The 122,422-nt window shown below is 38.1% G+C and overlaps 3 protein-coding genes across 4 annotated transcripts; 2 read left to right on the forward strand and 1 right to left on the reverse strand.

The window, feature by feature from the left end:
* Positions 1–11,968: 11,968 nt before the first annotated feature.
* Positions 11,969–88,454, forward strand: NBEAL1 (neurobeachin like 1). Of its 2 annotated transcripts, XM_065750997.1 has the most exons (56): positions 11,969–12,014; positions 12,325–12,615; positions 28,028–28,119; positions 33,058–33,219; positions 34,493–34,574; positions 34,758–34,885; positions 36,791–36,873; positions 39,035–39,120; positions 40,073–40,379; positions 41,329–41,435; positions 44,788–44,874; positions 46,297–46,380; positions 47,837–47,935; positions 48,037–48,617; positions 50,344–50,476; positions 51,059–51,178; positions 52,308–52,611; positions 53,524–53,609; positions 53,980–54,069; positions 55,813–55,981; positions 57,095–57,228; positions 57,804–57,963; positions 58,060–58,162; positions 59,134–59,290; positions 59,892–60,050; positions 60,400–60,559; positions 60,835–60,923; positions 62,069–62,653; positions 62,911–63,086; positions 63,459–63,612; positions 65,073–65,201; positions 65,835–66,140; positions 66,238–66,387; positions 67,007–67,164; positions 67,914–68,038; positions 69,004–69,130; positions 70,231–70,379; positions 71,205–71,338; positions 72,142–72,243; positions 73,490–73,585; positions 73,678–73,802; positions 74,944–75,084; positions 75,175–75,305; positions 76,480–76,589; positions 77,038–77,155; positions 77,696–77,793; positions 78,030–78,146; positions 78,649–78,738; positions 79,799–79,908; positions 80,506–80,678; positions 81,107–81,201; positions 82,825–82,941; positions 83,599–83,760; positions 84,650–84,798; positions 85,448–85,583; positions 88,052–88,454. In XM_065750997.1, the coding sequence occupies exons 2-56, from the start codon at positions 12,565–12,567 to the stop codon at positions 88,151–88,153; spliced, it is 8,178 nt and encodes a 2,725-aa protein (XP_065607069.1). In that variant the 5' UTR covers positions 11,969–12,014; positions 12,325–12,564; the 3' UTR covers positions 88,154–88,454. The 2 variants fall into 2 exon arrangements, with proteins under 2 accessions (XP_065607069.1, XP_065607070.1); XM_065750998.1 differs by lacking the exon at positions 44,788–44,874.
* Positions 88,455–93,886: 5,432 nt separating this feature from the next.
* Positions 93,887–99,144, reverse strand: LOC136057614 (alpha-aspartyl dipeptidase-like). Its single transcript, XM_065750390.1, has 8 exons — positions 99,028–99,144; positions 98,845–98,933; positions 98,023–98,097; positions 97,368–97,447; positions 96,560–96,733; positions 95,730–95,789; positions 94,838–94,920; positions 93,887–94,368 (listed from the first exon to the last, which is right to left on the reverse strand). The coding sequence occupies exons 1-8, from the start codon at positions 99,126–99,128 to the stop codon at positions 94,296–94,298; spliced, it is 735 nt and encodes a 244-aa protein (XP_065606462.1). The 5' UTR covers positions 99,129–99,144; the 3' UTR covers positions 93,887–94,295.
* A 57-nt stretch (positions 99,145–99,201) lies between these two features.
* LOC136058067 (cytochrome P450 20A1) lies at positions 99,202–113,124 on the forward strand. The gene is made up of 13 exons (XM_065751299.1): positions 99,202–99,284; positions 99,769–99,818; positions 99,906–100,072; positions 103,508–103,653; positions 104,310–104,477; positions 105,149–105,227; positions 106,248–106,363; positions 106,774–106,828; positions 108,215–108,335; positions 109,842–109,953; positions 110,615–110,679; positions 112,532–112,621; positions 112,770–113,124. Exons 1-13 carry the CDS (start codon positions 99,213–99,215, stop codon positions 112,918–112,920), a joined length of 1,392 nt encoding a protein of 463 aa, XP_065607371.1. The 5' UTR covers positions 99,202–99,212; the 3' UTR covers positions 112,921–113,124.
* The last annotated feature ends 9,298 nt before the right edge of the window (positions 113,125–122,422 follow it).

Genomic DNA, 122,422 nt, shown 5'->3' on the forward strand with positions numbered 1-122,422 from the left:
GCTTGTTTTGGAAGAGAATGCCAAACTTACAAGAATAAAAAATTGTTTTTATTTATGCCTGATCCTCAGGCATGGAGGGAATTTATTTATAGAGATGCCAGACAACAGTACTGCATAAGAAAACCTAGCAATTGTTAAGCTTAACCAAAAATTACAAGAGTCTTTTAAAACCTCTGACTTGAAACTTGCTTTCCACTCAGATACAGTTTTTCTTTAAACAGCCACAAAGCAGCATATCACAAGACCCCCTATAAGATCATCTGAAGTAAAAAGCAGTTGCTGTACACACCATTCCTCTCTATTCTGAGCTGTTCATAGAGAAAGGCCTAAACTTATCTTGGTATATGCAGAAATTACAAGTTAACTGAGAGTCTTTGTGCTGACACTGATGATGTTTCCTAACCATACCAGAACTCCCTCAACTTCCCCTTCAAACCATGTGAGCCAAAATTCAAGGCCTAAGAGATTCCAATGAGCAGGCTACAAGGGACTTCAGAACATCAGCAGTATAATCTTCTCCAACACAAGAAGCCAACAAGTCTTTAGCCATGAGCTTCTGCACCACCAGCTGTTTTGACTGGTTAGGTCATCCTGCAGGAAGTGGGATTGCTGGAATACACTGTCCAACCCCGTTTAACAGCTCCTATCTCTCCACAGCCTGCATCCATTGCTGGGAGAGGCCTGGCCTGTCAGACTCAGCATAAGCTCATCCCTGGTACTCAAGGCATCCATCAGCTTCTGAACAGAAGCAACTTCTTGCAAACAAGTTCAGTAGAGCAATAAGCAGCAACTACTGCCAGGACTCGTACAAAATTCATTCAAACTCAAATTAGTCTTATCCCATGAAAGCCAAACCAGAGAGAAACTGAGCTTTGAAATGAGGTCATTACCAGAGGGAAGGGGGGCATTGCTGGGGGGAATATTGCTGCTGAGCATGTGAATAACAGAACAAAGGAAGGGGAGTGGTTAAGATTAAACAGCTAGGAAGATTAATATCTCATGACTGATTTCTGTTCACTGACCTGGAATAAAACAAACAGTAAGATTTTCACAAACAAATAGGTCATTAGCTGTGTTATTATAGTGCTGTGCTGAGAGAACTGACATGGTCTCCAGTTTCCATTGGCTAACATTTCCTGCGCTCTGTGGATTAGGCAGTTGGAGTTAACAGGAGTGAGCAACAGAACATTAAATAACATAGGGCTATACAACTTCAAGAAACAGCCAGCAATAAAAGCAAGTAAGTTAAAGTTAAAAGTTAAAGTTAAGTGGAGTTAAAGAAATAAGAAGTTCAGTTTTAGTCAACCTGTTTACAACAGTGTTGTGGTAAGGAACATTGGCTCTAAAGAAGGCATTACAGAGGGAAGATTGGGCATCTCTGCTACATTTTCCATATCTAAGAATGACTAGAGGGGTTCAAAACATGAATTAGCATGCATCAGCTCCAAGCAATTTGTTTCCAACAGAGCAAAGTCAGAGGACACTAACAGCTGATTTTCACACAGCCCATCACCAGATCAGGTGGTGTTACAGAAGCAATCTGCAAGCACTAAACATATAGTCAAAACATATGTGGCACAGCTGCCAAAGTCAGCTGTGGCCAGACTTAATGGACATTAACATCCAAAAATTGTTCAAAACTCTACTGTGAAATCTGTGCAGCAATGAAGATGAATGATGTAAGGGTACAGTTAAGATCTACCCACTAGTTTGCTGTACACAAGGGATTACACATAGGTGCAACTGAACTCATGCTAGCTTCACATGGAATTTCGATGTCAAGTACTTCTTTGCATGTTGACACTGCCCACTGCCAGTTTATCTGAGTCCAAGTCAGCATTCCATCCAGAAAAAGTTAAAAAAGCTTCAGTGAATTTACAATAATAGTAACTGTATCACAGCAGTCAAAAAAACACCATAAAACTGCAAGCAAAGAAAATCCAACAAAGTGAAGGTAGAATGTCTGAGGCAACTCAGAAAGCTCAAAAGAATAGGGCTGAATATACTGCAGAGGCCAGGAGACTATCTAATGTGTTTGGAAGTAGTGGTTTGTAATGGAAGAATGTGAGGTTTCACTCAAAGTGAGTTAGATGCTCAGACTCCCTACAGTTCATATCATTGTTGATCTCCAGAGATTCAGGTCCAAACTGTGGTATTCCAGGGTCCAAAAGTGAATTCTTAACAAGAACAGAGGGGAGATGATCAGAGTATGAGACTATGCAAACAATAAGAGCACTCCCCCAACTTCTTTCCTCAGGAAACATTTGTCTTCTTCATTTCTTGGAACAACACTGAAAGCACTTATTTGACCTGAAACCTTGTAAACAAAGCTCCCAAGCCTTCCATTGCTCTGCCCCTATATCCACAAACATTCATTCGTTTCAGTAGAGGTGGAGAGTACATATATAGCTGCAGAGCTCTTTTAAGTAAATTGGATTTACAAAGATGCATGCCCTGTTAACTGATGGATCAAGTTGACAAGGTCTTTACACGCTTGAATGAGTTTCTTCAAACATGGAAGACCATAGCTCATTTATTGGAGTGCAGCAGATTCTTCTGATCTGAAGTCTCAGCTACTGGTGCTATAAAATGTGTATAACCAGCTTAGCATATTCTGTGACACAGCCTGTTCAAGAGTCTAAGGTGATAATCTGAATAAAACAAGTCAAGGTTTGATCTAGAAAACTGTATCAAGCAAACTAGGAAAAATAAAGAAGTTTTAAGAGGAAGGAATAAAGTTTTCCATAGCTATGCTTCAGCTTTTAACAACTTTCCAGTTCCAGACAGAGCAACTCAAGTTAAACACAGCTTGCTTGAGTTTTTAAAACCAACTTTAACAGGGAAAAGTTATGATTAACTGACATACAGTATCAGCAAATAATTCAGGTAGACAAATACCTACTAGAACCATTTGAATTGCTCCTGTATTTAATGTAACAATCTTTTTAGTCTTCAAGGATGCAGCAGTTAAACACACACCAGGAAAAGACTGAAACATTTTCCATTATTTCCTCCTAACATATGACAGTGTTAAATTCATGCACAATAAAAGAGATTAGAAGGCAAAAGCTAACAATCACCTGAGATGAAGAGAAGCGATAACACACTGAAATGAAGGCAAAGTTCATCTGCTGCTCTCACAAAAGAGAAAGGATTGAACTATCATCATGGATGAAACTTAAGCAGGATGTAATCACAGAGTAGGGAAAGAGGAACAACTTACCTATACCGTAAACTGTTCAGACCCTCTAGTTTGACAGCTTTGAGGAAAAGAAGGTACAGTAAAGGAGAACAAATGCAAAAGCAAACAATGTGCTGTGATACCACCAGTACAGCAATGCTTACCACTCAAATCCCAGCTTACTCAGATCCCTCTGGGAACTGTTTTCCCAGCTCCTTAAATCATACTGTCTTTATACAGCAAGTTTCAGCAAACCTGTCTTCAAGAACTACATAGATATTTAGCCAATGTCAATCACCTTGTCCCTACCGACTTCTGAGCTGCACTGATCTGCTCCAGATTAAGCCAGACCCACCAGGCTATTCACTGTGCAGAAGGAATTAAATAAGCATACTAAAGTGGATCAGAAACAGGACAACATCCTGTTGTGCTGGAAAAAGTCTATCACAACACTAATTATCACTCAGGTAATTATGTGTATGCCTAGTAATCATTACTGAATTCTCTGCCAGCAGGTGCTTTGTGAAATAATGAGTGAGAACCATAATAAAACAAAACACAGGGGATCTTGCATCTTTATAGCATACATTTGGCTCGTGGAATCTAAATATTTTTCCCCTTAGTGATTTCCAGGCATGGTTACAAAAATGTTCTTTATCAAAGTGCTTGAGTCTTGGAAAGAGAAAGTGGTACAGAGAGCACTGATGTATTACTCTACAACTTCATCTGCAACACCTTTAATTTTAAAGTCATTTAATCAGGACTTTAAATGGTAAGCTTACGTTTGTCTTGCATAAGCATTCAGTTAAGGGAGTCTTTGAAAAAAAAAGTCAAGCAACTCCAAAAGCAGCAAGATAAACTGCTTATAATTCACATCTCAGCTTCCTATGTCACATCTCACTCATCCATTTTTTATATTTACATATAACCATTAGTAATTGTCTGTTAGTGATCCTTACCAATCTTTGCCAGGCATCACTGAGGAAGAAAATATCTTCCTTTTGCACACAGGACACTATGTCCTGTCCCTCCTTCTTTACTGCACAAAGCAGGTTGATCAGCTGCTGCAATTATCTGGTGTGCAGTACACTACTTTCAACAGAGAGAAATGAAGCATGAACAGTTCAGTTCAAGGCAGAGATTGACAAGCATGAAAAGCACATTTCATCTTGTTCACAAATGCTGATCATTGTACATCTATAGGAATTGCAAATATAATGGGTGTACTACCATACTTGGGTTAATACACTAAACCAGGTTTGCAAAATAACAGCAGTTCAAGCAGTATCTAGAATGCTTGGAACAGAACAAAAATATTTTGCTTCCACCACAACTAAAATAAACAAAATAACTGGCTCCCAGATGGCAATTTACTTGTCTATGAACTCCACAGTATCTAGTTCCATTAGTGCAACCAAGAGGTATGGCTAAGCAATGACATATGGGTTACACAGTGGCATTCCTTTTGAAAAAGGCCAGAATAGCAGATGTGTTATTCAGTGATCACTAGGGTAGTTAACATCTGAATTCTTAACTGCTCTGTCTTCACATTTGGGGGTGAGTAAAACTCAGAATTCTCCAGAACAGGCAGCAATCCCTAGTTTTCAAGAAGCAAATATATATATATATCTCTTTTGCTTTTGTTTGCAAATGCTCAGAGAACCTCAAAACAGACATAACTGAAGAAAAAGGGTGCTAGAGAAGTGCATGGGAAATTCACAGAACTACCTGAGTTGTTGTGTTTTTGCTACCAATTCTTCCATGTTCATGTAAGCTTATTTTACAGTTGGCAGAATACACTACAATTGTAGAACTTCAGGGTGTTTTCTCTCCATGAAGACTCATTGCTCTTTGCAGACCATCCCTACATATGATTTTTTTCTGCACTGCAAGAACAACCAATAAAAAAAATAGCTATTATAACATACTAGTTGTGGTAGCTGGAAGAAGTGAATAACCATACTCCTCCAGATCATGGACACTGATCAGCTAACAAGACATTTTGACTCCAGAGTTTGAGATGAACCCAAAGCTGCCTCCTACAGTGCACAGCTCTTCAGCAGCATGGGGTCCTAGAAGGAGAAAGTCTTCAGCAGTCAGGAACAAATTGGATGAACATTTGGAAGTCCACACAGTACTACCTAAAAATTAAATCTCATACAGTGTACAGATTGGAGAATCTTACTGCTCTGATCAAACCAGGCCCAGAAGGAACTATCCTGAGCATTTTGGGATCAAACAGATGAGATTGAAAACTTAACATGATGTTTGTTAAAGTGACATGAAGCAACTCAACCACAGTAGTTCCCACATTTTATCTTGCGCATATTCCCATTATTAAAAAAACAAATATCGCTTGACCTACTCTTTAATTTGATCCTCTGCTTACTGAAAGTAACAAATTCAAGTTTCACTAACTCAGTTTTACTGTTGCTAAAATACAACAGCCCATTAGAACCTAGAGCACTCAGTGATTAACTTTGGTTACAATAGTCTTGTTTTGTTCTTGTGTCATTAAAACAAGTGAAAGCTTCCATATCGTTCAGGTGTAGGAGAACTGTTCATCCCTTCTCTGTATTCTACACTGAAGACATACAGGATTCCAGGACTGAGTGCAGGAGTCAGGCACAGAGTTGTATCATGTGATGCACAGAAGTCATCCATGGAGCTTTGGACCAGCCAGACCCACGTGCCCACCACAGCTCCAGCAACTCAGTCAAGGTAAGAAGTGGCCACTGGATGATCTATGAATGTCCTGATCACACAGACCATCACTACATGTCCTGATGAAGGGAGATCATTCTGACTACCAGTCTGAATATACCATGTTGGATAAGTTTTCCAATGAACAGTAGCAAGCTCATAGCTACAGTTTCAAACATCATGGAGGTACTGCAAGCCAACCTTACAGCTGTAACATTAGGAGATTACCTAAGACAGAGTGAAGTATTTACATTACTTACCATATTTACTAATCAGTTATTTCTGTCAGTGACTCTACTGATATCAAAATAAATCTTCCAGTTGCTTAATCACTTATCCTTGCTTAAAAAAACAGTCCCCATGCCCAACAGTTCCTGTTGCCACTTGGCATCATGTCAGACTTCTGCACAGGACTACATAGCTCCTGTTTCCCCAGTCAGAGCTTACACTGTGCTCTTGTTCAGCCACGATCTCACACTATTTCTAGACATGAACTCAAGCTGACCCCTCCATAGCAGGGGGAAGTAACAGCTCTCCCTAGGGTCTCAGGTCAGAAACTAGAAGAGACCCATTATGCTACACAGTCTACAACCCAGTTAGTGTGCAAGTGGGCCCCCACAAATTTCACACATACTTTAACAGCACACTGTTTACACAATACCATAGGATATTTTAAAACTCTTCTTTCAAGTTTTATAACACTGGCCATCATTCAGGTCTCTATACACCTTCTGATTCTGAAGTCTGGCTAGCAGAATCCTTGGAAGAATCATGAAGGCCCAGGATAGGGGACAGCCTTGGTTTCACACCCCACACAGAAGGAGGCCCTGTGCTGCAGGCAACATCCCTGCTTCTGGGGGGCTAAAACACTAACATTTTGCAAGAAGAAAGTGAAGCTTTCCTGAGCCCATTTACCTTTATTTGCTTGCCTCCATTTGGGTTCTTCCCCAAACCGAGTTAACCTGAAAGATATGTATGTCCACAGCCATAACTTCCTATAGCTGGTGTCTTCTGAACAGATGTACCCTGTCAGCTGAGAGGAAACAGAGCTCAGAGAACTCCTCAGACTGCAGATACCTACAACATTCTTAAACAGTGACTTTTTCTCCTGAAACTTCATATTTTCAGAAGTTATGCTGAAGATTGAGACCTACTAAGCTCTGCAATGATGAAATCATTTGTTAAATTACACTTTCACTTTTGACTTAAAAGCATGATAGCTTTACTGAATACTGGCAATAATATAGTAGACAGTAAGATTATTTACTTCAGGTAAGAAGTCAATTTTGTTGGGAGATAAGCCCCTAAAATCACATACTAAATATTTAGCCTTAAGGAGTCTTTAAGGTGTACCAGACATAAGACAACTCCCAGCGCAGCTTCAGATTTAAGGCCCCTGGAAAAGGAGCTTATGCTACAGAAAATGAGCAGAAAAGATCAAGCTACTGCCCAGGCCTTTCACAGCAGGGAATTCATTATATTGCAGTTCCCCTGAGGAAATGAGATCAAAGTACAGAGGACAAAAACACTCACCATCATCTCAGGCTACCCTGGAGTTAATTCCTTCCTGAATTTAAGTATGATTAATGTTTTAACCCTGAATATGAAAGCAGAGCAGCCATGGGCTAGAGGGACTTAATACTATTAGCCAGATCATCACTTCCCAGCTTTAGCTGTGGTCAGTCTCCAACACTTAAACAACTGAAAAACTTAAAAAAAAAGGATCTTAAAAGAGCATCAAGGGACAAACATTCCTTCCAATTTCCAAATCTCACAAGGGAAAAAACAAGCCCTGACCTACCTGGATTACAATATGAACATGGTGACAAAAGGAAAATTAAACACTCAAATTCACTAGCTTATCCAATACAACAACTGAACTCAATTTACATAAATTTAGGCAGAGGAACAAGGAAAGCCAATACTGCACCACCCTCTGCAAAGCACCATCTCAGAGACCTTGCCTTGCCAGGGACAGTTTGCTCCTTCTTAATAGCCACTTCAAACACAATGTCAGACTAATTGCCTAGGAACCAGTATCCACAAACTTTACTTATTCACAGTATTTTCATAGTAGACTGAGCTTCCAAGGCTGTTAACTTATAAAGTTAAGATTATTCTTTGCTTCTATTGCTTGGTGTTGGTGAAGGACAATGGAAAAGCTGAGATATTCACTTCTAAGCATATTTCATATCTTCATTGTTATTTTTTGTTAGTAAAAAAAACCATCAACCCTAAGGTATTAAGCTAAAACTCAGATAACAGCTCTGCTAAAGACCTCAGCACATTTGCAGGCCTGTGGAACAACCTTAACAGAAGCTTTAGCCATCAGGCAAATGGTTTCAGACCATCTGGAAGACAGACACTTCTCCATTTACTTGTAGAGGGAAAAGAAGCCTAGCTTAAAAATAATATTACTGTAAGATGCATCTTCTTTTTTGTTTTGTTTCTTATACTTCAGAGATTATTAGGTTCAAAGCTGCAGTCAGGTGAATTACCAAATCTCTTCCTGTTCTCAGATTGCCTTCTCCCTGTGCACACCCTTCTTTCTAGTCACTCTTAACTTGCTGACTAACAAGTTCAGCACACAGCAAGACACTAACATACAGCTACTGAAGAAATACAAGGTACAAAACCACAAGTGATGAGCAAACTACAGGAAAAACCACTGCTGTAAACAGATTTACCACAAAACAGCTGCTAAAGGACAATGAAAAACAAATACCACTTACCTGACTATTTAATGCACTAAGCAATTGGTACATAAAAAAGCAATAAAACATCAAGTAATAAAATTAGTAACACCTTTCATAAAGAGAAATCCAGAAACACATTTTAAAGCATACATAGATGATAACTCTTGTTCTGAATCTTTCTCCATTCTTTGACTTCCATATTCCTAGACAGGTCTCCATGAAATAAAGTATGCTGAAGTCACCAGGAATTATATTAGACCTACAGAGATGAAACTATAGCCCACCATCTTCTACAGACCTCTTTCACTTCTTTCATTTGCACCATAATAAAGAACATTATAAAGAAGTTAGAGAATACTGAATGCCTGCCAGCTGTCTATACCAACAGGAGAGGCTAAACTTGACTCAAATTCATAGACACAGACCTCCAGAAAACCACATTAATGACTTTACAACATGCTACTTAGCTGCAGGAGAGCTTTTGGAAATCAGACCAGGAAACTGTTCACTATGCCAGATCAACTTGCTATAAAACACTAACGCTTTACTCTCCCTTCAGAGCACCCACATAACACAAGAACTCTACCTGCACAATCAACAGCAATTACCTAGGCCTTCCCAGTGTAAACCATACTACTGCAAATCCAGTAGATGGGAAAATGTTTTGTAATCCACAAGTACCCCAGTTAATTGGGCAGTGCTACTTCACAAGGTAGAAGTGTTCCATTTTCATTAGGGTATCTGTTGTTTCGATAAGGTCTGCTGCAATATCTCTTCTGATGTGGAAAGCAGTTGCTATTGCTCACAAACATCAATAATAAAAAAAAGGAAAAATCTCAGAAAGTTTGGGATTGTATCTGACTTTACTTGAACATTAATTCCTCAAAGGGAAGAAGTTTTAAATTTATTCTGGAAAAAGAGATTCTAAAGAGAGGATAAGTTTTAAATACCAAAGCATACCACAAAGAGCGATCTTTTTCCCTCATAACTGCAAAAGGGGCAAATGAGAATGCCTTGTATTTGCTCCAGAACTGATGTGAGTTGGTTGACAGAGAAGAATTGCCAGCAATGACACCCAAAGAGGAGGTAGGACGTTCTCTAGGAAGGATTTAGGGGGTGAAGCACAACAGATTCTGCCCTGGGGGGCAGTGCTGGATTCCAAATTCTTGTTTTCCTTGATGGAAAAAGATACACAACCTCAAGGCATTGTGGCTAGTAGCAAGTATCCAAGTACATGTATCACATCACTAAAAATAACTTCATAGGATTTTTTTGGCAGTGCCTTTCCACTCATACTAGTAACTATGTTTAGGTATTGCAGGGAAAGGTGCTTCCTTCCGCTTGTCCTCTACTGATTGACATAACACCAAGCACTGATAAGGCTTTTTTGGTTTTGTTTCTTTTACAGGGAAGCTTCACTGACCTACTGAGAGCAAGAAAAAAAACACAAGTACAGGGACTGATCTCAAACCATACTCTTGGTGACACATCTGACTCCAAGAAATTTTCATACATGATATTGCACAATAAATTCCTTTGCAGTGGGTTTCCATAGAATTATTAAGGTTCTAATCATTAAGGTCACAATCTGGTACTTGATCTAGTGGTTTAGCAACCCTACCCACAGGGGATAGTTTGGAACCAGATGATCTTTGAAGTATCTCCCAACCCAAGCCATTCTCTGATGCTATCTAGCACCCAACCCACCCTACCATGTCATGCCCACTAACCTCATCTTTCAGAGAAACATCTACACGTTTCTTGAACGCTACCAAGAATAGTGATTCCACCACACCTCCCTAGGTAGTCTGTTCTTAAGAACAAACTGCTAAATATCAACCAAAATATTACAGGAATGGCCCACACAAAAATTCCATAAGCAGGGAACAATAAACCATGTTTCAAGGAAAGCTGCATAGGATTTACTAGAATGAGAAGGGGTACCAGCAGCCAAAGGTACAGAAATACATCCAGAGACTCAGGACCATATATACCAGTACAATAAAAGAAGACGATAATAGCTCTTTCAAATAGGATACAATTACAACAGAGGAATGGATGATAATGAAAAAAAGCTGCTCACCCCTTCCAATGAATAATTATGGCTCAAGAGAATTGAAACCTCTATCAAGAAAGATACTACTCCCTCAGCTTCTAACCCTTAAATGAAAACAAGGAATGAATCCAGGCTTTACCTTTTCTGGTCACTCAGGAACATTGCTTGCACTTGAGCACTCCGAGTTAGCCACAACTTCACACTTAGTGTTTGACTATTGGCTCAGTCTGTGACCTGGCAATCCTACTGCACAAGCATCCTCCCTACAGGCCAAGTACTCTATTTATTAAGTAGCAAAACTGCTTCTGACAGGTTCTCAGAAATACCAAAGCATTCACAGATAACACAGATAAGTTAATAGTACTATATAGAAAGAAGGACAGCACTCACTCAATTTGTGAATAAGCTTACTAGCTCATAACACACTCCCTCAGCAGCAGCCTGAATCTAAGAGGTACCCTCCCCTCAGTGGCTGGCCTTTATATGAGCCCGAGGGGGGGGGGGTGGGTGGGGGGTTCACCCTGTGCCCACCCCTTCCGGTTGGGGGGAACACAGGTGCACCCTGGGCCAGCCACACCCCTTCAGCAGGTGCGCCAGTTCAAGCTCTGAATTAACAATTTCCCTACACCAGATAAAAAGTTTCGGGTCTTCTTAAAGCTTGCTCTCCTTCCTTCTGATCTGAATGCAGTGTTATTTTATCCCTGGTTCCTTAGAGAGCAGACAGATGTAGAGAAAGGCTTCTTCCAGTCTTGTTGAGAGCAGTAGAGGAATTGTACAGAAGGGCCTTATTAGGTCACGTGTTCTGTCCTGGGCAGCTCACTGCACTGTCGATGTGCTTGTGAAAAGCCACACTGGTAAGATAAGCCTTTTCTTGTTCTTTTTCAAAAACCTAACAAATTTCAGGAGTATTCCTGTACTTCTACATGAGTTCCGCGTAAAACGCGCAGGCTACTTTTAGTAGCAGGTTTTGCACTCATTTGTACACGGCCCTCAGGTCTCTCTCGAGCGCGTGAAACGCCGCGACCCCGAGGCACGCCGATCCCTGTAAGGGCAAGAACGCTTCCTGCGCAGCCTCGCAGGGCCTATCCTCAGGAGAGGGTCCGGAACGCGGCGAGTGTCTCTCTGTCTCCGGGGCTCCCCGCCCGTTCAGTGGCCTTCAGGCCGCAGGGCCTCTGGCGGTGCCCAGACTGCACTCAGTCCACCCGCGGGAGAGGTCCGTCCCGCGCCTCTGCCCGCAGCCAAGATGGCGCCCGCGGCTTCCCCGCCCTCCGGCGGCGGCCTGGGGCGTGTGCCGGAATGCGGGCGGGGCGGGCGATGTGGCGAGGTCCGGCCCACTCAGTCGCCCGGCGCTGGCCGGCCGCCTCCAGCCGTGGTGCGGGTGGGCTGCGGGGACAGGCCGCGGGAACACAGGGAGAGCCGGGCGAGGCCGGGGTCGTGGTGGGTGGCGGGGCGGCGGTGACGGAGCGGGCGGCGCGGGGCTTCTCCCGCGGGGAACGGGAAAGGCCGCAGCTGGCATCTCTGCATGGGCACAAGCTGCCTCGGCTCGCCGGGCTCCGGGGCGGGGGCCGGGAGAGAAAGCGGTGTTGTCGGCCTCGTGGAATTCCTGAGGCCGGCTATGGGCTTTAAGTCCGGGTTTGTGTTTTGCTCTCCTCCCCCCAGAGGCCTGAAGGGTGTGTTTTCGCTTTCAGAGATTAAGCCCGGAGTACTGCTGGTGAGGAACGGACGTGCTCGGCTGCTGCCTTCGGTCTCTGGTGTCGTGCTATGTTTACCCAAAAAGGAGAGACTGAGACCCTGTTATTTTAATCTTTGACTTCTTATTGGGTTATAGCCTAAGTGTCGCAATAAACTAAAAACTGTGGAAAGACCACTGAGGAACTGAGCATGGTTGGATCCTGAACGGAAGGAGCTGGCATCGAGGACGGGGAGGAATGGCATCCCGGGAGAGGCTGTATGAGCTGTGGATGCTTTACTGCAGCAAGGTGAGCCTCTAGGAGGGGGAGAGATGGGGAGAGGAGGGGTCAGTGTGTCTTTGCTCTTTCATTTGTAAGTCAGACATTTAAAGTAGTTCTGTAATACGTTTTAGTGCTTTGTTTTGCTTAGACTTGTGTGACTTCTTGAAGCATGACCGATCTTAGGCTATTATCAAGCCCACCTCTTGATTTACGCTTTAGCTGGGGTTTAGGTATACCTTTTGATTATGTGAATGCATGCATTCATGCTTTAAGTATGTTTTATTACATAGGGCCATGGTGTTAGGAGGAATTGTATTCACTTAATTTGTTGCTGTATAGTATTTAGTTTTAATTTCTATCTTCTGTTCACTTTCTTTAATCAATGTTAGCCAAAGCCTTCCTAAAAAGCAGACTTATTTAATTATTCCTGAGCCTTCCTTTGATGATTATCCCCACAACACCTAAGTATTCTGTTAATAGTAATAAGCTTCCTTTCTCCTGACAGGAATGCTATTACAACTCTGTTGTTTCTCCATTTGTATTTCACAGTGTAAAGCAATTAATATGTTTAAAGCAGAGGTTGTAATTGTTGCTAGAATGCTGAGTATGTATGCAGAATGGATTCCACCTTATCTAAATAGGTACTCCTAAAAAGAGGAGAGTATTTAAAAAAACAGAATAAATAATCCACCTGTAAAGGCTGAGGTAGGAACCAGCCTGTTGTAATACAGCAGCTCTGTGGTAGTGGCAAGGCTTTTGGTGTCCCTATTCCCTAGTTTTCTTTTGCTGTTTTTCTTTGCAGGTCTCACCTTTTGTATGTATTACAGTTTCTTTAACTTTTCAAACCACTCAGTTAGTAAGGGTAAACGTTCTCTTCTTCTGGTTTCATTTCTACAGAAGGTCTGCTTCAAGACAGTGCTGTGAGATCTTAAATACAAACAGTCATAATAAGCAATGGGTGAGGGTTACACAAGGCAGGCTGAGTTGTGGCTTTTCCTAATTTTTGTGTGCATTAGTGATCCTAATGCTCTATTATGTAGTTAAAAATAAAACTGTTGCAAGCATCACAGCATGTTATGGCTTCTTACTGATACCCACATGAGTTATCTGTTGGATTGAAATATATTTGCATAGCTCTTTGCCATTTAAACTAAAGTAGGAATGCCAATAGCAGTGGGAAATAGACTTGCTCTGGAGGAGATGCATGTTTTTCCAGTGAGTTCATCGATGAGAGAAGAACAAAGACTCTTGGAACAGAGTCCACGAATCCAGGCTTTCCTCAGCTTTAGGAGATACAGGGCTGGGTAGATGAGCCAAATTCTTTTTTGTTTTTCTCAACCAATCCTTTTTTTGTCCTCTCTAGAAGTTTATAAAATTATTTTGTCTCTTACACCTTTTCCTCCTTTATTTGAACCTTTTATTTTTATTGTGTGATTTCTATCTCTTTATTGTCTGCATGCCAGCAGGAATAATAAAATGGTGCTAGTTACAATGTGTGCTTTAGAGGGTGCTGAGTTTCTTTATGTGAATGATGCAAGTACTGTATGGACAGCTCTTGTGTTAGGAATGAAGGGACTATTTAAACTCATTAAAAATATGTATATATTTTGATGTACTCAGTCTCCATGAGCTCTTAGTGACTTGACTTTTGTTTTTTCTTTGGTATGTTTCCTTTTCTTCCAGAACCATATAATGTGGGCATGTTAGATATATTTATATACTAATAAGGAACTTTTCTTACCTAGAAATATTTATGCTGTAGTAAAATAGCTTGCATCTTAAATTTGAGGGCAACTAGAGTGAGTCCAGAAAACTCATGTTTTCAACAAACACTGTACACAAAGCTTTTTTGTTCTTTTTTTTTTTTCATTTCTCTCTAAAAGATCTAGGCTAAAATCTTTCTTCTCTCAGCATTAAGAAAGGCATCTGGAATGCAATATTGCCTCTTGTATTAAGTTTGTTGGAGTTGAGAGCAACTAAAGAAGCTTAGAGTATAAAATATTGTGAGGGTTAAATATAGGTTATTCAGTTATGTATTGAAAACATCTGGATTGTGCTGTACCTAGCTCTCCCTAGAGCATCTAGTACAATGGGAAGAAAAGCTTCTAGTGCAATGGCTTAAGAAAAGGTCTCTTTATGCTCAGGACTGCCCTATGAAGCATAGCATCGTATCCTGAGTGTTACGGCTATCCACTTTGTTGTGGCTGACATCATTCTGGGAAAGAAAGATGAGAGGTGTCTCCGCACTACCAAAGCTACTGGAAGGTTACAGTTGAGTAAATGAGAGTTGTTGCTTTACGGATCTCAGATGCGTGGTTTTGGGTTTTTCAGCCTTGTTAGATAAAGGAACAGTGAAATCCGAACTTGTTTTTGGTGTGATGCTTGACATTACTGATAGCAACTTACATTGCCTAGCTCGCCTTTTGCAGATGATAAGGCCGCTGGTGATAGCGTGCTAAATATAGCGCTGCCTGCTAAAGCACAGTGCTTGTTACAGTTTTGAAGTGATGGGTGATACTGTGTGTAACCATCGTGCTTTGTGGAGTCTCTTCTTCCTCTGTGTGGTCTCTTGATGTGCCTTGTGCAGTGTTAAATATCATTTGCAACAATTACTTTTCTGTGAAGTAGCATTAAGGGAGGATTTCTGCAGCTTTGTTGTCTTGTGTGCAGTGTAGCAATTGAAGACCAGGGCAGACTTGAACATCTAAGCCAGCTCTGGAAAACCCGTCTTCAGATGATATTATATGTAAAATATTTTCTTTTATTTTTCTTTTGTGTCTTGATGGATGCAGAAGTTTATTTTAAGATGGTATTTGGTTGTTTTTCATCTGGCAGTCATAAGGTATTTTGTTGTTGTTGCCTTTTACTTCTGTTCCTCTAAAAACTGCTCTGTAGGACCAGCAGCTGCAAAGTTGCAAATTAGTCTGCTGTTGAGATGCCTAACAAAAGTTAGCAGCCACATGTGACTGATGATGCATTTGGTGCTGCCTGAAAGCAGTGTATAGGAACTCATTAAATGTAGTGAAATTCAGTTCTGAATCACTGGAAATTATATTAAAGCATTGCATTGTTAATTGTCTCAGCTGTTCTGCCTTGAATTGTTCTTTTTTTAAAAATGATGTCAAACTTTCTGCAAAGAAAACATTGTTAAAAGCCCAGATTGCTGCCATGATCATTTGAGGTGATTTTCATTTTAAAATGTGGATTTTGTTTTTCTCTAATGCTAAATTATCTGTTATGTATATTGCTGTTATTCACTTGAATACTGATATAAATGTAAGCTGCAATCCTCTGATTGAAGTGTAGGAATGCATGCTTTATAGTTTCAAGGAATTGAAATACATTCAAAATGGGTAATGCAAGTTCTTATAGAATTCACTAGGGAAAATTTTCTGCAGCAAGCTAAATTGACAAAGGTAATGCCAAGTATTAGTGTATCGACTGTCAGTTCGAAGCCTTAACTGTAATCAACACAGTAACATGATTCAATTAAGTGAATATGCAGTAGATACCTGAAAATGTTTCAGTAATGTAAGTTTAGAGCAGGAGGAAAGCTCTACCAGATGAACTGAGGTAGTCTGAGAAAGGGTATGCTTTCAACTAAATGTTTCTATGACCTTTTCATGTTCATGTGACTGAAGTAATCTCTTTCATTAGATCTACTCTACCAATCTGTGTTCTTAAATAAGCATAGCTGTAACAGTATGACAATTGTAATTGTAGTTGATTAACCTTTCTTAGTTGTTAATTATGTACCAGTATGTGAAATTAATTCATGTCTTATCCTCTGAAGTAACTTTTACTGCAGACTTAAATTATCTTGTATTTGTATTTTATCTGTAAGCAGCTATGTGTATTTCATCTTCCTCAGTTCTTCTGGTAGAGATTTCAGAAACCCTGACATACTTTATGTCAAAGAATCTGAAATGCTTAATTTTACACAGGAAATGATCAAATAATTTTCTATATAACAAATTTTTTCAGTTCTAATGAAACAATCTTCAGTTGCCTTCAGAAAGGGTTTCAAAGGGATAAATACAAGCACTTATTTTCTGAGGTGCATATAAGAGATATTCCGTTTGCTGTTCTTTCCTGATGTTTTCTGTTTGGAATAGAAGCAGAACATGTGACATATAGAATATTGGTGAACTAAAAAAGGGCTAATTACTGTGTATATACGTAGCTGTTATGGAATTCTGGCTTAATAACAATTGGTTCATTTTTATCCCAAATGAAAACTCTGCCTGAGTGGTGCTTGAGTGACTGATAGCTTTTTTTTTAAGGGATAGTCATCTAACTTGAATCCTAATTCTTTGCATTCCTAAACAAAGAGGGAAATGGGGAAGAGTTGGGGGTGTAGAGTGGCTCTTAAATAATATGAACAGTGACTGCTGAGTTATGCTGAAACAAAGAACTGTGGCTTAAATGAAAGCAAAATGTTATGATAATGGTTGGGTCCACTTATCCTCTACCATATCCATTCCTTGGAATTACACATTTCAAGAGAAGCTTGAAGTCCTATCTTGAAAGGGGAAAGAAAAAAAATATATGGTACAACTTGATAGTCTCTACTTGAATGCTTACAAATACAACTAAGAAAACTTGAATGCTTTATGAAGGCAAGGGGAAATCTAAATGTCACAAGATGTGAGCACAGTTAAAACAATGTAAACTCTTTTTTTAATCTAAGGGGGAAAAAAATAGGATAAAAGCCAAATGATAAACTTCCAGAAGAATATGCAGAAATTTGGTTATAAAACAAGGCTGTCAGTCCAAAAGAGTCTTTAAAAAGAAATTATGCTTTCAACTAGTACCTACAAGGCAGGTTGCTGCTCATAACTGATGGATCAGAAAAGCTTGATTTGTGAACTTGAAATGTAATTTAAAATCTTTTCAGGCTTAGGCTTGCAAAGGACACTCTTCTGTCAAAGTTTTTAAATGTGCTAGAAGCCTTGCAAAAGGGCTTTTAAAAGGAGCAAGCTGCATTATAAATGATTCTGCTATGTTAGACAGCTTGTGATAAGCATTCCAGATAGTGTATCTTGAGAATTAGCTACTCAGTGGATGCGGGTGCTGTGGCAGCTAAGTCTTGTCAAGATGATTTTCTATCCTTTAAGAATTTAACGATAAGAATTTTAATTGTGCTGGACAAAGTTTCACCAAGTAATTGGTGGGCTTCTTTTATGCTGTCCATCTTCAGTAAAACTGTGCTCTCATTTAAGTACTTCCTTATCTGGTAGAATAGCTTGAGGTGAAGTGGTGTTCTTCAGCCAGCTTCTATCTAGCTTGTGCCTCCTGAGAGCATTCAGTCTGAGCATTGTTAATTGGCAGGGGCTCTGTGCATTAGCAGTTGTGAAGCTAATCATAACACTCTTACTTCACTGACACATGTAGCTGAGACAGTCACATCCCTTGCTGTGTTAAGAGCTGTCTTCTTAAGAAGAAATATACTTTCTCATGTTGCACTGTTTTGCTGCTTTTTTTTTTTTACCAGATCTGTTTGTATTGAGATAAATGTGTTATAGTTCTTGCTCTGGTTTTGTGAGGGATATCTTTATATAAATATCTTTCCTTTTAAAACTAACATTATAGCATGGGAAGAACAGTTGTACTTTTTTCTATAGGAGAGCATTTTAGTCCTAGACCAAAAAACCATCTGGATAAAAACCATGAAATATGACTACATGCATTATCCTATAAGTGTCTTAGAGTATTACAAATACTGTCAGTTGAATTAGTGTTTTTTATTCATCTGGTAAGAATCTCATGTGAGGTTCTGGTTCCCTAGGAGCTGCTTGGAGGAATCAGAACTTTATTGGTAGAATAAGTGGTCCTGGGGGAAACCGTGATTTCTGAGTTAGTCAAGTATGGACTGCTGTGAAGAGTCAGTTGTTACAAACTGGTGTGCTTGTGGTGCTAACTTTTCTGTAACTACATAGCTGTCTCAAAGATTTTAAGATCTCTGCAGTGTGAATACTTGAAGCTGAAAGTTTAACACAGATGTTTAATTTGCTTCAGCTAAACTTGGCAGCGTTATGGATTCATTTAAACATTAAACAGTTCATGTAAATTAATGTATGCTGTGGATAAATGCTATGGGAGGAGTGTGAGAGTCATTCATTATTTCTGTTTCATGTGTGTTGTCAGGTATCCTCTCACTACTGTTTTATGAAGTACTGCATCCTAGACAGTATGTCATATTTCAGTTAAATATTATATTGTAAGACAGGGATTTCATGTGATTATCAGGAAACGAAACAAATGCATACCTTCCAGTAGAGTGTTATGAAATTATTCATCTGTTCATTGACTATTATGAAATCTCACATGTAAGAGGTTTTAATCTTCTCACTTAAATAAATGGGTTTTTTTCCACAGTTGTGATTAGTTGGGGTGAGGAGCATGTAATTAATTACAATGTAATCTTTGTTAAACTGTAAGCCTTGTGAAACACTGACCTTTGCATCCCAAACATGATCTCATTCTGACTTCAGCTTGCACTTGTCTTCCTTCTTGTGCGATGGCTGGTTTGTCTGTGATTCACATTGAATTGCTATATACTACCTTTTATTGGAAACAGGAATACTCAAATTATGGCTAGATTAATGCTTGATTAAACCAAGTGCATAGTAAAAGCAGCTCTTCATAAGTCACTGCCATGAAAACTCTTTCTTTTGCCAAAACTGGTGAATGAGCATTTTTTACTCGGTTGTAAAATGTATTCAAAATGATCTGCAGGAGCTGCATCTCTGTCATTCTGAAAGTATGTAACTGGCAAAAGAACTTGTCACAAGTCACTTGTGGGTGTGGCTTGGTGTCCTTGTTGTGCCTTTGGGATGTTGAACTAAGAATGGATATAGAATATAGATAAGAAGAAACAGTTGGTCTTCAATTCTGATTCTGCTGTGTGCTATTTAAAGCAATTTCTCATAGTCTGGGAACTAACATAGTTATTTTGAAGTACAGAACTTTTCATATAAATAACTGACTTGTTTATGTATTTATATGTATACATATGCATGAGACATTAGTTTCTTCACTTATTTATAATAGCTGTTATCATCCTTAAATATGGACCAGGGTAACCCTGTACTGACAGCTGCTCGAAGCAGAACAAGGGCTCTGCCATTGATAGTGTAGGTTTCCTACTGAGGTGAGATGACAGATAAGTTGAAGCAGAACAGAGATGTAAAACAACCAAACATCTTGCAAGCTTCAAGAAAAATATTTTTTGTATTATTCTATAATATATTTAGCAGTAAATATATGTAGCTTCTTTACAGATTTAATGAGAACCATCCAGTTCTCAGTACCAGCAAATGTAGAATATATTTCAGAGTGAGTTTTTAATGTAATGAAAGCATCTAGTGTTTCTTACAGGGTATGATTTATAAGAGTACAAGAAACACAGGCTTCTGGTTCTGTGGTATGCCCTGTTAACAGCAAATATAGCAAATGCTGGGCTGTTGTGTGGTGTCTGAGTTATGGCACACTTAACATGTTCATCTGGTTCAGATCTGAGGTACCATATGTCCTGATTAAAGAATATTGCAGAATCAGCTCAAATGAGCTCTGTGCTTTAATGCACCAATGGAGTGGGCAGGAAGACTTGCCAGCTGCCTATTCAATGGCATGGTAGCTTAATGCCCCATCCAAGTGTTTTCAAAAGATACTGTTAAAATATTTACAGGCTTTAGAAAGGCTAAACAGCTGCCAAAAGAGAATGAACTTCTTTAATTTCTGAGCTTTTCCTGATGAAAGAGCTATATGCAAGAAGGGAAAGGGGAAAGCAAACAAACATCAAAGCATGACCACCTCAACAGTAAAGATTAAAAACTTTTTTTGCTGTTGTTTTTTAATAAAAGAGTCATTTGATCATACAACTTTTACTATCCATCTTGTAATAGAGGAGAGGATGCAATAGAGGAAGATGGGTCAAAGAACAGGAAACACCAATAAATGAATATGAAACATGATTATTCTTGTAATAAATGATGGTTTAAGCTAGGCATCTTGTTAATCTCATTATGGGGCAAGACTCTTCTGAGCACCTGCGACTCTAAACTGTAGCAGTTACAATTCTGTGCTGATAGAACAGTTGTATGTAGATTCCTTTTCTGATACTTAAAACATTTGTAATAATCAGATTGAGAGGGCATATTCCTGAATTATGAATGAAATCTGTGAATCTGTTTGCTTTTGATTACTAGTGTAGGGAAAATGAAGTATTCATTTTACTGTAAAGTGACCAGAATCTGTTAGATCTCTCTAGGGGTGTGTCATTAATACGTTAAAAAACAAAAAAGGAAACGATTTTATGTAGTTCATTAATACATGTGTGTTTTTAAAGTACTGTTTTAATTAAATCTGGTGTTCATGCCCTTTCAAGAGCATACTTGGAATTTAAGAGAAAAAAGTACTGTGATGAAAATAACTTTGGTATAATCTAAAATACGAAATGGACCCTAAAGTGTTAATGAGTACCCTGGCTCAGGTATGAATGCAGTGTGTTTTCTCCCTAGGACTCTGCAGAATTCACAATTCTGGATAAACAAAGCTCTTAAGAAAAAGCAGGGTACAGAGAAGGGGCATGTGTTTTGCAGAAATCTGACCTTGTTATTTGCCTGTGGTAATCATTTAAAAATGGTGCCACCTGAAGTGCAGTTGATGCCAAATAGTTGCAGGGTGCTTTTGAAAAGCAAATTTGAGGGGGGTTGTACCTTCAATGTGTAGTTCAGTTCCAGTACAGAATTAGTCTTAGTTCTGATAAGGCTGCGAAGACAAAAGCAGTCCATGGCTAAAGAAAGAAGAACTTGCTTTAGGTGACGTGCGTGCACACACACACAAAAAGTCTGTATTTGTATTGGAGTTGCACACAAGTTCTCCTCAGCATTTTTCTTTACTGGAAGACTTGACGATATCTAGCTATTGATATGGTGAAATAGTGAGTTGATATTTTGGCTGTCTTAGTACCATCCTGCTTTCCTTTGGTCTGTCTGCTTTCTGTCCTTGTCTCTTACATCACACTGAAAGTTAGAAACTTGACAGGGCAGAAACTGGCTTTGTGCTCTTGCTATGGATCAGTCCTTTTCTAATTTAAATTGATGATGGACCTTTGAAGTTTCAAACCTATAGAGCATTAAACCCTAAACCATTCTTAAGCCGAATATGCTTTAAATTGGGACTTATCCTGATAGGATGAAGTTGAGTTACCTTTGAATTATTCAGAATGCTCCTTATTCGCTGATTTTTCCAACAGCTTCCAGCTGCTACTGCTGCTGGTTTCTTGTGTCAGCTTTGATGGTGAAAGGGAAAGTTAATAGCCAGTGACATGTCACTGTGTGGAGCCAGTGGCCTGTGGGAAGCCTGTACTGCATGGTGGGTGGGCATGCTTCCTGCAAGATAGGGCTTGCACTGGTGCCACCTTTGAGCAACAACGCTAACACAGTTTTAATCGATAACTAAATAAATAATTTACTTCTGTTTCAGTTAGAAATCTTGTTTTGCTTTTCTATTTTTTTGAGCACTGAATTGGAAAGGAAACTGGTTAGAAAACATCTGCCCTCTCTTCTTTTTAGCTCCAGAAACGGAACCAGTATATGCATGCTTATGTGTGTTTTGAGGAAAGAGGTTTCTAGTGGCTTGCAAAGGACCTTTAGCTTTCAGTTCAGCTGCTGATTCAAAAAGTAATATTATGCTTAAGTTGTGCCCCAAAATTATTTCTTTTGATAATTAGAATTGATTTCATTTCTCAAGGCAATTTAGCCAGTTTAGAACAGTTTATCATTGTGTCTCTTAATTCGAAATGTGCTGTTGATTCTTTCAGATTTTGCTTTGGTATTTTACTGTTCTGAAAGGCTTGCAAAAAGTGTCAGTGCTTTGACGTATATTGTGGTGTGAGCTGTGTGAGGAACTTATGCTGAAAATCTTTGTTATGCTTGGAAATGCAAAGAGGAAATGATGCCTGTAAAACTCTTTGTCCCCTAGTGAATAGTTTATCATTCACTAGGCTGCCCAACTGCTGCACCTGGCCTACAGGCTGCCTGGTGTGGCTGTGCTGTGCTGAGGGGTTTGAGCCTCATTTGGCCCTCATGGAGCTGTGCCCAAGGGGCTCAGTCCTGCCGGCAGCTCTGGGGCAGCTGATGCAGTTCAGGAGCTTCAGCTTCCAAATGGAGCCCTGTGATCTTTGTCCTTCTCCTTCTCTTGCTTTGCTTGAAGTGCTAGTAGAGCGCAGTACCCTGCAGGCACAGATCTGGAGACATCAGGGGCAGGGCTTCAGTGTCAGTTCTGTATGAAATGTGTTCATTTAACTTAGAGTCAACTATAAGAATTACAGGGACTATTATGAGTTCAAAAATATTTTCACTGATGTAAAAGTTTCCATTTCCTGTTGATCTTTTTGCCCAGACAAGCTAGTTACTGAACAAATGACTGGATTAGAAGCTCTCTTTGTTGTTCACTTAATCAGTGTTCCTAAACAGCAGGCAATGCTGTTGCCATTTGTAGGCAACTTAGTGTGTCAAAGAGCCTGTCCCAAGTTAGTGCTGATTGTACTTAGTTCCTTTTACTTTTATTGCCTCAGAGAGTGTCTTATCTGCTGTTGGACAAATCCTTTCTTTGTTAAGCAGTGGTGTTGGTGAGCAGTGAAGTTGGCATTAGCATTAGAAGCTTGTTTCTCAGTTATCCCAAGGTGAAGGATAGTTTGCTGGAGTTTCAGTACATAGGAGCTGTTGTAATGTTGGATGGCATGGGAAACTTGCTGATTGGCACTATTTAACTGGAATGTTGTTTTACACATTGTAATCCAGTGTGAAGATCAGCTGATGTTATTTAGCAACTTTTTTTCATTCAAGCATTGTGTTAGTCATATTGGTCTAATTAAAAACCACAACAAATGCTTTTGGGTGTGTTTTTAGTTTCGTACCTGTTGGTATACACTGTAGAGCTTGCATCTGGCAAAGTTTCATTATAAAGAGCCATTATTACTGTTACTGTGCTCTGAGGATTATTATTGTGCTCTGAGAATTGTGTAAAAATGAAAGCCTAAAGGGTGTTTAAAAAAAAAAGTAAAGGAAGGAATGAGGAATTGTTTTCACTTTGCAATGCTGTGAGCTGCAGTTGATTTAATATACTTAAAGCAATTTTTTTCATTAGTGCAGATTAATGATTGTTCCTAGAGCAGTTTTCATGGGTTTTGGTTGCAATACATTGAGCTCAGAAGCCTGAGCTTAGACCCTACATATCTGTGTTTTGTGATTTTCTGATAAAAGGGCTTTGTGTTTTTTTCTTCCAGCTTTGCACATATCCTTACAGTGATGTATCATTACATCTGCCTTGTTAAAATTAGGGTTCTGTCAGCTTATTGCTCTGAGGAGAGATGGCTAGCTTAAGTTGGGGTTTAGCTTCAGGGAATTTTGAACCTTGATCCAAATATCTTCCAGAATTTTCAAACATGCAGTTTCCATATACAAATTATTATTAAAATAAAATACGCAGATTTGTCTTGCACAAAACCTAGACAAGCTTCTGGTAAATAAAAGGAGTGTTTAGGGTTATGACTTAATAAGCTGTGCGATTTCTACAATCAACACTGTCTTTCATCTTCTGGTGACTGTAGAGTTCTAAATAGTGGAAGATGTTCTATTACCACCTACACCTTTTTTCTGCATTTATCAGTGTTTTACAAATTAAAAACTTCCTTCTGTCTTCATTGCTTGATCTCTCTGGGCAAGCCTGCAGGTGTGCGTAGAGAGAGGAGGCTGGGAAAGGGTACCAAAATTGCATTGTTGATCACAGTGTGTCCTTGTGATGTTTTGTCAAAATGTTGATCTGTAAACTGTGCCTTAAAAGTGTGATATGTCTTCAACAGCACCACTAAAATTAATTTGAAGCTGCTGTCTGACATACAGCCTACAGCTACTGGTAATCTGAAAGCAGTGAATGTGAGAATATATTCCATGGACTTCACTGCTTCTGCTGATAATGATGCTTTTGAGCATTTAAGATGCTTTGTTATGGCCTGACAAAGTTCCACTTCTTTCTTAGGAGGACTGCAGAGAAAATGAGATGGCTAACTATAGGGAATTGTTTGGGTTACCCTTTACTTATTGGCTGCTGTCGGAAGATATAAAATATCCCCAGCTCTTGCTGTGTGGTAACACACATTTTCAAGACTACAGTATGTCTCAACGTTGGTCTGGCTTTAAACAAGTAGTTTGTATTTTGCTGTTTATTTGTTTTAGCAATCTGTCATGAGAAAAGAGCATAGTTGAAAAGGAGAATGGGGAAAAAATCCACCTAACTCAAACATCAGAATAAAGAGCAGCAGCTGACCTTGAAGTAAAACTTGGTTCAAGTGCACAAGAAGTAGCTGATACCCTTAATTGTACCCACGTAGTATTTTTTTTCTTATAAAATTAAAATACCAAAGCAATGTTAAAAGACTATTTTTTTTTCCTATCAATCATGCTTCGATGTGGGAAAACATAAGGTGGCTTTGAATCAAGCAGGCTGGTCTTCAGAAATGTATTTATTTAGTTGTGTAAGAGGAAGACATGTTTTTGTCTGCTTTGCCTTGGGTAACATTTAACATTTTAAGTTTGCTTTCTTAAAAGTGCTTCAGTAAAGCTGAGATTTCTTGTGGCTTTTAGCATGTGACTGCTGCATGCTATGGCATCTGAACTGGATGCTGCTAATGTAGGAAAGGAGAAATGTGGGGCAGATTCAGTTTGAAAGCTGGTTTTAACTTCTGTTTCTAATGCATTTGTAAGAGCTCTTGTATCTTTCTTTGGAGCAAAACAACTGAATATTGTCACCTTTTTCCTGGAATGAGTACTTACTCCTAGCTCATAAATCTTTATTTTTCTTCATTTCTGAAGTGGTGGTAAGCTTATATGGTTTATAACAGAGATGTATTTCTTAGTGCTTCTTATGTTGATTCAGTTGCTAAATGACCTTGTTTGCTTTTTTGTCTTTTTTCTCTAAGTGACATTGGGTTAGTGCTTGAGAGTCTACTGTTGTGTAAACTGTTTGTTACTAGTACATACCAGTAGTGTTACCTGGTATTTTATGAAAGCTGATTCTTTTAATGACTCTAGATAATGTATAGCCAGCTGTCTGACTGGGGTTAGAGGTGGAAGGGAGCAGCATTAAGGAGTCTGCTGCAGGCAGTGGTCAAACAGTACTGTAGCTTGTGCTTTTTGCCAGTTGTGTCTGCAGTTAGCCCTTGTTTTCTAAACATATAATGTGAATTGAGGTGAATGCATACGCATGCCACAGCTCAGTAAAAAACTTTTAGTTCTTTTTAACATCTGTGGCCTATTTTTGCTGTCCACGTATTTACTTTGTTTTTTTCTCATTTTGCTTGGCAGTGTTCTCTTCTGCTGCTAGTCTTCACTGGTAACTTTGCAAAGGCATTATTGTTTAAAGATAAGGAGATTAAATTAAATCTGAAGTAGATTATCATTAAAAAGGAGCAAGCAGGCATTTCATCTAATTTTCCTTCTGTCTTTTCTCTCTCCTTCTTTCATCCAGAACAGTTTCTAAAGCAATTCTCAGTCAGCTTCCTCAGTGGTACATGATCAAGAAAAACTGCGTTTCTTACTTCAGTTTACTATCAATGAGTCTCAGCTGTGTCAATGCTGTTTTAATTTTGGATTACTAATTGAATCAATTTAGTAGTTCATGTTCTATTTCAAGGAGAACTTACTCATGCCTAGAATATCAAAGCAGTTCCTTCAACAGGAAAAATAAAAGTCACATGGATCCAGTTTTTTCTCATGCATGGGTATTATCGTGGCTGTTAACTAAGCAAAGTGCATGCATTTGATTATGGCCAAGTTTCTGTTTGTTACTCTGCTGTAGGTGCTATTGCCTTGTCCTCTCTAGCCTGAACTACACTGTAGTTGCCAAAGTAGTTGTGTTTTAAATTGTCTCTATGATCTTGTGATATAGCATGCATGTGGCTAAAATAACCTATGTGAATTACAGGAAAGTTATAACTATAGAAACATGAGTATTCTTAAAAAGCCATATTACTGTTTAGCACACTGAACATTAGGTATGTAAGTAATTCCTAATGCAAAGTCAACAATGTCTGAGGATAGCATGTTCTATTACTTCTAGCCCATTCATTTTGGATATTAGTGAGCAGTAGCTCTTGCCCATTTTTTGTTTGATTTTTCAACATGTTTGATCTCTGAACCTGAGAAATGTTCAGTACCCACCTACTTGAGATGATCTGTTGACCTCTATAACTTAAGCAAATAGCTTAGAAACCTTGAAATTATTCTTTATCTCAACAGCTTTCTTAATTTTGTGTGTTGCAATTTCATCTTGAGTGCTGTTAATGGGTATATATCTACGATAAGTAGTTTAGTGCATAGTAAGTGTGAATATGGGTCTATTTTAGCTTACAGACCATAATGCCTTTTTTGGGAAATTTCAAAGAGAGAAAGAAAGGGGGTGATGACTTATGAAGGAAAAGTCACGGGAGGGAAATAGAAGCAGAAACACAGAGAAGAAAGATTATGAAAGAGAAGAATATTAGGAATGAAATAGAAAAATAAGGAGAAAATACAGAGAAAATGCATGAGAAAATATAATGAAGATAATATAAAGCAAATAATCAGATAGAAGATATGCACCAAATAAAACCCCTCAGCTTTATATATGTTGTCACAATATCTGAATGCACTTCATGTATAGTTAATAATGATAGTGAAGTAAATTCTGTTTCTGATACTTGCTTGAATTGAAGGGGTCTTGGGAGCAGGGAAAATTTCCTTTCTGATATCTTATTTAGTAAATTAGCTTTCCTCCTCAGATCGTTGCCGCTGTTTTGTTCCTAGGCCCATCTCCCTTCTCTTTTTTCCCTTTTCCCCCTTCCCTGGGGTGTGGGCCCGTGGGTCCCCTGCCTCAATTGTCACGGTACCGGGTCAAACTGTCCTGCAAACCGGTGACAGGTCTAAAATAAGGGGATTCCCATTCTTTATAATTCCATAAAGCCATGAAGAATCATGTATATTGAGTTCCATGCTATCAAGACTAAAATATGCTAGCAATTTTTTAAAGTCATGTGCTTACTGTGGAGAGTAAATTAATGTTATTGGGACTTTGGTGCGAGGGGAGGTTTGTAAGGTAGAACACTTCAGTTGGCATTGGTAATAGTAAATGGAAACATGTGAACTAATGAATAAATATCCCAAGCATGATTACCATATCAACATGTCTGAGAAGTTCAAATAATACAGCTTTATAAAATCTTTGTTCTAAAAAAACAGTTTATTCATTCCTTTTTCCCATCTGAAATGTGTTAAGGAAAAGCTTGCTGTTCAAGTTAATCCTCCAGACTTGCTGACAAATGAGCTCAGGTACTATATTTCTTAATATTACTGCCCTTTTCACTTCTATTTCTTTCTTTTTTTTTTTTTTTTTCCAGAAAGACCCAGATTACCTGAAGCTCTGGTTGGATAGTTTTGTTTCTAGCTATGAGCAGTTTTTGGATGTGGACTTTGAGAAGCTGCCAACTAGGTATGTAGAATTCCAGACTTGTTTGTCTTTGATATCTGAACCAGACCTGGATGAGAGCCCAGTTTCTTGCAATATCAATGCTGCTTTTAAAGAAGAGAAAGCTTTTAATTGTTGAGTGGCACTCCTGTTCTTCTGAAGGTCAAAATGGTTTGAGAGTGATGAAACGTTGGCAAATACTGGTATTTGCGTTATATCAAGCGATGAAATCAATATTCACTTGTTTTTCCTTATGGAAGTGTAATAATTTCTTGTGGATTTTTTGGAGTAAATATTCACCATTAAATGTTGGAAGTGGAATAATATTAGTAATAATATAATTATTAATATATGTAACAGTAGTGACTGAACAGAGGGTAAGATCTAGGTAAAGTTTTGTAATTTTATTTCCTGTTTTGCTATAAGACAAAGAGATGAAATGCTCAGTTGAAGTTTTAGATATTTTAGCTGAAAACTTTTTAATTAAAATATACAAATGGTAAACTTCAAAGTTAAGGAACAAGAGTGTTAATGACTTATGTTGCCGACTGCAAGTATGGAAATATAATCATGAGATGGGTATTAAGTCTAATTTCCATATTTACATTTCCATATTTAGAATTTAGAATTTTCTTTCTGTGCAGTAAGACTAACTTTGCAAATGAGGAATAGAAAGTTAACACTGGATCTTTTTTTTTAATATATATCCTTGTGTGATCTAAGGATATTTATGAAAAATAAATGTTATAGGATTCAGAAGTCATAATAACCAGTGTCAGTGTTATAGCTGCTACCACTACTAGAGAGTGAATAGAAAGAATGGCACCCTGCATAATGGCTTCTGTCCAAGCCCTGTTGAAATCAATGGAAATTCTCCACTGGGCTTTGAATCAGATCCTGTTTGAAGTGTAAGTGATAGCCTCCACTGTTAAATGAAAACAAAGAATGCTGTAATTGGATCTCAGTGGATAAAAATGGGGCATCTCATCTATTTGTAGTAAAGTTTTCTTCTTAGTGTTTATACTAGTTCAAAGTTTATAGTGCAATTACCAACATGGAAAATATACAAAAACCTACCAATTAATTCTTCTTTCAGAATATATTTGCTCTGTAGTAAGATATCAAAAATGCATCTTGCAATGTTTAGGTCAGGAAAATTATTTTTCTCCACCATACTACTCAATATTAAACAGTGGAGAAGTTTGTTACCCTGTGTTTTGTTTTCTTGTTTTATGTGTTTGTGGGTTGTTTTGGGTTAGGTTTTTTTTGTTCTTTTGTCAAATAGTAAGAGATTAAACACAAACACGAAGCTTAGCTGTGCTGAACAAATAGCAGCATCTTTACTGCATTAAATAATGGGTTTGTGAGCATAAAAATCCTGTATTTTTGAGAGGTTAATGACAGGATTATTGACTTGATCTGGAAGAATAGGGCTGTGCAGATTTAGACTGATTTGTGTAACAGATGTAGAGAAAATATATCAAAATAACGGGAATGTTTCTGCCCTTGTTGGCATTTGCGAGATAATCAGGCATGTCTGAAGTGGCATCTTTCTGTTATTTGTCAATTTCTATTGCAAGCATTAAGTCTATGGAGCTGATATTACTGAGCCTGCAGAAGAGAAATATGTAGGTCAGAGTGTAGCCACCTGTTTCCCAGTGGCTCTTCTCTTGAGGCCGAAGGACCACTTGGACTCAGATGTCTAGGAAAAGAAGTTGGGTTTACCACTGATATGTGTGCCAGTGATCTCAAGTTGCTCTGCTTTGCTACGCTACCTCTGTTCACAGTCATAGAAGAGATATTATACTTTTTCATTATTATCTCCGTCTGTCAAATGTAGTTGACAGTATTTGAGAACATCAGTAATCACAAGAATGAGGTCTGACATGAGCCTGCTATTTCCTTATGTAAATGTTGGTATGCTTGACAGCTAAGTGCCAGAAAGACCTCATGTACTGAGTTGCGAGAGCCCAGAAATGATGAACAGCTGTATAGGGATAAAGAAGCTATGGAATTGCATCAATGTAAAACGTGCCTTTTTTTTAATGTCTAAGAAAACAACACTTTGGAAATGTAGTGAAACTATTAGTTTCTTTTTTTCTGAAAGAATGACTCTTAAGTGGCAATGTCAATTTCTGGTGTAATTGTTAAGACTGTTTCTTCACTGAATTAAAATATATGATCTCCTGAAATCTATTTTGGAAATTGTAAAGTTTCTATGTAGTACAGAATTTGTCTGTCTCTAAACTTGAGTGATGAATATATCCAGTGATGTGATTTGGGTTATGTAATAAGTAGGCTATGGGTTTGGGTTATGTTATAAGCTTAGACACAAAAATGTTGGTAAAATTAAATGTTTATCTTCTGTGTATTTTTTTCTGTATATTTTTAAGCGCAGTCGTTCATTAGAGCTTTTCTTTTCAGTGAGAAAGTGAAGATACTGCTCATGAAAATAACTATGCTGACAGCTTTGAGCACAAAAGCCTAATACACCCGTTCTTTGCCTACAGCAAAGTAAAAAAAAAACAAAAAAAGTCCTTTCAGCATACATAGGAGGCTTTTTTTCCCCCCCATTACTAATAGAAGAAAATATTTTATTTAATACTGTTGTTTTTAAAATATTATCTGCACTGTTATGTTCTTTTTCTGTTTTTGTTTCGTATGCTGTCAAGCAAAGGAGCTTAAAAAAAAGCTTGTGTCAAGTACCACAGACATCATACTTCATAGCATGTGGACTCTAAACCCACGTAAAGAAGATGCAGGAATCACTTGAACAAAACTGATTATACAGTTACTGAAAACTGGTTGCTGAAAACTGAAGCCTGGTTTTCCCAAGCCTTTGTGTTTGCTTACAACCTTGGTAGAGGAGAGAGTACCACTATGTGGATTTGAGCCATAATTGAATGCAATGTAAAGACTAACTCAACTTTCTTTCAAACACCTAGGCTAGCACTTTCTGTTGCTGCATAACCATGTTAATGCATGCAAGGAGATGACAAATAAAAGAACCCAAAAGGAACTTAAAGGAAAGAAGGGGACAAACTCTTTAGCAGGGTTTGTGGTGGTAGAACAAGAGAAAATGGTTTCAAGCTCAAATAAGGTAGATTTAGGTTACATATAAGTAAAAAATCTTTTACAATTAAGGGTGGTGAGGCAGTGGAACAGGTTGCCTATCAACCAGCCTGTGGTTGGTGCCCCATTGCTGGAGACTTTCAAGGTGAGACTGGATCAGGCCCTTGGCAGCCTGATCTAACTATGGATGTCCTTGTTCATTGCAAGGGAGTTGGACTAGATGGCCTTCAAAGATCCCTTCCAACTCAAGGATTCTGTGATTCTAAGTGTCAAGAACTCCCATTTTTTTTAATGTACTGTCACAGCAGCAAGCAAATAAGAGTGTCAGTTAAAGTGTGACTTTTGCGATTTTTTTTTTCCTTTGGAATAGTAAGTTTATGCAGCAGCGTTAACAAGAAAAAATGGCATTATACTTCTACAGATTAAACTTCTAAAATTTTTAGTATTACAGTAGCAATTTGCTTTGGAGTGGGAAGAAGCTATCTTCTAGATATCAGAAGGAATATCTGTAGTATGCTCAGTTTGAGTAATTCCAGAAGACAAGCATTTCTTGTGCTGATCTTGCACTAAGCAGTTAATTTATATGTAACACATGTATGTAGCTACTGCAGAGAGAATGCTCTTTGGTAGGTGAGGTGTGGGGGGGGAGGGAGGGAGGGCTGTTTGCTTTCTTATAAAGCATTTTGTGATCTTACAGAGAAAGAGACATGGCTGGCCAGTTTGGGCAGGTTACTTCTAATATAGGACTTTGTCTGTCAAAAATTATGTTCTTCTTAATACAGAGATGGTGAATTAGCAGATTATTGTGAACAACGGCTGTAGCCCTAGAGGATGTTAGTCCACTGACATCTTGGGAGATGAAGCTGCTAAATGTACACTGCTTTCTTGGCAGCTGTGTTGGATAAAAGCAGTTGCTCTCAGTTTTGTGGTTAATGTCTCTTATCAGAACCTAGGTCCTGTGAAAGCTCTATCATGGTTTTCCAAATCCCTTGTGCTCTTCTGACTTTTTTTTTGTTCTCACTAACGTGTTTCTACAAACATTATTTTTAAAAAAAGTAGTAAGCAAGAGTGCCCTATAATTCTTCAGGGCCACGTCTGGACTTGGTAGAGTTGTTGCATTTAATGCTAAGACAAGTTTTTTTCTTTCCCATATTCTAAAAGTAGTGAAATACTAGGAGAGAAAATTCAACTATGTAGTGGGTTAGCTGCACATAGAAATCAGTAGGGATGGGCCAGCTATTCATGCAAAAATCTGTGTGCCAGGAGTCAGATGAGCTGTTTGGAGCTCCTCCTCCTGTACATTCAGATCTGGGTTTTTTAAATCCTTAATCTCTATGAGCTGGTTGCTTTTTGTAGTCTTATTTTCTACTAGTTTTGGTAGTTTGTGTAAGAAAAGCATGAAGTTGCTGTGGCTTACTGCCAGCTGGGCTTTAATGACTGTTTAGTAATTGGCATCTTATTTATTTTAATCTTCGGTAGACAGTTGAAAAGATTCCCTTGGGTTTAATTTCGCATTTCATTCTGCTGTTTCAAGCCTCGTAGGAGCTTCCCAGACCACCTGATTACTACTTAAAATCATGCCATTTCTCTGTGGCAATTAAAGCAGGTAATTTCATGGAAGAGTATTTAGGAATCTGGTTAATATATTCTTAATGCTTTTTTAAATTCTTTGCTGTCACTGAGGAATAGGAAGCTGAAGTTGGCTTATTGCCAGCAAGCATTTCCTTGCACTTCTCTAGGAAGTGCTTGTGAGAAGTCAGTTGCTGCATGTCAGTAACCATTCTTAAACAGGTATATTGGAACTGTAGCAACTGGAGCATGCTGAAATAGATTAATAACATGTCACTTCCATGATTAAGAGTGGTGTGTGTGTGTGGTCTCTCTGTTTAGGGTGGATGACATTCCTCCAGGAATATCACTGCTTCCTGACAATATTCTTCAGGTTCTGAGGCTCCAGCTGCTGCAATGTGTCCAGAAAATGTCAGAAGGACTAGAAGAGCAGCAGCAGGCTTTGTCACTTTTGCTTGTGAAATTCTTTATCATCCTTTGCAGGTATTTGTTTTGCTTGTTACTTTAAAAAGGGTGTTATTTTCTATAACGAATCTTGAATGAAGCCTTTAGATTCTAATGATTTATGCAATGTGAATCAGAGAAAAGACACTTTTCATGATCTTCAAAGTAAAGGAGGAGGGAATGAAGGCAAGCGGTACAATCATCTTAGTGACATACTTTTCCGTGGAAAATGGAATATAAGGAGCACAGACAATTATTTTTGTAATTATGCAAGATATCTGTGTATTGAGGTATTGTGTATCTTGTATAAGAAATACTTTTAAAAGAGAGGTCACACTCTAGAAAGCATTGGATATTAAAAAAACTTGAAAAATAATTATACAGGAGGTACTGTTTCACATTCTTACCATGCTTGTAATTCCATAAACAGCTTAGGGAACTCACTTATTTCATTAATGCAACTGACTTCTGAAACTTACTCTTCATTTTGTAGTATTGTCCAAGCTGGTAACTAAACTGTTTTTAGGGATCTATTCATCCCTATTTCTTTATTATTTTATTACAAACTTCACTGAAAGAATAAGGGGATAAAGTATATCATAGAGATTCTTTTGAGAAGTATTTAACAAGCTTTTTAGAGTCTCTTAGTTCTCCTTATCCCTAAAACAGCATGAAGAGCTATAGTGCAGTGATTAAATATTCTAGAATGTTAAATAAAGCTGAATGGATGGTGATAGCTGTGTTGGTGAATTACCAACTGTTATCTTACTCAGCTGCTAAACAATTCTCCTTACGTGATCACATTAGTATCTGATCTTTGTGGTCTCCTCAAACTGAGAAATAGCATACATGCTTCTTTGTTACTGTTGATTTTAGTGTTCTAAAATTTTTGATGTTTCTTCTTAAGATATTTAAAGTTCATAACTGCTTCTAGGTAATGCATTTATTGAAGTGTTGGGAAGTATATGTGGCTGCATTATCAATCTCCTTGTAATGTTATAATAATATGGGAGAAATTAAACTTGTCTCTGTTATCACATGCTATTTCTCAGCTCTCTATTTAATTTCTGAAATTCCAGATGGAGTTGACCTACAGCAGGATGACTCAGGGCTTTCTTCTCCTTCCTGTTAAAAGAAAGCTTGTGTACTCTGTTACTGTGACAGAAATAAACATCTGAGTACTTGCAGTTCTTCAGGGAGAATTTCTGAAGTTCTCATAAATTTTTCTGTGCTTATAGACTGAATACTAAAACAAACATTGTTTGTACTAGCCTCAGATAGTACACTCTGTATGTTTGTTTTATTTTTGTAGAAATTTGGCTAATGTGGAAGAGATTGGGATGTGTTCATACATTAATCATGTCATCACTATGACTACGTTATACATTCAACAGGTATGTATTTTAACCATTGTATGCTGTTATTTTTCCCACAGAGCACTTCCTGTTCTTGCTTATTGTGATCTTTGTCAAAGTAAAAGAAGTGTTTGTGGACAAACACTTATGGAGGGACATCAAGATTGAGTTTTAATTTCTGGAAATGTTCAGATTATAGTTATTGCTTTTTTTTTTTCTCAGTTAAAAAGCAAAACAAAAGAGAAAGAAATGGAAGATCAGACCCCAATAGAAGAATTTGTGAGACATGCACTGGCTTTTTGTGAAAGTCTCTATGATCCATATCGCAACTGGAGGCAGATAATTGCAGGGTAAGTGTGGACCAGGACAGAATCATAAGCTGTGTGAGTTTTGATAACTGTAGATAAATGATATATAAGGTTGCTGACAGAACTGCTGATGTCAAAGTAAAATAAAATGTAGTTACATGGATATGCTGCTGATTTTACAGATGTTAAGAGTTGGTTGTCATAGGCACTAGATTTGATACAGTATGTTAGTTGTTTTTCAGAGACATTAACTCCTTATATTAGAGCGTGAAATATGCTTCTTTTGGTAGGAAAAAAAACCTCATGAGGTGGATACTCTTAGCACTGAAATCCAGTACAATTGAACTTGTTAGTACTAGTATATGCTAGGAAATTGGCTTTTTAAGAAGCTTAAATTCTATCATTCTGGGCACAGGCACTGCTCTTTGAAGATGCTAGTGATTCACTTTGTTATAACTGGCTCTTCAGAGAGCCTTTTAAAATTTTCTGTGAGGTCTTGTACAGTTCTCCCTTATTAGTCCCGAATTCACGGTGGTAATGTTAAATGTACAGTCTTGCACAGTACAGTTGACAAGTTTTTCTGCTAAGCTTACGAGGGCTGAAATTGTTAGCTCCTTGCAACTATCGTTCAGAACTGCTCTTCAGCTTTCTTATTTTTATTTTCGTCAGGACTGTTTTGGTGTGCACCAAATAATTGCACCAAATATTGGATTTTTGTATGCAGATAACTAGTCTTGTAAAACTTTGAGTCCATTCTACAGCTTACATCTGGTAGAACTGTGCTACATTTGTGCATCCAGTCACTCTTCTGGCTCCACACATATAGGGTGGGAGTCATACAACATGGGGTGGTACCTTGTTTGCTGGGGTTTCTTTTGTAGCTGGCAGTTTCTAATATGCCATAGCACTGCATGGATTGCAGGTTTTTTGGAATTGTCATTGGTAGTACTAGCTTTTGTTTCCCTAACAGCTTGACTTGCTGTGCATAAACTTTAAAGGAGCATGTAAGGATCACATCCTGGTATTTTTATGCAATATAATTCCCCTGTTTTAGAACATAGTACAGATTGATACCAATTCTCAGCTATGGCCTGAAGAAGTACTGCTAAGCTGTTTCTAGATGGAGCGTTTGTAATGCCAGCACATCCCATTGCATCTTAGATAGAATATAAATACTCAAAACCAGAGTATATGCAATCAGTGAAGGTACGGAATTTGTTAATGAATCAATATAATCCCATTGTAGAAGGCTATTATATTTTCTGAAACCAGATGTGATTTGGATACTTTTTAAAAGCTTAAAGATATTTTCTGGTAGTTTAGATTGAAAAAAAATAAAATAAAAATTATGGATGTTCCAGGAGGTGTTCAATTGTAACTGACCAACGTGAAGCTTTTTCCACCTCTTTTCTTTCATAAACTTGCCCATTTTTCTGAAATGGTAGAACAAGGAAGGTAGGTGTAAAGAGGCAGGTAAACATGGTTGAATTGGTTGAAAATATATTTATGAAGAGCACAGTATAAATGGTATATATTTGAAAAGAAATCTTAAAGACTATCAGTAGAATTACTTCCCTTTGATTTGTTCCCCCTGCCTCCCATAGTGAACTCAGTGATTTTTTTGGTGCCCATTTCAAATTGCACAGTTAAGAAATCCAGTAGATGACTTACTTGCAGTGGGAAGGACTAAATACCAGGTAGCTGGTGTGGGTTTTTTTGGTTCTTTTATTTTGACAAAACTGCATTGTAAAATATTAAGGCATTTCTAGGAGAGGATCAGTGAAGTCATGATTAGTGATTCTTTTTTTTTTTAAGGTGAAGCACTTTATTTTTTTTGCTGTTTTTCATCCTGTAGGTGAAATGTTTTTGGTAGAGTTCTCTATTATGAAATTATGAAGTAGTAAGTCAGAAACAAAGGTGTCATATCTTTTTTTAATGTAATTTCAGACGTATCATTAATACTGTTGAAAAGAGCAGACAGAAGTATAAACCGGCTTCCCTCACTGTTGAGTTTGTCCCTTTCTTTTATCGTAAGTATTACCAGCATGTTAGAAAATGATCATCTTTGGAGAAGTGAAGTTACAATTTCTAAATTCCATTCCCCAAAGAATGTGTGATAAATGTAAAACCATCTTGCTACTTTCTGAGGCTGATTGTATTGAGTTGCTTTGTTTGCTTGCTTTCTGCTCTGAGTGTCACCATCTTGCCATCCTTACGTGTCTATGAAAGCCTGCCTGTTTTCTTCCATATTTTTTCAGTGTTTATTGTAATTTAATAAGATTGAATCTGTGAATTTTCAAATTTGATTGCACGTGAGATCCTTTTAGCAACTGTAGTGGTAACTTGCATGAGAAAATAATGTGAGGGAAGTACGCGTGCATTTTTTGTCTCCTTGTATGGTTTAGTAGCTACAAACAAGGAAACTTGGTGCCATCCAAACAACAAAGTCTCCTTGGACTGCAGTTTGGGAAACTACTTTTTTTTTCTTCCTCTGGTTAAATTATTAAGTGCTACTTATATGACTGCTACTTCTAGAATTCATGTGTTCTTACCATTAAGTATTGGCAAAGAGGTCAGTAAAATGCCTTGGTATTTGTGCTGGAGCATTGGAAGCCAACTCTGAAGTCTGTTCTTCAGGATTGTTCTCTCTATTTAGTTTATTGTACTCTGTTTCCTCCTGAATCGCCTCTTTTGTAGTGAGACAAACCTACAAGTGTGTTAATTAGCTGGTAGGTACTCATCTGCTGATTGGCCATCTGTCAGTACAAGAAATTGCTGAGCCTGTGCTAAGGACATATCTTCTACAGTAGTACTAAAGGCTTTTTTTTTTAATCTACAGAGCCTCCTTATTTTTTCCACGGTTAGCTAGGTAATACTCTATTGAATTTGTCTTAATTTACACAGAAGATTCAGAGGCTCTAAGGCAGGGAAGTGGTAGCCTTTGTTTTCTTTGTAGGCCAGATTTTAAAAATAGTTGTGCAATTTTCTTTTGAAGCAAGCTTATACTTTCAGTATGTAGGCAGAAATACTATTTACCAATAAATGGTAATTGTCTTAAGTTCATAAGTTCATAAGGTTGGAAAGGACCTATAAGATCATCTAGTCCAACCATCCTCCTATCACTATCTCTACCCAACTACTAAATTAAATCCTTTAGCACCTCATCTAAACGCTTCTTGAACAGCGCTAGGGATGGTGCCTCAACCATCTCCCTAGGCAGGCCATTCCAGTGCCTGACCACTCTTTCAGAAAAGAAATGCTTCCTCAGGTCTAATCTAAATCTTCCCCGGCGCAACTTGTGGCCATTCCCTCTCGTCCTGTCGTTATTTATCAGGGAGAAGAGGCCCACCCCCTCCTCACCACAACCCCCCTTCAGGAAGTGGTAGAGTGCAATAAGGTCTCCTCTGAGCCTCCTCTTCTCCAGACTAAACAATCCCAAATTATTTTAATTAATATAGAATTTTTCTATTTTTTATTTCTAGTGTTTAAAATCTCATTCTTTAGTGGTTTTATATTATATTGGAAGGTTTACAATGGCTAATTCTAAATAAAACATTCCTTTATAGCTTCAGTTGCAGCTGCTTTGATTCTAGTGATATTGCTATAGTAACAATATCCAGACTATATTTATTCTAAGAAGAGCTCCATATATCAGATATGCTATGAGATATCTTTGAAGATATCTTTTACTTTTAGAAAGTTTACAGGCCTGTACAGTCTACAGGCTTTCCTGGGAAGTTTGGTTGGGAGGGAGCAAGCTCTGCTTTTCTAAGGCACCTGCACTGTGTATGGCATTTGTCCCTCTGTGCCAGAATTCTTATAATGTATCTTATGCCTGCGAACTGCTTATGTATTAGCATGTTCTCAGCAGTCCAATGGAAATAAATTAATTATTATTTTTCACTGCACATTTGCTGGACCTCTTTAGGTCTGTCAGTGTTCCTGATAAATATAGTGTTATGTTGCATTGGTAATGCTGAAATGGATTCATTTATGTACGTGACTTGCATAAAAGAAAGTGGAGATGACACAGTTGAAATTTCATGTTAAGTTTGCATGGTAACAAGGAGCAAAAAAGCTTATTGTTTTTATTTGCCATTCCTGCTTTTTTAGTGTTGTTTGAGAGAGGGAAAAACTTGTATAATTTGTATTATAAAATAAAGAATCCTACTTTTTATTTACCCCAATCAGAATGCTTCCAAGAAAGTGAACATCTCAAGGAAAGCCTGAAATGTTGCCTGTTGCATCTCTTTGGAGCTGTTGTGGCTGGTGGACAGGTAAAGATGTTCTAAACTCTTCCCATCTGCTGAAGTCTCCAACATTATCTTCATTATTCGAGGCTTATAAATACCCCCATAATCAAGGAAAAATTACTTACTGTGTATTAGATATTATGAAGTTTGGTGCTGTTCTGTGCAATAGTATCTGAATACTACAGATTAAGTTCTGTTTCCAAGAAGCAGGTGAAATATGCATGTTCTTGTGAACTTGGAATAATGTCTTCACGTACATAGAAAAATGTGAATAACTGGACTGTTTCTACCTGCAGAATTGTAGATTTTGTGTAAATACATGAAATATATCTAGCTTACTTCCCAATGTGTTTCAGTAGGAGATGGAGAGATGCAAGATCTTCAGAGTTTGGAAGGTCCTTAAAGGCTTTGAAATAACGTGAAGAAAAGAGAATATCTGAAAAAACGATGTTAATCATCAGTAAAGCCAGCATATGCTCTCACAGACTGACATCTGTACTGTTCTGCATAGTAAATGTTACTGTTAGGGATTTGATTTAGTAGTTCAATGGGTAGGGATAGTGATAGGAGGATGGTTGGACTAGATGGTCTTGTAGGTCCTTTCCAACCTTATGAATCTATGAACCTACTTATGGTGCTTCTCAGACCTATCCTAGGTGATTAAGCAGGTCTGAAGTCGGGGAAGTTGAAGCAGTGGGTCAGGAGCAAGAGGGTGCACAGCCTTGCAGGGACATGGCTGAAGTGTGGTTTAGGCAGGTAAAAGATGGGGAACTGTAGCTCGAATGCAAGAAAGACAAGCATTTCATCTGCAGCCAATAATATAATGCAAAAAGAGTGTTTATTTAACAGAGTGTATAAGTTAGAATGGAAGCAACAGTGAATGTTGCGTGATTCAGGTACTGTGAAATCAGCGATCCTGAGAGAATAATGTTTGAATAAATTACTCCCTTTAATTCTTTTCACCCATGTGTTTCAGAGGAATGCTCTTCAAGCAGTATCTCCTGCCACCATGGAAGTCTTGATGCGTGTTTTAGCAGACTGTGATAACTGGGATGATGGGAGCCCTGAGGAAGTGAGCAGAAAGGCAGAGCTTACTCTGAAGTGCTTGACAGAAGTCGTCCATATCCTTCTTATCAGCAGTTCTGACCAGCGGCAGGTGGAGACCAGTACAATACTGGAGAACTATTTCAAGTTGCTTAATTCAGACCATTCAGCTTTACCTAAACCAAGGCGATGTAGGCAGTGGGAGAGCAGGTTCATAGCACTACAGATCCAAATGCTGAGTGAGTACTCAATTGTGCAGTTCCTTTAAATGCCTCTCGATAATAGCTCAGAAAAAGTGATTATTGAATCATTACATTAATATAACTGGAAGTTGTACAAATAAATGTCCATTTGTCTATATAGTGGGAAAATGTTATTTCTTCTCATTTTCATTTCTTTAGATATATTCTATTTCATATTCATATTTAACCAGAGTATCGAGGGTTCATGGTCTCTATTTCAAAAAGAAAAAATTGCTAGACAACAGTGACTAATTAGTACCTTGATAACTGCAGAGTAAGGAGTATTTCTAATAAAATATCTAGGTGATGGCCATTTTGTGGTAGTTTGTTTTTCTGATGGAATTACTGCAAATATTGGCAAATGTGGTCCTTTAAGAGTTGGTGCTAAGTCATTAGATAGGCATTTAGGATTTGTGCTTTTTCTTTTCCACTTCGTTTGGAATGGCAAATGTAAATGTTGGCATTTCCTTCCTCTGGACTTCTAGGGAAACAGGAGTAGTATTGAGGTGGTAATCATTTACAGTGAAAGGCATCTGTATAATGCAGAGAAATTATTTCATAAGGAAACCAGTGTTTGTGTGCTTCTGATAGAAGGCATGCAGATTAGGTATTCAGTAATGACAAGGGCTTCAAACAGAATCTCAAAGCTATCAAAGATATTGTGTAGCTGAGTTTTTTTTCTATATATTGTAAGTTATCTGACAATTTTTTCAATGTCAAACTGTTGCGTTTTATGCCTAGTGCTCTGTGTATAGTACACATCTGAATTCTCATAATGTATAGTTTGTTTTAAAATGAACAATGGAATTAAAAAAATATATTTATTATATACCATTTCTAATACTTTTTCCGGTGTAATATGTAGAAAGCTTAAATATATATAAAAAGCTTAAATGGAGTTGGGAAGTGTTTTGGTTTTAATGTCAGTTTCATTTTAATTTTGTAGATACAATCACGGCCATGTTAGACTGCACGGACAGGCCTGTTCTACAGGCAATTTTCCTTAACAGTAACTGTTTTGAGCATCTCATTCGACTTTTGCAGAACTGCAAGGTAAATTTTCTCTTACCTTCACTTCTATAACAAAACTTGTTTTCTAATACTACAGATATAGTTATTACATTTATTGATTCCTTCTATGTCTGATTTTATAGTGTCTACCTATCAGTAATGAAGTCTAGAGCCACTAATGCCATGAAGGATCTTGATAGATTTAGGTTGTTCTGACTTCTCTTTTTAAAGTGGAAGTTTCTTCCATGTCTTGTTTAAAATTATGAATACCCATTTTAAGTATTTTGCAAAAAAAGCCTTTTAGAGTTGCTCAGTTTCTAAAATTTGTTAATGTTGTTAATAGAATTGCCACCGCTTCTATTTTATTTTAAATGTGCTGTCACTGGATTGCTAGGAAGTCACTTACAACTGCTGTCAGATGGAGGTCTGAATTCTGATTTCAGAGGCTTATTTTTATATTAAACGCACTCATTGGTATGTCTTTATAAATGTATCAAAATATGAGTTTTACATAGCTGATGTAAAAAATGAACTCCAGCTCTTGCAAGCATTCTTAGATTGTTCTCCTAGCAATTATACGAATCTGGTGTTTTTGTCTCAATTCTGGATGGAACCTCCTAATTTGCTAGCCAATGTCTTTTTCTTGTTCCTTTGTAGATTTCTTTTTTCCACCTCTTTAAAAGAGCATGGATACGATGCAGTGCTGTGGAATAATTTCTCTATTTTTGTGATATGCTAGTGGCATTGCTATTTTGAGCTCCTCTAATACTAGATAAGTTAATGCTAGCTACAGTATGCAGTTTGATTCAAATCCATTTTATTTTGGATTAGAACATCTTTCATATATTGCTGCAATGAAATATGTGCTTGGATAAGGATTCAGCTGTTGTTATCAGTGGCAAAATGCCAATTTACTTGAAATGCTTTGAGTAGTGTTCAGAGGGTAGGTTGTGTTTGTTCTCTCCAATTTTTTCATGAAAATACTTCTTCACCTTTCCATTATTCTGTTTGAGCATCTGTGCCTATTTTTGTACTGACTTCGTATTCTGTAAGAAACTTATTTCCTAATTTCTTTTTTGGTTATTAAGCACTAAGATATTTACTTGTTTTTGTAGAATCTGGCCTTGTTCCTGTTCTCGTTTAAACAAGTGGGAATTAGAATTTAGGAAAGCAGAAACAACTGCCCTATTAGGTTTTGGCTACTTTGATTTTTGCTGCTAGTTCTCTTCATTTTTAGTCTTTGTCTATCATAAGATGTAACCTTGGGAGGTTTGTTCCTCTGATGGCCTTGCATACTACTATGATCAATTGAGTCTCAATACTTTGAGATTGTTATGTGGCATTTTTTTAACCTTTGTAGTGGAAATAGCCCTAAGAATGATAAAGGGAGGAGATGGGATGAAGTTATATTTTTTCATTGTGTCTTTGCATTTTTTGGAGCAGCAAAGATGAATCTAGCAGTGGAATTAGGATTTCCTCTTGTTAGCTTTGGAAGAAGATCCTGTTTCTAGTGTTTTTTTAATCTTTGAAAATCTTGCTGCTGGATTCACTGTGTAAAGCACAGTTATACAGGTCTGTATCAGATAGTGGAGAATACAGACACAGATAAAAAAACTCAGGAATTCTTGGATCTTCAGCAAATTTGGAGAGAAATTTTCATGGAAACTTGGGGATAAAGAAAATCCCTACCTCGATTTCTGCTATAGATATCTTGAGATATTCATAGAATCACAGAATTACAATTACCTCTAGAGATCAAGTCCAACCCCCCTTCCGAAGCAGGTTCCCTATATGATATTTTTAGTCATACTTTAAAATCATTTTCTGCCTAGTGATCTTTTAAACTAGGAGTCATTTTTTTTGACGTTTCTTGGTTTTAAGCCTTATGGATGAATTGTCTTCCCTTAATTATGCTCTAGAGTTATAGATCTGCACAAGAACTTTTCAGAGCTGCTCAGTTAAGTTTTGGAGATCTAAATATTGCCTTTTGCCTTGTGATATACGAGAAGAGGCACTATACTTTAGAGATATCAAAAGGGACTCAGTCTATCCAAAGTCATTTAACTAAATGCTTATAGATCCTATTAAACACATAGGAATCGGACTTGGAGAATAGCACAATTATCTCTAATAGCATGCCTGGTTAAAAACACATGATTGTCTGAACTAATTTTAAATAGAAGACTTTTCACTTGCAATAGCAGGGCTGAAGTAAGCCATCTGAAAAATTTGCTTTTTTTCATACATCTGCCTTTGCTTTTGTTTAATGTTCTTATTTTCACTTGTTAGTGCTATAACTCTCTGAGATGTTATAATTCTGCAATATTACATGCTCTTGAGTGCAGTCTACTTCTTCAAACTGACTTGTTTCTGTGTAGGCTCATGCTTGTGTAAGTCCAAGTAACACTGAGTATTTTCTTTGTTTGTCCTATTTTATGGAAGATGATTTTGTAGGGTTACTCATCTTCAGAGTGAACAACTAAGTAAGGTTCTAGGAGAAAATTTGTGAGGAAGAAATGGTTAATGTTTCATTCTTACCCACTGAAGGAAAGTGTTGATTTATTTATTAGTTTATTTATTTTGTTTTATTTTTTTTTGTTTGTTTCTTTGCTTTTTAGTTACCTTTAAAACATTTTGGGGTTTTTTTTTATCAGCTCTTTAGAATAAACAGAAGAAATACTGTAGTCCTGATTAGATTATGGCTGACCTATACTCACAAAGTGACTGCAGTACATTATGAAGATATTTGAGTGAACTTTGTTACTAATTCAGGTGCTGACTAGAGATAAGTTTCTTAGCTTAAAATGCCTTATAGGTATATGTTTTATTTACAGCCTGACATTCTTAGAATGCTACCAGATATAGTTCTCCTTTTCTCCTATTATGAAGGCTTGTGTGTTCAAGATATTCTGCTGCGGTTGCAGCTTGACTTAAGTATTTTGACTAGCTATCTTCAGGCCTCTCTTAGGATGAGTCATAAATGGACAGGTGTGAGGCATCTGTATCAGTTTCTTTGCTTATGCTCCACTGTTGTCTTTATTTCTTTAAAGTGAGTTTTTGTCATATTGCACATGGTAAATGAAATCACAGTTACTAAGATGGTGAGCATTATAACATTATAAATTAGGTCTGTTTTCTTGTTTTATTGATGACTTACTTTGATCTAATTCTGGACAAAAAAAAAAGCAATTACTATTTAGCAAAAATAAAATGGAATCTTCAATATTCTAAGAATTAACAGAGAACTAATGCTAATAGGGCAATGTGTCTTACCTGTGCGAGAACTCGTGTCTTGTATGTTAGACACAAATCCTGAGGCATCCTCCAAAGGTTTGACTGGAGGGTAACTGTGTAATGCAATTATTTCCATTATTCTTGTCTCTGTTTCTGACAGCTGTTTTTAAATGCTAACAATAAAGTGGCAGACAAGAGTGAAAAAGACCTTGCCAACAAATTACTGACAGAAATGAATGAGGACCAGGTACCTACCTAATCTGTATTTTGCTTCAGTTGAGGTCAAAACACAATGACAGGAAAACTGATTCCTGTGCTTCACCTTAATGATCCTTTTTATGTCTTCTGTGGCAAGATGATCTTCTGTTGCTGCAGACATTAGTATTTCCTATCTGTGGAAAATAATTTTACTGATTAACAGACTGAATTCAACTTCAGTTTTAGTCATTTACTTCAAGTTGCAAATATTTAATACATTGAGTTTCAGTTTTGCATCTTTTAAGGAAAAGGTGAAGTACATGAATGGAATCCAAATAATTCTATCAACCTGGTGGTGATTTTTTTCCCTTCCTTTCCTCTTTTTTTTTTTTTTTTTCCTCCTTTGTCTCAGCACTGTGGTGTTTTGGATTCTGGGGACTTGTTTGTGAATCTCAATGGTTGTATTTGATGTCCTGATTCTTTGCTTGTCATCAAGAGCAGATGTTCACAAATCAATGGACAGGCTGAATCAGGGAGGTAGGAATAGCCTGTTGCTTTAATTTTCCCATAATGTTGTAGAAAGTACCAAATGCAAATTGTTGTATTAATTTTGTGGTAGAATGATTTGTTCTGATTAAAAATGTAAAAATGCTAAGTACAAGGTACGGTAATCTACAGATTGTGATTCTAACTAATAGCTTTGGCTTTTTTAGAAACTCAGTGCTACATTAACTGCATGTAAACGTTTCTTCTCATCTAACAGTCTTCTGATTCTTGACATTTCATTTTCAAAGTATGTCTGATATACAGATCATTTCAGAGGTAATGGATGGAACTGGCGATATTTGTGTGGCCTTGCTCACTAGGTTTACTGATGGACCTGAAATACTGTTTGTTTTTGTCTTAAAGACTACGATAGAAATATTAGTATAAACAAAAATTGTCAGGAAAAAAACCCAAAAGATAACGTGAAATTGGAAGAAGTTGTCTATCATTGAGATGAGGATGTGGATGAAAAAGCCACTTTACTGTGCTGGTGTGTGTAATCTCTTATAATTTGTGTGTGTCGCATTGGCATGTAGGGACTTACGTGGAAAAGAAGACACTCCATATGTACAGCAGACGTCTGATTGTTCAGCAACATGCACACATTACAAGAGATTTAATTTGTTTTCCTTCCTCCCTCTTGAGGTTGTCCATTAGCCGCATGAGGAAAATGTTTGTCCATCAGAGCATTTGAAGTGAAATGAGTTTTGTGAATGCTTCTCTCTTCCTCATGAAGTGTTGTCTATTGTTAATGTAATCTTTCTTGTAGGCTGTGGAATATTATGAAATCATTATTGGTAGAGACATGATTTTTGAAGCATGCAAGTAAACTTTGTTTTCATCCTGGCAGGAGGGCACAGTATAGTTTTGGAGCAGAACTGACTTTGCACATTTGTATATGACCTCTGTACTTGGCTCCTTTCAGGTATTTCAGGGGCATCTAGACCGCTTGGCAGTATCAACCATTCAGGCTCTCACAGCAGTAATGCACAAATCTCCAGCTGCTAAGGTAACCATGCATGCAGACACCTTCTTGGGATAGACCTCTTGATTTTGTCTCTGGTTGTCTTTTTTTATTTTCATTTTTTTGCAAAATCCTTGGGGAATTTTGCTAATAAAGATGAGCACCTTCTGTTTCCTAACTCACTAGTTCCTGCCAGATAGGAGCAATGGACTGAGAATCCCCTGTCTATTTGTTTCTAATAGCTGCACATTGATGCATCTTTATATCAAAACTGGAATGCAAACGGTAACTGGAACCTTTATAAGGAGAGTACATAATTACTTACCATGAATATTTGGAGTAGAATTAACATTTTTGCAAAGTATAGTTTCAGGCAGGAGTATTTTTATCGTATCTGTAGTCCAGGATCATATTGCTGTCTAAATGATCATCTTGCCATTCCCTTACCTTTCCTTTGTGGTAGTTCTTGTGGCTTGATAAATTAATGAGCAATGGCTAGTTTGTCAATCTGCCTGAAATACGAAGCCACAGAAAAGTAGTGGATTTATTTTTAGATTGCTGACTTCATTACATTTATTTGGTGTTTGAATGACTCTTGACACAGTGGAGGCCACAGGGACTGGAAATCACCTGATTTGGTTGCTACTTGAAGTATATTCTGAGTTAGAAATGATGGGGTATTAAATTAGGCTCCTCCAGAGCCATAAATCAGAGTGCTTATATCTCCACTGACTCTGGGAAGCCTGGGAAAGTGTTGTGTGGTAGAATGGAATTTTGTCTGCAATTCACAAAGGGTCAGTAAAGTTTACAGCTGTACTTTCATTAGTGTGATTTTTCCATATTTACTTAAATAATTGTCTTACTGGCAAATTCATCCATCTGTTTTAATTTCAGTGCAGAATACAGTAGGGACAATAGTGTTTGTTTTCTATGATGTGCTGGATATTTACTAAGAAAACAGTAAATAGATACTATGTAGCATGTTCTGGATTTTGTGGCTCGTGATGTTTTTCTTCATGTAAAATCAATTAATTTTCAGAAAATCTTTCCCAGAACACTCATCTAATTTTTTAAATTAAGACAAGTAATTTCTAATTAAGCTGGTATAGAAAATCTTTCATTCAAAAGTCAGTATCTAGATACTTGGCAGTTCTCAAAATAATTACTTATTTTCAAGCTTCAGTTTGCATTAAAAATAAAGCTATTAGTAACTTGTGATAGATTTAATGTTTGAATATACCAAAGCAGTATTTTTTATGTAAGTAATTACTAAAATAAAACTTTGATCTTATGTTTATCTGCATGCTGCAGTGAGATCCTTCATATTAACAGCATGCTAGAGATAGTACAATGGGCATATTATCAACTGATTTCTAATCCCCAAAATACTATTCTTGCATTCTAATTTCTTTTAAATCTAATACTGTGTTAAATCTCATTGCAGTAGATGAGCTATTTGTGTCTATTTCATTTGTTAGTGAGACTGGATTTTTATCCTCAGGAGGTCTTCAAGGAGAGAATTGGTTATGCACATATCTATGAGGTACTTAAGTCACTGGGTCAGCCCTCGTGGGAACTGCTGGAAGAACTCATGAATATGGTGAGATATACTTGCTTTGGATGCTGTCTGAAATGCTATGTCTCTTCAACAGTATTTCTCCTTGACTGTATTTCATGTCTGATTTCTCTGCTGTTTTTCAGGCTGTTGAAAATGACCACGTGGCTGTTGGGATAGTAGGCATTAGTAATGTTCAGCCATTATTGCTGCTTATCCAGTGGCTTCCAGAGCTAGAGTCACCTGAACTGCAGATTTTTGTCTCAAATTGGTTGAGGCGGATCTGCTGTATTAACAGACGGAGTCGTGCTGCATGTGTTAATGCAGATATGGTCATCCGTATCATTGAGACACTAAATCACCACTCTGCTCTCTGTTGTGCTTGTGCAGAGAACCTGATTGCCCTTTTGGGCTCTTTGGGGAGCCAGTCAATGGGCTCAGAAGAACTGCTTCAACTGATACGGCTCCTGAGGACTGAGGAGCCAAAACAGGCTCACCCTTATGTTATTCCGGTGATGCGAGCCATTCTGGCAATGGCTCGGAAACAGGGCATGGCTAGTGCCTTGCAGTATTTCAACTTATGTCACAGCATGGCGGGAATTGCTGTTCCATCAATTCAGAAATGGCCAGGCTCTGCCTTTTCTTTCAATGCTTGGCTCTGTCTTGATCAAGACCAGGTGGACCCTAGCACTACTAGCAAAACTGGCAAGAGGAAGCAACTGTATAGGTATGGTTACCATAATGACTTCAACAGCACTAATCTTAGTTGTCTGTTCCCTGCTGCATGTGGTACCCTATACTGTGTGGTGCCTATTCTTTCCTTCATAGAATGCAGTCTATAGCACTTAATTTGGTTAGGTTGTGGAAGGGAACAGCTTCATCTGTCACCACAGCCAGACTGTGTTACAGGAATAAGCATTTAGCTTCTCAATTACACTGTTTACTGTTTCTTGTCTGCAGTTCCATTACCCACCACTCGGAATCACATTAAGGTATACAGCTTAAAAACGGCAACAACAGAAAACAAACTAACCAACCAAAAAAGCAAAACACCGCAAAACAACAACCTGTGGTGGAATTACACCACAAACTTCAAAAAGCAATAGAGCAAATTCTCAGCTACAAAATATTTTCCAGCATAGTCAGAACCATTAGCTATGCATTTTCACCAGCAATGACATTCTCATAAAAATCTGCACCAATTGAGATGATCCACTGTTTCACAGCTGCTATGATGATGTTGTTACCCACACAATCCATCTTTCAGTGGCCTGAACAGATGGAAGCCAGAGGGGCTGAATCTGGACAGTATGGTGGGGTGGGGTGTGACAGTCCAGACAAGATTGGCAATGTGCTGCATGGTCTTTTGTCTAGTATGGGGTCCAGTGTTATTGTGTTGCAAGAGAAAAATTGTCTTTTCTGGTGTGACTCTGGAGGTTCTGGGATTCAGCTTAGTTAGTGTTGCAGTGTGGTGAACAGAGTCTATTGTTTGTGTAGGTTCCAAGAAGTCCAGAATGATAACCCCTTTCCTATCCCAAAAGACAGTACACATCAGTTTCCCCACTATAACATCCATGCCATGTTTGTGTTTTATACTGATAAGTATTTGGTAGTACAGTAATTAATGCCTCCATTTGGAGTAATAGTACCCAAGAGATTATAGCAGGCTTTGACATCACAGTTTGTTATTTTTTGTTGTCAAGCACTTAATGCAAGGTTTCACAAGGCAAGCCTGTTCTTGCAGGGCTTTTTTTTTTATAGATTGCTGCTTACGGCTGATCTTCATAATACTGAGTGAAATAAGCTATTTAACCATGACTATACTTATTTTTTGCACTAAGATCCTTGCTAATAGATAATCACAGATTAAAAAATATTCTTTAATCTTCGCTTACTGTCTCATCAGTTTTAAACCAGATTTGGCTGTAACGTTTAAAATGCAAGTATTCTGATTTTCTTGATTATTCCATTTAGTGTCTTGATCTTTAAAATCATTAAAATTTTCATATGCAATGCTATGATGTAAAACAAAGGAAATTAAATGAAGAAAGTACTTCTAATAGCTATGACAGCAATCTCACCTAACTGCATACGTTATTAGCAGCTTTACTGGGGCTGATGGACACAATTAGCAGCAAACTGTTTGCAGGCCCCTTTTTTTTATTTTTTAGAATATTGTGGCTTTCAGAGACTCCAACAGCTGGTATTTGGGTAGCTACAATCTGTTTTGAGTGATATGGGGATTGCCTTTGTCCTGACTGTCCTTGGGGTTCCTTTCTTGTGGCATTTGTACTGTTCTTTGGAACAGAAGTAATAGCTAGGCAAATAATGTTATGTGAACAGCAACAAAAAGCTCAAGTTTTTTTCTTTCCTCAATGAAAGTACTATTAGGTGATTTCCAATAGATATGATGACATAAATCCTTATCTGTGTGTTTTATTGTCCTTCTATAGCTTTTTTACGGGAAGTGGTATGGGTTTTGAAGCCTTTATCACATGCTCTGGAGTATTGGTGGTTGCAGTTTGCACAAAGAGGGAATATGCGACAGTGATGCTGCCTGACCACTGTTTTTTTGATTCACTCTGGGTAAGATGTGATGCTGAAAAGCACAGTTTAGGATGGCAGTGTTAGCTTAGAAGTCACAAGTTAGTTTTGTTGTTATTCCGTAAGTGATCTATTTTATTATACTTAATTGTTTAAGAACAAATCTAAACTCAAGTAATACAAGTGCTTTCTGCATAAATAAGTATTTAAGATAAATTGTGCCTAAGTTGTTTTAGCTATTCTTATGAATAAGCTGATTAGTGATGTTTTCTTAAGAAACATGTTTTCTAATGGAGATTTTTAATATGTTGATCTTTTTATATTATAACAAACATAAACATCTGTAGTGTTGTATGTATATTACTATGTTTCTGCCTTAATCTCTTCTCTTCTGAAGACTGATGTGCATTATCGCATAAGAACTTATAAACCTTCTTTGGAATAATAGAGGTTTAAGTAAACTACTTGAAGGTAGTTGATATCAGCAGACCAGCTACTTTGGATTTATTTTCCAAAGCATTTTCTTTAATGATTTCTTCACTAGATTAATAGAGGTGAAGTTAAATGGTTGTGTATTATCATTTCACTACTTTTCAATAATGATTTAATTATTGTATTAATCAGCACAACATAACTATTGTTCACGTGCCTGGAAAGAGACCCTTTGGTCAGAGCCTTGTGTACATCTATGTCAATGGACAGCAGAAGATCTCTGCTCCGCTTCGATTTCCTGCCATGAATGAAGTAAGTTCACTTTCTGAGTCATACACCTGGCCTGATGAACTTCATAGAAGAATGAGAACATGGTTGGCTTTTTTCTTAAGTTTGCAAACTCATTAAGATAGCTTAGAGTGTTGCTAGTATGTTTGTTCAATGCAAGAGAATGCCTGTGGTATACTGGAGAATAGGTAGAACTAACCATTAATTAGTGCTGGTTTAGCCACTTCAGATTTAAAAACAAAATGAAGAAAAACCCACCTTGGTTAAATAGTGGGTTTTTCCCAGACCTGAGCATTATGATATAATTCATGATAAACAGTCACATCTGCAAGTAGGATTGCTGTGCTACCCCAAAGAGATTATATTCCATCTAGTTTTCAGTGATCACTCATTTTACTAGTATTTTGTCTGTATACCTATAACGTATGCTAATCTTATACTTGTTTCCTGGATAAGCAACAAACACTAGCCAACAAAATGAGTACATGGCATCTTAAGATTTTTGTGTGAAATGAATCATTTCTAACCTCGTCTATAATACTATTCTTCTGCTGTTTGCAAGTCCTAGTTTGATATTTAAGTATTTTGAGTAATTTTAGTAAACATTTAAATTAAACACAGTAGTAGTAAAATCAGTGTAACACTTAAAGGAATATATGCCAAGGAAAAATTCTGGGTTTTGGCCCATTTCTAAAATAAGCACAATAGAGGAGGTAACTAAATGTAGGGTAAGTAAGCTTCCTCTGAGGGCTTCAGTTTAAGTGAAATAGCTGGTAAATAACTGATACATATAGCATGTAAAATGGGCTAGTATTTTCAAATATAATCCAGGAGAGAAATGTTTACCAGAGTAACTTAGCAGGGTATCATCCTTCCAGGCTGTTCCTGCCAGCCTTTTTTGTTGCACAGCAGTTGAGGTGACCAAATTTCTTTCAGATGTTTTAGGGGCACTCTGCTGTTGTGAGGAGTACGTGTTCTTTTCTTTTGCATTATTGCTTCTCCATAGCATAGCAGAACTTGGTGTTCTCGATTTAGTTTATTTTGTTCAGGTTTGGCAGAGATAGTCTTCAGATTTGCTTTGTAAAATAGGTGAGGCAGAGATGGAAATGGAACACAGACTCTGTGTTTTTTTCTTTCTTCCATTCTTCAACAGCCTTTTACTTCTTGCTGCATTGGTTCAGCTGGTCAAAGAACAACAACTCCTCCTCCATCTCAGATACCAGATCCACCTTTTTCTTCCCCTATCATGCCCCATCGTACATCGCTTGGGGGCATTCTCTCTCCAGGAAGTTGGAGTGGGGTGTTAGCAAAACCAGAACTCATCACCAAGATGATCTCCGCAGGGACTCAGGATAGTGAATGGGGTTGTCCAACATCGTTGGAGGGACAGCTTGGTTCAGTTATCATCTTTCATGAAGCACTGCAACCTCCTCAGGTGAAAGCATTGTATTTAGCAGGTAAGTGGTGATTGCACTGGATTTAATGAAACAAAATGGTTGAATTAAGAACAGTATCCCTCTGAACTTTGCTGTATGCAGACCACATAACTACAAAGGTACTGTACAAAATGACTGTAGAGCTGACCTAACTGAGAGGGACTTATAACAAGCTCAAAATTGAATGATAGTATTTTTATCGAAGTTTTACTTAAAATATTAGGTTTCCATAAGCTCATCTATTTATCTATTATCTATTTATTTTTGTACAGACTTGCCAAAATCAAAATGTGTAGTATTTTGTATTTTCACTTTTTTTCTCTACTCTTTGCCTACATGTGACTTCACAATCATGATTCTTAACAGTATTGCTCTTGTTGACAAGCCACTAAGGTTATTCACGCTCGAGGATTTTTCAAAAAAAAAAAGTGTATGTGTGTATATATATATATAATATATATATATATATATATATATATGACCTTAGTAAAAACAAATGACCAGATTTTTCTATCACAGTTAAGTTCAATATTGACCTGAGGTGGTAAGAGATTAGCAAGTACTTCAACCATATGAAGGAAATATTTTTTTGCTAAATAAAGCTCACTTGAAGATTGCCTACTGTCTGTTTGGGCTTGATGATAGATGGATTGGTGATGAGTATAGGTGTGTATTTGTAAAGAAACATAGCTATTTGAATGTACAAATTTTTTTTGTATTGTTTAGCTTTTTTATTAAGAATATGTATTTTTTTAAGCAGACTCCTATGAATGAATAACTTAATTTGTGATCTTACTTCAAAGCATTTTCAATTCAAATAGGTATGATTCATAGTATCCAGCCATAACAAAGAATAGTTGTATAAAAGTTGTGAAAGTTAACATTAATACCCAGTGGAATCTTATAAATTAAAAATAATGTGTTTATTTATAGGTCCAAATTGTTTAACTCCGTGGAAATCTCAAGAACCAGAAGTAGCCGATCTCCCCAGTAAGATATTGCTTCATTACACACCAAAGGTATGAAATAATTATTTTCCTTTTTTTACATAGTAGTAATTTCAGACTTATTTTAGATATTTTTTTTTTGTTTTAGAACAAGTGCATGTACTGTTTTTGTACGTTGGCTATGGGAAGATGCAGGGCAGCTTTCTGAAATTGTAGTTGTAGGCAAGGGTGACAGATGTTATGCTTGTTTAGCAAAAGGACAACATTGTTTTGTGAATGTCAAATCTAAGACAATGTGAATTATTTTCTAGGGATTACAGGTTGTTTGTTTAGTTAGTAATGTTGTCTTGGTACTATACTGCTATGTATCGTTTAGAAGTTTTCCCTGGTGTTCAAGGATCTGTTGTTCCCTAAATGATACTGTAGCCTCTGTACTTTACAGGCGTGCAGAAATCCGATTTGTCTTGACTTGTCTTCAAATCTGTTACATGGAAGGCTCACTGGAAACAAAGTAGTGAACTGGGACATCAAGGTAAATGCTCACTGAACATGCAGAAACTGTTTTTTGTTCGCTCAGCTTTTGGAATGCCAGAAGTTATTGTCATGATGCCAGTGATATTTAACAGATAAGAAGTATCTTAACACTATGCATGAAAAAGTCAACTTATTTGTAGCTAGGCAGCTTGATATGGAAACACTGATGTGATTAATGATTTTTCTGTTAGATAGAAAATATCCAATTCTATTTTATAAGTGATCTTTGCTGACAGGGTTCTTTAAGAGTAAAATCCAAAGATTGAATGTAGAAAGCATGCATCTCCTGTGGACAATTTTTTTGTTTTGAAGACAAATATGTGATCAAATGAATGAGTTGCATTTTTAATATTTATTGTAAAAAAAATTTTCTAGTTTCATTTTTAACAGTAGTGTACAGTCAACTCAGCTGACAAACAAATTAGTAAGGAAATATTGTTTGAGCATGTGCTCTCACTTGTGGAGATTAATGTTAAGAAAATTCAAAGGTATTTGTTAGTTAATTTTGCTGGGATGTGAATAGATTGAAATACTACAATTTGTTCTCCTTATCTGGAAGAGGGTTGGGTGTTGGTGTCTTGTATCTCTCTCTACCTTTGTGGGAAAGCATATTGAGAGTATAAATCTCAGGAGGATAATTAGTTCATTAACAAACATGATGGGGTTTGGCATCTTCTTAAGGAATAGAGTGAAGGTTAAAGCACAAAGCTGATCAGGTCATTAGGAGATAAGTACAACTTAAAAGGAGCTACAATTACTGCTGTCTTGTGGTTTGTAGAAATTCTGTTTTCAACTTTCAAAAGTGTGATGCTTCTTGTTTTTGTCTAGAAAGCATGAAAATTTTCATCCATGAGATAAATATTTCAGATTTAAAACAACTCTTAGTTTAACTGTTTACTGAAGCAAATTTAATTAAAACTAAACATAGGGATATCTAAACAGGGAAGGAGGTATCATACAGGCACATATAACAGTAACAATTTAAGAAGTGGAATATGTTGGATGCAAAAAGGATGATTTCCTCTATTTCTCCCCAGTGTTTGTGGGAAGGGAAATTGATGTCCTGTGATTGGCTTTCAGGATACTGTTTTGCTTTGGGTTTTAAAAATCTTAGCACAGTAATTTTCCTTGGCTTAAGTTGGACAGGTGAACAATCATCTCTGACTAGCTTGCTGATTAGGAGTGGAAATAAAATAGATTTTAATAGACTTGAATTTCAAAATGGATGGAGATTAAAATTGAAGTAAATATAAATTTATTTGAAAAAAAGTCATATTCTGTTATCTTTTTCTAACTGGTTGAAGTTGGGACCTTGCAGGAACATGTTTAAAACAGATATATGCAGTCTTTCTTTACCTCTTGCTGCAAGTAACATAGATATCAGAAATGTTTTCTTCTGTTTTTCAAAAATGCTTAATAGAAGATTTTCTTATATTTGTATCCTTCAGGTTACTATGTTTTCCTTCCACCTTCGCCCCAGATAGTGTAAAAAAAAAAAACAAAACAAAAAACAGATGACAGGAAGTCGTGTGTAATTGCAGTGTCTAAAACATGGGCAATTTTCTTGTTAAACTCACTGTTTTAAACTCAGTGTTTCAAAACAGTTTTAAAGAAGTGTGAAACATTCTAATTGATTTGAGGGTGTATAGGGTTCCTTGTATTTAGAGTGACTTTATTTGGCATAATTCAGAGGATTTTATTTATATTTGCTTATCCTTCCATTTCTCTTTGATGTTTTTAGGATATGATCAACTGCATCGGTGGAGTAAATGTGCTGTTTCCATTGCTGGAGCAGATCAGTTTTCTTGGTAGACAGATGCCTGAGAAGTCTGTAGGGGAAACTCTACCTCCTGAAGTAGTTACTCCTGTGGAGGGAGACTGGGTGGTATTGTCATCCACAAAGGCATCAGGTAGGAAATAATAGTTGAGATGAACTACTTCTTAAGCTTGATTTTAATTAAAAGTCTTTCTGTGAATGAAAGCCATTCTTTAATTTGCTGACTTTTCTAAAGCAGCACTGTTGAGCTTTGACTGACTGTTCCTGTTTCTAGAACGTTCGATGGAGATGCTGTATACCAACAATTCAGCACTTAAAATTAACCTGATAATGCATTTCAAATATAAATCTATTTGATAGTATTATTCTCTCTTAGTGATTTACTGTTATGTTGGAGTCAACATATGCAGTTATTTTTACTTCTAGTCTGAAAAGCCTTTTCTGATTATTTTGCGAAATTGTTTTTTTATTCAGGACCTACTAATATCAGTAGGAGGAGCTTTTCAACAGTATGAATACTGGGTCAGACAGCCAAATGAAGATTGTGCAATATCAGAACAATGTTGTGTGGACTCTTTCATGTGCACTCTTTTCATGTCAAACTTTCATGTTATTAGAAAAATGTTGAGACTCTTACCCATTCCATACGAATAAATCAATAGCATTAAAAGGAAGCTTTAAGAATAAATGGGTAGGGAAGAAAACAACAACGAAAAACAAAGCAACAACAAACTACCAAACTTTCACCAAACTGTACTACTAGTATAAATTGGGAATGAATTTTTGTCTCAGCAGAAAACAAGAGGAAAAGGGAGATTGTTAGAGAAACATGTTTGTTTTGAATTTGAAATGGTTGACTTAAATATATATTTATCTTCTCACTCCTCCTCATTAATTTTTGCATATAATACTTCGTTACTGCTGAAGGAAAACATCTGCACACATCATATGCAAGAGACTGTGACTGAAAGAGAAGTCTATTTGTGTTACAGTCATATAGATGAAGTAAGGACCGGGTTGTCTGTTTTTCCAAGAGAGACATGAAAAGACTGATTCTGCATTGAGGAGAAACACTAAAGAAAGCTCACAAGCTAGAGAACAAATGCAAAAGGAGTTAGGAAGTTCAGGAAACAGTGGTGAATGCGAACACATGGTTTTATTTTTTGCCCCTCTGATATGCAGTTATCCTAATGATAAACCATGATGCTTAATGATTCTGTGATTTTGATACTGCTCTGTTTTGCAGAAGCACGCCTGGAGAAGAACATTGTTGCAACTTTCATCTTGGTGATTAAGCACTTTATTCAGAGACACCACGTTAATCAAGAAAATCTCATTCACTCCCATGGAGTTGCCACTCTAGGAACCTTGTTACAGAAGGTAAGTTTAAGAAGCAAATCTTAGAAATAATTGTTATCACAGAATTGTAGGGATTAGAAGGCACCTCTAGGAATCATTGAGTCCAACCCCCCTGCCAAAGCAGCTCCCTAGACCAGGTTGCACAGGTAGGTGTCCAGGCAGGTCTTGAACATCTCCAGAGGCGACTACACAATCTCTGTGGGCAACCTGTTCCAGTGCTCCATTATGCATGAGGTCCTAACTACTTCGAAATGTGCTTGGTTTGTTTGGGATGCAGGGTTTAACTCAGAGGTTTGCTTAATATATGCTTTTCTTTCTCATGCTTCTGAAAACAAGGGAGTGTAAGGAATTGGCCTTGGTCTATGAAGTGAAACATGGTGTTTTTACTACTTTGTTTCTGTTTTTTCTCTTTGTTAGATATATAGATACAATACTGCAGAGTTTTTCAAACTAGGCTGGCTTTGTTTGTTGTGTTACTTAAATAAAAGCAGACTTGCTGCAAAAGAGAATCTTGATTTTAAAAAGTATTGTTTTAGAATTAAAAAATATATCCTAATAAACTTCATATTGAGTGTTAACACCTGTTATTTTGATAGGTGCCGAGCAACTTAATGGATGTGAATGTACTGATGGCTGTACAGCTGTTGATAGAGCAAGTCTCAGTTGAAAAGAATTTGCAACTTCTGCAACAGATGTATCAACACTTACTTTTTGACTTCAGCATCTGGAACAGTGGGGATTTCCCTTTCAGAATTGGTAAAATTCTTAGACTTGGGGCAACTGCCTGAAGACAGTACTTCTCTCTTGATATAAATATTTTTCTAGGTTCTAATGTGAAACTTTATGTTATAGGGCATATACAGTATCTTTCTACAATCATCAAAGACAGCAGAAGGCTCTTCCGAAAGAAATATGGTGTACAGTTTCTTCTAGACACACTCAGATTTTATTATGGGTATAAATTTTACCTTTTCTAACTTCTCCTTTGTTCCATATAGTTGCTCTATCATGTTGTAGCAGAAATGTGAAGTCATGGCTTGAACCGGTAATTGAGCACTGATGGGAAAGTAGGGCCAACCCAGGGGAGCTCAGGTGCATGTAGTACCTGAGTAACTGGAAGGGGTCAGCCAGAATCCACCCCTTCCCAAACCTTGTGTAAAGGTTGGCAGTGGAGGCAAGAGTTTCTGTGCTGGAAATCCCTGCATACCTGAAGCTTTCTGATTGTAAGCAGCTTCTTTCCTTTATTTCTGTGCCTGTGGCTGTTGCATTTGAGCAAATCCTCGCTTGCTGCAGCCTAGGACTTTGCTGCTTTGCTGTCACTGCTGTACTTTCTGTTGCATTACACATGCCCATGCTCCAGTGTGTTCCAGTAAGAAAAGAAATAAAACTGTCTGGCTCTTATTGGTTGATTTTATTTTCAAAAATGTGTGAACTTTTTTTCTGCTTTCCTTGCTACTGTTCCTTGACTTCAGTTTTTATGATTGGATTACATAAAACTTTTGCCTACAATACTGGGGATGCTTGAAGAATAAAATTACTAATTTCAAGAGCTTATTATCAACAATACTCATCAAGTCCTAGGTGATTGCCATTGTGAAAAGTGTTTTTTTGTTTTAAGACACTGTTCATTTATATTCTTGTAATATTTGAAGTACAATTTTTTTAGGAACTTGAAAACATAGCTTTCAGTCTTGGTGATTGATTATAGCAATTTCTATTTTCTTATGAGTGTAGTTAAGTAACTGGGGAAGATTAACTAGAGGTTTTCTTCTTTCCTTTAGAGGAAGTTGCCTAAATTCAGCAAAAACAAATAGCTTGTGCCATAATATTGGGGTAGATGAAAAATTGCAAAACTAACAACCGAATAGTTATTACTGAATTATGGAGCACTTGCTTAGATTACTTTTTCTGTCTGTTGGCATTTAGGAGTGGCTGCAAAAACAGTGATTTGGCTCCTGATGACCTCAGAACAATACGGACATCCCTTTATGGACTGATCAAATATTTTCTATGCAAAGGTGGAACGCATGAAGAAATACAGAGCATTGTTGGATACATAGCTGCTACAAATGAAGAAGAACAGGTATTCAATATTGTATAAATTAGTTGTATAAACTGTATGCAGTTTGGTTTTGGTTTTATGTTCAGGAGTTAGACTTGATCTTTATGGGTCCTTTCCAACTTGGGATATTCTGTACTGTTCTGCTTAGAAATCTTATTTGTATAAAGGGAGGTGTGAGAACACAAGCAAAGAGTTAATCATGTATGGTTCTTATTAGATGTGCTTATATACATAACCTGCCTCAGCTGTGTGGAAATTTTTACCAAAGTGCTTTGCCATTGGCCGTACTTTTTCTCATTGTTTTCTCTTGTGTTACAAAAGCAAATGAATTGAATTTCACTGATCGGTTTTGTAGTGATATGAATTCACATTGTAGTGATATAGATTCATAGGTTCATATACATTATTAGTGCTTGAACTTGTTCTGTAGTTCCCTTTATAGTTTGATAAAGCATTTAGCAAAAATGTCCACCCGTGCAATTTCGAATGTGGTAACAGTGAACAGACAATATATGTATATTGTACAGCGAGAGAGAATAGAAATTGAAAAGCCAGAGTTTTTTCTGGATGGAGAAGGAAGTTTGCATGAATCATAGATTAACACAGTTATCTTAATTTCCAGCTCTGTGGAATCCTGGATGTTCTGTTCAGCCTCCTTCATTCCAGCTCAGCCCCAGATCAGCTTTTTTTATTGCTTTTTGAACCAGGAAATGCTGATATCCTTTATGCTTTGTTATTGCATCAGAGATACTCTGACAGGCTTAGAGAACTTGTGTTCAAGGTAATAAATTGAATAATATATTCATAAATCAATCAAATAATGAATTTGTATTTTTCAGTAGTCTGACTGCAGAAGTGTAAAAGCTTATGAAGCTGTTGGTTGCAGTTTAATTCTTTCTTCTAGTATGTAAGCAACAACGAGTAGCTAACTGCCATAGTTATAATGGGGTTAGTGTGCTCCTAATGTCAAGCAATAGATATACTGGGATCTTTAAAATTGTGTCTGTGTGAGTTTGTTATTAAAGGTCTATTTGTGAGCCGTGGACTAGCATGCTATCTCATACAATTAAGTTTAAGAGATCTAGATGCTTCTTCATAATTATTTTGATTTTGTGTACTTTTTCATGCAGATCTTGGAAGAGATGCTGAAATGTACTAAAGTTTATGAACGTAGTAAGCACCGTATGAGACTCAGAGAAGTGGGGTACTCTGGACTTGGACTCCTTCTGAATGAATCATCAGTTACTATTTCTCTCATAAAAAACCTTCTTAACCAAGTTCTCAGTGCAGGTAATTGGAAAGCATTATGTCTACTGTTACTAAACTCCTTTTTGCTCGGAGGCAAACACATGGTTGGTTTTTTTTTACTCAGGATAAAGAGTTGTTACACTAGGTATCTGTTCTATTTGCAGACAACATTATTCAGCTGTTTTCTTTATTCTCTGAAGTATGTTCCCTTAGCCATTCCTGTTTGTAGAGCTGACCTTCAAAGGTATTTTTAAATGTTTGAATTATATTCACTTGCATGGTATTGTTTGATTTGTTTTTTTCTTTCTCCTCCACAGATCCTGCTGTGAATTATAAAGATCTTCTAGCTGTAGTGCATCTGGCTCATAGATCAGATATAAACATGAGAGTGGTTATCTGTAGAAAGGTTAGTTATCTTTAAGAATAGAATACTGTTAAATCCATAAACTGTAAGGTGCGGTATCTTATTTGAGATGTATGAGATATATTAGCCGTACTGGTTGCTGCTGTTGCTACTTCTCTTTAGTAATGATTTAAGATGCTAGGAATAAAGCTATTCTGTAACTTGATGTTGAACTTTATATAACAGAATTGTAGGGATTGGAAGGGACCTCTAAAGATCATCAAGTCCAGCCCCCCTGCCAAAGCAGCTCCCTAGCCCAAATTGCACAGGTAGGCATCCAGGTGGGTCTTGTATGTCTCCAGAGAAGGAGACTCCACCACCTCTCTGGGCAGCCTATGCCAGTGCTCAAAAGCAGATGTTCACAGCTCAGCTAAGGTTTTTATATACTTATGTTCAAGTCCTTTTAAAAAATCAAAACCCAAAGCCTCTGTAGTCATTCCCAACTAGCATATTTTTTTATGGTTTGTAAGTACTGTATTTCTTGAATTCGAGTTTTCTCAAAGGATGCTTAAGCTCTAAGTTATGTTTTATTCTTAATGTTCTTTTTAATAGAACATATGGTTCAAAAGAGTAGTCAAGGATGCAGATTAAAGATTATGGAAGAAGTAGTAACTTTCCTTAAATGAGCTCTTTGGCTTGTATCGCTGGAATTGACAGTACTGAATATAGTTGTGAGGGAACTATATTCTATACCAAAGTTTCTTGAAATAAACAGAGTGTATGCTATCAGTAAACTTATATTGTAGCTTATTTTAGCTCACTCATTTTTTTTTCTGTGTAATAGTTTCTAATCAAGCATATTTTGTGCTAGATTTTTTTAATGGGATAATTTGCTCTTATAATTGCTTTTTCTAGGAATTGCTGTATAAGTGTGACTGAAATATGAAGACTTATTGATGTGCCTTGATAGTGTTTTGGTTTTTTTCCCCTATGTCATATTCCTGGGAATTTTTTTCTTACGTATTTCTAATTTTAAGAGTGTATTTTTCTGGCATATATGCTTTCTGTTAACTCAGTATGACTCTCTTACAAGTTCCTAAAAAAGCAAAGGAAGCTGTAAGGTTTTAAATCCTCTAATTTAAAAGATAGAATGAATATAGTTTTAAGCTATAATTAATGTGCAGGAATGGAATATCTTCTATCCTTAGGTTTTGCAACTTTTGCATTCCCAACCGGATGCATCACAACAGATTTCTCAGCAGCTGGGCTGGCAGGACACTTTGATTAGACTGCTCCTGAAAGAAAACTCTGAGGTCCAGATTGCCTTTAGAGAAAACAGGGCTGACTCCTCAAGGGAAGAGGAAAAAAAGCCTTCTGCTGAAGAACTTCAGAAATATCGTGCTGATAAGATGGAGGGAGATAAAGCTGATACCTTTGCATCTGTGAATGGTTTGTTTGATCAATGGAGTTTAGAAGACAACAGATCTTTGGGTGTCCCAGCTCATTTCTCTTCTCTGCCACTTGAAGATGCATCCACAGCAGAGACGTCTTTTAAGTCAGAGCACCAAGACGAATTGTGGCATAGTAATCCTTCACATTTGAGCTTAGATCTGTCCAGCGTTGACTCTTATGAACTGGCTGATGTTGTGAATCAGATGACAGATAGCCTCCCCAGCACACCATCACCTATAGAGAATAGAAAGCCATTTTCTGGGCAACCTGAAAAAGAGCTAGATGTCATAAGTGATATAGGCCTCAGTGCTGCCGAACTGTCTGCATTTGAAAACCAAGGAGTAAGTAATTTTCTCCCTGTGTGGTTAATTTCTCCTAATGACTTCAATTTTTTTCCTTTCTAATGTATCCCTCATGAGAATATAATATCCCTTAATAATAATGTAACATAATTTATATATAATGTACTAAATACTTTAGACTGCAGAGTTTTCAAAATGCTAAAACATTTGAAGGTGTAGAGAGTCTATGATGAAAGAGAAACTTTGTGAAGATTTTTAGGAGTTGAAAGGCTGTAAATATTCCTTTTCTTTTGTAGGGTAGTGATAATGAACTGATACAGTTACTTACAGACATCCTACTGTGTATAATGTGGAAAGGCATTGAAAGATCTGATGATGAGGCTTGGATGGAGAGAGGACAGGTGTTTTCTGCTCTGACCAAACTAGGAATATCTAATGAGTTGCTGCGACCTTCTGATGAAATAAAACTCAAGTGAGTGTACAGCAGAAGTACAGGTTCTTTCCTTTTTTATTTTTGATGGAAAAGGGGAAAGAATTAGGGACTTTAGTAAAGCTAACAAGGGATGGATGTATCCTATCAAGATACAGTTTTCTTAGCTCTATCTCCATGTATTGTCAGTATATTTTACTACCTATTTGGTAGTTAATGTGATTTCAAGGTTTTGAAAATCTGTATTCAAAGTTTCACATGCTTTCTAAGATCTTTTTTGTCATTGGCTTATTGAGAGTACAACAGTTATCACTGTGGACTGAGAGATTCAATTAAATGCTTAATTGGATTTTTTAAAAGCCACTAACAGCTGGAACACGTAGTAATTACTTTGGGATTTTGTTTTACATGCAGCTTGTTGGAGAAGATGTTAGAATGGTCAGTCACTGATAACAGAGATTCTAAAGCTCTCCCTACGCACACTGAAAATGCTTTCCGGCTCTTGCTAATTGTACAAGATTTCCTGCAGGCAGAAGGACTCGTTAATTTAAATTTATGGACAGAAAAGGTACAGTAACTATATAATAGACATTTTGTAGCCAAAAATAGTAATGAAAAAGTTGTCAGCTTGGATTATGTCATCTTTTCTGGGCATTTGTTTTTAAACTAGGTATTATAGATAAGGGCTTCATTGTGAAATGGATTAGATTGTTCCTTAATAGAAAATTTTAATAGCTTACCGCAGGGAATATTGGGCATGCATTTGTATAAAGGTCAATTTTATGTCAAAAACATGAGCCCTGAGGGAGGGATTGACTAGCAATCACTATGAGTAGTAAGATAAAGAAACTTTGTTTCCTGGTTACTTGATGTAAGGCGCTGAGATAATGCAGTTTGCTTCTTTTAAGTAACTTCAACAGTAGTCTTAGCTCTTGTGATGTTGCAGTTGTCCTTGTTTTTCTGTGTCTTGAGGGTAGAGTTATTTGTTTAAAAAAGTGTATCATTCCTTTGTTGTGTTGCTATTTGTTTTTAAAGTCTATTCTGGGTAAAGGTTTTGCTTCTTGTTATGTTCTAGCTGTGTGGAATCTAATTAGAAATTAGATATGAACTTTGGAGCAGCAGGTGTGCTTATTGCCATCTCTGAATTGAAAATAATGATACTTAAATTGTCTTCCTCTGTGCCTGGGGAGAATTTCAAGTGCTGCAATATTTTAAGCAGGAGAGCTTTCAGCCTGCTACAGAAGCTTTCATATGAGTCTGGGGCTTAACAGAGTAGTAATTCTGTATTTGAGTAATTTTTTAGAAAATACACCAAGGCATATTAGTTTTGAGTAAATATGTCTTGATGTTAAAATGGGCCACTGCCTTATGAAATGGCTTCATTTCATAGTAATGTTAGGAGAGATCCAAAACCTTAGGAGGTAGACCTTTCTGTCAGTATTTCTAATCCAAGGTATTGATAGTTGTTATGAAGCTTCAAACTTTTCGTCAAATTCAGTATTCATTGAAGAAACTTTGCTTGCCTTCTCATGGCACCATTTATATTAATGTTGCTGGTAAATTATATCGGCATTATTCTCGCATCACATAAAACATGAAGGGAAAGAATGAAATGAAAACCTATAGATACTGAACTAGAAATTCCCTGCTGGTGTAGTGTCTGTACAATTGATAATGTTTTCTTAATTGTAGTAATCCTGCTGCAGGAATCTATAGTTGGTTTTTTGCATTTTTTTTTTTTTTTGAAAGGGATGACATTTCCTGGAGTAAGTTACAGGGAGAAGACATGCTATATGCTAGTTTTGACTTTGTTCAGGAGGGGAGGTACTTGAGTTAACATACCAGGCTAGCTGTATTTTTGTAGTCAATTTTTTCAAACTACTAATCTTTTGGGATGGCTTTATGGCTTTGTGTAAGTTAGAAGTGTAAATTCTTCAGCTCTTTGATATGATTGTCTCTCCATCTGGAATAGTTGCTGATTATTACTGTCATGTTTTACTTAACACAAATCTTCTGCTTTTATGACAGCTATTGGAGGAATTAGTGACTCTTATGGATAGCCTGTCAGTCTGGTACTCTGATGGCACAGAAGCAACCTGGTTTTCACAGGTGCAAGTCCAGCTGCTCCTTGGATTCATTGCACAAGACAACTTACAGGTTTGTTACAAACACCAATATATTTTAGGTATATATTTAGTATAACTGTTTTGGTTCTGGGGGAGCTGCTCGTGTCAGTGAGAAGTGTGAAGGCAGTCTTTTATCCTTCTATATGAAAATGTCTTACTGGAGCTTAACATGTGCAAACTTACTCTGTGGTCTTGTCAATATTCATGTGTTGAGTATGTGAATGAGGTAGAAAGCAAGCTGTTTGAACATGGGACTTATGTAGGTTATAGTAGCAGTAAGATAATAAATCCTGATTGTGACTTCTCATTTCTACTGTAAAATATATTTATTAGTGGTTTCAGATTTGCATAGATTAAGTCCACATGAATCTGGACTGTTTTGCTGAGTGGGCAATTGGTATAAAGTTAGCAAAGCTGTGTCTGGAATAATGAACCCTTCAGAAAACCCAGGCTTGTTAGTTTAGGTATGTAATTATCTTAATGCAGTTATGTGACTGGGATTGCAACTGACTCAGGCTGAATAAGTGATTAGTGCTAGTACAGTATGCATGTGTGCCCTCAGGCTGAGATACAAAGAGAGATAACGTAAATATTTTGTTCTAAAAGAGGTGCTCAAAATTACTATTTTGAGTTGCATTCACTTTGTTGTTGTTTATCTGTGTAGGTCTGTGCTATGGCAGCAGCAAAACTAAACACCCTTCTTCAGACTAAAGTAATAGAAAGTCAACCTGAAGCATGTTATCTCTTGGGGAAGCTGGAAGGTATTTTAAGTAGATCGATTGAAGAGAAGACAGAAACATACTCATTTTTGATTCCACTTGTTCGAACACTGGTTTCCAAAATTTATGAACTTCTTTTCATGAATCTGCATCTCCCTTCATTGCCTTCTACCAATGGCAGCCCCTCTTTCTTTGAGGACTTTCAGGAATACTGCCGATCTGATGAGTGGAAAGTTTATATTGCCAAATATGTAAGTAGTAGACTTTTTTGGTGGTGTTATTTATTTTAGCCATTAAAGCAGAGGAACTCATTAAGAAATCATATGCACTTTGTTTTGATGGGAACAGATTATTCCAAATATGAAACAGTATGAAGAAAATTCATTCAGACGTGGTCATGAGCAGATGGCACTTTATTGGAAGGATTGTTATGAAGCATTTATGGTGAATATGCACAAGAGAGACCGGGAGAGAGGAGAAAGCAAGCTGAAATTTCAGGTAAGGTTTTTAGTAGCTTATATCTCAGGATTCATGCTCCAAAAGATGGAGAGACTGAATTCCAAGATAACCCAGTTCAAATAACTGTAGGCATGTTGATTGTTCTGTTGAAGATTTTCTGGGCAGTCTATGTACACATGTAGTGGATTTAATTCTGTTGTTTTTGTTTGAGTCTTATCTGTAAGCAGAGTTATTTCAGGACAGATGATCAGCAACCTGGAATTATCCTCAGCTAGAAACTACTTTTTTTTTTCCACTTTGATGTATGTTTTGAATTATTACAACCTGATTTATTAAAACATCCATTATGATATGAGTTAGTATTGCAAATTCTCTCAATCCTAGCAAACATTCAGAACAACAGTTCCTTTTTTTTTGTGCAGAAAAACTGCTTCGGATCTGACCTTTCTGTTTAAGGTTCAGTCTCCATTAGAATTAAGCATTAGAATTAACTGTTATACTGCAGCATTAAGTCTTAAATTTCTCACGTAACCAGGGTCTTAAATTTTCCAGAAATGTATATTGCTAACCCACTTTCTTACATTCTTCATTTGTAAGAATTCTTGCAAATTACAAAAACGTTCTTTCATTGCTAGATTTATTTTTAATGGTCTTTCAGGAGCATTTTGTGGAACCATTCAGCAGAAAGGCTCGACAGGAAAATCTGCGGTATAACAGTATGCTAAAGCAACTTAATAGTCAACACACAGCTACTCTGAGACAGTGGCGAGCAGCCCAGCTTTACTTGCTCTCTGAACGTGGTCCTTGGTCTGAAATGTAAGACTGAATTTCTTGAATCAAACAGGATTAATGGTTTAATGGAATGAAATTAATGATTAAAAGGAATTTATTCGTGCGATCAACTTACTGTTCCATATAGTTTCTGCCTTGTCAAATTGACTTGGGTAGCTGTTCTAGAGACGTGAAGTTAATATTGAATGTATCCTTAATGATTTCTGCATTTTAATAATAAACATACAAAGTTTGAAATGTAGTGATGAGCTGGTTACCTGAATACTACGTTTTCTTGCCAAGTAGCAAATAAAAAATATCAACATTACACTTAAACACAGTAGGAAAAAAAAAAACTAACAACCTTTTTGAGATTCTACACATCAATGGTTCTTTTGGACAGAGAAAATAGTCTTTAAAAATAAGTTTGAGTTTTGATGTATGAAGCTGATTTCAATGTCAAGCACTACAATTTGCCTGCCCTAACTTCTGGGTGAATTCTGACTAAAGACTTTTTGTAATCATCTGATACTTGATAACTTCTAGTGTAAACAATTTGCTGTATTTCAGTTGAAAATGAGTGCTGCAAGCAAAATGCTTTAGAATTATCAGAGCTGCAATATGACACTTACTATTAAAATGCAATTTATACCTTTTATATTTTCCAGTCTGTAGGTGTAGTAGTGTGTAGGTGGCTTGAGGATTTTTTTTAATATGCATTCTTTTGCAATCATTTTGCTCTTAGGGTTTTACCTTCTTTTAACTATTTTTTATGAATACTCTTGTCTTCTCAGGAAACAGCATTCTGTTCACTGGAAACTTTCAAATGTTGAAAATTTTTCACGTATGAGACTAAAACTAGTGCAGAATTACAACTTCAACTCTCATCAGGATGCTAGTGACCTGAGAGATAATTTAGGTAATATTGTGTTATGATTAATAGTTTATTTTGATTCTGTGGTTTTCACTGATACGTCTGTTTTTAAGATACTTAAGTAATAATTTTTTGTTTCTCCCTGCATGCTAAAAATGTGTAAGATAGGAGTGATGCTTTGACCAGAAGCAGCTTCTTTTCCAGAGGGAGAGAATAATTCTTTTCCTCTTGTTTATTGAAGTGCATATTTTTGGTGAAGGAAAAAAGTTCAAGAGCTCCTTTGTTTTTCAAATAAGCAGTTGCATACCTTTTTTGGATCCTGTAAACCCAGATTAGCAAAAAAAAAAAAAAAAAAAAAAAAAAACACAAAGAAAACTACCAACGTACATTTTTCATATAACTTACATGCTGTAAGAGTGTCTGGCAGAACATTTTGGAATATTTTAATGGAAATGTCTGCATTAGAATTCAGTTTTTAAGGTTTTTCTATCTTCCTTGTATAATTATGTAATTTTTATTTATTTACATATAGGCAATTTAAATACATACATAGTTAGGATCACAGAAATATTAGAGTCGAAAGGGCCCTTTTAAGGTCATCCAGTCCAACTTCCCTACATTGAACAGGGATGTGCACAACTAGATCAGGTTGCTCAAGGCCTGATCCAGCCTTGCCTTGAAAGTCTTCAGGGTACAGGGCATCCACTACATCTCTGGGCAGCCTATTCCAGTGCCTAACCACCCTCACTGTATAAGATTTTCCTTAATCATTTTGATGTATTGTGAATGTCAGTGAAATTTCATTATTTTCTGAACTGTTCTTTTAACAATTGACTTGACATATACTTTAACATAATTTGTGAGGCATTTTTAAGAAGTTTTGCTTGCCTTCAGAAGTATTGAAGGAGTCTGAAGTTGCTTCTTAAAAATATTATTCAATAGTAGAAGATGCGCTCAGTTTGAAAAATGGTCTAGCATAAAGTTTTGAGCTGTTATGTCTGTTACGATAGGTGTGTACCAGTCACAGCCCTCTAGTGAGTCTCTACTTCTGGAGGTGGTGAAGCAAGTGAAAGTGAGTGACTTGGAAGATGATGTGCTTGAACTACCAGAAGAAGACACAGCGGCCAGTTCCAATATGTAAGTGCAACAGCAATTGAACTGCTGAAGTTTGTGTGATTTGGAAGTGGGAAGGAGTAGAGAATCAAGGGTTGATTAGCATCCATAACTGTCTTTTTTTGCTGTTCTTAACAGTCCAATCCAGGGCTTTGTAATTTTGCACAGCAGAAATGTTGCAGTTATTGTTCATAATGAGAAATCTAAGGAAAGGAAGTCTGAGTATGTTAAGTACAGAGAACGGGCTAGTGAGGATATGTTAGTGATTCACTGTTCTCAGTTGTTCTGAAGCTGCAGAACCATTGAGGCTTTCTACTATGTGCACTGGTTGCAGTTCTTAGGAGATGGTCTAACTTGTGAAACCATGAACCAGACTGGAACCATCTCTTGTCCAGGGATGCCAGAACTGCTCTGTGTGCCCTAAGCTGCGTAGCATGATATCTGCCTAACTAGTGTAATCTATAATAGAGATTCCCCTGAGTCTCATTCAAGCGAGAAGGCTAGCTTCACTTCTTCCTTCATGGACTTAGGGAGATTTTTTTTTTTCCTCTCTTATTTCTTTTTTAATAGAGAGGTGGAGATCAAGGAAGAAGAGATGGTAAATACTACCCATTAACTCTGGGTACTGTGTATGTGTCTGTGCTTTAGAAGCCCAGTAGAGATGCAGGACTTTTTTACTTTGAGTGATACTGATGAATTCTCTTGTTCCTCACAAGCAAATGTTAAGTAACTTTTGAAAGCATACCTGTAGACTTAGGATCAACCATGGCTTCAAATCTGTCTGAAGGTAACTTTAGTAACAGGAACCAGAACTCGCCTTTAGACCATATCCCTCAAGGACCTTCAGTAAAAAAGGGAAATGAAACCTGGTTTGGTACTTCAGAGAAAGTTGAGTTTATTGTGCCTGAGGTTGAAATAACAAGCCTGAAAAACAGTGTTAAGAAATGATGTCTAGTAGACTGATCTGAAACATTTTAACGCTAATGGAAGTGGTTTCATATCAACTTGTATTATGTACATTTTATGTAGTTCAGATCTGATTCTTTTCTAAACTGTGCTTCTACCAAGTACGTAAGCAACTGTACAATCTACCCAACCCCTAACACCTAGTGCCTTTTCTGTAGGGATGAAAAGGATGAGCAGAGTCAGAAAGAAAAGCTAATACTGTCTGAAGACTGTGAACTCATTACAGTGATTGATGTGATACCTGGTAGACTGGAGGTTACTACCCAGCACCTGTATTTCTTTGATGGTAGCATCGAAAAAGAGGAGGGTGAGCATGACCGATGGCTTTTTACTTTCAGTGCAGTTCAGCATTCTGCTTATAGTAGAAATTTAACACCAAACAAATTGTAAAAAAGCAGGGTGTGGATCTGTACTTAATGTTGTCCCTGCAGGTCAGCCTCTGGCTAATCTGTTTAGAATCAATAATCTGAAACTACTCTGAGTTCTTATGGTGATTTATTTCAATAAAAATAATAGTTTACTTGCTGACAGTGTTACTAATGAACAAAATATTATTTCCTTTATTTTGTTTCTTAAATGGCACTTCTGTTTTATGTGACATGTTCCACTTATATGCTGATTAAGAGTAGTAAGTAGTAGTAATTAATGATTAAGAAGTAACAGTATGTACAAATTGATAGCTTTTTTTTACTTAAGGAACTTCAATGAAATATGCATGGTTAAGTATGGAAACAGTGAACTGAAATGTTTGATCAATATTGGTGAAATCTTTTGAGTAACTATAGAGATGCTGACCTTTTGAGAATTCTACACAAAAAAGGCTTCTTTTTGAGCCTGATAAAAAAGCAAAGGTGTTTTGGTTCATATTTTTGTCAAAATAAATTCACAGTGTGTTTTTCTCAGAAAGCAAAAACATTCTCCATCCCATCAGTTATTTTCTGCTATTTCTCTTATTCAGTAGAACAGATGAAGCTAGTAAAGCTTCTAAGCAAAATGTTTAATCAAGCCATGTATAAAATACACTTTCTACAATTGCTTCTGCAGTGATTGAAAATGATACTGTACTATTTGAATAAGATAAGTTTTTGGAAAGTTTTTTATTCCATTTCAGTAATCAAAGTACTCTTCCTAGGAGTTGGTTTTGATTTCAAATGGCACCTTTCTCAAATTCGAGAGATACATTTGCGTCGGTACAATCTAAGGAGATCAGCTTTGGAGATCTTCCTTACAGATCAAACCAACTACTTCCTCAACTTCAATAAGGAGGTACAAGTTTGTCAGATTTTCTTGCTTACTGTTATGAGCACAAGTATCAGGCTGATCATATGTATATCTGGTGTCTTTCATAAGACTGGCACATTAGTAGTGAAATATTTGCTGGACATAATGATTATATGAAATTGGATTGCAGCCTCCAAAAAAACTCAGTTTGACATCTAAAAACTGAAGAAAGCTGAATAAAACAAGATTTTCCTGTTTCTCTTTAGCGATACAGAGCCGTCATTCAACTAAAATTACATCAGTAGTAATCTGAATGTCTTGAAGCTTACGCTTTTTAAAGTATTCTAAGTTAATTACTAATAAAGGAAACAGCACAAAGTTGGAATTCATTAATATTCTGTATTCTGTGGTTTACAATTAATGGACTTTTTTTTTCCTGCATTCGTGTAAATAATCCATAGAGTTTGAAGTTAAGATAAATATCAGAACTTAAGGAAAGTTGTGTACCAGTGAGTCAATTCAAGAGTAATGGCTGAAAAATATATTTTAAGTATATCAATCTTTGTAGTAGTTTTGTAGGGGAAATAGTGGTGTAAGTTTATTTGAACAGCAGTCTTCCTGGAGCATTTTGTGGAAATTTTTTTTACTGTAGCATCAAAACAGAAGTCACTTCATAATGTATATCCTGAAACTGAATGATATCATATTTATACATATCCAAAGGCGTATATAGCAAGAGACAAATGTTTAAAGTGTAACCATGTTCCATTTGCTTTCCACTTTGAGAAATTTTGCACCTTGTCAGCTTCAATATCTAGATTAAGTATTTTTGTGCTGTTTTTGAACAGGTAAGAAACAAAGTATACAGTCGAATATTGTCACTGCATTCTCCAAATATTTCTGGGACCCGATCTCCTCAGGAACTCTTTAAAGCTTCAGGTTTGATGCAGGTATGAAACTTCAGTATAAATGACCTAGAGTATTCTCCTGCTTCTTTAAGGAGTTCTGTACAGCCCTGGGTACTGATTTTTATTTACTATTTTTAGATGGTACAGAAGTTGGCAGTTAATGTCAGTCTAATGTCTAAACTTTCGCATGCATATTTTTTAAGAATTGCTGTCCTTTGTGATCACAGTCACTGAGTTTATGCCATATAAATGCAGCCTGGTGCTGAATGTTATTATTACAAGTGATCCACCAATAGGGAACATGTAGAAGACTTGCTTTTGATCTGAAGTCTTTTATATATGTTCTCAGACTTCTCTCAGTACATGAGCAAATAATGTTCCCTGCTGTTTTCATGATAGAGGTTTCAATGAAGCATGAAAGAAGACTGAGCAGGAAGTACGGTTTTAAGGGAATTGGTAACACTGTTGTAAAAGTAATATGGACATTTTGATATTACCCTAAACATGAATGACTACTCTAAATACAGTTAATTTTTATTTTCTATTTTTATATGCTACAATAATAATCCTTTGTGAGGGAAGAATAGAGGGGAAGGGAATTTTTAGATAAGAGTTTAAAAATATACTGTGAGTACTTCATTTTTAATTTCTTTTTCCAAGGACGTAAGGTATCATTTTGTGTATTTATGTAGTGTATCTGTATATTTAGTAGTGAAATGTTTCCATCTTACTACATAAAACTATTTAGTCCTCATCACAGCTCTGTTGACTGATTGGTTTAAAATAGAATCATGGAGGAAGGACAACATATGTTTACATGTTCTTCTACTGTTAACCAATGGGAGAGCAATCTATAAATGAGTTCTGACCTTTGAGCTCTAATGGATTTCACAGTTCAGTTCCCATTTTTTTCCAGCATCTCTTCACCTGTGTCCTTTTTGTTTCATTTGTATTTTCCTTCCTCTTTTTGGTCTAAGGCTGCTAGCTGTCTGCTGTATTGCATTTTGAAATAATACTGGTATTGATCAGAGACACCATCTCAGTGAAATATAGCACAATCAGTGCATTTCAATGAAATAGAGCATTTCTGTAAAAATAATAATAATAATAAAAATAAAAAGCATAATCATCAAATAAAATGGGAAATAACTGTGATTGTGAAAAATTAAATTTGAACATTCATACTGTGCTCATTGTTCATTATCTTTTACTTGCTGATAATATTCTCCAGCAGAGAATAAATACTGATGTGTAACTTGCTTCTATGTCATCTATTTTTTTCCTCCAGAAATGGGTGAATAGAGAAATATCCAACTTTGACTACCTTATTCAGCTGAACACAATGGCAGGACGAACTTATAATGATCTTGCTCAATATCCTGTGGTAATTGTTATTATAAGTTTCTACTGAAATTTTCTTCCTGTTTTTAGAGATGGATTTAATTTGTTTGACTTTATTACTTTTTTTCTTTCCAGTTCCCCTGGATTTTACGTGATTATACTTCTGAAGAACTGGATTTGAATAATCCAGCAGTCTTTAGGGATCTGTCCAAACCCATTGGGGTGGTAAATGAAAAGAATGCTAAGGCTGTGAAAGACAAGTATGTATTTGAACACTTAGTTATTTTTTCTGTTATTTGATACTCCATGATAATCATTTAAAAATACAATGGTGATACAGAAGTTTTTAAAATCTAACAGTTTAACATCATAGATGCTTTTGCAAAGGCTGACAGTTTGTTTTCTACTGTATTCACATTGGTTAGCTCATGCAGTGCTGAAAGGACAAAGTTTACCGTTGTAAATTGAGTTTTTTCTCTGATGGGGAGATGGAAAAGTCTGTAGAAATACTCAATAGTCCAGTAGTTTAAAGAGAGAAGCTGTGTCCCGTATATTTTTCAAGATAAGGATTGTGAAATTGTACTGATGAGTAGAGCTAGATCTGTGCTTCCTGCTTTTTTTTTTGAGTGCAGGTTATCATCTCTGAAATAAAATGTAACTCAGTCACTTCCAGCAGCTCCTCTATATAGGAGTGACAAGTATTTACACCTACACATTAGTATATCTATCCTTCCTTTTTTGCTAACGTGAGGAGTGAATGCTATCATACCAGATGGCACTTGTCAGGCTTCCTGCAAAACCAGCTTTCTTCATAAAACTTGTAACATGGAGAATTTTCTTTGATTAGAATCTATCCTTGACTGTAATGAAACTGATTCTCAATTGTAATTTCACTTACAAGCACTGCGATGCTGAGGAATGTAACAACTGGATGGTGGCATGGTACTGTAGAGTGAGTTTGCCAATTGAAAAGGAAAATGGGCATAAGTGTTATTTCTGCATCTTGAACTGGTCACAGGCTGATTTTTCAGTCTTGCAAGGAAACATAAATCCTTTCAGTTATAAATATCCAGCTTATTCATGTGTTTATTTTTTTCTCTCTTGTACAAAGTCACGCTAAACAGAGTTAGTCTCACCCTTTATCCAGTTTCTGATAGGTGATAGCAAATGCATGGGGAAGGGTATAAGAACAGGTATACAAAGGGTGATCCATCGTATCAAAATCCCTTTTGCTTTGGGACTTTTTGAGCATTTGCATTCTTGTGTTTAGTAGAACTGGATGTGCTTTTATTTTACAGATTATTGTGATAATTTCTTTTGAATCCTCCCTTCCAATAAGTATGTGTGTATATCAGTGAGTACATGTAGTACTTAGAGTTTTTTGTTGTTTGTTTTTTAAAGATATGAGAATTTTGAGGATCCCCTTGGAATAATTGACAAATTTCACTATGGGACACACTACTCAAACGCTGCTGGTGTCATGCATTACCTCATTCGGGTAGAACCTTTCACAACTCTTCATATCCAGCTTCAAAGTGGCAGGTATATTGTGAGCAAAGGAGCACCAACTTTTTCTTCCATGTAATTTTACCTAGGGAGTTATCAGTTTGATGTGAGTTTTCTGTCTCACAGGTTTGATTGTGCTGATCGACAGTTCCACTCTATTCCTGCTACCTGGCAAGCACTCATGGATAATCCCAATGATGTCAAGGAACTTATTCCAGAGTTCTTCTATTTCCCTGAATTCCTGGAGAACCAAAATGGTAAGTAGACTGCTCAGAATATTCTGCATAGAACACTCCTGTTCTGAGAAGAATTGTTTCAACTGTTTATGAATACTATTTCATCTTTAAGATTAATTATTTACTTGGAGAAATTACTTAATCCTGCTGGCTTCAGAACTGTTCAGTGAGACTAGTTGCATTGAGCAGCAGCCTAAATGTTGAAAACACAGTGGGAGATAAAAGATGGCTAAAAATAGTGTTGTTTGTTTAACAAAAGAACAAAGATGCTCATTTGAGTACTTAAAACAAAAAAAATAACAGAATAGATAATAAAGATCAAACAGTGAAAGTTAATAGAGATTAATTAGTATTTGTTTTACTGGATTTGTTGGGTGATAGCTTGGACATACTAAAACTTCACGTCTTTTATTTGTTCCAGGCTATGTGTATTTTCTTCTCAATACTGTTATCTAACAATACCATGTGAAGTCAGTTGATTTTATAGCAATGTAAGATTTCAAAACCTGAAAGAAGAAATAAAATGGAGAGGAAACAAAGTTATTTCATCATATATAAAGTTGATTAGAAGGAGAATGTCTTGCATTCTGATGTGGTACTCCTAGATATTTCTTGCACAGGGGAGTTTTTCTCTACTGTTAGGCAGTTTAAAAGTAGATTTGCATGTTTGTGCTGATGATAATTTGGTAGCTACAATTCATAGAGTTGTAAATTACAAAAATTTTCAATGCTCGTCATGGTTTCAAAAGTCATCTACATATTTAGGACTGCTATAATATCTGGTAGAATTTAAGACTTGAAAGCTTTGATTATAGAATAACTTAAACCTATTAGTAACTTCATACTTACAAATAATCTTATTGAAATGTTCTGAGCTCTTAATACTGATAAAATAAAGCAAATGCAGGTGTGTCTACTGAAACATGTAAATAACTAATGCTGCTTTTAAGATTGAGACTGCAGCTTCTAAGTCATTTGAATGCTTTTGGATAATTGTTATTTCACTTACCATTTGTAAGACTCAGAGCAGAACTTAGCCTCCTATGTCAGTGGTTGAATTATTTGTAGATTTGTGGTAAGAATTTTTCAACAATTTTCCCGTGTCTTCTTTAGAACCCTTTGTACCTTTATTGAGAAAGTGAGATTTCTGAAGTATTTTGTGTTAACTCTTAAAATTCTCAAAATCACTCACTAGGCTTTAACTTGGGTCAGCTTCAAATATCCAAAGAAGTGGTAAATGATGTTGTTCTCCCCAAATGGGCCCATTCCCCAGAAGACTTCATTTATAAACATAGGAAGGCTCTGGTAAGATGATAGCTGTGTGTGAAATAATTATAAGGAAAGAATTTTCAGTTGATGTCCTTGTGCGTGTAAATAAAATGCTTGAATGAAAAAACAAAGGAGCCTAAGAATGCTGATGATTTGGATGTTGCCTTCTTAGGAGGTAAAATGCAGAATAGATGATTTCTGCGATAACCTCTTGAATTTTAGCAATTACAGAGAACTAGCAACTTTCCTTTCTTTTCATGGCTGCATTTCAACAGTCTAGATGTGTTGCTTTGCTGTACTAAATTTCCTTCTTACCTGACAGTTGGTTCTTACTCTGTGTTCTATGCTTCTATATATATATTAGTATATATTTAGTTGGTGCATATGCTTATTTTAGGAATTAAATTCTGTCACAGAAACTAGTAAATACTTCAAGGCGGAGCAACATTTTTCTTATTATTACAAGAGTGTTATTTTCCTCCAGGAATCAGAGTATGTTTCTGCTCATCTTCATGAATGGATAGATTTGATTTTTGGCTACAAGCAGAGGGGACCAGCTGCAGTGGAAGCACTCAATGTGTTTTATTATTGTACTTATGAAGGTACAGTGCAGTGTACTTTCTTGTCATTGTCATCAGAATTGTAGATTTTCAGTATTAGCTAGAAATTACTTGACTTGTGGTCATTCCATATGGTAGCATAACGTAAAGCAAGAGAGTTATGGCTGAAATATGGAAGTGCAACTTCTATTTGTCAGAATGCAATTTATTTACTTGCCTAAAAGCATTCACAAGAAAGGGTTTCTCATGGCACAGGAGTTGAGGTGCATGGAATACAAAACAAATATTGTGAAATAATATTAGCCTATTAAATCCCAATGGTGAATTTTGGGTGGCTTTTGTAAGTAACATATTGCATGCATGAAGTACATTAAATCCTTTCTGTATTTCTCACGCTGTCAGAGAACTTCACTGAGTGGCCTTTTCAGATTATATTTTATGAATGCATAGTTTGGAGGCTTTTCTATGGGAAAGGGTAATAATGCTGCATGAACTTCTGTTATATTTCTTTGCTTTATCTTTTCTGTATAAATTATTTGATTTGTTCTTTTTCTTCTACCCTTTTTTCTGTCTGCGATCCAGGGGCTGTGGATTTGGATGCTTTAACAGATGAGAAAGAAAGGAAAGCTTTAGAAGGGATGATAAACAATTTTGGACAAACTCCCTGCCAGCTCTTGAAGGTAATGCTCTTGTTCCTTCTCAGTCAGACCTTTGTGTTTAAATTCAACTGAGTTACTTGTGAGAATTAAATCTATTCCACATTACAATTTCTAAGACTCATGATGAAGGAAATATAGCATTTTCTAAAGACATTCATTTTTTTATGAAATAAACTGAGTGCCTTATATGACTTGAACAATGTGATAAATATGTCTAATTTGTCTAATTTGATGTGTCTTCAAATGTTTTCTCCCAGGAGCCCCATCCTCAGAGGCTGTCAGCAGAAGAGGTAGTGCAAAGACTAACTAGAAGTGATACCTCTACTCTGAATCTCTTCCAACACCTCACTGAACTGAAGTCATTCTTCATAGAGGTAGATTTATTATTTGAAATTGTTTAAAGTTTGATCTGAAACTTCTGATCTGCTTGAAACAAAAAGCAACAAGCCACATGAAAGTAAACTTGCTTCCTCTTTGAAGAAAATCTTTTAAAGAGCAATTTGTATAAAACAATATCTTTAGTTTCATAGAAGTTGAATCCCATAAGTTTGTATCTGCTGAACAGTTTTGAGTCTTGTTTGGGTATTAAATTAACTACTAAACCACAAAAGCTAAGAACAACACTGTGATGGTGTTGGAGGTTTCATTGGGTTTTGTGACTAAACTCGCTATTTCAGGACAGAACTAGGGTTTATGCTTTGATGTTTGTGATGCTGTATACCTGCATGAACTGAGTATGTGTGTGTAAATGCCCAGCTGTGGTTTACAGGTCTGGTATTGATTACAGAGGGATTTGGATCTTAACTCTTAACGGGTTCTACTCTTAACCTTTAGCTCTTACATATAATCTAATCAAAACTACATCCTTTCTCTTAGGGAATCAGTGATGGTGTCCCCATTGTCAAAGCTGTTGTCCCTAGGAATCAGTCACGTTCCTTTATGTCTCAGGGAAGCCCAGAGGTATTGGTAAGTTGCATGTATCAGTATTAATCTTGGAGAGTGCCAGTAGTCAAACAGGTGCAAATAGATGAATGTCAGCTAAAAGTGAAGTTTGTCTTTTGAAGAGAAGTCAGGCTGATTTGTTGAATGACATTTAAGTGTTTATGCAATATGAGAGTAAGTTGTAGTGGAGTATATTATAAATTTTCCACTTGATCCACTTCCATAATAGTAGTAATCAATTTTCTAATGTAGGGCAGTCCAGTTTTAAAATTACAGGGTTGAATTACTAAACACACCATTACCTTTATAATTACTTTTCAGTCCATATTTTAAACCATGCCCTTGTCTGGCATGCATACTCTCCAATAGCTTACACTGTCTCTAGAATTAAATTTTGCACTAATATAATATAGGCAGATATCCAGGTGGAAAAAGGAAGAGTGTTTTTGGATTTCATTGTGATGGTCCCTGAGCAACACCATCTATAATTTGCAGGAAGTAATACTATTTTCTGACATTCGTATTTTGTAGATCATATTCAGTATCCTGGCTAAACAGAGTATGTACTTGTGTCATTTGGAATTAGAAACTATCTAAAATTCATGTTTTTTAGTTCTTTTTTTTGTAAGCATCTGTTGCAAATAACCTTGGATATTTTTTTTTCCTTGCTTTCTCAGGAGCAGAAGTGTAGTACAAGTTTTTCAAACTACTTGTATTAATGTTAACTATGACGACTATTTTAAGGAAGAAATAGATGAATTAAATGCCTAAATTTTCCTTTGTGCAATCAACTTTCTTTGACCTACTGCAACATACAGTAATATAACTTAATAATATGTACAACACATGCTTTAAAATCCTTGAAAATTGAAGTAGATCTGCTTTTTTGACTCTCCCTTGTTGAAATGAGTGCATCTGAATTGAATGATTTATTATTTGCAAGAGGGTGGATTATTCTTTTTTTTTCTTTGTGATAAAGTCTCGAAGCCTGGTGCTGCTTTGCCTTTTTTTTTTTTTAATGTAAGTTCAAATACTAAAAAATAAGCCTCTGGGGTTCATCTGTTTTTCTATCAAACTTTCTCAGGTAACAGCAAGTCTGAATTGCATTATTGGAACCCACGGTTGGCTGCCTTACGACAAAAACATCTCCAACTATTTTACATTCATCAAAGACACCACAGTGACAAATCCCAAGTAAGCAAATGATGAGGACATGCAGCTGAGTGCATCTGTAGTAATAGAGTAATTGTTTGGTAATAAATGTACTGTATTGTTTTCATTGACTGAATTTTTAGCTAGGTGTGCGTTTTCTATTGCTTAATAATATTGCCTTTCTAATAAACTTTCTAATAAAGAGTCCTGTAAGTGATAGTTCAAGGCTCTTCATTTTTAGAGCTTACTTCTCATTCTATTTTTCTAGTTATTTCTCATTAAAAAATCATCTTTTTGAATTTGAGATGAGTGCTCTTCATATGTTCTTAAACTACAGTGGAGGTATAAGTGGTCCTTTTCCCTGATTTTTGAGAAGATTCCTCTTTTACTTTAAAATTACATTATTTACTAGTTATTAATTTATAAGTTGTACAGAATTAAATCGCATGATTTAATCTGTTTTCCACTCACAGCATTGGCTGTTATGCCATGGATATCAAGGAGGTGGTATTTTGTCATTTATTTATAGCCTCTTTTATAGATTTCATTTTCTGTGGAATTTCTTCAAGAATACAAGAAGTAAAAAAAAAAAATTATCTGAACGATGTTAACTCTTAATTGTTCATCATTTGCTTATAGAACACAGCGCAACATGAGTGGACCTTTTGCACCAGGACTGGAAATCACCTCTAAATTGTTTGCAGTATCTCATGATGCAAAACTTCTCTTTAGTGGAGGACACTGGGACAATAGCATCAGAGTGACATCTCTTACAAAAGGCAAGCTGATTGGACAGCACATCAGGCACATGGGTTAGTAACTTTTTACACAGTGAAATGAAAGGCTTTATGTATTTTATCTTGATGTTTGTATTTTTAGAAGGAATTAAATCCAGTGCACCTGAACTGGCAGGCATAGCAGCCATAACAGAATGACAGTGTAAGAATGGGTGATTTTCTGAGCTGTGATTACTTGATTATGGCTTTTTAGTCACTGTAGTGATTTAATATAGTCTCAAAATAAAGCTTGACTTCTATTTTTAGGTAACAAAGGTGAATAAGTCACGTGCACTTGGTTGTACAATGGACTCATTGATTGATACTGCCTCATTAGTCATAATCACAGTGGAATGCTTCATGCTGACGAGGCTACATTGTGGACATAATGCATGCTTGCCATCACACTGTGGTGAAATTACAATTAAACTACATCAAATACTTGTTATCCTTCCTTTGTCTAGATATTGTGACCTGCTTGGCAATAGATTACTGTGGAATGCATTTAATTTCAGGATCCAGAGACACCACCTGTATGATATGGCAAATAGTTCAGCAGGTATGTTATTTAGGCTTACTCTGAAATACAGTTTCTGAATGCTTTTTGTTTGTTTCATTGTCTTGCTATGATGGTTCATTGATTTCCTTTCTTTCAGGAGGCTAAGATACCACTAGTCTGTTTACCTAGATTTACATTACAATGGCTTTTCAGAATTCTTATAATGCTTTCACACTATGAAAGTGTACTTAAGTGAGATGTCATTTCCACTGTTACACATTTTATTGAGCGGATGGTGGCACTGGCACCATGAAGTCATGCTTCAGCATCATTCTATGATTCATTCTATGATTCATTCCATGATATACAAATAGCATTAATTATGAAGTGGGCTTGGTAGGTGTTATGGACAGTACATTTGGTCATGGCACCTTGTTCTTACCACTGAACTGAAGTGAGCATGTTGAATCAGTACAGTGGTGCGTAACCACATGTGTTTTGCAGATACATGCTATGAAAAAAAAAAGCTGTCTTCATGATAAGAGTATTTGTAGTTTTTTCAAGAACGATGTTGTAGTTTGTACCAATGGTACATCACCAAAATGGTGAGACCCTTGTGCTCACAATAGTATGTTGTCTCAAGCAAGGATTAATGTTGGAAGCTCTTTAGTTTTATCTTTTCAGAGTGAGTTGAGTGATGAGTTCTCTGAACAGCTGTTTAGAACTGTTTTTCTGTAAGATTCTTAATCTGCTTTTTACTGAATGGATATATATAATGATGATCTATGTATTATGAACTCTCCTTCCAAGAGTTTTATTTCAGACTTTACAAAGTGGCAGTAGTGTTCTGCATGCTGCCACTTCTCTTCTGCTCTGTGTTGTTGCCATCTTTCCCAGCTCTTTATTCTAACTCATGTTCTGCAATTCATGTATAATTGAGGATTTCAGGACTTGGTGTTGGCAGTCAGATTTCTCTCACACAAAACTGTAATGGAGACTCTGCAGAACTATACCTTCTTTACTATACTTTCTCTCTAAGCGCAGATCTTTCTTTAGCACTGGTCTGAGTAAGTCTTTATATTCTGACAGAATACTTACTGGAACAAAAGTACTAAATCATCTTGACACACTGCAGTCATGTGGTCAAATAATTCACTATTTTTAATGATAATTATTGCAAGATTTCCACTGTGTATCATACTTGTGGCATTTACTTAGATGTATTTCCTTATTTTTCCCTAGAAAAATCAGTTATTTTAATTTTTAAGCAAAATATGTTTCATTTTCCTTGGCCTTGTCTATGAAGGCAGGGCTTAATTCCAGACTTAAATAAGAATTGAATAAGCTCAGATAACAAAGTAGTAGTGAGCAGGTGAACAAATGACTCCTGTTAGGAGTGCTCACTGTGTTCCTTGCACACCTGGTCTGAAGGATTCTGAAGGAATAAAAAAATTCTGTCTTTCACCTCCACTTAGTATTTGTATGTTTGTTCCTTCCTTGTTTTCACTAAATGGAGTTGCTGGCATAAAAGGTAATAAATTGAAATGGATGAGTTGTGCCTTTGGTTTTGGCCTATGTCAAATATACATCTCTCACAAGTAACATTGAAGGTACCAGAAACTTATTTTTTGTTTATCCTTCAGCTGCAAGAGAATGTGTCATTGCACTTTTTGTTACTCTCAGGGAGGAGTGCCTGTAGGCCTGACACCTAAGCCATTACAGATCCTTTATGGGCATACTGATGAAGTTACGAGTGTTGGCGTCAGTACTGAGTTGGACATGGCAGTGTCAGGATCCAGGGTAAGCATTCTTCCTACTTTTCCCTTCTTCGCAACCTCTTCAGTCAAACCCTACAGTGTGTTTGAAGTTAAGAACAATACCAAAAATGTTGCTATTTCACAATCTTCAACCTTGCATGTCAAAAAGATATGTGCCATCTCCCTTGCTAAGTCAGCTGCCTCAAACGAGACTCTATGCAGCATAGGTCCTCAACTACCATGTCAAGTGAGTTTGCAAAGATGAGCTTCAAAGTGCATGAACTTATTTGGGGTACTTCTCACAGAAACATCTTTGCAGCAGCTCTTTCCCTGCTTGCCTAGCCCCAAAGACTCTTTGCAGCTTACATATACTCTGCCTTTCTGTACTGCGCTGGCAGACTGCTGAGCTCTGGTTACCTGGTCTACATAATGTCTTCTCAAAGATGTTTCCTGTAAAATGGCTGATCTATCTTTCTCCTCTTGCTTCTCTTGAATTTGTTTTTTTCATGTGCTTGTACTATATGGTCTCAAGGGGAAGAATCATTTGTGCAGAATCCTTAATGTTCAGAAGTTCTAATCCCCAGTAGAACTTCGAGTACTTTTAAAATACTTTTCATGTAAATGCTCATTCTATGTGTTGCTGTAATTTACCACAGAGGTTGCTGCTGAGTAACAGCTTACCTAAATGTGGTCTCTGCAGGATGGGACTGTTATTATCCACACCATTCGGAGAGGTCAGTACATGAGAACTTTGCGTCCACCTTGTGAGAGTTCCCTCCTGCTGACTGTTCCCAATCTGGCCGTGTCCTGGGAAGGCCATATTGTTGTCCACACCAGCATAGAAGGAAAGACCACTCTTAAGGTACTTAGGTTCATAGAGTATCTGTTTCTTTTGCTGAAGACACCTAACCAGAAGCGTGCCTGATTTCCTTAAAAACAGACTTTTTTGTCCACACCATGTCTCTTTCCTTTTGTTTTTATTTTGCTAGTTGATTTTAGATAAATATAAGATAAATCATGGTCACACCATGCTGCTGTGAGTTTCATGAACATCTCCAAACACCTGCAGGGAACATGTCTAAGCATGTACGAATGAATCTTCCTGGGAGAGCCACTTTGAAATGCAAAACAAGGGGAAACATGTTCCACTACTCACTGAACTTAGAGGTTTATAAGGGAAGCAATATGTTTTAGATGCAAGGTGTCCAGGAAATATGCTGGTGTGACATAGAGGCAGCTGTAAGGTTCATAGTGTGGGTTTTTCTGTCTGTTGAATATCTGTGTAGTTGCTCTAAGTGTATAACTGCTATAATTTCTATGAGGATGGGAACTTTCCTGGAAGACAAATGTACTGGATATAGGTATAGTAGCTGCATTGGAATGATGGGGGAAGATGAAACCAAGGTATTGCAAAACTGGAGGAACTTAAGATGGTCATGTTAGCTGTATCTTTAATACATCAAAAATTCATTGCCTTGTCCAGAAAGTGCTCTATCTATAAAATGTTTCTTTCTGCTTCCCTATTTGGGTTGGGTTGGGTTGAAGGCTCTGAAGAAAAGAGGGCTCTCTGCTAAGAAAAAAAACATAAAAAGACAGGGACCTGTTTGTTAAGCCTGTGGCTGTTTCCAGAAATTTTGGAATTGATTAGACGGATAGGTAAGATATTACCATGTTATGTCAAGACTTAATGAAAAGTAATTTCAAAAACTTCTGTACAGGAGCAGGAATACATGTCTCCTCTATTTATTCAGGATAAGAATGCATTACACCTGTATTCTGTCAATGGAAAGCATCTGGGTTCTGAGACTCTGAAGGAAGAAGTGTCAGATATGTGTGTGACCGGCGAGTATATTGTGATGGGCAGCTTACAGGGATTTCTTTCTATACGGGACCTCTACAGGTAATGTACTTCTGATGAGTTTATTATTGAGAAACAAATACAGAGGTTTGTTTAGTAATGTGGGTTCTTTTTGTGCTACAGGTATTAACAGTTTTGGGTTTTTCTGTGTAAAAAAAAAAAAAAAAATTTTTTTCAGGAGAACTAAGATAAGAGGATATGAAAAATTAGAGTTGTACCAGGCCTCTTTCCCTGCAGGCATTTATGCCAACCATCAGCCTGGAACTAAGAATTTATGAAGAGCTATGTCTGATTCAGGCAAGCTGTGATTGTTCCCATATCAGATTTGGCACTGGGAGCTCATCAGCTACAGGATCAAGCTTCATGTAGTTCTTCTGCTCTGCTCTTACAGAGTTCCATTGCAGTGCAGTCTTTGTCACTTAAACAGATGTGGGACTAATATTCTTGTTCTTCCAATGAGAGTATCTTAATTTTCTTAATGACACTTTTGTGTCCCTTGTCATTGGAGCTGTATTCTGAGGTATGTATTGACCTTTCTGGGGACTTTCATAATGATCAAAATTGGAAATCAAATCCTTTACAAATTGTTTTTGTGTTGCATCCCACAGATTGTCTCAACTGCAGTGTGATGCTTTTCAGTATGTAAAAATATACATGTAATTTAATGCTCTGTGGTTTTTGTTCATTTCAGCTTGAGTCTGAGCATCTCTCCCTTAGCCATGCGACTGCCAATTCATTGCATTTCTGTCACCAAAGAGTATAGCCATATCCTTGTTGGCTTGGAGGATGGCAAGTTGATTATCGTTGGTGTTGGCAAGCCAGCAGAGGTAAAGCCCACCATCAAGAACTTTTTCTACCGAACAGTGGGAAGTTCACTTATATCTGCTTTCCAGTTGAGCAAGAGGTCTCCTCTATGGCAGGGTAAATTTAAGAGCAAGTTTCAGTTTTCAGTGGGAAAGAAATAACTTTTGAGACTGCTCTACTGAAATTTCTCATTAAGAATCAAAGATATTTAGGGATCACAGATGGGAAGCTCAGCTGGACTAACTTTCAGACTTTATCACTGACATCTGAGTAAGAGAAATCATACTAGCTATTCTCTTTTGTATGTATTAGTGTTGTCAGCCACTTTCTGAAATAATTTTCCAGAAGAAAATTGGAAACAAGAGCGAGCTCCTTTGTTGTTGTTTTTTTTTTATGGTTTCTGTCAGATGTCATTTAATATACACTGACTGACATTGGGGAAAAAAAATACTTTTTAAGATTCTCTAATTGTAATGCACAAAATCACTTGTGTAGACTCCCCATATGTTCTGGTTTCACATGGTGAGTATGAACTTGTTGTTACTGCATATGCAATATCAAAGGCAGAGCATCCATCAAATAGGTATGCCCAGTTTTTTCTTGTGCAAAACACAGATTTTGCTCTGAGTACTTTTTGTCATGATTTTCAAAGCACTTAACTTAAACCTGCTTCTCTTTCTAACTCAATCTCCACTGTGCTGCAGTGTATCTACTTGAAATTGTGATAATTGCTCTTGCATGACCTTCAGTATGTGTCAGAAGAGTTTGTCTTAATTTTATTTGTTAAAACAGGGTGGCTTCATTTGTTAGCATTTAAAAATGTTTTAGCAGTTTAATATTTTAGAAAGGCTTCACTGAACTGATTTAGGTTTTGGGAAATAGGGAAAGTTTCCACTGCCTTATATCTGGATGGCTTATTTCTACTGTAGAACTAATGAAAAACTGCTTATGGTGTTGTTAAATATATGTTGTAACAATAGTTTTAAAGTCATTGCCAATTCTGTTGCATATTCCATAGAAAAGATCTTTTGTAGGCTGAAATGTATGCATCTCATTAGAGTGAAGGCTTTCAGTTGTTAATCACGTTTTTTTTCTATCTCTGGAGGTGTGGCTTTAAAGTCTGGATTCCTTTTGTGAACATAGAGGCTTTCCAACAATTTTTTCAGGATTTTGTTTATAATTCAGATGACCTTCAAGCTCAATATCTATGTAAATAGATTATATATATATTTATACATACACACACATGTATATATGAAGAACAAAATTTTGTTCTAGATTTTCTAGTTTTCTATAATGGCAACAACAAGTACATTTGAAGAGTGTGTGTGTTGGGGGATATTTATTTACTTATTTGTAGTTGAGAAGGAATGTATGAATTAGTAGAACTTTATCTTTCTATGGAAGATACTCTGTAGTTCTGGCTTTTGATGGTGATAGGTATCTGTAGGGTAAAGGGAGATACATTATTTATTGTGGATAAGGTGAAATGCTGCCTGATATTAAGACTGGCCTTTAGTCTTTCTACATTGATAGCATCCACTATGAAATATAATAAAAGTATTTTAACAACAACATAGCTGTTGGGATATGGTAGAAGTCTGTGGGATTATCACCTGCTGGCAGCACTGTGCCTTTTATAAAATCCTGCTGCTGTGATGATACAGTTTTTAAGCAAGCTTAATTTGTAGCACTAATGGTTGAGAACTGTTCTCAAGCTTGTGCTGTTAGGGCATGTATCTTACTGTATTATGAGGGATTTCAGCTGGTTGATCACTACTGGCCAATCATAGGACCTACATTTAAGAAATGTGAAGTTTCTTACGAATTGTTGTCAGATTGCAGACTCTCTGGATGCTGGATTTAAATGGACTTTAGTTGTAATCTTTACTCATGGAATATTCAGTACAAATTATGTCTGGTTTAAATTTTACTCTGAGCATTTCACAAGTGATCTTTGGAAGACTGTAAATTTGAGACCTGTTATCCTTTTTTTCTTCCTTTCTTCACTCTGTTATCACTGCTTTGCATTATTCCACCACTTAGCAAGGATATTCAAGAATTCATCTTGGTTATCTTTACCTTTTCAATTCTATCACTTTCCTGCTTGAACTCTTTAAAATAAAGAGTCCTTCCTACTAATTTGGTTCACTTCTGTGTGACATCATCCTTTCTTTCTTCCCATCAAAATACCAAAATTCAACACGCAATAGATTCAGTATTAAATAGGCATTACTTGGCAATATTCTTTTAACTGTTCAAAATCGAAGACAACAGGAATTGGTGTTTTGTCTGCTATGTTTTGTCAGTCCCAAGAATCATTCCCAAGTGTAATTTTTGTTCATTTTTAATAACTTTTGTTAGTTTAATTTTGTTTATTGGTATATTGTAGTGTCTGCATTTCACCAGAATCAGTGTCTGAAGTTCTTTTTTAATTTATTCGCCTTATCCCTTCCCCCTCCTTTTGTTTCTCTGAATTACTTTTAAACAGATGCGCTCAGGTCAGCTTTCCCGAAAGCTCTGGGGATCAAGCAAACGGCTCAGCCAGATTTCATCAGGAGAGACTGAATATAACACACAAGATTCCAACTGATTGCTGCTTCTACCTTCTCTCATGGATTCCAGAAACTTATTTTATATTTTGGTCACTTTAAGTGTATGTCTCTGTTCTCAGGGGCTTCACTCTTACTAATCTGAAGATGAACCTATGGTAGAGGTATAGTAAAAAGCATATGTACTTGTGCAAGTTAGCTTGCTTGCATATTTTTCCTTAACCACGTTGATTTGGTCACAACAGAATCCCTCTCTAGATAGCTGCTAAAACAAGGTGTCAGGGAAAAAAAAGAAAAAGCAGTGAAACAAAGAAAAAAAGGAAATAGGTGCAGAAAACAAAACACTAGACCTCCAAACCCAAGTGTTGTTAATTTATCTTAAAACAAGTAGCATTTGATTTGGAAGCTCAGTAGAGGCAGATGCTCCTTGACCACATGAAAGATACTTGGCATTGCTTTGAGAGTATTGTAATTCCCAGCAGTAATTTAAATCCTTGTTACAGTGGTCCCATTAAAAACTGGTATACCTGATAATTATGATGTTTTTAATATGTCTTTAGACCAATGAACAACTTATTGTGATTTGTTCCTGTAAATGGGCATCGCTGTCTTCTTTTGTGTAGTTTCAGTTTTAGGCTATTCTGCAAGGAACCTGTGTTGCACTACTTGATTATCAGAAATTCTTGAAAGTACAGACATGAGTAACTTCAAAGGATATGAAGGTGGTGGATGAGATGAAGGAGGTAGGAAATACTTGCTGCTAAAAATTATTTTATAATTTTAAGTAGACTGAGAAACACTAAAAAGTCCAATAATGGAGTTAATATCTTGAAGAAATACAGAGGAGGAATCACATGTCCATGTTGGTCAAAGATCAGTCTTTATTAGTAAGGCAACTCCTGCAAAGGAAAACAGATTCCCAGTGCAAAGTAATTTCAACAACACTAGAGCACACATTAAGTAGCACCTGTTGGTTTCTTGGCTTAGTAGTCACCAAACCAGTTGCTAGCTGTACTTTTATTTCTGTAAAAGAAGAAGGAAAATAGTGTCTGTTTTCAAGATGTGCTTAATAATGGTGAGAAGAAACTATCAGATACGTACACGCTTATTACATGGCAAAACAATTTTTAATTAGATGCTATATTTTTGAAAAGCCATTACTGAATGTTGTCTTTGTTAAGTAATATGTGATAATAGATGAGTGTTTTCCTATCATTCTGGCATTTTTATAATGTTAATGATTTAAACTATAAAATCCATCCCGTTGAAAAAGCCTGGTGCTGAGGGAAAAATGATTTTTTGACTGAAATGAAAAGGTGTGTGTCTGTGTGTGTGTATATATGTATATACCTGTATGTATGTCTGTTAAAAAGAGAATATCATTCCTCTTGCATCTTTTTGGCGTAAGTGGAGTATGGATAAAAGGCAGAACTAGAAGTGGTTGTTAGATAAGACAGTTCCTTTTGGCTACGCTTCTCTTCCCTCTGCCATCATTTTTTTGTTATTTCTATTTATTTATGGAAACTTCTATAAAGATAATCAGATATTCCCTGTGACTGGGGACCTGATGAACTACCTGAGGAACTCCATTATGTATAATCTCATTAACTTTTGGCACAATATTTATTATCTTCTTTGTAGTGAATCCTTGCTTCTAGGAAAAGATAATTTTTAGATGTCCAGTTAGTTTCTTTAAAACTGTATTCTCTTCATCAGTGTCTTTACTTAAAAAAAAAATACATATATATATAATAATAATAAAATAAAATCCCTCTTAATGACCATGTTCTGGGGGATAATGTTATTTTTTTAACTTTAGAAGAAATAAATCAGGCTAGTGAACAAATGGGTCTATCTATAGTTGCAATATTCTATTTAATCACTGTGACAAACTGGATTGTGTGGAAAATTTAAAAAAAAAAAAAAAAAAGGGTAACTTCCCTGAGTCACTTGCCAAGAGAGCATTAAATTTCCAAAAGTGAAGTGGTTCTTTTTTCAGAATCCATACTTCCAAAGTATGGATCTATTTTAGTCGGTTGCCTATCCAGGAAGAATACTAAAGAAATTCTGGAAGTATGAAGTATGCACATGAGAATGTGAAGTAATGCTTGTCCATTATGATTTCATGAAGAAGGGATTTCAGGGGAGATCTTTTGAGAATAGTTAGTTTTGGAAAGTTGAAAAAGAACTCACTTGAGGGGCATTACGTTGATGCTTTTTATAAGTATGCGTGTACTGTTTAAAAACATACGTTAGGCTGTGCACGCTTGCAGAGGAAGGGAGAGGAAATAACATTTCAAGTTAGCAGAACTGAGTAGAGAAAAAGGAGATGGTTCTTTTGTAATGTTTGGGGAGAAAATTTGCACAGAGATTCACATAAAGGTTTGAAAAATGTCCTATGTTTAGGTTATGCTTATACAAGAGATTAAATAATAATTTAATATTCAAGCATACTCAGTACAGTCTGTCAACTTAAGTAACGTATAATGTAGTTGCACTAACTGGGGATGAGAGGACTTATGGTGAGGAGCTTTGACATTTGAATACTATCATTTCAGTTCATTGTGAGCATTAGGCCATCTTCAGAAATATCTGGGACAGGTTGAAATGTGGTCAGTTTTGGAGCTGACAGATTTTATAGCAGCTTGTGCTCTGCACAAAGCAGCAGCAGAATGAGGAAAGGTGAGCTCTGAGCTACTTCATGTTCTATGCAGAATAGCAATGTACATTAGTTACCTTTTCATCTTTTACATGATCCTTAAGGATGAGGGGTATACACCACCACACAGTCAATGTTCTTGCCAGACCTGCTGGAAAGTCCCCAGGGGTTCTAAGGTCTGCACTTTTCCTTATATCTAAAACCAGCTTTAAATAAAAGGTAGGTGGTAAGTTTGAGCATTAGGTGGAATTTTGCTTCTTTGTATGTCTTTAAGTAGAAACTTTCTATTTCTGTCAGCTGTTTAGGCTAATTGAATTGCAGTCTATTATGCAGTGCAGTGTGTATGACAGTTATTCCTCTTCCTTTTAATTTCCTCAAGCCAAGTAGAGCACTTATTTTTTATGTAGAACAAAACACATTTGTGAAATTAGATTGAAGTGTAAGAAAGTAAAGCTATGAGATTAAAACTATTCTGATTAGGAATTGAGAATAAGCATGCAAGTGCACAGTTATTTTGTAACACTACATTTGTCTAGACCTTGGTGGTACCTTCTTTTATTTCATTTTTGGAACATCCTTAATGATATTTTCCAAAGCTAAAGAGTAAGGAAGTGTGGAAATATATATTAAAAACTGAAAACTTGCTTTTGATATTTGTATATGAACTAGATTGAGCAGTTGGCAGTACAGAATAAATTCTCCCTAGCTTTTGAAATCGTATACTATAATATTTAGAAGACATCTCTCCTTTACTTCAAGCAAAACATTTGTTAAATTAGTTTGCTTGTAGTCCTCAATAGTATTTTTAGTATTTTATCTATAGTGAAGAATCTCATCTATCTTTTGCAGTTTTTATACTACACCAGCATTCAGAAAGTGAAATGTTTGCATTTCAGGTTAGCATTTGACTTACATGAATTATACCATTTCAGTACACTTATCAACTACTCTGTCACAGAATATCTAGAAACTCTGTCATTCATATACTTTCCAACACCAGCACAAAATGATAATCTCGGTCTTAAATTAACTGCATTTTTCTTGTATATAAATATATACCCTAATACCTTGAGGCATGATCTAATAAATACTGCTAGATAAAAACACTGTGTAGGGTTATATTTAATTAGGTGGGAATTTAAGCATGTACTTCTGTGCTTTTGCAAATGGGCTCTTCAGGCCTTTTGGTTTAAAACCTATGTAGTATTCAGTGATAAACATGACACTGTTAGAAATCAGTTGCCTGTTAAGTTTTTGCTAAGAAGTGACTTAAGCTGTGCAGATGTGTGCACTCTGATCCTGTTACCAGTGTATTTTAGCAAAATCTCCAGAAAGTGATACAGGTAGTTGAAGAATACCACAAAGTGCTACTCTTTTGCATACTTTTTGTTTTCATTCATCTTGCTAAACTTGAGCATTGCTTTTGTGAATGGTCGGTCAAATTTGGTGCTGTAATAAATCGGTAACAGCACAGCAACTACAATGGAGCTAATGAAAAGACTTAAAACAACAGATGGTATTAACGTGCATTGCTTTAAAATTGTGTGTGTTTGTTTGGCTGAGACTGTGCAGATGCAGGCAGTGACACAAGAGGTACATCCTCCTTTTGGGGAGAGAAAATTTTTGTGCAATCCCATGCATGTGGGTTCGTTGTATACTAATGCTGGACTCAACCAAAGTGTTTGGAAGATGCATTTCTTTCCATCCCAGGGAACAAATTTCTTGTTATTAATAATGGCTCTTCTTAACATATGCTTTTAAAGAAAGCCAGCTTCTACAGTTTATAAAAATGTGTACAACATTGTCTCCTCCTTCAGTACTGTAGTCATCAGAATGCAGAAAGGCCTCTGAGTGGCAGCATAGCGTCATCTGCAGTTTACTTTTTGTTGGTGATGTTATTCATTTTACTGCAGTCTTTTGAACACTCTATGGGTGTGCTTAGTATTTAATCAAAGAAAATGTCTAGGTTTTTTTCATCTTTTTGTCGTACATCTCTGGAAGAATTCTGATGGTTTTTCTTTTAGTTATTGTTTGCCCAAATGACTCGAATAGAAAAGGAAAGAGTTCCTCCAGTTGTGCTTTCTGTTTTCATCTGCTGGAATGGGGAAACTTGGAAAGTAATTCCAGAGCTTAGGTCTGTGACTAGGCTCTGTGCAGAGACTGTCATAATTAATTTTTTGTCCCCAGAGAATGGTTGTCAGTACAGATTATGGTTTAATGCTGCTGAGGTGTCTTGAGATTGAAATACAGGACATCTAGCCATATGCATCATGAATCTAAATGAAGTTACAAATCATTTGGTTCAATTTTTTTATCTAGTCAGCATTTTCTCTTGAGGGAGACATTTTTTGCCTTGTAGTAACTGTTTAAAATTAAACTTAATTGTGTACCTGGTAATACTGCTTTTGTTGTAGCAGCTGTGAGCTATTAAAGAAAGCCATGAGGGGAAAAATAAAAATCAGTGTTCTGGTCCAGCCTTTAGCTATGCAGGAGCATCTTAATGTAAGATTTGATGAACACTGCTTTTAGACTTCCCTCTCACTGGTCAGTTTTCTGTTGGAAGTTTTGCTGCTACTCAAAGTTTGCTTGATGAAATTCAATAAGAAATTATTTGATATGCCTCTGCATTTGTTTAAATTAAAAAAGCTAACAAGGCAGTGCAAACAAATGCCTTACTTAGAGCAACAGCTAATCATATCGTCTGACTCTAACATGTGCAATTGTGATTACAAATGGATTTTTAAATGCCAAAAATGCCTTTTTTTTTTTTTGAGTTAAATGTTAGGTCTGAGGAGTATTAAGTATGTACTTTTAAAAATGAGCCTTCAGGCACTGTAACAAACTTGCTGTTAGTCTTCTGTGCAATATCTCTTTCCCTTCTGGGTGCTTTAAGTGTATACTGTATGTCTTATTTTGGTTTGATCAGTATGTTTTGAGAGTGTGTATATTAGCTAACAATGGAATTTTTTCTGTACAGCATGGTGGAAGATGTTTTAAAATTTTGCACTTTTCTAGGATTTACAAGTTTGTAACCTAATGATTTTTAACATGCACAATTTTGTACATAATTAGCACTGTATATATTTAAAATGAGTATGAAGCCAATAAAAATAACTGAATGCAAAACTTCTCACTTTATTAATTCTGCAAAAATGAAACTAATGCTATTGGAGTACACTAAATGAACAATTACTTTATTGCACAGGTAAAACAAGGCAGCAGGAACAGCTGACTCTTAATTGCGTTAAGGTAACTTTCTCTGAGGGAGGAATCAAAGTGGAGATGTGAACATACAGAACCTTTCAGAGTAAGAGTGCTCTTATTCTATTCATATTCAAGTATTTCCATAAAACATCTTTTTGCTGGGAAGGAGAGATTGTCTGAAAAGTGAACATGGTGGTGAAAAAGAGCCCAGTAATGCACATTTAGTTTTATTTATAAAGTTAATGCTCTCTATCCACCCTTGTACTGCAAGCATTTCTTCCCTTCTTCACATGCTGACTTTTGCTGTAGAGTATGCCAGGCTATTGGAAATTGCTGTCGATCAGCAAGAAACTGAAATCTGTTCCAGGCTCGTGTTCAGTTGGTTTCTTACCCCTGTAAACAAGACAAGCAATGCTGTAAGCCTGAATAGCAGCTAGGTCTACTGTTCTACTGCTTTTTATTAGGGATAGAACAAGGTTCCCAGCTAGCAGTCTTGACTCCTTTCCTTGCCTTTACCATGAGATATACATATTAAATTTCTTAGTAATGTTCATACAATTAATGGCCTGAATTCCCTTGTTCTAGAGCACAGTACATTAGGGGAAAAATGGCATTCCCCCGGCCTTGAGTACAGAGCACAGCTAGAGTACTGGGACATTGTTGATGAACAGTGGCTATAGCTCAAACACAAATGTTGTCATAGTGACTGCTCTTTTGGATCACTAATCAATATTCATGTTTTCCCTAAACAGAAATGGAAGCAGAGTGTTAATTAACTTGTAACATGAGGAAGAGGCAGTGTTGTACCAGGAGTTTAACAAAGTCTCCCTTTCTTTCACTCAAATTCAAATGAAGCATTTACCTCAAAAAAAGCCTTGCTCCTGTCACTCCATGCAAGGTGGCTTTGTCTCCTTCCACAAGCAGCATTGCACCTTCTCGCAAGCCCTAATATAGGCAAAAAAATACTTCAGTGTTATTTGAAAGCTACCTGAGAGGCTAGAACACTTTTACCAAGCAGGCCAGTTTTGAATGTATTGCCTCGTAACTATCACTTGCTTATTTTTAACAAAGATGCAAAAACAAAGGTGAGTTATCCTGTTTTAGAAGTCAACTTTCCTGTGTATTTGACACTGCCCTTTGAAGGCTATACAAACCAACAAGGAGAAAACCAAGCAAATATATTCTGCAATTACTTCTGCTACCACTATTCTTAGATCCAGTTTTGTTGAAGCAACAGTAGCCTGGATGTGTTTTCCCTCTCTCATTGCCAGCACTGAGCATGAAACTCAGTTCCTGGTTTCCCAGACATACTGCTACTACAAATGTACTGAATTATATTATTTACGGAATGGGCAAATGAAGATACCTCCGGAGATTAAAACAACATTTAATGTAAGGATATCTGTCAGAAAAATTATGAGTAGGTCTCTTAGCATCTGTGCATGCTTACTACCACCAACACACAATGTATGCCTGCCAACCAGTGACTGGACACATCAGAGCTGTCTAAAGTCCTAGTGCTTGGCAACAGGAGTTCAGGCATCTAACAGCCAGAAATAATTTTACTTGTTATAACCCATTTTCTAAAAGTGAGAAAATTTAAGCTGTTAGCAAGAGCATGACTAGCCTTCCCTGCCACAGTTCTGGAACTGGGGATTGTGAGGACTGGGGATTTGCACTGAAAGCTAGCAAAGACAAACTTTAAAATGCTTACCATGCTACAGGCATAACCTTCCTAGAAAACTACAACTCACCAGAACTGGAGGGGTGTTTGGCTCTTCATGATATTGGCGAATTCTTTCCTCTCTTGTTTCCTGAAATAACATGCATAGACAGTAAAGTAGAAACTGGATCCATTCAAGACAAAAGTGGCAGAATTGGCTTTAGTAAACAGATTTACCCTTGATTGCTAGCAGCAATTGCTGTATGTTGATCAAACAGAATCTGCACAATCTCAACCCTGAAAAGCCTGAAAACATGTTTCCAGTCAACTCATTCTGCTTTTTTATTTTTTCAAACATTCTGTGCTCACTCTCAGAACAAGAGTACTGATAAAGGTGGTGGAAGCAGATGCATGAGTTGCCTTGTTCATGAAAAATGATAGCTACAGATTTCTACTAATCAATTATCTGTTTGTTTTATCTTAAGTAGGAATTATGCTGAAGAATTTCCTTCTGTGAATGGTTCTGCCATGCTTTCTGAGTGCTACTGCTTTTGAACTGAGCAATGGTAGCTAAAGAAATCAAATGACAAGGATTTGTTGGTAAGGAAAGAGAAACGCAGCAGGCATTTGGTGCAGAGCAGAGCTTCCACTCTCTTCGCAGTAAAATAGCAAGAGTTTTTTACAGGGAAAAGACCAACGGTTCATCAAGAGAGAAGCAAGTAAGTTCTACCTCAGTATCACTGTTGCCAGCTCCTCTTCCTACACAAATAAAAGCTATAGGAGGGACTAAAATCTTATTACTTGTCATTTCCATCTGCTCTAGGGAATTTTCTAGTCATTTTCTAGCTTTGTAAACCCTTGTACGTGCATACTGTTGTTAAACCTTGGCACCCTGTGTTAACTCTAGCATGTTTTACTTACACCCATGTGAGTGCTTTTAACATCTGGATCCAGGTAGTGAGGGTTAATGTTAAATGGAACTAAGCCTAGGGCTTGCAGGGAAGGTGGATAAACAATTGGCATGTCATTGGTAGTGTTGATGCTGATGGTAGCAACATTGGTTCCTGCACTGGATCCCATGTAAGGAATCCCATCCTGAAAGACAAAAACAATGATTATCACAAAAACAATGAACTATCACAAATGGCAACAGCATTTTATAGCATCGTCTATCGATACTGGAGCCTCAGATCAGACTTCTAGCTCATTTTGCTGCTAATTTTGCAGGTGAAAAGCAGAAAAGTGCTCAGGGTTTGAGGTGGGGTAGTAGTTTGTATGTATCATGGTTGTCACAGAACTATTAAATATCTGGTACTCACAACTGTGTGATCCCACCAAAACATGTAAGGTTGTCACCGTGGACATTGCACTTTGCTATTAAGAGAGGAGATTTGTCTACATTCCAGTTACAGAAAATAAATAGCTGATCTGCTCTGTAGGAGAGCATATGGTATATGTTGAGGAGTTTGCTTCTAAGTTACGGCACAACATTGTACATCCTAAGGTCCTGCAGTTCTACATCTGGGAAACTGCTGTAGAAGTTTACTGATCCTAGGCTTTTCAGGCTTCCATGACTAACAAAAGCTTCATTTGGCCACAGATTTCAGTTCATCAGCTTGAATGAGATTCTTTATATTTTAAGTACATTAGAAACAAAGATGTGGAATCTACTTGTAGAATCTACTATGCATTTGTCATTTAATCTTGGCCAAAATTATCTAGTTGTTACCTCAAGAACTCGTTTCCTGATCTCCTGTATCAGTTTGTTGTCATAGAGAGCTTTCAGGAGACGGAATGTGTTGCCACCTCCTGCAGAAGAAGTATCCAGCTTATTTAATATGCTTTACCATGAATTTTACATAGGTGTCATTTACAGAGTTGCCAGACTCAATGATCTGTTCAGGACAGTATTCTGCTTCCAGCAGCAGTATAACCAGAAGCTTTGCAGAAATGCTTATTTGGCAGGCCATGGGCTCATGCCCTTACTCCTCTTCTTAGCACTGATGCTGGCTGTTTGACAGCAATTACTAATATTCTCTTACTACCCTAGAGTGTATATTAGGACTGTACAATCTGAGCACAGTAGGCATAGCTCCTCTTAGTCCCGATAAAGAGATGATATATCTAAAACCATGTTTTAATGAAGTGCTATTCAAGTGAATAATATTAAACTTACTAGAGAAGCAGTTCCAGAGATAATTTTCACCTTCTTACATTCCCACCATTAAATTTAGGGTCTTACTATTCACAATTAAAGTACTGTTTTCTGTAGCTTCTAAGTGTGAAGTAGGACTTTTTTCTTTTCTCTGTACTTCCAGCTCTACAACAGACTAATGCAGTGTCTTATGTTAAATCCTTTTTAGGAAACAAGAAGTAAAACTTACCAATAAATATCGCTTCAGATTTCCTTACAGCTTCCACTGGATCACAAGATTCATGAATGCTGTCCAGTTCATAACCTTAAATCAGAAATTATTTACCTTTGCCACTTTGGAGAAGAAATGTGCATTCAGTGCTTCCCTCCTGCTATTCCCCATCCCACTTAAGCCAAATGTCTCACAATGCAACCAGGGAAACCTTAGAGGCCTCTACGAGGTATAACGTGCACCCTACAATACATTAGTGCAGGTATCCAGCCCCACTAAAACCATTATTAGCTTTATGGAGGTATTGCTATTGTCACAAAAAACACAGCACTTTGCTCAGCAGGATCTAGCTCAGTACGAAGTACTGTTAACTCAAAAAGGAGGAGGATAATACTGCTGCCATTCAGCTTGGCCACAGGGCTGAGCAGGATGTGCCATCACTATTCTGATTCGGACCTATTTTTTGTAATGGTTAAAATGTCTGGATTTTACAGGTTTCCTCTGCTGGGTTCACTGCAATGGTTATGTGACAGCACAATCTTCCTGCAAGACAAGGAGCAGCGTGACATCTGAGGAAGTAAGTACTGACTGTTACTGCGGTAACAGGTCCAAGGTTATCCTGAGCGGTGACAGGCAGTTATTGCAGTAGGCCACTCTGGAAAGATCTTTGCTCAAGGCTCAGTTCAAAACCTTCTCTGAAGGAGTCAGAAGTGTCTGCAACGCGATTTTTGCTGAGGCCTCTTCGGCATCATCTCCGAGGCCGCGTTTTGCACAGCCGAGGCGGGGTGCCCCAGGGCGGCTCGGGCCCGCACCCACCCTCAGTGCCGCCGGGAGTCTTACCCAGACTCGCAAACTTCTCCCTGGCGGTGCGGGCGTAGGCGTCGCGGTCGTGTAGCGCGTAGGGAACGAACAGCACCCGCTCCACCTTCCTGGGGGGAGAAGAGAGAGAGCGCTGGAGGCCGGATGGGCGCGGCAGGGCGCGGCAGGGCGCGGCAGGGCGCGGGGCCCCCGCGCGGCACTTACTCCCCGAGGAAGCTCTGGATGTGCTGCTGGCAGTGGCCCAGGTACCCCCCTCCGTGCAAGGTGGAGTTGGAGACCAGCAGCAGGCGCCGCGGGCAGCCCATGCCTGCCTCCGTTCCCGGCCCGCCTCTTCCGGCCCGGCCGCGGGGTGGGGCCGAGCTGCCGCCGCCGCCTGGTCCGGCTCGGCCATGCTGGACTTCGCGATCTTTGCCGTCACCTTCGTGCTCATCCTTGTGGGCGCCGTGCTCTACCTCTACCCGGTAATGGCGGCCCGGCCCTCGGAGCGGGCAGGGAGCGAGCGGCCTCGGGTCCTCACCGTACGGCCCCGTCCTGCCGGGGACGTGGCCGCGGGCTGCGGCAGTGCGGGCCGGGCCAGCGGGGCTGCGCTCCGGCCTGGGGCGGCCGTGCTCCCCGTGTTCCGCGTCCCATTGAGCCCTCTTCGTGTGCTCGGCTTGCGGTCTGCCTGTGCGCGAATCCTCGGGCAAAATCTGGGTGTCGGCTCTAGGCTGGAGCCTCCCATTTGACGTGGTGGTTAGAGCCTGGTTTGGCCAGGCACGCGCATACAGCTCATCAGCTCGGTAAACCTCGGCAGATCTGAGGCCCAAGGATGCGCTTTGTCCAGCTTTCGTTTGATGTTTGTAAATAGCACTGTGGTATCGATTCGGAAAGTCTAGCTCTCGTGTTGGGAAGCTTTCCTAAAACCTAATTTCAAGAAGACTGGTAACGTTTCCTTTTGCTGTCCAGGCATCTAGGCAGGCGTCAGGTATCCCTGGGCTGGCTCCAACTGATGACAAGTAAGTGCTTCCCATCTTGACATTGATCAGGTTCAGCCTTGGTGGTGGATGCTGCCCACGACCACATGACTTATTTGTGTTCCTCAGGGATGGCAACCTGCCAGACATCGTTGCCAGCAGAAGTTTGCATGAGTTCCTGGTGAACCTTCATGAGAAATATGGCCCACTGGTCTCCTTCTGGTTTGGAAGGCGCCTTGTTGTCAGCCTCGGCTCTATTGATCTCCTGAAACAACACGTGAACCCCAACCGATCGTGTAAGTGTCATCTGCTTTGTCTCTGAGACTCTTTGTTCTGTTTGACCTCACTGTGCATTACGTATCAAAGGAAACAGATTTCTCTTTTAATAGAAGGAAAATGAAGCTTAGTTTGCAGCTGACATAGTTATTCAGATATGTCTTTGGTCCTGCTTATTGGAATTCAGTGTCAATGACCAAGAATTGCTGCAGCCCAGCAGCTATTGAGAAATTACTGTGCATCTGCTTTTCACCTGCTGCTTATAGGCAAATGTTTATGGAGAGCTTGTGTTCATTAATCACTTGAAGCGACCAGGTGAAAATCCTATAGTAAATTGAGATACTATTTAAAGCAACATGAAGTACAACTTAAGAAGGGGGGATTTTGCTAAATTAAGTCTGAAAAGAGCTGTGATAGTTTCTGATAGCTCCCTTGTGTAGCTTTTTAAAGCCTTATTTCAAGAAGTTCTTTCATTTTAGATTTTGTTTGAGTTACAGAATTCTGTGCTGAAAATTTCTAATGATATTCTGGACTTGAAAGTGGTCAGTAGAGCTGGTAGCTGAATCGTAGTCCAGTGAAGGTGTTTTAATTTCTAGTGAAGGCTCTCAGGTGGATGTTTTGCTTCCTAAGGTGATCACAAACAGTAAGGAAGTTAGGTTGCTGTTTGGGTTTCACCTGTTCTTTTTCCAGTTTTCTTCCTCTCATGTAGTCTAATAGCCTAATAGCGCAGGAAGATGTCTCAGCTTATCCTGGGGTCATGATGTTACTCACATACGTTTGTATAACAAATTGAAAAAACTGCTGACGGTCTGGGAAAGGAGTAGGAGTTAAAGATCAGCAAGAATCATTAGATAGCGTTTGCACTCCAGAAGGTGTAAGCTCATTCTGAAAGATCTGAATCCACTTAAGTATGTTTGGAGAAAGCTGAGCCGATAGTGGCTTTCTGAAAGCTTGGAAAAGTGGTGACAGTCCTTGAGCAAACGTGCTCTTAGAAGAGTACTGATGTTAGGAGTGTACACGAATCATAGAATCATAGGGGTTGGAAGGGACCTCAAGAGATCATCAAGTCCAACCCCCCTGCCAAAGCAGGTTCCCTACATCAGGTCGCACAGGTAGACATCTAGATGGGTCTTGAATATCTCCAGAGAAGGAGATCCCGCAACCCCCCTGGGCAGTCTGTGCCAGTGCTCCGTCACCCTCACCGTAAAGAAGTTCTTGTGCACATTCGTGTGGAACCTCCTGTGCTGCAGTTTCTGTCCATTCCCCCTTGTCCTGTCTCCACATACTCCTGAGAAGAGTCTGGCCTTGCTACTTTGTCCCCCACACATCAGATATTTATAAACCTGGATCAGGTCCCCTCTCAGTCTTCTTTTCTCAAGGCTAAAGAGACCCAGTTCACTTAGCCTTTCTTCATAGGGGAGATCCTCCAGACCCTTCACCATCTTTGTGGCCCTGCGCTGGACTCTTTCCAAGAGATCCCTGTATTTTTTATACTGGAGAGCCCAGAACTGGACACAGTACTCCAGATGAGGCCTCACCAGGGCAGAGTAGAGGGGAAGGATCACCTCCCTTGACCTGCTGGCCACGTTCTTTTTAATGTATCCCAGAATGCCATTGGCCCTCTCGGCCACAAGAGCACACTGCTGGCTCGTGATCAACCTGTCGTCCACCCAGGTCCCTCTCTACAGAGCTCCTCTCCAGCAAGTCATCCCCCAACCTGTACTGGTACATGTGATTATTCCTCCCTAGGTGCAAGAGTCTACACTTGCTTTAAATTACATCTGGTTTCTGACTGCCCAGCTCTCCAGCCTGTCCAGGGTTTGCTGAATGGCAGCACAGCCTTCAGGTGTGTCAGCCAATCCTCCCAACTTTGTATCATCAGCAAATTTGCTGAGGGTGGCCACTATCACCTCATCACGGTCACTGATGAAGGTGTTGAACAAGACTGGACACAGCACGGACCCCTGGAGGACGCTACTGGAATACTGGTGAAATGCCTGTGCTTAGATGTAGAAAGCAACTAAGGCAGCTACAGTACAATCTGGCTCCTGCAGATGCCAGCAGTTTAAAAAGAATACATTTAAATGTGCAGTGGGAAATGAAACTAAGCGTGATCGCACTTCTTAGGTAATCAAGACATCTAGGCAAGAAAAGCATAGAACTGTGTTTCTGGGACATTAAACAGTTGAAAATCTGATACGTTTAACTTACGGAAGTGCAAATGTAACACTAGGGTTGTTTTCAGGACTAGTACAAAAATGAAGTCTATAGAAGTGCTTGGCAGGACAGAGTTCTGTCTGTGCTGGGGATTTGTTCCTTGTGGAATCACTAGTCTGCTGTAACTGTGGAGTAATAGGTGATTCCTGAATGCTACAGGGTGAAGGCTGCCCTATGCAGAGGGCAGCTGAGGCTCTGCAGTGCTGAATTTGAGACGTTGAATGTAGCAGTGGTATAGGACGGTCAGTTTGCTTGGGTTAGGGTGAGAAAAATATGAAGCCTGCTGCTGAGCTAGCGGTGTCTTTCATCCACACCAGAACTTTGTAGTTTCTGCGCATGATGATGTTAAGCATCCTCCAGCCTTTCCAAATGAGTCTGCTTACCAGACTCTTTGCATTGTGGGCTTTACCATCAGCACTAGTCCACTGCATTCATACTTCTGGTTTCGTTAGCTGCCATTTGATAGCAAATCTTCTGAAGGTGGGAATTGTCTCATTGGGGATTTGTCCAGTAGCATGATGAGGCTCTGATCTCTGCTGGGAGTCCTAGGCACCTCCACAGTAGGTAGTCATATATGTCTAGCCCAGCCCTGATGTTTTGTGGTGCCTTGAAGGTTTCACTCTCCATCTGGGAAAAAAACAGACCATGATAAACATTGAAAATCTCTCACTTGAAACTCTCCTGTTTGCTGCTTAGAGATTCTGCCAGTTCTAAAAGACTCACAGAAAAGTTTACGAGAACAGAAAAGCATGTAGTAGGCCATACTCAGTTGCACAGTTTTGCATTGACTCCTAATGTACTTTGTTAATTACATAGAAACCCTGGTGATGAAATTCGGAGTAAAAGATCTAAATGAAGCAAGCTGTGGTTATGGAAAATGGGGGGTAGACCAAGTTGATGGCAGAGCCAGCTTGACCCTGGGAAGTTGGGAACAAGCTTCCAAAAGCACTTTCATGGAAAGTATTGAGAAAAGCAGCTTGGTGGAGCCAGGAGGCCACCTGTGCAGGAGGAGCTGAGCACAGGATGGTAGGATGGTGCCCTGCCACAGGAAGAATCTTTATGGCATCCTAATCCATGTGGAGCGAGAGAATTTAATACCCCAAAGAGAGCATTCCTGGTGAAGGAGCTATGCCTCGCTCACCTCCCAGAAGTAGCAGCACCCCGTCAAAGAGGTGGCTATTTTCGTCATTCCTGTACAGAAGAGATTTCTGAATGAAGTTTTCTTTGTTTACTTTCAGCGGATCCTTTTGAGATGATGCTGAAATCCTTCTTGAGGTACCAGTCCGGTCTGAATGGGGATACAGGGGAAAGCCACCTGAGAAGAAAGCTGTATGAAAATGGTGTGACAAAGTCCCTGCAAAGTAACTTAGCTCTCATCCAGAAGGTATCTTACTCTTCTACAGTGGAGAAACCCTCCGTGGCTCACAGGGGAAAGTTTAATGAGGAATGATTACTAGAATAAAGAAGCTGCATTCAAGTTTATACTGGAATTTTAAGCTTCTGAGACAGAGAACAGCTTCTGCCTGTTCAAACACAGTGTGAGCGTTTGGTTCCTGTTAGCTGGGAGAAAGATAAGTTTGCTGGTGTTCTATGCCAAGACATCAGGTGCAGTTAGAGAAACTGGATCATATGGTTTCTAGAGTTATTTTACAAGACAGGAAGGAGGAGCAAGGAACCAACTGCTGGGACCACAGACAAGTGGAGAACTGTTCTATTGACTCAGTCTAGCAGCCAGTCTTTTTCTCAATTTAGAGCTACTTGCATTAAAGGGTTTAAGGTATTTTCTCATGGAGGGAACAGGAAATGGACAGGGCTGTTTTACTCTGGAAAAAGCATGGACTTAGGCAGGATATATGATGGCAGAATGTTACTGTTCAAGCTAACAATGAAAGGAAACCCTCAAAAGTGTGGATGCACACCATGGCATTCAAAGTATGGTCTGTCTGAGGAACTTAGGGTGGGAATGCCTTCAGTTTGGGGTTTGTTTGGTCAATAGGACTGTTGATATTAGTGTCAACTAGTGATTCTTTCCCTCTTTAGTTGTCAGAAGAATTGCTAGCCAAATGGCTCTCCCTCCCTGAGGCTCAGCATGTACCACTCTGCCAGCACATGCTGGGCTTTGCTATGAAGTCTGTTACGCAGACAGCTATGGGCAGCAGCTTTGAAGATGACCACGAAGTCATTCGATTCCGCAGGCACCATGATGCAGTAAGTGTCACAAAAAGCCAGCAAGTTACCTGTACCATTTTTCCAAGCTAACAGCTTGCGTCTGTGTACAGTTCAGTAAGAGACAGCGTAAGCTGTTGCTGGGACGTTATGCTGACATTAAGCTTAAAAGCTTGAGGACTTGTTGACTCAACTGTCTGAGCTAAAACTGTCAGAAAGATCCTTCTGGTCTTACTGTGGTTAGTCTTAAGCCAGGTGTTTCTAAAGAATCTGCAAGAATTGGGATCCAGTGACAATTACTGTTTTTTGATATCTAAGTCAGTTAAAATCTCCAGGGAAGGCCAGTGGAACATTGCATTTTCAGACAACTTTTGAAGTGGTGTTGTGGAGAGGAGAAATCTGAAGCTGTGTTCACATTTGGGGATGTAAAGTCTGTTGGTGGTATGGTGGGAAAGAAACGGTTTCATCTCCCAATCAGGATGGCCTTGCCTTTTCCCATGCAGTTGTAATTACAGGTTTTTCATTTCAGCTCAGTTTCAGCTGTTAGAAATGTAAGAATTAGAGTAGGGCATGGTGTTCTAATGAGGACACTAGTTTTGTATTCAGAGAAATACTTCATTTTATTTAATGTTTTCATTTTACTGAATAGGGAAGAATGAAAGAATCCCTGCCTGTGGTGAGTAATGATGCTCTTCTCTCTATCCTTTTTTCAGATCTGGTCAGAGATTGGGAAAGGTTTCATGGATGGGTCCCTTGACAAAAACACAACTAGGAAGAAGCTTTATGAAGATGGTGGGTTCTTCTCGAATCAGTCTCCCTCCCAGTTCACTTTTCCACTCTGATTAATGCTTAGGAGTTACCTAGCATATGGAAGCACTTAATTTGCCCAGCTGTCTTGGCTTTTCTGCAGTTTGTTGTTGTGCCATAAGCTACCATATGTGTCCTCTTTACTCTTGCAGAAGATTAAAAGATACCGTTGTTTTGTAGTCAGAGACAAGCCTGCTGTTGGTGTAGTTCTAGTGTCTTTGTTTGTGTGTCTTCCTAACTTTTGACCTCTCTTGTAGGTAGGCAGCTGTGCTTAGTGAAGACTAATTGTGTAATTTGGTCATAGTTAATAATTAAAGCTTTTATCTAAAGCTAAGAAATTATTTCTAGATCCTGAATGTGTCTGGATTGGGCCACTTAAACCATCAGCCAGCAGCATCTAGGTCCCTAACTCCCCCTAGTTCCCACAACAGCCACCAATAGTTAGGCATCCACATATACTGAGATCAGTGGAACCTATGTGCCTAAATCCTCCCACACTTGCCCCACTTTCCTCTCTCTGTCTGTGCAGACTCTTCAGCACCATCTTCCTCTGGAATCATTTTTGTAGAGCTTCTGGCAAAAGGGAGACTGTCAATCTGCAGAGGTGCCATAACACTTGAGTAATTATAACCACAGGCAATTCAAGTAGTGTAATCTGGCTCAAACATTTTAACTGTGGGAGCTGTTTAAACACATTACGTGATGATTCAACACTGATTATTGTTTGACCTTCCTTTACATGATTTCAACTCACAGAGTATATGTTTTGTTTATACCTGTAAAGGTGGCTTTTTATAGGCAACTTTGTGGTATTCATTCCTACATTTTCATCTAAATTAGAGAAATCAACTTCCACATTTAATGCTAACATGTAATAGAGGCTGCTCCTGTAAGCGAGTTCACAAAAGACAGTTGTCTGAAAATCTGTTTGGGGAGATGGATTCACTTCTCTGCAGCTCTCAGAGTGACCAGGATTAAAATTATTATTTCTTTTGTTTCCCAAAGCTCTGAGAGAGATGGAATCTACCTTACGGAAAGTCATAAAGGAACGTCGAGGCAGATCATTCAACAGGCATGTCTTTATAGATACCTTGCTACAGGGGAGTCTTAGTGACCAGCAGGTTTGTACAGATGTTATGCCATTGCACACTAATGGAGTTCTATTAGATTGGCATCTTAATATGTTGTAGCCTTTGATTAATCTAATTTTTTGCATTTGGGTCAGATTCCTTACTAATACAGTGTTCTCTCTGGTTCTTTTTCCATTCCTGTTGTGCTTAATTGAATTAGACCTTGGTAGCTTTCCTTGCCACTGTTTCACTGCTATTTTTATAAACTAGAAGTGTGTTAGTATTAAGCATGTCTCAAGTGCTATTACAGTAGAAGCTCTGTATGAGGGTTCAGTCTTAGAGATGAATTTCCTGCTCTCTGCACTAAAGGGATTTCATGTGCTTGAGTGGAAAATGTGCTGTTTATATTTAATCTTTGCATCTCATGGACTTTGTTCTCTGAACTAGATTTTTTTTCCTAGATTTTGGAAGATACAATGATTTTCTCCTTGGCAGGTTGCATAATTACTGCTAACTGTAAGTACAGGTCATAAATAACTTTCTGTTTTCAGATTCAGCTGTCTAAAACTGAGTGTGATAATGTGAGATTTAATCTAGGCTAATAAACACTGATATCCATCCTTTTGTCTCTCCTGAGCTACAGAGGTATAGAAGCAGGTAGTTTTACAGCACACTCTCAATACAGTGTCACAGCCGGTGAATTGAAGCTGTATTTGCCAGCCATCTTAGCCTTTTGGTGAACCTGTTGCTTTTTGCTTGTACTCTTAACCTCAGTCAAATGGTGCTAAATTTGATGAAAGAGTACCAAAAATTTCAAGTCTCCAAGATTGTGATGTGAAATGGCTTCTGGTACATGGGGAAGAAGTCAGAGCAGAGCACTGAGGTGTGACTGGCTGCTTTGAATTCCTGGGGGATAGGTATGTTCCATATATGGAAGAGTTCCTATATACTTCAGGATTTTTTAAGGATAAAAATAAAAAAGTAAATGAAAATATAGCCAGAAGCTGTGTAAAATCTCTTATCATGTGAAGGTGGTTTGAATTTAACCCCTGATTATCAGGTCCTGTATTTCAGCCAATGGGACAGGGACTTCAAACAAAACCTCTCAGATGCTGCTGAATATTGAAAGATGTGGGAAGTAAATTGGACATCTACCTTAATGCTATCCTTGAAGATTATCCTCTTCAAATATTCCAGAAAGACAGTCTTTTGAAAGCACTTGTCTCCTCAGGGGTTGCCAGATAGTTCTTATAAATAGACAGGAGTGGTAGAAGCAGTCTTGTAGCTTTAGAGAAACTGCCTCCTCCACACTTATTTCTTATGCAAGGTTTCTTTCTCAGTGTGTTGTTGAGTATATCTTCTGAAGACCTCACAAGATAGTTGTAGAGGAGACAAATGCTGGCCAACCTGCTGCAGAAAGCTGTTCTGTTCTCCCTACCTGTCAGGAACCCAGGCAGGGAATTTTCTGGTGCTATAAACAAACCAGCCTTTCAGTTGATTGATCTAATTACCCTGGTTCCCCAGAAGGGGTGGTTGCTAGAGCATTACAGCTGTTTCATGGATCACAAGGCTGGATAAGAGACATACTTAGATCAATGCTTTGTTGGATTGTGAGGTCTCTTCCCCAGAGCTGTGAGACTGAATGTCTCACTGTCCTGCACAGCTTCTGAAGCTCCTCATAGCATTAGAAAGAAAATTTAATCTTGCAGAGTCTCTTGTTACACTAGAGTTCAACCTCTGCTTCTGACACTGAATAGAGAATCAGTACAATATACTGTGAACAGAGGTCACCCTCGTCTGAGTCAGAAAAATAATGTTGCAAATGCAGGAAGCTAGAAGGCTGAAATAAAGGATAAAGGTTTGAATTTGCTGGATCCAATATTGTCTTGATTCCTTCCACAGTGTGTACCTGGGCAGTCTATTTCCTGACAGCATCAGAAGATGTACAGCAGAATCTCTACAAGGAGGTGGACCATGTTCTGGGGAAGGGACCAATTACACACGAGAAAATTGAACAACTCAGGTGGTTCCCTTGGAAGGAAATGCAGTGTGAAAGGTTTTCCTGTGAAGTGGCAACAGGGGCTTCGTGTACCAGAGGCTGAAGACCAGCCTATGCTGGATCAGGAGAAAGCATCCAAAAACATGTTTTGGAAGTGATCAGACCACGGGATGACTAGCAGCAGAAATAGAATCCACTGTAGGACTCCAGATAATGGGGAGTGGGATGCTTTCTTCAGGGTGTCTATAGGAGACCCTTGAGGTTCACTGATGGGGAAGAGAGCACAGAATCTGTGCTCTGGGTGCATGAAAAACACTTTGTGCCAAGTTGACCCCTGGAAAGTGTCTCTAATCAGCCACCAGTGAGTCTTGCCTGTATCAAGGGAACTGAAGTCCTTTCAGGAGGAGGGGTAATTCAGAATAAAAGATTGAGAATATCATCTTCATCCTATTCTGTATCTCAAGGGATCAGGTTGGCAAAATTTAAAATTTAATGTATATTCAGTTTTGGGGTTCACAGCAGTCTTGGTATGAGCCTTAGATGGATTAGGGCTTCAGAAATTATAAATGGGAGCAGAGATTTACCCCTGATCTTTATTAAGCCATGGAGATGAAATGAAACAGAGAGTAGTGGCTTCTCTCACATGTATAAAGAAACAAAGAGGGAAAAAAAAATGTGGTGGGTGTGTATGCTGGCTATTTATTAACCCTAGGCATAGGATTTCAGGAATAAAGTCATTAGGACCTGGTGTTCATGTTAATCTTTTTACAGGCTGTGGAGCAAGGATGAGAATTAGCATTTTTGTGGATAAACAATGTTTGTTTTCTGTATGAGTGATGTCCACTCATTGCTTTATCCCAGGGTTTCAGGGAGAATATGAGAAATCTGGGTCTCCCACCGATGCTTGCATATAGCACAGAAATAGGGTGGAAATGGGTATTGGAAGAAGCAGATATGTCTGTCTAGATTGTTTTGTGTTCTGGTTTTCTGAAGGTAACGAATAATTTTAATTGTAGGTTTGACATAAGATAAATGTAGACAGAAAGCTTAAAAGCTTATTCTTTCTGGAGGGCTACAGAAGTAGGAAGGTGATTTGTGTGCCTTTCTTTTTCACACATATGTTCACATAGCTGGGTGTGTTTTGTATTGGGACTAGTGTTAAGATTTCAGTAAAGGAGATTAGCATGGGTTTCCTGCTGCTTCTCATATGAGTGAGAGGTATTGGAAAAGGAATGGTGTGTTTACCTTTTCCAGCTGGATTAGTTTGATTTAAGGTCTGGAAGAGGTGGGATGAGAGAGATTTTGATGAACTGGTAATGGGATTCAATCTTATTGAAAAGATTCTGGAACTCTTTGTCAGATTAAAAAATAACAAAAACCAGCTCCTCACTCAGCATGGCTGCAGGCAGCTGCAGGAGCAGACTGGGGTCCTGGAGGGCAGCAAATGACCAAGCTCTCCTTGCCTACCACAAGGACATGAACAAGCTTCTTTCTGGAAGGATATAATTGACCAAACCTTATTGATTGCAGATACTGCCGGCAAGTCCTGTGCGAGACAGTGAGAACAGCAAAGCTTACTCCCATTGCTGCTCAGCTGCAGGAGCTGGAGGGAAGAGTTGACCAACATACTATCCCCAAAGAGGTAGGGCAGTACTGGGAGCACTAGGCCACCCTGCTTTCCTGGATGGAAATTTCCTGTTTCCTCTAAATCATACTTCTTTTTTCTGGAGGGATAAGGGAGTAAGACAGTTTCTTCTGACGCATGTTTAACGTGAGCAGTTGGTCTGTCATCTGAAAGTACTATTTAATCAAAGTTTGCCATGCAGTTCCTCTATGGGATAGGCTCTGGTAATTCGTGCTCTCTTCCTGAGCAAGTTGGCTTCTGGTTCTGAGTCCACTGGAATGAATCATCTTTTGAAGGGGTTCATGGTGTCAGCTGTGCAAACAAGAGCATAGCTTCAGGCCTAATCATATCACCTATATTTCCTACAGAAGAGTGGTACTTTCCATTGCAAAGAATTAAAAGGCACATACATACATACTAGTAAGAGTAGAGGAATGGGATCTTGATCTCTCTAACCACCAAGATTTGCAGCATGGGTCTTAAGAAGATAAAATTCTCATGTGAGCATTTCATCATAGAAATCTGTAGGTGAATGTAACATACAATGTTTTAAAATGACCATTTAAAATGAGTCATCCTTAAAATAATTGTTGTCCTGCAAAGTTGTCCAGACATAGCTTTAATTGTGCATTTTGTTCTGTTCTGACATACGTATCCTTTTTTTTTTTTTTTTTTGCAGACACTTGTACTGTATGCTCTCGGTGTGATGTTGCAGGATAATTCATCTTGGCCATCGCCATACAAGTATGTAGAATCAAGACTTTTATTCTTTTCCAAATTAATTCCTTTCCTTTGTTTAATTAATATTCACTAGGTCTTACTTGCATGAACATCCTTCTTTGCTGAAGTGCCTGTCCTAAGCAGATTTTGGAATTGAGAGAGAGTCTGTAAGAAACTGGATTTGTGAAGGTCCTCAGACATCTCCTTTTGGGGCAGTTCAAGTCACAGTCCTCCCAGTCTTCTTGTTTGTGTATACATTAGAGATTTACAGGTGTTGTTTTTGTTTTTCTTTCCATACATAATGCTTTAGCAAATACTGGTAAATTCTTAACGTTTTCTGTGAATGAGAGAGATTTAGATCTGAGTGATTTTGGAATCACTGTCAGCATGAAACAATGATGCAAGGGAGGAAATGTCTGACAAAAGTTTTGTGTTTTCAGAGAGAAGGAAATGCTATTTCATTACTTTGTCTATGGAAACAAAACTGGATCCAGGCTAATATTTTGTAAATTAAAGAAAAAAAATTGCTGTAGCTTACTGTGGCCTCTGGGTGGCAAGTATTAATGTTAGTTTCATTTACATTACTTGGGCCAGAAAAAAAACAACATGGGTCAGTTATTGTAGAGAGAGAGAAAAAAGCAGCTGAAATCTAGGAGAAGGAAGAAAACCCTTAGAGCAGTGCTTGTTCTTTTCTGCAAGCTCTTTCAAAAGAGTCAGGAATTTGATGAGCCTAACTAGGAGCATCTTGACAGGGATGGGGTGTGTACTGTGCTTAGGTGGGCTTCACAGGGATGATTTAAAGAAGTGAGGACTGTTCTGAACACAGTATGTTTATTCCAAGGAGAAGGAGCGTTGAGGTTGTGATTGTATTTATGTGATGGAGATGGGAGATCAGCACTTTGCAGTCCTCTCATCTATCTACCTTATATATAAACTCTGTGTTTGACTGTTTGCCTTTTTTTTGTGTGTGTGTGTGGCTAAACAGCTGTGATTTCTTCCCTATTTCAGTATCTGTAATTTGCCACTTCAGAGGAAACATAAGCGTGATGTTGCTTTAACTGAGGGTCAGCATCCACATGCCTTTTCAGCTTGGTAGAAGCAGAGTCTGGATGTTTAGACAAGGAGCCAAAGGCTTGAAGTACAAGCAGAAATATTTAGCCGAAGATGAAAGAGGACTAACTACCTTCAATCTATTATATTTCCTGGGTTTTTTTTTAGTTATTATTATTATTATGTAGTAACTTACGTTTAAACCGAATGGCTTTTTATTAGTCTCCTTTTGGTTAGTTTTAACTTGTGCCAGCTGTGGATAATAGTTTTCTTACAGCCTCCACCATGCTAATGCTGGAAGCCACTTTTCTCACTTGAATGAGTCAGCAGCTTCCCTCCCCCAGCATATACACATACACACACCAGCTGCTTCCAGAGAAGGGCAAGGGGCAAGGAAAAAAAAAGAAAATATTTTTGGAGGTGAGAGAGGGGGAGGGATGCAGAAAGATGGGTGGGATACAGAAAGGAGACAAATCAGACTGTGTGTGCCCTGGAGGGAAATAGAGGGCATGTAGCAGCGTCAGCTCAGTTCTCAAGCTAAATACCCACTGCTAAAAGATAAAGCATAGTAGTTCCAGCCCTGTATCACGCTTGGTTATTAAGCATTTTGACCAGTGTGGGAAACAGCTGACCAACAGAGAACACAGACAGAGTGGATGCAGAGTCACCTTCCTATATCTTTTTGGAATTACCCAGCACAATTTAGAGAGGTTTGATGCTTTTAGCAGTTGAGTCATTGTCAGTTTCTTACTCTGGTGTGTGTGTGTGTGCACATGCATCCAGAGGAAGGACCCTGTGCTCACTCAGTGTGTTTTGTTTTTCATAGATTTGACCCAGAGAGATTCAATGAGGATTCAGCCATGACAAACCTCTCCTTGTTGGGTTTTTCAGGAAGCCAGGAGTGCCCAGAGTTGAGGTGAGTACCAGGAAGGAGGTTTTTGTGTCTCTGTGGTAGAATGAAAAGAAAATTGTTTCAGCCTATTCCAGTTCAGACTGGCTGATTTTTTTTGTCAGATTTGCATCGTAGCAAGGTTTTTATTCTCTTTTCTTGCCTCCTTCTTCAGGTTTGCCTATATGGTGGCTACAGTTCTGTTGAGTGTCCTGGTAAGAAAGCTGTACCTTCACCCAGTTAAAGGACAAGTCATGGAGACCAAATATGAGCTGGTAACCTCACCGAAGGAAGAAGCCTGGATAACTGTGTCTAAGAGAAGCTAAGAACAAATAAAACAAAGGTCTGAAAGTGCCAGCAGTGAAGTTCTGGGCAAGTGTCTTAGAGGGAATCATGCTGACAACACAGTGACTCAGACAAGGAATTTTACATGCAATTTTTTTTACCTTCCACATTATTAACCACGTACCCTTCTTGGGTAATTTTTTCTTATTCAAAGAATAGTTGTATTAAAGTGGATGTAATCTGTATGCTTTTTTACACTTCTTTTCGCCCAAAGGATTGCAAAGGAAGCAACAAAACCAAGCCATAGTGAACTGTCCAGTGCCAGCTAGTTGAAGACTCGACCTCTGGTTAGTCCAGCCCCTTCCCAACAGCAGGCAGACCTGGGTAAGAGGCTGTGCCTCAGGGCATGCCTATTCATGAATCTCAAGTAGATAAGACCTTGAAGGCACAAGGACAAAGTCTTTCTCTGTATATAGGTATTTTTATTCAGTGTCTTTCCTTCCCTTGAGCTACAGCTATAAATGTCAAGAAGAGCAGATATGTCTTGTGGGAAGTATGCGTGAGTGTGTGTGAGAAAAAGAGAAAAAGAAAGTAGGGTGGGAATTGCACCATCAGGTCTCATGCTGCATATGAAATCTTCCTATGCTGTAGGATTGCAAGGTAATGGATGGCTGAAAAATGCTAGTAAATAAGGAGGAATAAAATTGGTTTTGCTCCGGAGAAGGCAGAACCATTAGTAATAACATAATGAAATGAAATAAAACCACAGAACAAAGCCCTGAGAAAGGGGTTCTCCATCCTAACAGTTTGGAGGGCAGTGTCTAATCTAATCAGCATCAGAAATTGATGACAGGTGCTTGCAATTCATTCATCACTCGGTCAGCAATGAGATTGGTTGTGCAAGTACTGGAAAGGGAGAGTGCTGATTTTATAGGGCTCTGAATTAATGTTGTGCTTAATAAGTTAAAAGCCTTTCAAAGAACCTTCTTCCTTCTCCAGAACGAGTGCCAGCCAAAACAGCATCACATGCCACTCGACCACATGCTTTTCCCTGCTTTCTTTCTTTCTCTCCTGGCTGTAATAGGCCAGCCCTTGACAGATTTTTCAGCACCCTGCTGAATGGCTTGCAAGGCAGGGACCTCTTACCCCTTTATTTCAGTAGTATTATTGCCATCTGACCGATTCAAATTATGTTTTTTCTACTTCCCATTTTATATAGGATCGTTTTTTGTCTGTTCTTCATCTTATTCCTGTAAACGTAACTTTTATGTTAGCACCAGTTATTATCCCCCTCCCCACCCAAATGCTGTATTGTATAGGTGAATTGTTGCTCAGATTGCATCTGTGTATGCTTGAGCTGTTTTGCACACAGCTACTGGTGCACCCCACAGGGAAGTTCAGGAATGTGTAGCTTCCATTAGAGCTGTTTTCTACTGCCTCTGCAAACAGGAGACACTTCTCATAGGGGCACTTGTGCTTTATTTATTTGGGTAGTTGCAATTCCCAGTGCAATTCCCATCTGCAGGCACTGTCCCTTCCTCTGCCTCTGCCATGTCAGGAAATCTGCTGCTCTTACATTTTGGCTGTTGTATTGCTGCCAAGTGCTGTTCTGAATGCAGTTCTGTCAGCTCTTGAAGGGTTAACATCTGATGCCAGCTTCTGTAGGCACCAGACAAAGAAAATTCTGCTTTTGGCTTTAATATGTCAGCTCTGCTTTTGGTGGAGCCGTGGAGATTCAGATTCTCCCCCTGCAGTGCAGTGGGCGTTGGGGGAGATGCTGTTCTAGTGGTTTTTTTTTTTGTCTGCTGGGCAGAAAAAGGAGGGTTGTGCAGTTCATCTTGCTGCCTGTCTTGCATTGATTTTTATAATGAACTGTGAGAAAGCTCTTGCTAATCTGGCCTCCATTTAACTGAAGGTTGGTCATGTCCCCAGATGGCAATTCATGTTAGCCTTTGCTTCACTTCTTATGCAAAAAATGCTTATTTTTCTTGAAGGTTGCAGATGTTTTCTGAGCCCTGTGGAGAAATCAGCATGATTAAGGATTTTACTTTAAAGTATCCCTGGTGTACAGAGGAAGCAAAATGGAGGGGAAGAAAATGGTGGAATAGCACTGCCCTGCTAAGAACCAGACTAGAAATAGCTGACTTGGTCATGTAATTGAGTGGCTAAGATGTGCTTTCGTAAAGCCATCTGGTAGGGGTGAAGCTTTCAGACACCAGAAAAGCTTCCCAGGAGTAATTGTTCATTCTTCTCTTAGCGGTATTTCTCTGCCTTTCTGGAGCTATATGGGCCAACTGCCTTGCAGCAGTTGCAGAAGTAAAAAGTTGGAATAATTCCCTGTAATTTGTTAAGAATTTTCAGTCTGTACAGGTACCCTGTAAGACAGTACTCTCAGTCTGGGCCAGTTACCTCACATGCTACAGGAGTCTGTGGTTCAAAGTGCTGGAGAAGGCCAGTGATCAGTTTGTGTTTGCCAAAAACTGATGTTTAGGAAAAGGCCCTGACTCATCATTTCAGGTTAGGTGTTGAACACTGGGAGGAAGGAGGGGAGTGAGTATCTCTCAGACATTCCTTACTCGTTGCTCAGAGTGGCACCAAGGACATGGCCACATTGTTTGCTGCAGTCTGTAAGTTTCCATTCCACTCTTTGTGGCAATCATTTCCAACAGCCTGATTCTCAAGATAAAATGCTCTGGTGATCAAAAAAACTGGAGCTCCTTCTATCATGCAACAAAGCCCCTTCTTTCTATGGGAGTGTTCATGGATCAGAACTTTCTCATGGAGCTGTAGTATGTTCCAGCTGGAAGCTTGAAATACCAGCTCTGTTCCTTTCTTCCTTCGCCCCTTGTCCCATGTACACTGTCAAATGGTTCTTTTTAGTCCTGGGTTTCTAAGGAAGATGTAGTCAGTTTGCTTTTCATCCCACGTATTTCTGACCATTTTTCTCCCTTTCTCCTCCTCTTACAAGAGATAATTTTTGAGCTTTTGGATCAAATTAACTGTTTGTCAGGGATCAGGATTTAAAATCTCAACAGAAATTTATAATGTGTATACATATATAATTCAGGAAACTATTCCTTTTTATGCTTCATATCCCTACACCAGAAAGCTACTTCACAAATTCCTCTTGGTGGTTTTGAAGAGCATGCAGAAAAGCTGTCATTTCATTCCTTGGACTATTACTGCAGAACAAGCTTTAACAGAAGGCTGCAAATTAATGGAAGGCGAGAGGCTAAATATATCTCGGTGCCTGTGCAACCTGCTGCTATCAGAAGTAGGCAGCCAGCACAGGTGCTGGGAGCAGTCAAGCCATTGGAAATTGACTCTCATGGTGGCCAATAAAGGTGTATGCTTCTGCCCTTCATCCTCGTGACAACTGGTTAAACAGTTAACATAACTTTCTGGAATAGACAGCTTGTTGAGCTAGCCTTCCACTACTTCCAGAATAACCATGAGTGGTGTTACATCTAGGTTTTAATTAACCTGGTCTGCATGTAGAGCTGTTATTGCAAAGCAGTAATATCTGTCTCCTTTTCCCAGCAGTTTAAAAGACTTACCTGTAATGGCAGTGGCATGCAGTGCAGGGCTGAGGGCTGTATGTTTTATTTTCTGCCATTAAATGGAAAGGATGATTTTTGCAACTTCAGTCCTGTTTGCTGCAAAAAGTAAGTGTTGTTTTTTGGACAGATTGGATGTTTGCTGATTTAAAGTACCTTAGGACTGCCCTTTTGCCAGCTCCTCCATTAGCCAATTACATGAACTAAGGGTTGCTGGCAATTCAAAATGGGGAAACTGTATGTTTCTCGCACTACAAAGTTCATTCATCAACATTCTGGTACTACTTGACCCACAGTGTTGCCGTCTTACTATCTCAGGAGCTGTGTGCATTCTCACTGAAAACAAGAGGTCTGACCTCTCACTAGAGCCATGGCTGACCTTCCCAAAGTTTCTACTCTTGTTACAGAAAAGGCTTCCTGGCAGATACCTGTGGATACAGATGTATCCTGGTCTACAGATTATTGGCTTACTTTATGTGCTTGGATCCTTCTATAGGGCAAATGGAAGTGGGCAGAGCAGTACCTTCATGAAAACATGTAGAACATACAGGACTTCACCTGTTTCCTTACCCATTTTGTCAAGAGTGACAGGAAAGGGGAAAAAAGATTTAAGAGAACACAAACGTTCCTCACATGTGGGTCGTGCCACCAAGAAGTGGAACTGTTGTAGTTACTGTGTCAGCTCATTGCTACTTTCTACTTGTCCAAAACAGAACTTGTTAGAAAATATTACTGCTATCTTTTTCTGTAGCATGAGAATGTGCACCCACTTTGGCATCTCTCTCTAGTTGAGCTCAGGACTGTTTTTTAGCAATCAGTCTTCAACTAAACAAAAGGTTGTTTGACATCTCTAAAAATTCCATGCCAGGCTTTTGGCGGTAGCAGACGGAGAAGAGGAACTACCACACAGAGGGGAAAAAAAAAAAAGATGAAGAAAATGTTCCTCACATATGGAGGGTGGGGGAGGAGAGAAGATAAGGGTTTCCATGGCAACATTCCTTGAAGATAAGTATTTTTAAATCTGTGTGAATTTTAGCATTCAAAACACAGTTGTGTTTCCCACAAAAGGATTTGGAGGAAGGTAGAGCATAAAGAATTTTTTCCCATACTTTTCAGGTCATTCCTTCTTTTCAGAGAAGCCTGAACTTGAGATAAATGAAGTATATGCAATTGCTCTGGTGTTATTGCTCCTGTTAAAGAAAAGTCTTTCCTAGAAGCGATAAGTATTGGTCAGAGTTCTGTGTTTGCACTGTCAACTCCAGCCAGTGCATTTGATCATCTCTTTAATAAGAAAAGTAATTTAATTAGATCAATTTAATTAGATCCAGTAAAAAGCCACAAGGACAAATTCCAGGCTAAACCCAGTGTAAATCAGAGCAAGATCATATAGCTGACTCTCAGTTCAATGATAGCAAAGATAAGGTAATAGAGGTCTTAGCCCAAGAAGAAGGGATGTAGTGGAACAGAATGCAGAGGAGCCAGACACAGTGTGTCCCTGGCGAGCTCCTTGTTTGCAGAGATGACAGTGAAACATCACTGCAGGTAAGCAGCGGATGTTCCTGTGATGCTATCAGGCAAGCTATGTTTGCACTTTTTATTGAGTATCAGTGCTGAGGCTGCTCCTGACTCTGACGCTTTTCTTCTCCCATCTCCACATAGCTGAGCTCCTTGTGGGCACTGGCATGCTGTGCTCCCACCTCCCTGTTGGCACCCAGGCAGGTCAGCTCTGTCACAATCCTGGCAGTGAGACAGCCAGTGCTGTGCTTGCTTGGCTGCCAACTTTCTCATCTCACCAAAAAAGGCTTTTTTTTTTTTTTTTTTAAACCAGTCGCTTCCAACTCAGTAATGACTCAGACACTGCAGCAAGGGTAAAATGATCATCTTCCCTTTCAAACTTTGATGGCAGAAAGCCCTTGGTGGCCTCTCTGAAAAGCCAGAGCTTGCTGGGCGTAGCTGTTGGCTGGCTCCGGTTCTTTAATTTAACGGATCGAACTGATGCTCCTACAGCAGTATGTATCTGCTGGCTCAGGGACTGTGCTTCAGCAGTAGACTAAATGAGTCCTACAAGCTATTAGTGTTCAGCAGTCTTGAGGAGGGATGTCTGGGTGGGAAAGAATAGTCATACATAAAGCAAGGGTGCTGTTACCTTTACAGGCTCTGTCCCATTATCCCTGGATCATGAATCCAGGAAACAACACTAAAAAGAAAAGCAGGAAGTCATATTTGGGCACTTAACTTTTGAAGTGAGAGAGGGGAAGCAAATAAGGGTGTCTGAAAAAGCAAAGTGCTGTAAATCAGCACCTTGTAGCATTGTTTTATACTGACTCAGACCTTAATACAAAACAAACTCAGATCTAGGTAAGGCAACTTATCAACATCCTTATATCTTCATTGATAAAGCCTAACAGGCAGTGTAAAAAAAAGCTGTATTTTATCACTCTTGGATCCTCTATTGGAATTCATTGTTATCAGATCAGTTATTTTCAGTTTGGGGACTAACATTCATGCCCTGATGTCAGCACTGACATGAATTCAATGCATTTGTAGTTTCTTGGACTGAAAAGCAACCGACCTGCTGATGCCGAGATTATTAGCTATGCATTGATCAAATATATAATATTTATTCCTTCACTTTAGTTAAGACCACTGTGCATTTTGTGCTACGCACTGATGATCTAGTTCCACACGTTTGCCTTACAGCTGAGCCCTGGGAGATGCAAGAACTCTGGAATATCTAAATAACAGAAGTGCAGCAACTTCAGTCCCTACTTGGCAACATTCCAGAGTGACAGAAGCTGACTCTTACTCTATCCTCAGGTGCTTGTAAGTTAGCCGGTTACAGAAACGAACTTCAGGATACCATGGGTGTTAGATGGCTGTAAATGGTTTTCTGCCGTGCCAGGGAGCTGTTCCTTTGTTAAACCACTTATGAGCATCCTTGCATAGCTCTAAGCCCTGCAAATTGAGTTTCCAGGCCAAAAAGCCCTACCTTTAGGCAGGCTGGCTGCCTGTGCTTGGGGAGAAAGGTAGTTGGTTGCCCACTGTGTGGCAGATTAGCTTCTAACCACATCCTGGCTCTGTGATGTGGCTGTCCTGCTTTTGCAAGCTCTTCCAGGAGTCTGAGTGGAAGAAAGGTGCCTTGAGAGAAGAATGAGCCACGTGAGTTAATGGGAGCTGACAGGGATGCCTGCAAGAACACACCATTTCATATTGTGAAAAAGCAGCGGAACCAATGGTTACAGCTGCCCCCACGTTCATTGGTGAGCAGGATATTTGGGAACAGAAAGTGTTAGAAGCACTTAGCATTTCCAGCATGCAGAATTCATATTAAATTTGTACCTTGATTTTTGTGGTATTTTTCTTGTAAAAGGAAGGAGCTAAGTCACTTCTTTGCTAGCTGTCTGCTCTAGATTAACCTCAGGCGTGGGCCTGTGCTTTCAAACCTTTGTATGACTGTGACTGTTATTTATGCTGTGTGATTGCACTGAATGCCACTGACTATTCATATTTTAGCCTAGCAACTAGTTGTGGCTTTTACAAACCAAGTTTTATTGTTTGGGTGTTTGAATTTTAAATATCCCATTAAGCACATACCTAAGTGCCTAGAAGCCTGTGCAAATCCAGTATACCAGCAATGCAAAGAAAAAGGAAATTATATGTACAGCTTGCTGGGTCGGGCCTCTGGTTTTATATCGCAATAGCTGCGTAGCAGCAATAGCTAGGTAGGGCTTGTTGCTGCATATGCCATAGTTCATAGTGAACCTCTTGTGCTTAAGGAAGCTTGATGGTGACTTTTTCCAGTAAAGGTAAAAATACTGCAAACCTACATCCTGCATTAGCCTTTATATATTTTACAGCTGTACCATTCCAGTGTGGTAAACTGAGCCGAGAAATCACATTTTCTCAATTACTCTCAAGAACTGGAAATTCTTATCACTTCTCTGTTTCTTTCTCCCACTACTGCGCTGGTCTTGAAATTGTTATCACAGCTAAAAATCCTCATTCTGTAAATTAAGCCATGTCTTTAAAAAAAAAAAATTATCAGTGCGGCTTCCTCATAAAACTCCACCAAGGCTTTTGCTGATGTGACTCACTCAATTACTCATGTGGGCAGACGTTCCGATAATAAAAGTAGTTAATGGAAAGCAGCGAGAAATACTGCTGGTTCCTGAGGAGGCAGGGGAGTGGGAAGGCTACTGCAGGCATTTTATCCTAGGAGCTGTTGAATTCACCTAGCTCTCGGACTTTTTTTAAGATAAAGATTTCTGTTTTTTTTAATATATATATATTTTTTTAATAAAACAGCTTGAAAAATCAAATTGGCAGTAGAGGAACAAAAGTACACCAGCTGTGTATGTGTGCTCCTCTCCTCCCCTTCCTATGTGCTGGAAATGATAGCCAGTCTGTGTTCCAATTCAGTCTCTTTATCCTAGCGATGTATACACTTAAACAACACTCGGTACTCACTAATGAGCTCTGGATTCCTGAGTCAAAGAGCACAGCTATCAAGTGGCTAAATGAGCCTGTAGATTTGAGATGTTACCAGGACCAGATTTTTCTGGAATAAATATTAAGCCCCTGAGATTTGGTCATGTAACACTGCTATAAGGCAGACATTTCAGTGGATGTGCACTGGAAGAATATGGCACCTTTTGAAACTGTTGGGACAGGAAATTATTAAAGAATAGTGAAATACTACATGAATGTGTGAGCAGCCTTATCCAGTGAAGCTACAGTTGTGTGATGGTTTCAAGAAGACATAGAATTAAGCCAAAACTAGTTCTAGTGGAAGCAGACAAAGTGATTGGAGCTGTGGGCTGGCTGGCATTTGCAAGACAATCAGAATTAATTCTTGGTTGTGTAGCTCTGAGGCTGCTAGATAATTGAGGGGAGGTGTGGCTGTGTGACCCCCCTTTGGACAAGAGGGATGCATATGAAAATGAAGAGGACATGAGGATGTGCTCATCCCTCATGCAAGATGAAGTGGGAGGGAGACTACAGCTTGACTTGTAAGATAGAGCTCTGGCACAGAGAAGCATTGCATGGGCGCTGAGGCTGTGGACCTGAGTAAGTAAGCTGTCAGATTATATTTAGCAGATACACACTGCAGAAAAGCGCAGAGAGAAGGAGGGGAACTAATGCATAGCTGGGCTCCGTGGGTAGCAAGCACATAGAGCAAAGAATGAGGCTATTTAGAGAATGAATTGCCTTGGTGCTCCTGATTCAAATAAATCTGTGTGAGGCTAGGGTTCTGCACAGACCTATATGATGTCCCTGAACAGCAGAGCTCAGCTTTATTTATCCTTCATTAATAGCTCAGCTGCAGACCTTTAGGTGAAGGGTGACCAACCTGTGGCCTTTGAGCCGTTCACCTCTGTCCCCACAGGAGAGCTGTCTTCTGCAGCAATACTGTTCCCTGGATGTGGAAGCAGTAGGGGCTCTTGGAACCAATGTCACAGCTGCTGTACCCCCCAGCTGCACACAGTGCTAAAGAGTCAGAGATGGAAAAAATAAATATCCTTTTACTTGTATGAGACAGATCAAACCCTATATGCTGGTTGATGCATGATAGTTGGTTGTTTGGGTCCTGTTTTGTATTCCTGGGCTATATTTTGTCCTGAATCACTGCTTGCCCATAAGGTGATAGCCCCAGTGCAGTAAGCTGTCTTGATGTGGGCTTTAGCTGCCAGAGGAGGGAAGTTGTGTTTTTCTTGGCTATCTCCATCATAAAATCATAAAATGATAAATAATGAAGTTTTCTCATGGTGAGACTCCTGCTTTCATCATGGTCCCAAGATGTAGGATTGCATGCACATAGTTTCAGAGGTCTGCTTATACTTAGAGAAGGAGCAGAGCTGTGAAGAGACAGCTTGTCTTATACAAGAAATCTGTGCCAGATCTGTGCAGTGACCCTATGCTACCTGAGAATCAGGTCACTGCTTTAACTATGAAGACTGACTTTATGCTGATCTGCAAGTAGTTTTCA

The sequence above is a fragment of the Cyrtonyx montezumae genome, unplaced genomic scaffold, assembly GCF_038088225.1.
Source record: "Cyrtonyx montezumae isolate F1298 unplaced genomic scaffold, pur_monq_1.0 scaffold_7, whole genome shotgun sequence".
NCBI classification, from domain to species: Eukaryota; Metazoa; Chordata; class Aves; order Galliformes; family Odontophoridae; genus Cyrtonyx; species Cyrtonyx montezumae.

Excerpts from the sequence above, each read along its gene's own strand:
- NBEAL1 (XM_065750997.1), top strand. The coding sequence starts at position 12,565 with ATGGCATCCCGGGAGAGGCTGTATGAGCTGTGGATGCTTTACTGCAGC. Across the intron at positions 33,220-34,492 it reads TTCTTTATCATCCTTTGCAG|AAATTTGGCTAATGTGGAAG; the intron begins GTATTTGTTTTG and ends TTATTTTTGTAG. Across the intron at positions 73,803-74,943 it reads GCTAAGGCTGTGAAAGACAA|ATATGAGAATTTTGAGGATC; the intron begins GTATGTATTTGA and ends TGTTTTTTAAAG.
- LOC136057614 (XM_065750390.1), bottom strand. The coding sequence starts at position 99,128 with ATGGGCTGCCCGCGGCGCCTGCTGCTGGTCTCCAACTCCACCTTGCAC. Across the intron at positions 96,734-97,367 it reads TCAGGAAACGAGTTCTTGAG|GATGGGATTCCTTACATGGG; the intron begins GTAACAACTAGA and ends TTTGTCTTTCAG. Across the intron at positions 94,369-94,837 it reads GGAGCAAGGCTTTTTTTGAG|GGGTAAGAAACCAACTGAAC; the intron begins GTAAATGCTTCA and ends TCTTGTTTACAG.
- LOC136058067 (XM_065751299.1), top strand. The coding sequence starts at position 99,213 with ATGCTGGACTTCGCGATCTTTGCCGTCACCTTCGTGCTCATCCTTGTG. Across the intron at positions 103,654-104,309 it reads ACTTAGCTCTCATCCAGAAG|TTGTCAGAAGAATTGCTAGC; the intron begins GTATCTTACTCT and ends TTCCCTCTTTAG. Across the intron at positions 104,478-105,148 it reads TCCGCAGGCACCATGATGCA|ATCTGGTCAGAGATTGGGAA; the intron begins GTAAGTGTCACA and ends TCCTTTTTTCAG.